This window comes from Myiozetetes cayanensis, unplaced genomic scaffold (assembly GCF_022539395.1).
Source record: "Myiozetetes cayanensis isolate MyiCay16 unplaced genomic scaffold, myiCay2020 scf6-25, whole genome shotgun sequence".
NCBI classification, from domain to species: Eukaryota; Metazoa; Chordata; class Aves; order Passeriformes; family Tyrannidae; genus Myiozetetes; species Myiozetetes cayanensis.
The window spans coordinates 17,712,847-17,857,025 of NW_026087853.1; positions in this window are offsets into that span (position 1 = coordinate 17,712,847).

Sequence of the window (144,179 nt, forward strand, 5' to 3'; positions counted from 1 at the left end):
CACAACACACACATTTTTCTTATCCTCACCTTCTTAATGTTCTTTCTCTTAATTAGATATTATTAAAATCAGCACATTTTCTGAAAGTCTTTATAAAGGAAACCTATTTATTTTTACTGCTAATGATATGTTCTGAACATCATCTTTTGAAAAAAAGTTACTTTTTTTTCCAGAAACACCTAAACTTCCTAACTTGTAGTATATGCTAGGTATGATACATCATTGTCTCTTCAGGGAAAGTACTTTTCCCTAAAAGGATACCAGTTTTATACTGGAACTTTCATAATAAAAGTATTTCAACACCTCAGAAATGTAAGCTATAGATTTTCTTGTGTGTCACTGGCATTCTTGCTCAAGTGGCAGCTAACTCCTCCCTTAGCCAGGCGTTGTTGGAAGAAGAGACAGAATACCTGTATAGAATAACGTGATGTAGAGGATAATAAAGAGGTATAGAATTTCAGCACTTTTGAGAGCCAGAAGCCTACAGCAATCTTGCACCTGGAGAAGTTGTCTCAGGAGAGCCATTTAATGAAAATGCACTGTAATTGCAAGAACAGGAATTGCTGAGCAAAGCTTTATTGCATCTTTCCACTATTTTTGGGCTGTCTTCAATTTTAGCTGGAAGATTGCACATGGGAATCTCTGTGCATCTTTCAGAAAGCAAACAGCAAAGTGAATAACCAAGAAAACCAGAAGAATTCTCTCCAGTAACATAATTTGTAAATCCAAATAGACCTCACCCAAACTGATGGGGTTAATGTTTGAAACATTGTTGTAAAGAACAAGGGCATCTGTTCATACACAAAAAAAATACAAGTATTACACAAAGGGAAAACATGGCTAATGCTGTGTTTCATCCCTTCTATTACAGTCCCATTCCTCCTCCTGCCATTAATCTGTTTCCCTTTTTTCACCCCTCTTTTCCTTTCTTGGGCCTTGCACAAACTTGTGCAATTTTTGTTGTTGTTATTTTGTTGTGTGTTTTGTTTGTTGTTGTTGTTGATTTTTTAGCATCTGGGTTATTTCAGAAAGTACCACAGAGCAAGAAAGGAGTGGAAAATGGAAAAAGACAGACTGGAATAGAGAGCAGGGCTTAATGTTGAATAGAAGATTCCCAAGAATGTTGAATTGAAGCTTCCCAAGAACTTACATTACATAGTCGTCTTTGCCATATATTCCACATTAAGCTTAGCTGAAGTAAACCCAGTATTACTACCATTAACTGACTTTATGAACAACTAAAAGATTATGGAAATTGCAAGATATGGAAATTTCAGGGAAGATCAGCATATACATGTATTCTAAAATAAATTACTATTCAATGAGATAATGGAGAGACAAAGGGTACTGTCCCAGAGAATGGGCATACTCTCTGCCTCCAACTGAATGTAGATAGAAATATTACAGAGATTAACATCTGAGTTTAAGCATCTGGATTATTCTGGGTAGAATACCCTTACTGGACCTGCAGATTGTGACTGGGAGAGAAGAGATGAGTACTTTCAAAACTTCTTTGTTGCAATGATAAAATTTTTAGCTAAAAAATCTATGAGTGACTATGTCTACTCTTTTCATGTTAGCTGGAATTTGTGGAAAAGCTGTGGAAGTCTCATGAAATTCACCTTTGCTATAAAATGGAAAGATGAAATAACATGTGCATTGAAATGTTACTTTACTGATCACCTGATCTGATGTAACACTAAATATTGTTAAGGTATTTGGGGTGTCTTTTAACAAGAGTGGAATCAAACTTGTACTAGTGGTTTCAAACAACCTTTCAGTCAGGACATACCAAGGAAAAAGTTGGGTTTCTATCTTGGACATTAGGAAAAAATAACCCTCAAAGGAATTACAGATTAAATTAGACTCATAAAATTAAGCTTTTATGGAGGGTTCTTCCTCTTTTGGTTTGCTTGGGTTTTTTGTTTGTTTGTTTGTTTGTTTTTGTGGGGAGGGTTAGCAGCTGAATATCCGTATTAGCTTACAGGCGTCTTTATGTTTTGAAGCAGAAAAACCTCCCTCTCCAAAAATTCAATCTCCTGAAGAAGGGCAAAAATATAAACTATAGTTAGGTGTTTTCAGAGCTCATGGAGACAAGGTCATATGGAAGACTATTCAAGCTCTTAAGCAAAATATGGATCGTCTCTTATTTCTCTCCAGAATACAAAGCAGACAGCCAGGCTCAGATTCTCTGCTAGTGTTAAGAATGAGGAGGTACCAGTAAAATCTATTACAGTTCTTTTACTAAAGTATAGATGAAGTTGTATTCTACTGAATTCCTGCTCTTTTTTTCATAAGAAATTGGTTTTGACAATTCTCTGCCCTTTCCACCCTCTTCTAAAAATTTTAACAATAACTTCATCTACCCAGATTTGGTTTTCTCTGTTATCACTATCTAGTTTATCCACTAATCGTATAAGTGGTATGAAATAATTACGAATCAGGAGAATAAACATCTCCTCCTCTTCCAATTTCTTTTTTTAAATTTTACCAAGCAGAGGACAAAATCTGCTACTGAAGATTTTATTTCTTACCAAATTTTGATCTGAAGAACTGTCAGTAATGACTACTGCAAGTCAGTAGTTCATGTAATGAAATTAATTCCAAATTTATATAGAGCTTATAAGTACAGTGTGAGTTGATACACAAATGAATTTTTGAGAAATTCAAATTATGAGTTCTTATTAGACTGTAATATTTCTGTTTCATGACACACCAGCTGCTAAAACTCAATTTAAAAATTCCTGTGATATTTTTAAGGGTATCAATTATCGTTTTTGCTAAAGATATAGCTGGTCTATTAAATGTAAAAGAAAAATTTCAAATTTCAAGTTAAATAACTCTCAAAAAATATAAGGTTATATGTATTACAATGTATTATTTCTTAACACATATGTTATAGGTTAGAACAAGAAATGTTTATGAAAACTCGGAAATGAAAATTCTCTCCAGTGTTTTTCCCTTTTTTTTTTTTCCTTCTTCCTATGTTCTCTTTCTTTGTAGTTGTTCACTTTCATCTCAGAACTGCACTACCACAAGGGACACCTTACTGTTCTTACTAAAGATTTGCCTGAATGTTAATACTGGGACTTTTACAATGAACTGTAAGTTTGAATTTGGAGAAGCATGTGGAAGAGGATAGGGGAAGAGGAATACATCCCTCTTACTGACCATGTACACACAATGAGCTGTGCACTCCATGCAGTATTAGAGGGAAGTCACTAAGTGACCTCTGCCCTATGAGCACTGTGGTTACTCCTTAACTTGGTTCTACAGCAAAATTCCCACTGATGTTAACTGTAATATGATAAAGGCTACTGTGAGAGAACAAGATATGTCATTATGTCTCTGAAGACTGATAATGTGAGATTCTGAGTTTTGTTTGTGAAATACACAAATGAAGGAGTGCTGAGAATGACCAGCCCACCTTTACAGCATTTTCATCCTTATGTTTCTTTTCACACAAATGATGACTATGCTGACATTTTATGATCTGTACAAGATGAAGAGGAGAGTGTGTGACACCATAATGTCACAAGTCAATAGACTCCTTGAGAACTTGCCAAACCTCAAAAACATGAAAATCCTCTTTACTACTGATTCAGCACATGCCTGTATTTACTGTGATAATACTCATTTTCCCCCTCATGAGCAGAGGTTCATGGTCACACATTTCTAACAGCAGAGAGCTTTTAGTGATCTTTCAGTTGGAGTAGTCAATGATTTGAAAAGTATGGCACAGTTTTATAAAAATTGCCTCAAAATCAGAAGTATATATCTGGATATAATCAGGAGGCAAGTCTAGCTTTTGTCAGCCTAATATCTTGTCTCAGTCTCTACTGACTACAAGGTGCCTGAAGAATGAAAGTAACAAAATCTGCTACTGAAAACATTGGTGCAAAGCTCTTTATCTGAATTTTTTTAATATATTTTAGTTAAAAATTATTTTTGTTAGAAAGGATGAGAACAGATTTATGCTCTCTCTGGGATTATATAGTAAGATCTCTCAAAAGACTGAAAAAGTCTATTTATGCACAAAGAATATATTGAATTTTCTGGAAGCTTATTACTGAGTTCCAGAATCATATCTTTCTGATTCAAATTATCTGCATGGGACGTACTTACACTTCTCTTTCCTTATACAAAGATATATCTTAGTTTCCTTCTTTAAGAGATTTTGTGTGTGGTTTGGAGACAGAACATCTGTGTATAACACTGCTCTCAGGGTGATAAATACCGAGAGACAATAATGTTTTCAGCAGATCGAGGAGTATACGGAATATAGTAGAGTTGGAGCTAAAGATTCAGAATATTTTTTTTATGTTTTGACAAAAAGGAGAAAAAGAAAAGTATTCAAAAGCTGGCATCTGAAAACTGTTATGAGATTATTCATAGTTAAACGAAATGCAATTAAAAGATCAATATGACATCTGTTGACAGGTGAATGGAATTTTGTTTTAAAAGAAGTTAAAAATAAATATGAAGATCACTGTTGAGTTAAAAGTCTTGGCAGGTAACTAAAAAGGAAGCAGTTTTTATGGGATATTACTCTAGAGGAAAAAAAGGAAAAAAATGTTCACAAATGTGTGAAAAGCAATTCACTGTCTGCCACCAAGAATACAGATGTTTGCCTGGAGATTACTATCAAAGACATGAACATTACACTAAAAACAAAATGTGCAAGGGGAGATTTCTCTGGGATTTGTTAGGTGTTATCCAAAGTAGACTGATGGATGTGAGGGAGAGGCAAGTGTATCTGCAGCAGATGTGTGAGGTACTGTAAGATCCTGTTCACTGCTCTATTCATAAGTCACATGTGTTTCTGTGGCAAGGGAAAGCTTTCACAAAGTACCCACCTTAAATGTATGGAGTTTGGAGTACATTTCCTGGAACCAGACAGAGCAAACATGCTGCTTTGGACTTCAGACAGCAGATTGAGTCCTTAGAGAGTGAAAGAAACCTGGTGACGAACGAATTTGTTAATGTAAAACAGCACCGAAGGCCATTTTTATTAATAGTCCCGGAAGGAATATGACCTAAAGAACATAATTCTTGACTCTCAACCTCCTACAGCTGTTACTAAGCTGACACTGCTGATTTACTCCTCTCTCAGGCCCAGTCTTGAAGTCACAAAGCAACAATATATTTCCAATTGATGCTGTACTGAGGCCTCAGAACCACTGGAGGGTACAGATTTCTGATTCTTCATTTATGCCTTCACAGCAAAGCAAGAAGGTACGGCATCTTTTAAGACCATTAAACCAGTGCATTTTTGACACTGGCCAACAGTCAGGCTTGATATAATTCTTTGCAATGCCAAGCAGTGGATTGCTGCATGCTGACAAGCTCTGGAATGACCTCAAAGAGTCTAAGAGCTCCTGATGCAGGTGACAGAAAATAGTAAATAAAAAATTCAAACTACAAACAGAAAGTCAAAAAAGTGCATCAAAGTAAATCAGGTTTCAGTAAAGATAGACTGTGCAGAAAGAACCAGTATGGCTAAATTTACACCTACAAGCATGCTTAAACTGTACTCATGAGCTGACCTAATGTCTAGCCCTATCAGAAGAGTCTCTCACCTGCAGAGCTCACCCCAGCTCCTGGCCACTGATTCCCACCAGCTCAGGCACTCCTGTGGCTTCTCACTAAGCAGACACAACTCCCTAATTTGGCAGAGAATTAAAACAGCATGAAAAGTCAATATTTTCTGAGAGCTGAATTGGCCTGCTAGAGTTCAGATGCATGATGAGATGAGGACTGCTCATCCTAGGTTTAGAAACAACAGTGGGCAAAGCAGATTGAAGACAGATGAGACAGCCTCTCTCAGGGGGAATCAAACAACTACATCAGCTTAGCTATATCAATTTCATATGTTTTTTATTGCCAGACCCCATTTCTCTACTGAATTTCCAGAAATATATGCTTACTTCCTCTTTTGAAATCAGGGATCTAATTTGGATTTTACGTTGGTTTGGTTCATAGGATTTCCATCAAAGCAGAAAGGTTATTTGATACAGACAGACACCTCTCTTCTCTGTATCCCTGAGAACATTGGCATTAATGCTTCAATCAATTCATTCAGAAATGAATGGTAACATGCACGAAATCAGTAGTTATCTAATACTTTAAACTCTGTTACTGTGTTCTCTTATTACTCCAACTTCTCACCCCACTACAGAAAAGAAAAAAAAAAATCTTTGCAATTTTTTTTTATCTTGCTTTTCTGTTTCCTGTAATAATTTAAATGAGGAATTAGACACAAAAAGAGATATGTGGACTTCCAGATCATGTAGGTTCCCACAGACCAGCATCAATCTGTGATAAAGCTCTCCTTCCTATACCACAGTATCTAAAAGGTTGGCTGTATTTTAATCAGTTTGGCTCTGCTGAACTGTCTGTGCCTATGTTAGGCAGAATTTTTATTTTTTTCCTTATTGTTAATAACTGCTGTCTTACATTCAAACTTAGACACAAAGTCTGAAACAGTAGCTCCATTTGCAATAATTCTCACTCAATAGCACAGAAAAGGAATAGTGGGATTGTGAGAATTACAGATTATTTTACTGCCAGGCCTACATCTGAAGGTACATGTACAGCATATGGAGTGGGAAGAGTCTCGAAAGCTGCCATTACTCTTGGTTCCTAAGGTGTTCTCTCATTTTGGGTAGTCTTGCACTGAGACTCAGATCTTAGCTGTTTACCCAGCCATTAACTGCAATGTACTTGACTAATGAATCACATGGGGAAAAAAAATCTAGCTGCTTGCAGTGATGCAAGTCCCAGAACTTACTAGCCCTTTCTGTAGATTCTTTCTGTTAGTAAGACTCAATCCTCTGAACCTTTTCATCTTAAATCATCTCTGATAGACAGCAATGCGTTTTATAATTCTTTTGGAAATACGTTCCATAAGTACTACCTTGATGGAATTTACAAAGTTTGGAAAGTACTAGTTTGGTCAAAAATATTGAAGGTTCTTTTACTTAAGACTTTAATACGAAAAAGCAAACATGCCTTTTTTTTTTTTTTTTTTTTAATCCAGATGCCAGAGAATTGTTCACTATGTGCATAATCTTGACGCTCTTTAAAAATAAAGTTGATAATTAAAGCTGGTATTCAGAACTTCCTGCCAGCAGCTGTTGAGCAGTGACTTCACCCTCACAGTTTGAGGGTCTGAATCTGAGAGACGGGAAATCAGTTTGCATCCTGCTGTATGCAGACTTGTAGGGTAGGGTTTGTTAAAAAAATATACACATCCTAATTAATTTTTTTAAAAAGACTTCAAAGTTCTACATTGAGAAGAAAATGACTCGTGGGCTTGCAGGATAAGAACTACAAATCCTGATAAAATCCCAGATGAATTTAGCAAAATTGTTTCTTCAGCTTTAGATGTGCTTTCGGATACACATAAAAATCAACTGAAAGAGGAGACATTGCAAAGATTCCACTACAAATATTTCAGCATATAAATTCCTCACTTAAGAATTTACCCTTTTTTTTCATTTTTCAGTAGGCATTTGTGCAGCCAAGTTCTACTGGCATGAATTATAAAATACTAAAAAGAAATAACTTTCAAATTACCTTCCTTAAGCAGCCAAGCTGAAAATCCTAAGATATAGTATCCTTTAGTATTTACTCTAGAGCAACAATATGAGATAGCATACATAGCAAAGAGCCTACCTGATACTAAAATTCTGATTTTGTGCTTTTAAACACACATCTTTATCAATCTGCCATTATCATCTGCCTGTCCCTTCCTATGATTTCAACATCCTTCAAAACATCAGAATCTTTTGCAAAAAATTATAGGCAGATACTTTTTCCTGTGAATCTGACACCATCTCCTTGTGGTCATTGCAAGACAGACAGCAAGTCATCACTTTACATATGCATATGTATCCTTTGCCAAGTCAAGGGAGGACTAAACAGTCTGCTAACTTGTGAGATGAGGCTACCACTTAAGAAACAGAACCCTCTCCTTGACTAATGCAAATAAATAAATTATAGTTATTTAGGTGTGGGTGAAAGAATGGTGCCTTTGAGTGTTCCTTTCTGTCCCTCATGAAGGCTGCACAAGCCACAGTACTTGTATATTTATTCTGCCTGAGGAATGTAAGCCAAGCAGCAAACTGAAGCACATATTTCTCTTATGTTCCACACATACACATGCCAGGATATGATTTGTTTTCAGTGCAATGCTGTGAAGCCACACATTTCAGAACAGTCACCTGAGTTTTACAAAGATACAATTCATACCTGCCCTCGGGGGGCATATTAAGTCAGTGTTCTCCCTGGAAAGGCTGCAGCAACATCTTGTCTATTTGAAGTTCTCAGAATTCTTTCAAGATCAGGACAAGGAGGTGTATTTGGCCACTTTATGTGGCTCATATGCTGTGAGGTCTTGTTTGTGCTAAAACATTGCTGCTGCCTGTCTAAATGCTGCACTTTAGGTTTGCTCAAGAGCACAGTCAAAATACAGTGCTGACTCATACAGATTGATTTCCTGGGATTAAAACAACAGAATCACTTTGAGACAGAACATTATATAGAAACAGAAACTGAGGCACAAAAGCAAAACTGTTTTTTTTAAGTTGTGACTGAAACATGAAAACACTCATTAACAATTTTTAACTTAGGTGCAAGACCTTCAGTGAACTCATCCTTAAAACTCTGCTGCAATTCAGCACACTTTCGCATCTTTAGCAAGTTATCTGTCTATAAATGTCACCTGATCCCAATACATACAGGAGCTTCAGTCTTGGAAGCCTACAGAGACTTGTTCATCAAAGCTTGCTCCTTGACCTACAGCTGACTACAGCTTTAGTTCCCATTACTTTTTCATAAAAGTTCTTACTTAACACTATGTGGGTAGAATGAAATGTTTCCATTAAAAGTATTTGAATATATATGTTTACTGGGACCTACTGTTCCTGTCTTACTGTGTTATATCAATCAGGAGAAGAGCAAAGGTCTCTAATACTTCCTGTGTATTTTTGAAGTAGTTTGGAAAGTTATTTTATCTTGTTGTCACAGTACGTCTCCATTGATTGAAGGTTCTCTTTCTCTTTATTTCCAAATATGTCTTGCTCATGTTCTGAGAAAAGGGTTTGAAAGAATAAAACCTTCTAACTGGAAAGTAAAATCGAGGGAACAGGAGGATTTCTAATTGGTGTTATGCTCATAGAAAAAAAAAAAAAAAGTCAAGCATTCCCTTTCTGATCAAGGGAAAATGCTCCAATTAATGAATACATTTAATAAGGAAATGTCCAGTTTTTCTAGGAATGATTGTGTTTTTTCCATTGCATTAGAGCAACAGAATGAAGTTGCATGCAGTTTATAGTGGGGAGGTAATATTTATATCATCTAACTCTGAAAAACTGTATTTGTTAGGTAAATTTTTCAATATACGTAGACTGAAGACAGACTAAAGTTTGTTGGTTTTTTTTCCTCAGCATTTGAAATAATTTCTAGCCAAAATCAGAGAGCAGAGGAGAGACTGGGTAGCTGAGGGCCTTGCAATGCTGAGGAATTGGCTTAGAGAGATAGGCTTACATGGTTTAACTAACTGAACCACGACGTGTTTTGAAGTGGTGGATGAAAAGGTCAAAGTGCTTTGGAGAAGGACAAAAAAGTACTAGAGGAAAATGAAGAGAACCTTTCCTGGATGATTTCAAATCCACCAGTTTGCATGAGCTTGACCAAAGAGCACTCTCAGAACATCACTGGCTGCAGGTTTCTTTCCAGCATCTGCTCACATCTGGCTTCTGCTACTGGACAAACCATGCAGTTCTCAGTAGAACTAGGTAAGTGATAGCCAGGTGTCCCTTCATTTTGATCTGGGGAACAACATTATAGAGTCCAAAACTGATCTTTGAACTTGCTAAAGATTAATACCAAAAAGGAAAAACATTTAAGAACTATAGCATCCTCCAAGGAGAACTTGAAAAATAAAGAATAAATAGTTGATTGCATTAGAAATGGGGAAGCTTATACAGGAGGCAATACTGAAACAAAGAACCTGTTTCAGAATTAAAACAATTAGAAAGTCATTCTAGTTATATATCTATATATGTTATACTGATGTACTGAGGTATAGCAATACAAGTCAAGTAAAAAATAACCACCTAAGTCTCCTTTTATTGAATTTTTTCACTTTGACAGACATATTTTTGTATCTAGATATTTATAAATTTTAAATATAAACAAAAATATCATACTTCCTTTAAAGGGTATTTTTTACTTCTTGAGGAAACCCTTTCTAAGGAGCTAGAAAACTGATACTTAAGAAACAATGGGGATAGAATAAACACGTGCAGGATGGCGATGGGGTGGAGCAATCTTTAGGAGATATATTTAACTAATCTCTCCTTTTTTTACTGTGGGTTTTTTTTTGGTTTGTTTTTGGGTGTTTTTTGTAGGGGGTTTTTTTGGGTTTTGTATTTTGTGGGGGTTTTTTGGTTTTTTTTTTTGCAATGACATCCACTAGGCAAGGACAACTCCTGTTATCTCCATTAACATCAAATAAGTAACTAAAAATAGGATTTCTGAATTCAGAAAGTGATGTCATATTTGGAAGTGCTGCTTTTGTTGACAGTTGCTGGGAGAGGCAGTACTGAAAGTGAGTGGTAGATAGTGATTTGGAACTAGATCAAATAGCAAACTTTCCATTAGAGCCTGCAAACACTCTTATTCTGCTTTATCTTTAATCTCAGCAGGCAAGTAGCTCCTCCAAAACCACTAAAAGGCTACCCTCTGTGTTCAGATCATCTCTACAAGGTAACTGTCCTTTCCACCTTTGGGTTGTGTTTCACTGCTCTAACATAATTGTAATTATTCCATTATTATGCTTGAAGGTGAAACACAGCAAATTTAAGAGTAATTTCTACAATTTAAACTTCAGCATCTGGGTGCTATTTCAGCAACATATTCCACAAAGAACCTTCAGACACTTGAACATTTCCTCATTTGTTTTTTCCATAACATGCCTAATAAGAAGCCCTTAGCAAAATAAAACAAGATCCAATGAAATTAAGTCCAAGTGTCATTAAAACTGATAATTCTATTAGTTTAAATCCAGAAATGCAAGGGAATAAATTCCCTCAGAAATTTACCAGTCTTTTCAGTTTATGATAAACTTCCTTGCTGTTCTTTTACTGTCCCAGTCTTTAATTCCCACTGTCCCCTTCAAATAATGTAGAAAACAGAGCCATGCCTAGATTCCAGCAATGTGAGCTGATGTCACATCTGATCAATAATAAAAGCAAGGTTTTCTAAGTGTAGAAAGTATTTTAAGCATTAAAATGTATCTACACTTTTTAAAAATTATGATCTTACATAACGTGAATTGCTATGGGAAGATGGTCTTATCAAACTAATACAACACTATGAAAATTTGTCAGAGAAACCCTCTTTTCTCAGATGGTTTTTTATTTTTATATATATACACACTTCCTCGCTATATATTTTAGTGTGTTAGTGTGTGTATTCTATGTAAATACAATTCTTTTAGAGGTACCATTTTTTATACTGTGAAGACACTTAAAGCTGCAAGCATCCCTTCTAAGTGCTTATTGCCAGAGGTTCAGCATCTCATCAAAAACCATTTGGTCCATTATTTTGCACTATTTTAAAGAGCTGAAGCACTTGGTCATAATTTTTCCAGTAGGCTGACAGTATAGATTACACCAATTATTCTTGATAGCTCAAGTGATCTGAACAAAATCATTATAAGCAGTCATGAGTAGCAATAAAAGGTTTTACCACAGACACAACAAAAATAAAGAATATTATTTTTTCTATTAGTAAACAAATCACCAGGAGTCTGGAGACAGCATTTGGACTTCATAGTCACAAATTTGCTTCAAAACCCTCCGTTTAAAAAAAAACAATAGAACAAAATTAGGAAACAGTTCAGCAGAATTATTCAGCTGAATTATCTTCATTCCCTCTCTTTCACTTTTAAAATTTTATGAATATTGCCAAAAATAAAGTGAGTTTCTAAAACCAGCATTACTACAAGCCATTATAAAAGTGACAGCTGCATTGTTTTTTTGCCTCTAGGTGTAAAAGATAGACAAGCTAATTGCCTTTGAAGTATCAAGCTTTTTTTCAGTACTGGATCTCATTACAATCTGCTTCCATGACTTAGCTTTTCTCAAGTTTTGAGGCTGTATACCTCATAATGTAAACAAATTTATTCAAAATACAACTGTATGCTAGAATCTTTTCTTAAGTTTCTCAACAAATAACTATAAAAAGTGACCTGACTTTTTATTCATGACTTCTACCACCAAGCTGTCCACTGGAACATAGTTTTAAAATAAAGTTTATTTTCCAGTTTGATCTGGTATTTAAAAGCAACAAGACTTATGAGACCTGACCTCTGTTACTATCTTTGCTTCATGCTGGTTTGTAACATTAGATTCATACTCCTTCTTTTCATACATGCAATGAGAAACTGCAGAAATGAGGGCAATATTCATACTACGCAAAGATAAAATATAAATTAGTCTCTCCTGAACTACAGTCTCTGCTTCCCTCTGACTAAATTTTGCAGTCTCTAAAATGTGCAGTTGTTACTTATCTAAAAGCAGGGCTTGCATGATTACTACCTTAGAGTTACAGAACTTAGAGAAAAGCACTACAGAAATGCAATATATCACATTTTTCCTCAATTCTGAATGAGAGAAGCAGTGTGACTTGAGATAATAATTTTATGAAATATGTTAAAGGTTAAAAAAAAAATTACTTATACTGTTGGCCACTTAATGGGTTTTACAGTCTGGCTAAAATTACTGGAGACCAAAAATCAACTCATCTTGCAATGATCTGAAATAACTGTGTCTTTATGGAAATTGAAAAAAAATTGAAAAACAAGGATTTTCAGAAACTTTATGATATTTCAAATGGGGAAAAAATGTTTCAGGTGGAATGAAACATTTTTCTCAACTGAAAATGAAGTGTTTTGTTTAATGCCAGCTTATTTAATGCTTTTTTTAGCCTCCTTTTTAATTTCGGTCACATTGAAAAGAAAAGTACAGCTGTGTTAAAAAAAAAAAAAAATTGAAATGCTTCATTTAAAAACTGTCAAAACAGTATTTCTACATCTCCTTTTTTTCTTACCCTAACTGAAATTATTCACAAATGTCACTCAATAGTTGTTTTTCAATACTATTTTTAGCAAAGGTTCTACACACTAATAAAGATTATTTTGCTCAGTCCAGCAGGAAAAATATAAGTGTAAGTCTAACCAGAAGCAGTTGTGGTTCAGATTATCCTGCTTTTACCATCACTTCAGTTTTTGTGAAAACAGTCAAGTCTTACTTTGCACTCCATACTCCATATTTCTGAATGCATGTAGCAATGTTCTCCATGATCTATTGACTGTCATGGAAATCTTGAGCTCAGAACCCTTGTGTAGCACTTTTTCTTGCCAACCGGTTATATTGACTAGGTCAAGACTTATCCGACAGCATAAGCTGTAGAGAAGTATTCTGCCTTTCAACCCACAGTCCTTGTCTTTCTCAGTGTATCTGAGCAAGCTGCAAAGCTTTCTGCATCTCAGATGCTCTCTCAAAGCAAATACGTAGTACTTGTCTTTGAGCAGGGCATCCCACAGCAATATTTTCAGCACTCTGAAGACATATGAAGATATGCAGCATAATTGAAAAGCAAAGATATTAAGGTATCCTGGATGAGGCAGGGAGGGAATACTTCAGAAACCAAAGTAAGCATTATGGAGGGTTAGAGAATGGTTGCTTCTAGAACAGGGCTTTTCCCCACAAGCCCCTGACAGCACTTTTATACTTAATTCCTCAGGATGAAAAGGTCATATGATTGCTATGCAAACCATTGACACTGTTTCAGAATACAATAATTACAGTATAAGATATACAGCTTTTTTTGCTATGCATTTTAGTGGGAAGGAAGGGAAAAGTAATTGGGTATATCTGTTACCCTCTTAAGAGAGGATCATGCTAATCATAACCTGATAACACACTTCAAAAGCCTCACAAACACTGTCAATGAACCTAATCAGCCACAGTGCACTCAGAAATTCGGGGGCAGAAGCCTATGAATACAGAGTTCACCAAGGGGAGAATTCTTGATGGCTAAGTTTTAGAACAAGATTTTGATCACTGGCTACATCTAACATTTTCAGTCTGCTCCTGATGGGTCATGCTAGCGTAAATCAGTTAGTGCTGAGGATCCAATGCCAACATGTTACGTATTCCCAGTGCTTCCCAGTGTTGTAATGGGTACTGACTTTATTCTTGTCCTACATGAGGACATCAGTGGTTGGCATACATTAGGTGCCGTCCCCAAATCCATCTAGTCTGGTTTTACTTTAAGGAAACCTGTAGGAGTTGCTTGAGTTTATGCCATGGTATGAGCCAAAGCATGTGTCGGCCAGCCCCTAGGGCTGAGAATGGTTTTGTCCAGGTGAATTTCCGGACAAGAAGCCAATTAAAGCTCTCAGTAATGCCTTTGCTAATTACATATTTAAGAAAACAGAAGAAAAGGTGGATTGCGCAGTTGAAATTAGGAGCGGCAGCCATGTAGGAGAGAGGTGGTGGGCCCAAGAAGGGCCAAGGCCCCCTCCTCCCCCAGCTTGGGCCGGGGGCCAAATGCGGCACTGAAGCCTCCCTTCTCTCTTGTAAGAGAGTGAGGAAAAAAAAATTTAAAAGACTAACTGCTTGGACAGAAACCACAGCAGAAGAAATTCCAGCAAAGAGATAACGGAGCATCCAAGGTCAAAGCTCGCAGCTGAAGCTGCAACAGGAGAGAGAAGTGCAAAGGTGGGGAGGGACTTGCTTCTTCCTCCCTTTCACTCTCTCCCTTCAGCAGGGTAAAGACTGAAAAATAAATCCCTGCTACCTGTGAAAGTTTGTGAGGTGAGGAGACCCCCATGTTGCTTGTGGAGAAGTCTACACTGGAATAAGTTGATGCATGAGGAAGCTGAGACTTTATGAGAGACCTGAGGTGAGGCAGAGTCCTGCTGAAGATTTTGTGACCCTGAGGAAAACCCACGCTGGAGCGAGACGGCTCAGGTGGGATGTTGGAATCTTGAGTGAGGGATCCATGCTAGACCTATACCGAGAGGTCTATCAAGGACCTCCATAGGAACAGGGGTGGATTTATAAGCCATTATCCCCTGTAACCCTGTGAAAGAAGATCCATAGTAAACAAGTGTCCCCTTGCAAGCCTATGGAAAAAAACCCTTCAGAACCTGAGTAACCCCCTAGCCTCCAGTCTTAGCCCAGGAGAGGGGTAGGCCCAGCCCTAGAGGCTGACACAGAGAAGGAAAAAGAGTTCCAGCTGCGACAAGAGTGATGCAGAGTTATTGAGGAGACCTGGAGCTCGAAGAATGGAGAAAGAGACTGTTTGTCCTCCTTGGACTGATACAAAAGCGGGGGGGAGAGTATTTCTGTAAATACTTAGTACTTTTACTTAAATAGAATTATTGTAGATATAGTTCTTTAGTTTTAGCTTATTAGTAATAAGTGTTAATACATTTTTCCCCAAATCAAGTCTCTTTGTCTGCATAAACCTTCTCTCAACTAATAGTAATTGTGTGGGGAGTGTGAAAGCAAATTGACCCAGAGCAAATCCACAACAGCATGGTAAGTAGATTGATTTAAAAATGCACTCCTGATCAGAAATAAAAATCTTTAGATTTAGACAGACATACTCAGAGGCAGGACATTACACTAGATTGTCCATCAACCTGGTAACATAGGGTGATTTTCTTATGGCAGTCCTTGTAAGAAATAACTTGAACTACTTTTTTACCATTTCATTTTCAGAGCAAACTCTTGCTTCAAATTAAGGTAGGTTTATTTTATTTTTATTGAAATAGAAAAGGGTAGTTCATCCTTCTGCAATACAACATTTTTGGTTGTAGATTCAAAAAACATAGCAAAAATATTCACATTTGGACAAACACTTCTTAGCTCTGTGAGTCAGAAACAGTTTATGGAATACTTTTGTTACTTCTGAGTTTGTATTTTTCTTTAAGTGATGGTAGTGAAGTATGTCCTTACTTTTTAGGGAGTATGTTATATAGAAAAAAATCTGGACACTGACTGCAAACTATAACATAGGGACAGGGGAAGTTTTTTCTGATAATTTTATTTTTAATTTTTACAGCCATAACTCCTACTCAGACTTGCCATTATGTACTCTTGTAAAAGACAATAAGTTTTACAGAATTAGTATCTTTAAAAACAATAATAAAAAATCCATACCTGCAGTGCTTAATTGTAATGTTAAATTTAACATTAATGCTTAATGTTAAATTGCTATTCTTTACTTCTCCTATTTGTTGGCTCATGAGTAGCATTACTACTTTTTAATTTGGGCTTAATTACTGGAATCTTTAAGGAATGATACAACTTAAAATCTAAGAGGAGACTGAAGACTGTATATGTATTAATGTTTTAACATTTTTCAGGCTATCTGAACTGCATGAAAATATAAATACATTGAATTTTACAAACTGAACTTTTTTTTTTTCAGATGAGTACACAAAACAGTGAAAGAGTAAATATAGTTTTGTTTTCAAGTAGACACATTTTAGCTTATTAATTAGATCTAATTTACGGTTTAGAAAGCTGCTACCTATCTTTGTGACAGACAACTGTCCAACTTATCTACTAGTCTATATTTCTAACTCCATAGGCATCTAAATTCTATTTATCATGACATTTCCTTAGACATTTAACCATATCTATCATCATCTACTAAACAGAGTAAAAGATGCAAAAATCCTGGAGACAAGGATCTAGATGGTCATCCCTTGCCAAAGAGTAGACAAGCCAACAGGACACAAACAGATTCCTAATTCTCTTTGCTATCCTGTGACTCCCAAATTTATAATGGGAGGGAATCTGTTTCAAGAAAATATTACAGAAAAAGATGCTGTATGTTTTGGTAATTGGCTGATTTTTCTTTGGTTTGGGGATATGAACAAGAACTGAGTGAAATTTATTCCCCTATACTACTCTAACCGTGAGATTGTTGTGTAAACAATCTCTGACTAACTTCACCTAGAGATGGCTATTACCAGAATTTTGGGTGACTTGAGTAAAAAAGGGAAGGATATGCAGAATTAAAGGATCTGGTTTCTCTAGTCAGAGTGCATTATCACTTTAGATAGAAACAGATGCTTTTTTGCATACCGATCAGGCCCTTCAAATTGCAGACTTGTCATGGAAAGACTCAGAAGTGAGTATTTCTTTTCCTTTTGGTTCAGAATGAATTATACAGAATACTTGAAACTTGTCTTCCACTGCACGACACTGAAAATATACTAGCTAATCCTAGTGTTAACAATACTTTTCTAGCAGCCGCAGTCAGAACCTGTGATCAGTATAGTGTCATTTCATTTATTTCCTATAAAAGCAGCTAAATACTCATCATCTGAACCATTTCATATTGCATTGGCAATACAAAATACATTATAAAGAACAATCATACTCTGATGGGGATGGATTACATAGCTTATTGGGTTTATTCCATCTATAATTTTCATGATGGCTTCTTGAGTGACTTATGCTGCACTAATCTGCTACTCCATAGTAGAAATGGATTTAGAGCAAATCTTTCTCCACAGGTGGCATTTCCCAGTAATGAATTCTGCCATTCAATTATATAATCAGAGTAATTTCTTCATGTTAAAAAAAGACCCCTTCTTGAGTGGCACATAAATTACCGCTGGATTAAATTAGTGCTATTGCCAGGGCTTTGAGATTTCTCAAGTTGACAGACATCACAGTACTGGTAATGATGAGAAAACATGTCAACTCAGAGATTTTTCAACTTTATTTTTCCATCTCTTTACATTGGTTTCTTCCTGCTTGCTTTTACGATAATGTGTGCCTCAGGTATCTTTCAAATTATTGCACCCAGAGCCACCACAGGAGACTTTCGGTGCTTCTCATTAGAAATGTTCATCTTTGCTGAGGAATGACCAGTTGAGTCAAATAGAAGGGAAGAATAAAGGAAAAACAACAACAACAAAAGAGAGAGAGAGAAAAAGATTTTGACACTAATAAAATACTTGGTTTACAAATGGTAATAAACTTTTGCTGAGTATAACTGTCAGTTTGATTTACCCTAGTACATCAAAGCTAGCACAGCATTAAAGAATTTACAAAATCAGAGCTCTCTCCTGAGTGCAATGGGATATCACATTTTGCATACACAGGCAGTGGTGAGAATACTAAACCCTACTAATTTGTTAGCATTAGACTTAGTCCCAAATAAAACAAACACAAATCTGTATGGCTTGCAGAGTTACCAGTGATGAATTTCAAAGTACTTTATGCCTGATATGTCAATCTTTCAGTGAAACAAATCATCCAGATAAATAAATAAATAAATAAATGGAAATCAGAGGTGTTTTTTTTTTTTTTTACTTCTTTAAGTAGAGGTGAAGCGAGGGAGCACAAAATAAGTAAGAATAGCTAGTTGAAAAGGAAGCAAAGGGGCAAGTATTTATGGATTCAGAAATCCATTTCACTATTTTATAAAGCAGTTGTGAAACATGTCTGTTTTCAGATGTTACAGGTTACCACAGATTTAACTGCAGCAGACTGAAAGTATGTAAGTTATCTGTATAAAGTTACGAAAGTTTTTTGTTGTTCCTCCTGAAAGCATACTTAAGCTGTACTAGTGGTGCTGGTAATAGTGTTGCACACTGATGCTCCAGTTCACTATGCATTACATAGTACAGAGCAGACACAGCCTGACCCAACTGTGTCAAGGTGCACCAATGGTGTACACTTTATTATCAGAGTAACACCATAATCCACACAGTCTCACTTCTTTTCTATTATCGGCTCATAATTTTTGACCCAAAGAAGAAAAATACAGTAAGGAAGTCGTTTCTTGTGACTATCAGGGCTTTTAAATAGTTGTCTAGAGAACAAGGGGCTAAGTCTTCCATACATCTATCCATTACACCAATAATGTCACAAAGAGTCCACTCCACTGATCTGCATTACAGCTACTTAAAACAGTTATCTATGGAATTAATTACTCAGTGGATGAAAAACCCAAACAAAACCCACAAACAAAATAAACAGAACAAAACCCCTACATGTGAAACATTGCTCCTCTGTTCTTGATCCCCTCACATTTTACCAGCCAGCATCTCTTAAGACCCCTTAGAAACTTCCAAGTGAAACAAATGACTATTCTTTGAGCTCAAATGATTCCTTTAAGAACATTTTGCACTTGACAGCCTTTTTCAGAATCTAAGTCATGTTCCCTAGGGTCAACTCATCAGACAAGTTGTTTGGAGCACCTTTGACCCTAATTCTGGGACACGTTCAGTGAGGAACTGCCTAGGGACTGGGACATAATGCTTCACAGATCCTCTGTGATCCAGACTTTTACCCTTCAGTACACAGACCCACAAGACTGGCAGTGCCTTTGTAGAAAAGCAGTCAGCTTTGTTTCATACCTTTTCTTTCATAACACCGGATACTGCACGGAAAAAACTTCCCAGCAGACATTTAAGAATACTTCAGTCATACAGAAAATTGCTTCCTGGATTTAGCAGACTGTCCAAGACCATGATGGAGCAGAACAGTAAATATAAACTACAGAGGGTTACTATTCAACTCTAATAAAAAGTTAAAAGAAATTTAAATCAAGAAAAAAAAAAACAAACCCTAATGCACTGAAGAGAACAGAGAGATTATCACTGTTCCAGTAAGTACTGGACAAATACCAGGTCATAAGGATTTACAAATTTCTGAGAGTAAGAGCAACCAAGACTGCACACAAACAAACACCTTGTGGAAGTGATCAAACTCAAAGGGTATCAGTTTTTGCCACTGTAATCTTCTCTTTACATAATTTTCAATAGTTATCTACTACCTTTTACAGACATAAGGCAAAGAGAAGGCTTTAATGTAGAATTTTGTTGATAACATTAGTTAACATAGCTAAATTACTTTTTAAAACTTATAGTTTTCACAAACTTACTTTGTAAAATTGTTTATGCACCTCTATCCATATTTCAGTTTGATGGGTAAAGATGTAAAATTTAGTTAGATAATTGTTGTCACCCATGTATTACGTAGCATATAAAACATATGACAATTTTTTGAATAAAATTATCACTTATATATCATAGAATCACAGAATGATTTTGTTGGAAGGGACATTAAAAACAACCTAGTTTCAAACCCCTTGCCATGGGCAGGGACATCTTCCTGAGTAACCCAGGTTACTCAGAGCTCCAGCCAACCTGATCTTGGACATTCACAACTTTTCTGGGCAACCTGTTCCAGTGCCTCACCACTCTCATGGTAAAGAATTTCATCCATATTGGTTGTCATCAATTACCTCATTATTTTCCATGTACCTTAGCAAAGATTTCTGTAGGATATGCTCCATGCTCTTGCCAGGCATTTGAGGTGAGACTGATCAACCTGCAGTTCCTGTGGTCTTCCTGATTTCTCTTTTTGAAAATGGAGGTTTTCCAGTCAGTGAGAACTTTGCCAGACTGCTATGACTCCCCAAATATGCTGGATAGTGGCTTAGCCACTTCCTCAGCCAGTTCCCTCAGGATCTATGGATGTATCTGGTCAGGTCCTATGAACTTGTGCATCCTCAGATGTTTTGGATGTGCATTCCTTAGATGTCCTTGAACCCAGTCTTTTGCTACAGTGGGCAGTTCTTCATTCTTGCAACCCTTACTTTCACTTTCTATGATTTTGGCAATGTGTCTAGAATGTTTGCTAGTGAAAACGCTTGCTGAGGCAAAAAAGTTGTTGAGTACTTCAGCATTCTCCCTATCCTGGGTAACCAGGTCTCCTGTATCCTTCCTAAGAGGATCCACATTTTCACTAGTCTTTCTCTTATGCTGATATACTTAAAGAAGCTTTTTATGTTATCCTTGATGTCTTTGCCCAGATTTACTTCTGCCAGTGCTTTAGCTTTCCTAACCTGCTCACTGGCTGTTTAGGCAATTTCTGTGTATTCCTCCCAGGCTACCTTTCACTGCTTCCACCCTCTGTAAGCTAGTTGTTTGTGTTTTTCTCCAGGAGCTCTTGGTGTTCTTCTCCAATTTTCTCTTTGTAAGGATGCACTGCTATTGAGTGTGGAGGAGAGAACCCTTGAATATCATCCAACTGTCTCTTGAGCGCTTCTTCCCTCCAGGGCTCCCTCCTATAGCACTCAACCAAAGAGATCCTTGAAGAGACCAAAGTGTGCTCTCCTGAAGTGCAGGATAGTGAGCTTGCTTCTCACCCTCTTTGTTACCCCACAGATCTCCACTGCTTAATGGTCACTGCAACCCAGGTTGCCCTTGAGCTTCACATTTCCCCACCAGCCCCTGCTTGTGGGTCTAGCATAGCACCTCTCCTCATTGCCTTTTCTATCACTTGGAGAAGGAATACATTCCAGGAACTTCCTGGATTGCCTGTGCCTTGCTGTGTGGCCCCTCCAACAGATGTCTGCATGGTTAAAGCTCCTGATGAGGGTCAGGGCTTGAAAACACAAGGCCGTGCCTATCTGTCTGTAGGGGTCTTCATCAGTTTGGTCTTCCTGGTCAGGTGGCCTGTAGCAGACCCATACTATAAAGTCGCCTTCCTCTGCCCCCCTTTTAATGCTGACCCAGAATGTGAACAGCTTTGTTTGTAAAACTGAGTACTGGTAGGAGAAGAAGGTGATACTCAAGCATTTTAATGAGAAAGTAAATTTTGTAGAAAAGCAATGAACACAGTGGATTGAAACAGCCATTGACAGTAGGGTTTACTCTGGCCCCCACTGAGTGTACTAAACTATTCTAAGTACCTTTACATATCCAAAGTCTTTCTTTCCCACCCCCCCACTCTCATCTAGTACCAGTCACTTGAACACACACACAGTACACACACATTTATCAAACAATTCTTTAAGATTTTATCATTATACAGTTTGGATAAGAATTTTCATTAGAATAAGAGAAGTTTGAAACATTCACACAAACTTTTGAAATATCTCCTCCCATTTGTTGAAATAATGGCCAGTCTTCGCGAGCGAAGATCCGGGGAAGGTCTTTCCACCTTCCAGCCTGCGCATTGGATTTTTTAGGTGAGACACAGTGTGCGCGGAACTGAGCCCACCCTTTAATCCTAAGGTTCATCTGCCGGGGCCAAGCGAGCTTGGACGGTGGCAGCGAGGTCCTTAGGACGTAGGTGGATTGCCTTTAAGGGCTAACGAGCCCCATCTGCCTGATTTGTTGAAATACACAGTGTATAACACCATTAAAGTAGTACTTCACTTTAGTTTCTCTTTTTCTTAGCTAATTGCATTTTATTACTCTAAGTAAACATGCAGATATCAAAATTATGGCAGCACTTGTCAAATGACCCATTAAAACTTGTGTAAACGATATAAAATAACCGCTTAGCTCTATGAGTATCTACTAGCTATGTCTTATTCACTCTACTTTTATCATCACTCTAATAATTGTAGTTCACTTCACATGTGATCTGTCTGGGCCTTTGAACTGCCTGACTGAAAGAAGAAAAATAAAATTGTCAGTTTGGCGTGGAAGTATCTTCATTTAAATAGCAAGAAAAAAGTTTTGGAGGAGAGTTTTTTTTTATTGTTGGGGCTTGAGGGTTTTTTTCTTTTTTTTTTTTTTTTTTCCTTTTTTTTTTTTTTTTTTTTGACATAATGAGTCAGGGAAGGGAACACATAACAGTACTACAGGCCAGATTTTCTCATAAAGAAAATGTTTCTAGCTAGTTCTGAAGTATGCCAGCAGCATTAATTCAGGATTTAGCATGACATATGATGTGAAAAAGTCATCCACTACGTAAATTCTCAAACTATTGGTGGAGTTTTCTGATAACTGAATAAGACAAAAGTGAAGACTAAATAAACCTGCATAAAAATGAGCATGAAATCTGTACACCAGAATGCAACTAATGATAAAATTACCGAGAGGAATTAATTTTTTATCTTTCTCTCTCAAAACTGGCATAGAATGCGGTCTTTATGGACTCTGGGCTTCCTACATGTCTAAGTTTAATGAGACACAAGTGGTTTGCTGAGAATGAGTTATGAGGAAGACCCAAACTCCTCCCTCTAAGCAACTGTAAATCCAAAATTAAGAGGCTCCAAATGAGAAAAATGTGGAAAAAGAACAACCCTATATTAAAAGATATACATGTATTGGCAGAGCAACGAAAGAACACAAATAAAACGACCAAAAAATAATCCTATACTCAAAAATAATCCCCTTTAAAACAAACAAACAAACCATAAGTAAAGAGTTCAGTTTGCACCCTTTGGTGCAATTCTAACCACAGTCAGCAGGGGGCACTGTTGGATCACTGGTGGTCACCGTGGGGGGCCCCGGGTGTGCTGGAGAAGCTGAAAATGGAGGTCTTCCCTCCCCCTGATCAAAATAAAAAAAAAAAAGGAGAAAGGAGGGAGAGAAAAAAAAAAAAAAAAAAAAGGTTCTTCCCAACAGGAACTCACTCTGTCTTGCTGGCTGAGTCGTGTGATGTGGCTTCCCGTCTCCTCTGATGTGCGCAAGAACTGCTGCCAAAAAAACGGAGGAGGAGAGGCCTCCCAAACAGTTCCTCGCCAATGAAAATCCAAGCAAAATTCCTGGCTGGCAGCCAGGCTGAGAACAAAACCACCTATGAGCTCCTGCTACCCAGACCCCATCCCAGCTCAGGCCATAACAAACTCCTCCCTGTTTCCCAGGAGAAGAGGGAAAAAAAAAGTAAAGAAGAAAACTCCTCACCCCTCCCAACAGACAAGATCTTGAGGGCCATCAATTGGGAATATTGTTTTACCAGCCACTTCCTTTGTGTTACTCAATTGCCTGAGCCACAACCAATCTGCCCATTCAACATCCCCTCTACACAGTGGGCAGGGGGAAGGGAAAATTCCTGCTTAGTTTCCAAGAACAAGCAGAACCATGACACTACATCATGAAATAGTAGTTATTCAGTTGGGAAAAGAAATACTTATATAAAATAGTAAATTTTAGAGAAAAAAAAAAGGAATAAAGATCAGCTATAAACTTATATCATAATCAGTTGAGGAAATGGCAAGGTAAGTAAGCAAGAAGGAACAGGGTTTTGTTCTACTGTTGGCTTGGCTTACATATTATACTTCATTAAGTTTTGTCTGGAATCAGCAGAAATTGGTATATTTAGGGTTGCAATCGTTCAGGATAGCTGGTGATTTAATGCTGAATCAAGGTCCTGCAAAACTGTACTAAGATTTTATATTCACAATAACTACTTGGTATAGTACAAATTTAGGACAGGAAGGAAACATTGTGTAAGAGGAAATGTGAAGATGGAGTGGAAATATGATTCAGACTTGACTCAGGAAAGCACAGTAAAAAATGATTGCGCTATTGATAATGCTTCTGCTCTGAAGATTTTCCCTATCTGGAAGATAACACTGGGCTAGTTTCAGTGACATAGCCAGGACTTTCGCAGTATCAGGATTCTTCTCACTATAAACCATGTGATAGCTATATGGGGCTCTGAAGACTGAACCTGGCTGAGCTAGTTACAGAACATGATTTTACATCCTCATTGGAGGATAACACTGGGTTAAGACTATTGACAAAACTCATAGTGAGATCTGACAGGCTTGGCTAAGGTCCAGATGGGATCACTGGGCTGGCATACCTAGACCAGCTCTGGGTTTTGCAGATGTTATCCAACGAGTCATCATCTGATTCAGTAGCAGTTGTTTGACTTATCAAGAATTATCAAATTAAGTTCAGGGAAGACTTAAAATAAAACTTTTAATTTGGCATAATAATGAAGTGTCATTTCATGACTTTTTTTTTTAAAATAAGTGTGATAATCACATACTTACTGGTTTTCATATGTATTTTTTTAAGTGCAGTTCTAACTTCCTTTCAAATAATATTATTTTTAATTGACTTCTTACTACCTACCATGAGTTACTAATAAGATATTTTTACAGTAAAACTATTTTATTTTTCAGTTTACCACTGAAATTTTAAAGAAAATAACAGAGGCAAAAAGAAAGTTCCAGAACCCTGGACCATAATTCAGCTTTAAAGTTTCAGATACTGCATTTCCTTCATGTATTTTTTTCTGAGTCCTGATACAACAGGTCTGATGCCATGGACTTGTTTTTCTCTCAGCTGAGTTCATTCCCCACCAGTGTAAGCAAATTAACATAAATTATTAGTTTTCTTGTTCTTACACAATAACAGAGTGGCATCTTACTCCCACTCACATGAATGAAACGTTTTCTCCAGCATTAAACACTTGTCAAAGCTATCTTCCTTGAACTTCCCTGAATGCATAAAATGTAGTAATTCTGTATGCACTTGAGCAGCTCTTACTTCTCTTCAACAACACCTGCTCATGCTTCTGGTGACAAAGAAGTAATCTACCTTAAAAAGATTAACAGTCACATGTGTGCATGTATAGTGAGTCTTGCTGATGTAATGTTTCATATTATGTTTTCAGATTTTTACAGCTTTGCAGCCAGGACTGTATATATTTTACATAAATACTGGGGAAAGAAAGCAATAGCCTTGATGTTTGAAAGAAGCAGTAAATTAAGCAATGAACAGATGAAATTTTTTTTTCTTCTTCAACACAAGTAGGTGACATTTAAAATATTCCTGACACTAAATCTAATCCCTTTCTTTGATAACTAGAATTACTCTTAGCCTTTCATTTTGCTCCTTTAATAAAAATATCATAATACTGGGAATGTTTCTTGCTTTATGTTTCCATTGTTCTTTTTGTGAGTTATGCATATAAATTCCTGAGTGAAAGAAATTCTATTTACCTGTGTCTCCCACACATACACACCCACACTCTTGACTCCATTTCAAAGTTTGATTTTTCTTCCACTGAAATCAAGGCTGTTAGATTCATAATTTTTCATCAAATTTCATCATAACTGCAGTGAACTATCCCATCTGAAGACATTTCTTTCTCTCTACTGACTATTAAGTTAGTAGCTACTAACTTCTTTATTAAAATAAATATGAGTTCCATCTTTCAGTAATATGGACCCAATAAAAAAATGACCTATGAATGCCTCCATTTTTTTCTACTTTTTGACCTGAAGAGTCAGCCTTAGGAACTATCCTATGAACCCCTTCCATTAATGTTCATCTCTTCTAACTGGGAATCAGGTCATCCCAGCACTGATTGAAATAGAGAGAGGTAGTAGAAATTATTATTTGAACTCTGGTTGCCTATTTCCCCTCTTTGACTTTTGCACATCCCTGTGTTTGTGCATAAACCCAGCCATCTTAACTTCATTGATCTTCACTGATCACAGGAAACCTCACAGAAATTTGGCAGCACTCAACACAGAAGCAAGCAGTGTGGGGGGGGAACACATGCATTACTCCCAGATTGAGTTAAAACTGTCTGTAGTTTTGTTGTCCATCTCTCCTTTGCTTTACAGGGTATTACATGCCCAAGGTTAACAAATCAGATGACTGATATTACAAAAGAAAGCGATAATAAAAGATTACTCCCTTCAAGCACCTTCCTGTTTTGCCAGGGTCTTTTCTCTCCATTTTGACAATGACCTTTTTCTCAATGGGAAAGAAGAGTATCCAGTTCTCTGTGAACATCTAGTTTCTTTAATTTCTTCCCATTAATTCCACTGCTTGCTAACTCACTAACTTCTGTTGTCCTTTAGGAGAACTGCATCATGACCCTGTGAATTTTCCAGGAAAAATCATCAATCTTTTTCCACACATAGGCAGAAAGTTTCCTACTCCACATAGTAAGAAATGTGAACAGTTCACCTCCACAGGGCAGCTTGTTTTTACAGCCTCTCTTTGCTTCCAGTTATTATACATCAAGCCATTTTTCCTTCTGTATTCCAAAAAGAATACTTACAACCTCACAACAGCATATAATTAAAAATAGTCTTAAGTTCTCATCATCAGCTTCCAAACTAATTATCAGACAACAGAATCTGAAATTCCTGTACCATATGATGCAGAGAGAGAGAAGCACATTATTATATACATCTCTCCCGTGGAAATAGTTGTCTATACCTAGTTCCCTAATTAATGTCTTTAACTGCACTGGACCAAAGCTTCTGTTGCAAGGATGTGTAAACAGCTGCACTTGTTTCATTTTTGTGTGACCCTCTGTGACTTAAATTTTAACTGTGCATATGGTTCCGTAATGTTTATACTATTTGTCTGGCTTGAGGGAAAAAGAAAGAGTTTCAGTCTAAAAGAAGTACCACAATAACAAGTTAATTTAATTCACTAAAAATAATAAATAAAATGAAATTTTTCTACCTGTTATTTCTCAAACTGCCTCGTTTAATACATAGTCTTTGAAATCTGTTATTTTGAAAAGATGAGGTTTAGTTTTGTGGAGTTGTAAAGAAAAGACCTATATTATAAGCATATAAGGGAAGATAGTCATAGACATAAGTAGATATCTACATTATGTAAATACAGTCAACTCCTTTACCTTCAGTGAATCTCTGTTAATCCACATACCGGGATCTGACTAAAATTTTATGTATGAAACAGGCTAATACAGATATAAATTGAAGTTTATTTTAATAAGTACTACACTAGTTATTCTTACTAATAAATTAAATTTGTATTCTTGGACTCCCTTACAGTGCCATTTTTGTATATTATGAGTTAGACCCAAATAAGTGTTTTAAAAACTACTGCTCCTAAAGAAAGTGTTATTTAAAAATTAAAGCAAAAACTGCAATGAGAACATCACTTTACAGTGATACAGTAATAAAAGCTGATAAATGTGATATTTTAGGAATGGTTATATCGTGACCTCTCTGTTTCACATGAAAAAGCAAGGCTTCCTCTCCTCAATCAGTTGCAAAATTCCCCTTTACCTCAATGGCACTGTATGAGATCTGTCAAAAACCACAATCCTCTAGCACTATATGACTGTTCAGAGTACGTTTCATGGTCTGTAAATCATCCCCAGCATTTCTCTCAGAAACAGTCATGCTAACAAGTCTCTCCTATTATCGAAACAGCAGGAAACCTCTGCAACTCTCTCCTCAACAGACCAGGAGTACACCCACATTGTGGAAGCAGAAAGAGCATCTGAAAAAGAAGCTGAGGTGTGGCTACCTTTAACACAACTGGCAAGGAGGAAATAAAAATAATAAGAATGAACAAAAAAAAAAAAAATGTACTTCCATAGGACTAGAATACCTTTATCATTATTCTATAGCCTCACTGGCGTGCCAGAACTGTGAACAGCCACAGCATTAATAGAAAAGAAATAGAGTGTTACACACAAATTGTATTTCTTTTTTTTTCTTATTCTCTCAGAGGACTTTACTGGCTCAGATAGGAAAAGAAATGCAGTGCCGCAGTTTAAATATATTTCAACCTTCATAAATGTACAGTCATCTGCAGAACTTAACTTTAGGAATTACTCCAAATTGGTGTGGGAGTGAACAGTCAGCAGGCCAGAAAAACAGCTTACAAGTAAGAGAACTGAAGTACGCAAAGCAAAACACAGCACAACATTGTGCATTATGTGGAAGTGAAAAAACTTGACCCTTATATTTATCACCATGTTACATCCAGAAGTTATTGCAAGTGCCTGAAGAGCTGCCATGGTTTCCTTGGCCCTGGAGGCTCCTGGGATGCTGATGATCCTTCCCACCTATAACCAGGCTGCCAATACTGAGCAGCCAGTCCCAGTCCCACAGATGAGGAGGCACCATCCTACCTGCCCAGTGCCCTCCATCATATGGGACACTGACCCACTACCAAGGAGGCACATACCTCTCATCCTCCACAGAGCCAAAAGTAGATGCCTGCTCTTAAATTTCCTCATGCAGTGGGAGCACCTGCAGTGCCAGACCCTTAAAGGCCCTCCTTCCCCTTCAAGGTGCTCCTTTCTCACCAAGGACAGTGGCCTGATACAAAGAATTAAGTCATTAAAAAACAGGAGGAGTTCTCAAAAGGGGATTTATAGTGAGCAAAACGACTTTGGCAAACTTCAGGCTGAATGATTATTTCCTCAAGCAGTGATATCCTAAAAGTTGAATAATCTCTTCCACCTGCAGTTGTATGGGACCCTGGATACTGAAGCCATCATGGCTTTTTTTAAAACATGAGGAAATCAAGGGGGGTGAAAAGCCCAATAGATTGCTTTTCATCAGGGAAAAAAAATCCAATAAGGAAAATCTTTTCAAAATGTAGATAAGCATCTCTGTTCAAAATATTTGCTAGTTTAAAAGAAAAAAATTAAGATAAAATAAGGAAGGGAAATTTTATTATGCTCATTTACAGAGAAAGAAGAGATGCTCAAAGAAATCAAACTTCATAAAGCTACAAAGTAAGTTCATAGTAGGGAAAAAAAACGAAAAGAAATCAGCTGAGTTACAATAGAAGAGCTTTTTCTCTTCACAATAAATATGACCAGGAAAAATACTAAAAGTAGGTCTCTATAGCATGCATTCAGAAAAATTCCATGGCCCATATAGCTTTACCTAATTGTGGGAACAAGTTAAAATTTTCAGAATATTAATATTTCAAATTTTCTAATGTTTCTTTACTTGTATTTATTTTATTTAGCTAAATTGTAACTAGAAAAGTCCTACCAGTATTTCCAGACAACATGCACTATTCCAAAAATGGATGCATGATTAGCTAGCCTGTGGGTTTGCTCCCAAAGAGGAGAAAAATTTTCCTTTCATTTTTCAATATTTTAAAGGGTTTTGCTTTAAAAAGATTCAGCAAACGTTTGCAGGAATAGCACAGGCTGCAGACATTTGTGTTTCAGAGTCTTGTGAGCTTATCAAAAGCCCTTTAAATGCCAGTTAGAATTAATGTCCATTTTGGCTGTTTGAACAGGTAAATTTACAGCAGTGTGTTCTCCAGCTCACAGAGTTTCATAGCTAGAGGTGTATGATGTATATGCATCTCTTAGCAGAAACTTTATACAGATAAGCACTCCAGATTTTGACTTATCCCTAACTCAAAATTTGATTAGAAATCAGCCTGGGCCATCAAATTAAACAGTGTTTCCTAACATCTCTCAGGTTTTTTAGTGAAAAATGTAAAAATAGATCTTGTTCTATTTTTGGTAATTTTGATTACTGTTACAGACACTAGCAAAGAAAAGTGAGAAACTTAAAAGTTAAAAACTGTATTGAAGATTTCATGATCAGGAAAAGAATCATCCCCACTTTCAGTAATTTTGTAGGATTCATCTCATTTTTATCTTAATTGCAGATTAATAGAGCATCTTTTTATTCTGTTATTATTTTTTACGTTGTACAATACAATAGTTGTTAGTGTTCATACTGCAACAGAGACTACTTTCCATAACTGACTACAAGCAATATATGAGGGAGTTTTTTAACTGGATTTTATTCATATATAGAAAGGTGTGGTGAAATTATCCATTTGCATTATTCATGTTATTAAAAAATGCCTGGGGTTTTATCCAGAACTTTTTAGCAACACTGAACAGTATAAATCACATAAAGAAAATAAAAATGGTATTACTGTTTCATGAGAGAAATACCTCTGATTTCAGAAAGAATTTTATTTCCTTGAGCTTTTACTATAATCCAGGTATTTACTAGCATGATTTTATTTACCCTTCCACTAAAAAGACAAAGCTGATGGGCTAGCAACAATTATTAGTTTATTGTTTCTTCATCTATGATAAACTTTAAATGGAGAATTTACACTAATCTGAGAGCTACATTTTTCTTGGTTGATAGTTATAATTCCAAAATGATTTGGTATTGGCATACCTGGAGTGTGATAGTCATTCATGGTAAAAAAGTTTATTTGCCAGATGAAGCAAAATGATTTTTCTACTATCAGTCTTCAAAAATGACCAAAAGAAGTATCACTCCTTTAATTTTGCAGCAGTTTATTCACTGGTTTGTTATTTGTCACTGTTACAAATGCTGTTCGTCCTTTCTGTAGTATTCAGGTAACATGGACTAAAGATATCAAACTAAGATGATTTACTGCTCTCAACACTAAAATATTTAAGCTGTTGTGCACAGGTATGAGCCAACACTTGAGGAAATTCTTTCTTGGACTCATCATGTGAATATGTTGGCAGGTCCAGCTATAGGATAAAGACAAGGACTATAGATAATCAGAATAGAGAGAGTTGGTTCAAAAGTCAGGATGAGTCAGGTTTTTTAGTATCATTCATTTTGTCCTTTATTAACAGGATATAGCCACAATATTTACCCACCTATCTGCCTGCAATACAATAGAGCAATCATCAAGAAAAATAGCATATTGAGGGACATTGCTTATATTTATTTTAAAAGTCTAAGACGAGTGCTCTGAATGCATGCTGGGGGTTTGACTGCTTAAGATCAGGACCAAGTTAGGTAAAGGCACAAGTGTTAAGTTTTGAGACCTGCTTGAGAAAGCTCTGCTAGGAAATCTCAGGGCTGCCAATGCCAGCAGATTCAGGAAATTCACTGTGTCTATGGATTGAACAGAGATTGTGCTTGGTTTTATATACGTTAAACAAATAAGCACAAATTCTTGTTATATCAGTTGCTTCTAAAATGTCTCTATCATCCTTTACTCTCTTATCCTGTGCCAAAGTATCTGGAACTTAGTTTTGGTGCTGCAAGACACTGTGGTATATAGGTAATTTTAAGTGCATAAAGTGCACAAACATGGATTTCATTAACCGCTGTCATATGTTTGAAACTATACATATGCACAAGCAGCTTCTTAAAAGATGGCATTAGAAGTTTCATTTCTGCATTCAAAGGTAAACCCAGAAATGTTACAATTAAAATATTTAGGAAAAAAATTTAAAACCTTCTTAATTACCAAGTCCACCATTTCAACTCAACAACCTTTGAGAAAATGCAGCAACCTTCATAAACACTATGTCCTAGCAGCCTGAGCCTGAGGTTGGTTTTTTTTGTTTTTTTGTTTTTTTTTTTTGCTAGAAGAAATGTCAAGCTAATAGAAATTTGCTGCAATAGTCATCCTTTTAAAACAGAAGAATAAAATGTAATAACAAGGGCTTCCTATGCCTTCCTCTATGAATTTAAGTTTTTGGGGCATTAAAGCTATTTAGAAACAACAAAACATTTGGACAAGGTATATTTAACTACACACATATTTGACTGAAAACATATATAACACATATGGAATTATAGAGTTCTAAAAATGCTGGAAGTAGCAATCTTGTAATAGAAAATGTTCTTTTCATAAACCAATAGCACTGAACTGTGGCAAAACATGGATGTAGACAAATTCTAACATTGCAGGTCTGAGTCAGAGTTTTGCTATACTGAGCTGCTGGTCTGAAGGAAACAGGATAGATAGAATCAGGTAACTTGCAGCTTTGCATGGGCTTTCTTTCTCCTCAAGGATATAAGCAATCCTAAAGGACTGAAGCAATCTCACTGTGAGGAAGTGGGTAACTCAGATAAATTTAATAAATTGAATTGGTTTATGGCAGGATAGTAGAACCTTTTCTAGAGGGTCTTTCCAAGGACAAACAAAGCAATTCACATTTGGCTCAATAACATTCACTTACATAGCCAGAAAGAATAATTACCCCATTGAAAGAATGAAAGGTGAAATTTAATAGCTTAAGTTATTTTGTGGGTCACATAAGATGATCACGGTAGTTCTTTTTGACCTTAAAATCTGTGGATCTGCTTTTGAAGAGGTAGCAGCCTGTCTAGGTTTTTATATATGGACTAAAAGTTGAACACTTTGAAAGTTGGATAGATTAGAAACTTTTTTTCCTCCCTATTAAAGACATGACAGGAGGCAAATTCTGATTTTACCATCCTTTTTAAAATCCACTTTCATTTCAGACAGTGTCAATAATTTTTTTATCACCTCAGACTAATAATGATTTTAAAAAACCTTTTACTATCTTTGATTGAATTGTTTTTCAGTGGGTTTAAAAACCACATCTAATGAATAAAAGTATGTAACATTCATTGATCTTTACAGTATATACTCTTTTTACAAAAAAATAATTAATACAAGGCACTATTTCATAGGTTCCCATCAGGTTAGTATGATAACAAAGAAACATTGAATTACTCAGTTTGATTGCCTAAAAATTGGATGAAAGTAATGATTTTCATTTCTGTGTCAATACTTTAAAAGCTAATCATAAGTGGTGAAGAGCTGACTGTTATATTCTTTTACTCCTCTGAAAATACTTTGCATCTCCCAGTTTCTGTGAATAGCAAAGGAAAAAGCAGAGACAATGGCCAGATTGTGTTTATTTTCATGGGTTAGTTTTCCAACTTAAACTGTCTGCTGTCTTCCAAAAGAGTGTATTATGCTAGAAATATTTCCACAAAATAAAATTATCAGATGCAAAAATAGTGGCACCCAGTGGACAAGGCATACCTTATTTTTACACTCAAAACAACAAATTATTTTTTCTGGGAAATGCCATACTTCTTTCAGATGGAGTATAGGATACCCTATTTCAATGAAAGGACTAATTGCTATTTTAACAACATTCTTTGCCATAGTCTTTGTTTTTTCATGCTTAATAAGTTTGACATTGATTTGGGGATAATTTGTTTCTGTGAACAAAGTGGTTTTGAGCAATCAATACAAGTTGTTGATTGTCTGTAATGTAATTAATTCCTTAGAGGACACACACATATGAAGAAAAGGTTGTATATAAAGATAAATCCACATTTTCCTCTATTCAAATTTCACATTTTCTTCTCCCTAGCTAAAATGTGATTTTTAGAAATTTAGAGAGAGAAACCAAATGATTCAGTGATTTACAATACTGATGTGGCTTCACTTCAGTTTAGGTCAGTGTCCTACATAGCTGTTGTACCAGATTTCTATTACCTTGCCAATGCATATTAGTATGTACATGTGAAAGCCTCACTAAAACCTTGTGATTCTCTTGGTCAAAACTGTGAACACACCTCAAGATTCTTATCATCTCTGTGTGAAGATAAACTACCAGTTCTCCAGTGTATTTCAAATCAACTTTTATACAGTCAAATATCTACTTCAAAAGATATACCATATTTTTCCAGCAGAGACTTTGAGCCAGATCTAGGTTAGCTCCTTTCCCACTTCCGTTCCCTTTCGTCAGGTGTCACTGCACCAATCAAAGGAACAAAGGCATTTTTTCAATTATCTTCCTTTGTGGATTTATCTCTTCAGACTGTGTTATTTTGTTGCCCACTAAAATAATTTGTAAGCATTTAGGAGAAATATGCAAAATGGGAAGACATTTACATGCATAAGTGATGATCAGAAGTGATGACCAAAACTCAACCATTCTCATGTTTTTACCCTTTGTGTGTTTCTGAGAGGAAACTGGATGACATTTGAATATATTATTTTGTATGAGTAGAAAGTTATTCTGGAGATTGTTTTGCTGGAATTAACACTGTTAAAACTAAACACAGGAGGTACTTGAAAATACTGTACAACTCAAGTAGATGAGCAACTGAAGAAAGAAATTACACAAATTAAAGCTGCAAAATATTTAGCCTGTTTTCAGTGAGATGAACTACTTATAATTCTTGGAAGAAGTTAATGGGATTTGAGCATACATAAGAAGTTTGTTGTGTTTATGACAGCCTAGTAGAACACGAGTTTACTGATTCACTCCTGTGTAAGACTGCTACTTATCAGAACAACTTCCTTTTATTTTTTTTTTTTTTTTTAATCATTTCTGCAGAACCAAAACCAAGGGTTTTTTGGAAAACAAGATCTTAAGAACTAAACTCTATTTCTTAAATAAAGAAGTTGTGATCTAATGTAATAGACTTGAGAAAATAATATGCCTCTTTTTAGCACTTGCTAATGTCATGAATCTTGCTATTGAAATAATAGTTCAAACATGATTTATTGATCATAATATAGAATTTCCATTTCAGAGGTCTTTGTCTTTTTAGTTTTCAGTGTTTGTGGAAAAGATGTTAAAGGGCGGAATAGCATTTTTTGAAATAGTTTTGCCTGGAATATGTTTAATATAGTTCAGATTCTTGACCAAGTAACAGAACCAGTTGCAGCCTTTTTTGCTTAGCTGTGTAGTAAGTGATAATATTTTTTTAAAATTAAAAGAAATAATTGAATATGAACAGGATGGATTACATCAAATATGGACTGCACTGTTCAGAGAATCTGAGTTCAAGCAAAGTTCAGTAGCTTACTACTTCAGTGAAGAAAAACATGGGCATGGAATCAAGCTTGCACTAGCAGAAACCTATCAGAGGTATCTTCTGGCTTCTAAACTAATGTGATTTAATATATGTACCATACTAAAAACATGGACAGTGGATATGAGTTCTACATCTTGCTGAGTGCATTCGACTCCTCCACAGTAATTTAAGACGTAAAGATAATTCTAAGAAGAAAGATTTTCAGGCCAGAATGTGCTGAGGAATGAAGACAAAAAATCTTTTATGCATAGTATAAATGGTAGTTTCAGGTTGATACAATTAAAGTCCACATTGCATGCTAAACTCACCTGAATATGTCTATATTTTAAGTATGTTTTATAAAATGTTGAGAGAAAACTCAATATAGTTCAGACTAGTATATTTAAATGTTTTTATGGAGCTGTTTTTTAAAGTACTATTAACAAGGAATAAATACTTTTTTTTTTTCCACCTCCCTTTGGAGAGTTAACCTCCAATGTCTCAAGATTCTAACAGTGCAAAGAACTAGTCTGGGCCTCAGAAGGATCCAAAAACAACCTACAAGTCTGTGGCTGAGATATTGATGCAGATAAGCTGCCGTGTATTTGGTACTTACAATCCTCATTGTTTACTCTCTCCCCTTGTGTCCCATAAAATAAAAAATACACACATTCAGCAGATTTTGAAAGTACTACAAAGCTTATTCTACTTTATACTTCTGTAACATTTAAAACAGGTTCTACTTCATTTCTTCACTGGTTACAACTGATGAATCCAAATTCCTTGCTGTAGCTTTAGGGGAGGAATCAAAAGCTTATCTGAATGGTGTAGAGTTACCCTTCACTAAAGCAGGCAATCATCATCTATATTAATTTATGAACATTTATCTCACTCAGGCTGCCAGAGGGACTTTATTTAGAGGGGGAAAAACAATAAAAACAAACAAACAAACAGAACACCCTAAACCAATTTATTGCAGTCTCTTCATCCTCCCTTCTGGCTGACAATTCCTCTTCTCAGACACACTCAGCACTCCCTGATTCACTTTCCTTTCATTGTTCCACAAATGCATATTGATGATGGCTCTAAGTGAAGCCTTTGAGATGAAGGTGAGACAATTTCTATCTTCAGTGTGTCAGAAAGCTTGCTCACAGGATGAAGTCAAGCAGATAAGAAGTAGTAGGAAGAAACTGAATAATATTTGACTGAGGGGAGAAAGGGATCAGGAACTCAAGGACCCTGAAAGAAAAAAAGAGACTGGTCTGATACAGCAAAGCAAGTGGCAGGATTCTGTTGAACTTTCACCAGGAGTCCTGGCAAAACTTCCAAAGACAGATATATTCCAGACAATATAAGAAAGGTTTGAATTTTCCCTTAATATAGACATAGTTATATAACCACGAAAAATGATTCAATGCATTTTTCTTAAACCATTCTTCTGTCTGTTGTATGCATGCTTCTGCCATATGAATATATGTATGTATTTAATGCTTAAGGCCTATTGTTACTCTTTTTAGTAAATTTTTCTTTAAGGGTGATGCTTTGAAGTATTTTACATGTGTAAAGTTCTAGTGTTCTAGTCATATAAAGTCAGTTGGATTCTGTCCAACTGACTAGAATGAATTAGATTCAAGAAGGAATTTTGATTTAAAAGAAAGGTGAGAGAAAAATATAATGTTGACTATTTTACTTGCAAGCTTCATTTTTTTATCAAAATCTTGATTTTGATTCAGAATCAATCAAATTCTCAGAAAGATGAGAAAAAATAAATTGTAAAAAAAATTATGTTTTCTTTTTCATTTGTTTTTTAGCTGTAAAAGACAAAATGAAGACCAAAATGTTCTATGAGCAGAGGAATAAATGAAATCTTATTTTATAAGCATTTGTGTCTCTCAATATAACTTCAACATGAGACTTTGTTTTTAACTATTCTACAGTAATTTCTCTGATTCTTTCCATCACAGCTCCATTAATCCTTCCATGAACACTCAAAGTTATACTCTGCATCATCCATCCAATCATCATCTGGGAAAGAGGTAGGGCACACCATTGTTGCTTTTGATGATGCAGCATTCCCCGTAGAAATTCTGAACTCAGACTACATTTTTCTCAAACAATAAAGTTTATCTTCTGCACCCATCTAAACATTTTCAAATGAAAAGGAACAGAATACACTGGAACCGTTCATGTACCTTTTGTTAAGGACTGAGTAAAAGTTTCAAAATTTATTAAGGTGTCAGTGATAGATGGAAAAACAGACTCTGGAATTATTGAAAAAAAACTACCTTCAAATGATCTCTTAATAAATATTTATGCTAAATAATAAGAATTCTATATTTTCAATTAAAAAAATTTTCCTTCAAAATTATTGTATTCCTGAGAGAAGAAAACACAAGGACTTCAAAATTGCATTCAGAGCAAAACTCATTCAAGAAGTGACAGATGTTTGAACATTGTTTCTTAAGAAATGTTTGCATTTAAGAAAAGATATGAAATATTGTTATTAATGCATCAAGGAAGATAAAAAAGAAAACAATATTTGCAAAAGAACTTGCAGAGTTCTCATTTTTATTCATATTCTCTTTCCTCAGTGGAGAGAATCACTGAGAGTACATGAAATAATAATAATTGTGAGGGCCTTCAATTTAAACCAGCTTATTCTCCTTTTTCTCTTGCAGACGGGGTCAGTATATTTATGCTTGAGAACTGTGTTCTACTGTTTGGGGACAGGTTATTCGTTTTGAGGTAAAACCATCTGGCCATCCATCATTATGTCAGCCTTTGGCTTTACTCAGCTGGTGACTATTTTCTTGCCTTGTTCAGGAGAGTGAGTTGACCCATTCTAATAAGGTTTCAAGGGAACCCATCAGCTGTTTTCTCTGTTATGTTATTAATGGCTTCTATAAGAGTGTTTTACTGAAGAGCTGGGTCTTCACCTACTGAATAGCTATACATTCTGGGTTTTGCTGCATACAGGAATGTTTGCTTATTTTTCTGTGCTTAGCTCTTTTTCTATTATCCATTCATAGTCTTTATTGTGACAGCAACAACAAAAGTATGTTTGTAATAGGGAATTGTTCTAATAAAGAGGAAGATTTTTTTTTATTATTTTCATCTACTGAGATAACTACAGCAAACCATGTCTGTGTACTAATTTACCATTTTTAACTTCTCTACATTGCAACAAAAAGTTTTACAGATTTGATAAAGTTGTTACAAAATTGTCTCATTACTTAGTACTACTTTGGGGAAATATTATCAAAAACACTTTCAGAAAATTCTACCTTTTCAAAATTATTATTTTAAACATATACTGTGATTCAGTATTTAGCACATTTATGCTGTCACCCTTCTATACTTTTCGGTACAAATAAAAAAATTTGAGACCTTATAGTTATAGCTCACAAAATAGCCAACATTTTTAGTCTGGAGGAATGAAAATTCCCTTTTGTTTTAATTCATATTTCCTATCCCAGATTTTGCCTTCAAACTCTCAGCTTTAAACAAACTCAAAAGTAGTATGAGAAATTCTGTGCAATTCCTCAAGTTTTGCCCCTAGAAAAATAAAAATATTAAGCTTGCTGTTTTTCTTTGGGGGAGAGGATTTATATTATGACATAAACTGGTAATGTTAACTTTATTATGGATTCTGAAATGGAAATTTTTACCTAACTTAGTCCCAAGCAAGGGAAATAGATACAAGGAAGGAGTTTAACTTTAGACAAAATCTTGTGTCTGAATTTCACTAATGTTTTCTGTAATTCCTCACACTGCATGACAAAGTTTAAACACCTAGACTTGGAAGGAATGTAATTTCAGTAGTTTGTAATTATAATCTGTTTTCCAACAGGTGCATCAGGTGCTAATGAAAATGGATACTGAAACATAGCATATATTGCATGTTTTGCCAATTCTTTTCCAAACAATTCCACAGTTTTACTGGAAGTAAATTTTGCAAATGAAGAAGAAAGTAAATTTATTTTGCAGAAGTTAAAAATTTGGAAAAGACACAATAAAAAGTGTTCTGTCATTGAAAGTGAAGGAAAACATAGTGACCTTCATTATGTACATCACATTGCATATGCACGGTATCTAGAAGTTCAGTGCACATCAAAGTGCTTTTTAATAAGAAAACATAAGCCTTAACAAGTTGTCCCTCATCATTGTCCTTTCACAGTTGAATCTTTGGTTGTATATTTTACTGATATAATTGATAATTATGCCATCCAAAGGCTGCTGAATAGACAATTTTCTTTGCTTCTTGTTTTAAATGTGTCATACCTTATTTTCTCTCTCTCTATCTTGATGTTATTTTGCTGTTTTGGTAGCAGACCAAACACAGATTATTTGTCTTTTTTTTTCTTTTTCTTCTTTAATTCCCAGCCTCTGTATTGTCTCTCATTCAGTATTAGATTGTTCGCTTCTGTGTGTTTCCATTAGGATTCCAGCAACACTATGGAGTCAAGATTTTCATCCTATATTTTTGGGCTTTACTCCTAATGTCCCTTTATAGATGAGAAAATATTGTAAAAAGGCATCATACTGCCTCATTAGCTGTTGAGTCCCTCCAGAGAACTGTCCCAAGAGTCAGTGTGGTAAGACAGTGATCTGTCAGCATGATTAGAGTTATTCATTCATGCCATCTCTCAGTAATCACCTCAGTGGCACACTTAGGCAAGCAAACTTCATGGATCAATATTTTTTTAAAAAATATTTGCTTTGTACAACAGCTAATCTAATGGAACTTCTAAGTCCATATTGGGGATACCATGATACAGATATATGAATGGTAACAGTCACTTAAGAATCAGTCAGGAATTATCCAGCTAGTATTAAAATTGCTAAATCTCTGACCCAATTCGAAACCTTTAAAATGCTTAAGTGGCCGCAGTTTATCTTAGTAAATTTCAGCTTTAATGTCTAACAAATTTTTGCTCTGAGCCAGTATGATTTTTGTTTTCTTTAAATTGTTGGAGGACATAAGGGCAAACATCAAACATCTTTAAAGCATGACTCAAATATTTTGTCTCGTTTAACGCCAATAGCATTTTCAAAAACGATCTTGTAAAGGAAAAAAATTATCATTTGTTTTGTGTCTTTCTCTAATGACTGCTTTGGGTGAATGTGCCTGAGATTTCTATTTAGTATTTCTCTTAAGCTATTTTGCAGTATTATAACTACAGTCTGAAGCTTCTACACTGACAGGAAATGTAACTTCACATTTGGCTTCAAAACCAAAATTAAGAACTTTTACAGTCTGATTACGTTCTGTGCTCTCATATAAATTTCATTTACATGAATGAGATACTTGAAAAAGACTGAAAATGTCATTTTTACTATCCACCATACCATAAAGAATTCTGGTAAACTCAAATATCTTAAAAATCTCTGGATTCATCAATTTCTATGAATAATATTTCATTTCATAGCCATCAGCTTTGTGTTCACCTTTCCTGTCCAACCAGAATATAAATGGTAGCCAGCCACTGCAACTGAGTCAAACCAGGGACAGTACTTTATGCATAGGAATGAGATTGATTGTTACTAGCTGTGAGTTTATAACTAGCTTTGTGTCTGCCTGTACAAACCACTGAAATTCTTGATATCCCTGCTTGCCACTGTAAAATTATCAATAAAAACAAACAAAAAACCCCTTGGAATTCAACAAATTTAACAGAAAATAAATGTAAATCAAGGCAAATATGTCAGTTATTATGGCAATAAACTGTTCTCTCTTTCTCTCTCTCTCCTTCAAAAGGTATCGTGCATTCCTAGAAAATAAAATAGTAATACCAGAAGATGTTGTTAATTCTCAGTTCTGGAATACTTAATCACAAATTAAAGATACAGATAATCTGAGGAACTGATCCCTGAAGCAAAGGGGAGATTTAAGTCTCTCTCATGTCTTTTGTACAGAAAAAGGGCTTATTTCTCCAGTCGGTATATGAATATTGCTTTTCCTTGTCCCCATCTGTCTTTACAAGACTTAGAAACATAACGTCTCAAAAATGCCAATAAAATTGGTTGAGTAGATGTCAAAATGATTTTACATTTATGTAACATAAATATTTTGATTCGGCCAAAAGTAATTGCAAATTCAATCAAAAATAACTAGCCTTACTCAAACTTGCCAGAGGTTGGTTACTCAATTCCACTTGTGACTTTCATGTTTTAAGCAGCTTTTGTAAATTTTTCTTTAAGAAACCTGGATGAAGTCCCTAGTCATATGGAAATTGCTATTATGATTGGTTGTTAGTCTCATTATTAGTTAATGAAGTTTTCATTTGAGTCCTAAACATCTAGATATAAAGTTTTCCCTTTCTTAAGTGCCTTTGTTAAGCCTCTGTGGACTGGGTAAGTCTTGTGGAGATGTGTTTCTCAGTAAACTAGAGTTTATACTCTACTTTTTAAAAAAAAAAATCTCGTAGGTGCATCTGGTAAGTTTTTTAAAAACATCTGTGTTTACAGTTTTATTGTTTTTCACTAGACTCAGATTTGTATGTATCTATATGAATAGGTATGTCTTTATGCATTATGCATAAACCTTATGGAACAATACATAATGCATAAGAACAAACACTTTGAGTCCCTTTCAGTCCTTACCACAGAAAACTTGTCTTTAAACCGTATCGTTAAAGTTTTGGTCATGTTTCTTTCACATTGGAATCAGACACCACTTTGTAGGGGATTTTTTTATAATGGCACCTCAGAGAAGCTTTGGGGCAATTCTGCAGCTGTTCTGACTATGTGTAAAATTCAATTCTGTTTCTGTAAGAGGCTGTAACAGAAACTAAAGGCTTAATCACTAGTTGTTACAAGAAATCATAACAATTTTCTGCAATTCTAAGAATCTAACACATCCTCTTTGTCATATATCGTAGTTTAAGATTACATAAAGATGAGGTGCTCTATTCCTCAGAACCTGTCTACCTACATAAAAAGAGAAAGCAAGTTAGCTGATGGTGCTAACCTTAATTTTAATCAAAAAAAGAAGGTTAGTGGGGAGATAGTCAATAGTCTCCTTACTCACTTTAGTCTCCTTGAAGAAGAAATATCTCAAATGTGCAAGCTCTAGTCGGATGAATGATGAACAATAGCATATGAAATAGTTGCATTATTATTTTATGTTGCCATTATCTTAATTCTCAATACCATTCATAAGTTTCATTAAATAAGTACGTGAAAGAAATTATAATAAAATATGTGACACCTGTGCAATTCAGTGATGGAGCCCTTAAAATGTTACAATTTATAGTAAATGACAATAAAGTGCACCTTATGAGAGCCTTGAATCTGAAAACTATAAACCAGGAATGAATATGTAAATTGCCCAGCTACTAAAGTAGAGAAAACAGAAATAATCAGAGTAAACCAGAAATACATATTGAGAGAGTGATGATTTTTCATTAATATGCCTTTGTCACTATAACTAGGTGGTTTTAGTCCTGTATGTATACACAGTTGTTTTACAAAAGTATAACTATACTCACATACAAATGCTAAATCAGAATTCATATTTGTGAGATTTGTTGTCTACAGTCCAGATCACACTGTAAACTTGGTATCAGAAATCATAGTATCAGTGTGGGTTTTCCATTAAATGAAAAGGAGATTCATCCAGATAAAGGTATGAGTCTGTATGGAATCTCAGCACAAATAGGCCTGTGGCCCTGACCATAGGCCATCTAAAATGCACTCCTATTGCTTTACTGTGTTTGGTGATTTTGGATCAATCTTCTATATTTGCATGTATGTTAAGTGCAACAACTCAAAACAAATGGCATATGGCACTTTAGGGAACCCTGTGATGTCAAGTAAATCATCAGACTAAGTTTTACATAACTTGAAACAGAATTATTTGAATCACTTTAATTTATCAACTGTACTGGTAAAAAAATTAAGTAAGTCCTTACAGCATATTCCAATCCAAATAAGGCAGTCTCAGGCCAGAATGACTCAATCTGAAGATGAAAATGAAATTCCACAGACTGGAAGGGGTGAAACACATGGACGAGAAATATACAATGATGGTTTTAAAACACAGAAAAACAGAAAAAAACATACAAGAAACTTTTTTCTTGAACTTGCTCATTTTTTCAATAAGCTTTTGGTTTTCTTTATTCTATTTGTTAAACAGAGTTGCGTAACTTTTCATGTGAATTTCCCTCCTCATTTTACCACCAAGACAAATAGACTTCAGAATCCAGTTTGCAGAGATATCAGTAGATGGGGATGTCCTCAATTTCTTCTTACACAAAGTAGGATCATCTTGTCATATGTTCTTTATTTCTTAGCTGTTGAGCTTCTGGATTTCCTGCAACCACCTGAGCTACTTAGGGAACTTTAATTTCCAAGACCTGGGCAGCCTGCCTACCTTTTCACACACTTAATAAAATCAGACAGAAGGAATTACAGACTTAAAAGGGAAAATGGAAAAAAATGCTTATGGAAAAAGTAACATAAGGTTATTATTCTAAAGAGGGTTCACATTTGTTTTCAATATGAAACTTGAATATAGCATGGAAAATTGAAATAGTATTTTTCCTTGAGGGCTGCACTAACACAAAAAAATAATAGAAAGTGTGATTCAGGATTTCAGAGAATACCTGGCATACAACAATTTAAATACCAATAATTTCTAAGCAATTATTTCTCTCCATTTCATTTTCTTAGGGTAAAGGCTGTTTTTTTTGGTTTTTTTTTTAATTTTAGGTGATTTTTTTGATCCCAGTATAAAAGGTAATGCTACTTCTATTTTGTAAACTGCCTGGTTTTAACTGTTATTTGGAGTATTGAAGTAATCAATAATGACAGGAGATAAATGGAATATATGACTTCTTTATCTTAGGAAAAAACAGAACTCTGTGAAATTAGTCTTCCAAAGAATTTGGAATTTTATTTTTTATTTATACTCAGATTAGCACAAGTAAGACACGATAGCACACAGATTTATCAATACACGAGAGGCAAAGTAGCATCCAAACCCATCCCTATCCAAAATTATGACATGACAACTTTCATTAGTTCAGTACTTAATATGCAATGATCTTTGCTTTCTCTTGCACCTCTCGCCTTCTCTTGATTATTGTACACCAAAATGGTTTATCCCTTTCTCTTCAGCTTAATGATGCATCCTTGCAATTTGCAGACAACTCCCCCTTGCCCTGAAGCTCAGCACTTGGTTCTCAAGACTTCCTGGGAAATACTTTAATTATTTTCAGTGCTTGTGATGAGCAATGACGAGGCTTCAAACTGAGAAATTAGACAAAAAGATAAGGATTTTTTTAGCAAGCAATATGGCTACACAGCAAACCAGATCCTTTATGTCCAAGGAAAGCAGCTCCAAATATTATGAAACAAATACAATTTTCGACTGTTTAACTGCATGTGAAAAGATGAGCTTTTATTATCTTGTTTTCTTTTACTCTCAAAAAGACTGCTCCTACTTAAATTCAGCTCCATATTTTCTTCTAGTGAAGTAAACTTGGGCATTTTTGGATATTCTTGATGTTGAGCACCAAGAAGATATGTTCAGTTCTACTGAAAAGACAAGCCTTCAGCACAGAGGGAATGGCTCTTATTATTTCTGGAAGCTCTTATATTTGTCAATCCTTGTTCAAAGGACTTTTGTATATGGATATATGGTAAGGGAATCACTTAAGTCATTATGATACACACATATATATTCCAACTTATCATGAAATATAAAAGATGAAGCATCAGAAGACTCGCTGAACTATTGAACTGAAGATGACCATTTCGGTCTGTAAGTATGCAGAAATACTTACACCACACATACTTAAGTTCATAATTAAGTACTTATCAACTATATCTAGGTATAGAAAATATGAAGAGATAGATTATTCCTCCCTCTCTTTCAGACAACGATCCTAATTCTCAACTTCTGAAATGTGTTATGAAGAGGTACCTCATTTTTTCTCAATTAACTATGTAAGAATACAAGCCCCCAGACTGGTACCAAAAGTTAGATCCTGAAAACTAAACAATATAAACAGTGCTCCCAGCAACTTATCAATGAAAGTTATATAACAGTCTCTTCCATGATAGGTCATTACAGATGAACACTTAATTCTTTTTCTTTAAACCAAAAACATTAGGAACTCACATGTTAACTAGGTAGTAACATCAAGCATAGTCCTGGAGAAGAATTGATTGTGCTTTTTACACGTGCTAAGATAAGCCTAAATTGAGATCATACTATCTGGAGCTTCTTTAGATAAACCTGCTAATTCATATGTGAGAGACTTGTGTAATTTTTTTTAATTTAACTTTTGTTAGATAAACATTTTTCTTTTCAGACACATACTTCTTAGTTATAAAGTTATGGGGAAATATTTGTTCATCATAATGTAGGCTGAGTCATCATGCCAGTGGCAGACAAAAACAGAGTTATCATGTTTGACACAAGCATGTAAATCCCGATGTGAATTCTCAAGAGTGTGAATAAGAGATCTGTTTTCTGCAAATAATTTGTAATGTGTGCTGAATTTATGCTGTTCTAGTGAAACCTGTTCACTAGCATATTCATGAGAAAGGAATGAAAAAAAGGACATAATCACAATAAAAGTGAATTTATCTGAAACAATAAATTTAGTTATTAGTAGGAGTTTGCTTTGCTTAGCCAGTAGTAACTAAGCTCTGCCTCCCCCTCCCCTCCCTCCGATGCTTTCCATGTTAACCAAGTTGGCAGAATGTATGTTTAAATAAGTGGTGGTCAATGAGAAATAAAACTTGCTCTTCTGTCATTAAAGTAAATGGTAACTTTTTCTTTATATGTAGTGGACGTAGAACCAGATTCATCATATTTTACTTTCAGCATAAGTTTTTTCACATTCATAGCAGTTTACAAGTATCTGATACAGTCTTTTCTTTAAATGTGCAATACTTAAAACAAAAGAAATATATTGATGTCATCTCTTTCACACTGAATACAAGCTTCAAGCAGGTATTTCCTTCCATTTTTCACTTTCAAGTGGAAAGCTTGTTGGAAATATTGGGTTGATGACAAGCCCTCGACAGTAAGCCAGTGAGTTATGATGACAAGAACCATTCTTAAGTGCTTTAACAGTGGATCATCCAAGGGGAAAAAAGATAAGGGCCATAGTCTCTAGTGGGTACTTCAATTCACATCTGACCTACTGGATGCTGGTAAATGTAGCTTATCATTGTTTAGAATGTTGACCAAGCCCTCTCCAAACAATTGAGGTAATATTAGTGGGATGTGATGTAATGAGTCAGAAATTATCCTTCTCTTTGAATAGGTGAAAGGTTTACCTCTTTTTGTGTTGCCTTTTTTTCTCTTTTCTTTTTAAGCAGTTTTAAGGATGGATGACATACTATTGCCCCAATGATATTGCAATAAGAGAAACCAGCTGAAAAATGTTACAGAAAGATTGCAAAGCTGCACTTTGAAACATAATCTCAAACATTTAGACAAATAAATAAATTAAGTAGCCAGCTGAATGTCAGCAGCTTAAAGCCTTGGCAGAAGAATAATGCAATGATCATCTGAGGAGATGTATGGGTACTAGTTGCATAAATCTCTATATTGTATCCCTCCCTATATCTGGCTAAATCAGAATCCTCCTCCTTTATTTCACCTCTACACTGCTATTTAACATTGATTTTGGCCCCTGCGAACAAGACCCAAAGGACCATTGCTCCAGAAGTGGGATTAAGTAAAAAGAAAGAAGGATTTAATTGTATTGCTTAGTACAACTGTTGCAAGCAGTTTTACAGACACCTTGAAGAAGGATACAGCAGTAGCACCTCCTGTAATGCTGTCTTTTAGACATTCTGATGGCATATTGACTGTGCAAATTAGTCTTCCCCCAAAATTACAGCTCCTTCTAAACGTCAGTCCTGCCTAATAGAGTTGACATTAATATTGTACATTTAGATTACGACATTGACAGCTCAGTAAATTTATCTCCTAACTATGCACAAAACTGAGTTCACCCATGACTGCAGTGCAGATATTGTGCCTGCAGTCTTAGTTTCAGAAGTACACGCCGCTCTTGACTGAACTGCTGAAGAACTTTGATAGGTAGTAGTCTGTGGTGATGGTCTGTCACATTTGGTCTAGGAAGTCACTTCTCACAGTCTATTCATAGCAGAGTTAAATACAATAGGTCTGGTATGCATATAAATTATAAAATAAAATGTCAAAATAAATCAAAGCCGACGAAGTTTATCTGTTTCACAATGTTTCTATTCAGTAGCTGCAACATACATCTCCATAAACAATTAAAGGAAACTCCAGGAAGCCTGTGCACTGATCCCCTAAGCAAAGCAGTTTCAGGAAACAGAATTCAGCACTAAAAACTTTCCTAATAATCTCTATCCTTTGAAATGATACCACCACTGAATGCACGCCAATTAGTTAGTAAAACTGGTGTGTAGAAGACTCAGTGTACATTGGAAACGTGATTTATGTCAACCAACCTGGTTCTGGTTGGGCTTTTGTCCACAACTGATATCTGGTTTGATTCCCTATATCAGAACACAATAGACTAGAAAATAGTTTATGGAAAGTCAGAGTAACCAAGTGTCTTGATTTAAAATTCACAACTCTCCAGCTCTTTCTCTTATGCATGAACAGAAATCCCTACGAGTGTGGAAAAAGTTTGGATTCAGAGTTGTCAGGAGTATGTTACCTTATCACTCCTTTAGTGGATGGCAATGTAGAATGCCTCTGGAAGACAGAGGTGGTCTAGGTGGTGCCTCTGGAAGACAGAGGTGGTCTAGGTGGTGCTTTCCAAATAGATTTTTCGGTTCAGTTAACAACATAAAAAAACCCCACTTCGATAAATCCTATTCTCCCATCCAAATCAAGAAATGTGAGCTGGCATTGTTGCCTTCAGCTGAAAACTTGGGGTGTTTGGATATTTGATTTCAAATATTGTTATTAAAACTGGTTAAAATATGTTCAATAGAAAATAGTATCGTTTATCAAAACAGTTAAAAAAGTTGATTACAATCTCAGTTTCATACACTGAGATAGCCCTGGCAGGTAATTTGAAATACACCAGATGGACTTTAGCCCTGAAATGAAACTCTATCTGCTCTTGTGGATTATGCAAACTGAACTGGATTGCCTAGAAGGCTGTTGTGATGGGGAGTAATCTCTAAGTACAGATTCTTGAATATGTGTTAGAATAAAATTGTTACATATTAAAGCCACATGCATTAAAAATTTAAAGAGTATACAACATTAGGAAGCAGGAAACAAACAAACAAAGAAAAAATGTAGAGGGTTTTTTTTCTTTATTACTTTTGGGACAAAGATACTTCCAGCAAACTCCAAGCATCATCTTCTTCACCTCTGACCTTCAAGATGTAATTCTTCATATAGCTGCTCTAAACTCATCACTCTGACAGCTGAGAGACAGAGTTGTAAGGGACTGCTTTTAAGTCTGTGCTAAGCCAATCTCACTACATACTGCTGTTATAGACTAGAGAATCACTTTATTTTTCCATAGAGCTTCCTCTTTCTTTTTACTCTGCTAGGTTCTAGCTATGTCTGCACTTATATAAATGTCACCTCTAAGCTACCAGTGTACATGGCAAACCTTTCTCTGGAAAAGGCTTAAATGTTGCAGAAACTCCATCTTTAGGCTGGATGGTGAATCAGGTGTCCATGTGACTGACAGGGCTCTACAGGGTCCAAGAAATGCTATCTATCTCAGGAATCAAAGCCTTAAAGCATGTTTGTAAGAAAATGAGAATATTTTTGACAGATAAATCTGCAGAAATGCAACCCCACTATTCCAGTCAGTCATGGTGTGGGGATTCTGTCCAAACCACTATATCACAAGTGTGCATTAGAGATTTGTGCTCTGTATCCTATACAGTAGCTATCAAAAGCAGCTACTGCTTTGAGTTTACTCAGACGAAAGCAACCTGAAGAACACTGATAATGTGTAGCACATGCTAACTCCTATATCCAACACATTCTTTCTGGACTGGAGAGTCATAATATTCTCTTCTCCCCTTCATGTCTTTTTTCTGACCTCCCCTGTTGCAGCTTCCATAAGAAATCAGCTAATGAGTGGCTTTCACTCAAAAAAAAAAACCAAAAAAACCTGTATGAAATAATATTTAGGCTAAATAATAGCTATACTTATGTAGGTATACTCCATTCTGAAACAAACAGATCTATTAAATAATGTACCCCAAAGTCTAGAAAGAGTGTTTTCTGTATTGCTCCCCTGTGTAGTCATTTTTCATTTTGCATGAATAAATGACCAAAATAAATATTTTTTATGTGTCTGTGTTTGGATAGACATAAATATTTGCTCTGTACTGGATGCTATAAAATCCCACTTCTTAGAGACAGAGTTGAATGCATGATAGCAGTGCAGAGACTGGCAGTGTTTTATGGAACCTGGTAAATGTTAGGTGTAATAACAATGGATGTGCCAACATCCAAATGTCAACATCCAAAGTTTTCTAGCCAGACATTTAATCTTTAATATCTTATTATTTTTTTAAAGAGTAATACTATTATTAATGCTTATTATTTATTAATTATGATAATTATTACTCTTTAAAAATACTTATTACTCTTATAAAGACCATCCTATGACTATTACCGTATGCATTGTATTCATACATATATATATATATATATATACTAGTGTTATAGACATGAATGACATTATTTGAAAATAAATCAACAGGGCAAAGAAGCTATATTAAATATTGAAAAAGAGAGAAAAGATGGGGAAAATATCTCACATGAAATGATCTTCCTATGCAATAAAATACTTCTTACAGTTGTTTGTATTCATATCATAGCTGCACTCCCTCTTCCACAACAGTCTGTAACGGGACTGAGCCAGTGACATCATTGTCTTATTATGGGCACTGATTCTGGGCTGAAGTTTGTCATCCTGTCAACAGTAAGTGTGACCATTTGCAGGGCAAGGACATGTCAGGACATGTGGGACACATTTGTATATACAGCCTTTTCCTGCTATCTGTTTGCCTACTGCCTAAACTCAATCCCACCCACATTCCTCTTTAAGACCTCAGTGGGAGAATGACAAGAGAAAGGAGGGGAAGGACATGGGAGTGGGGATAAAAGGGAAAAGTGTTGACTAGAGATTACAATGACTGGAATGTATAAATTGGAGCTAGGGGACAAGAGAAACTGCTAAAGAGGAGTGGAGACATGATTAATGGGACAATCCTGATTTTGCCTATGATTCTTAGTTATTTCATATTTTAATAATTAAAATACTAAAAATATTATCTGTTCCTTATCTCTATGTTGCTTTCTCTTTGTGTATATGTACATACATGTATCTACATTTAAACAGACCAGAAAATAGTTAAAATTGTGTTTCCAGCACAGACCATGTATATTTTTTCTCAGTACTTATAATTCTATGAATTATATGAACAATTCTATGAACTGTGTTCAACTTCTTGAGGAAGTAAGGATAGTGACTGTCATTCCTTTTTTTTTTTTTTAATAATTTGTACATATGCACTGTACATTTAATTCCTTGTTCATATGTAAAAGGTGTAACATAATATTTGACTCACTTTTCATGAACTGTCAGAAGCTTAGACTGATCTCTCTTTAAAAGCACACAATGCAAGACCAGCTTCAGGATTCATAATAGCAATTCAGCATTACTAATTCTTTCAGATTCATGGTCTTCCTTTAAGTTCCTCCATTCAAAACTGACACCTTAATGTGTGAATTCTAGTACCACTAATGCAAGAAAAAAACAGTGCAGTGTGCTAGGGAGTAGGATATCGCAAATCAGTCTCTGTCAATCTACCCTGGTAGTAAAGAGGTCAGAAAAGGAAACAAAGACTTTACATATGAATGTGACAAGATCTGGAATAAACAATGTAGTGATGTTTAGAAATGGAGAACATAAGAGCAAAATGTGTAGTAATTCTTTTTATTTATGAATAAACCACTCATGTAAAATCTACACCCTGTGGAGTAACTGTAGGTGCCTAATTGACTGCCTGTAAGCAAACCATTACAACTCTATTACTCTATCAGCTGCAGGGAGGACACAGTGGGAAAAAAACAACTTGTAAGTAAAGTTTTCACACCCCTGTCTCGTGCTGAACTCCTCAGCTGCTTTTTGCATTTTGTATCCCGAATGCGTCTCTTCTCACAAACTCCCTATCTGTTCAGTGCTGGCATACACAGCATGCTCTGCTATGGCAATTGTGCCAGATAATTAGAAACAAATTTAGCCCTGGTATAAGCATGCACAGTTTCCAACAAAACCACTGCCTTTATTAAGAAAAATGTCACAGCAAGAAAAAAGTTCTGTGACACTTATATAACTGTGAATGTGTCATCATACAGCATCAGCAGATCTCCAGCTCTTCTTGGTTATCTCTGTCTCTCTCTAGCAGTAGCCTAAGACTGCAACAGAAGGTGGGAAAAGCTGGAAAGCAATAGGGTGGGAATGATTAAATATATTATTTTAAAAATATATTTTTCTTAACAGTTAATATTTTGTGGATAGAAAATCATATTTTTTTTAAGAAATATGGGAAAAAGAGTATAGACAAAATCCTCTTAGAAGACTCATTGTATTTATTGGCATCAAATTTTATAGTGATTCCTTCAGTTTTCCTCAGCTTAGCTATTGTTTTCTAGTTTCAGGCCACAAAAATGGATAAAACGTAGTACGAAAGAAAACAAAACATACCTCACTCCCATTTTCTAATCTGCTGGGTATCTAAAAATATTTCAAAACTTGACTTTATAAAGACTACTGATAAGCTTTGAAGAAAGCGCTGTGCCCTGTGAGGAATGTCCCCCTGTGACCCAAGCAGTATTTCAGAGACTCAGAGAATGCAGTGACAGCTGGCTTTTCTGAAAACTTTTTGAAACTTCCTTCTTCTGTTTGGATAAGATATACCAAGAGAAGGGCCAGTTGGAATTCAAAAATGCAAAAATAAAAGTGAGTATGAATATGTATTTATACATATGCATATAAATTTCTCTATATATAATTTCTTAACAGTTAAACACTGCTTTAAAAACTCAGGAAAATTTGGAACTGGCTTCACTTCAACTTTGAGGAAGTTTAAATAAGTTCTGGTTTCACCAAAAGGAGTCCACCTACCCTACCACCTCTGTAGATTAACTGATTATTGCCCATAACCCACAAATTTGACCAGACATCTGTAGAGGTGTAAAAAAGAACCACACTTTAAAAGGGGTTAGTGTTGATCTTTGTGCTTATGATGTGTCATATCTTATTAAAAAGAAGAACAAGGAGAACAGATCTGATAGTCAGCAGCCTTTTATTGTCTTCATGCTTCTGCATAGTTGGTATTCAGCACCCTTATCATGGAGGCAGAAAATCACAAGTAATTACTCCTTGTGGGAACTCATTAATCTGGGATAACTCAATTGCTTGCAATCACATATTCTTGCCCTTATTTATCTCAGCATCTGCTGTATTCTGTCTACTGGACACCATGTCTATGAGCCAAGAGATCAGCTCAGAGGATTGAGGTCTTTGAGATCTGCACACATGAGAGTTCCACATGGCAAACAACTCAAGGTACTCTAATTGCACTTAATGACATTGCATGTCTTCAGCTTAGTTTCAAAAGTATACAAAAAAAAAAAAAAGGGCTGGGACTTTATGTGTTGAAGTTTTTTTCAGAAGCAATTAGACTGAGGAAACCTGGCAGTGGATGGAATTAGTCTTTTTCTTTCCTGGTAAGGAGGTTTATAGGTATGTCTGCATCTTTTTAACTACCCTGCTATCCATCTTGTTAACCTTAAGGATTTGCCCATTGTACTTATAGCCTTTTAAAGAGTTATAATGGTATTCAGAAGAATCTCTGAATATGTAAGACCATTCTCAAGCCATGAGGAAAGCCACAAATGTTCCTACACTTTTTCTGCACATCATTTTCTTTCTTGCAGTCTTCCTTGTCAATATATTTTTGTGAGATATCTCAGAACAATAAAATTCTGCCATTTACCTGCTTAGACAGTGACAACCATTAAGAGAACAATGTATACCATCTGAAAGAAAAACAAACAACACAAAACCAAACCAAGAACAAAACAAAACCAACCAACCAACCAACCAAAAAAAAGACACCACCAAGAAAACCACAAGTAAGTTCCACAGAAGTATCAAAATTAAAGAGGTAGAACTGTTGGAACTCAAGGTCTAAACAATTATGGTGGTTTTTTCCCCATATTATTTTGGTTAAATATAAACTTGCTTAAAATTTTTGTCGGGTTGCAGAACACAGAGTAAAAATAATTTTCTCAGATAGGGCTTTTTATTGCTTCTTTGTTACACCACATTGTTATACAATGCTTGTTAGAAGCTTGAAAAGTAAAATTACCAAAACTCTCACGCAGAGGCAATATCCAAACAATCCAAGGTGAGATCCAAAACAACACTTAGGCACCTACCATACACTTGTTGTGTAATTTAAACATATTGAGAAGGGTGATGTAAAAAACGCCATGTACTCACATGTCTGAGAGTCCATAGCATCTAAGTTTTCTAACTTGGTGTCTCTGCACACATCCAAATATGTCACCTTCTCAGCTGAATGAAATGCACATTCTCCCCACTCACTCCATCTGGGATGCAAAACAGTGTGTCCTCGTGCTAAGTTTGCCCAGTGGCCTGGTGCAGTAGATGTGCTCCAAGCTTGCTTCATGCATAATGACAGCAACGGCAGCACATGGCATAGCTCCCACAGTCACTTTCATTCAAAAATAGGTCAAGAGAAGGCGGCAAGTACTTTTCTAGCAAGACTGTTATGCAAAATGTGTTAAGTAATACCACCTCCTCCTCCTCCCTCTTCTTGCTGGCTATCTTCTGAAAAAGAAGAAGGAGAGAGGTGTCTGCTGACACTTCATATGACTTACATATAGAAGTGCAGGAAAAGCATTTTGGTTGCAAATCCTAATTCCATATAACCTAATATGGACCATGGATAAGTACCTACATTCAGAAGAAAGAAACAAATTTTGATGCTTCCCTCTCTGGCATTTTCAAATGTGTAGATTAGGCATCCACCATAAAAAGTATTGGCTGAATAATGTTTGAGGGCTGTACTGGAAATTTTAGGTGTCCCACGCTGAACCATTAATTACACTCCTCAGACTTGCATGTAATTTTGAGGCACTGAGTCAGTGAGCAGCCCTCCAGTACTTTTTTTATGATTTACACCCTTAATCAGATTTTTTAAAGTTCAAACTAAAGCATATTGAATCTTACCCTATGACACTGTGTGTGCCACCTTCTTCTGAATAGCTCAGTGAAGGAACTTAGATCCTAGTGTTGTCAAATGGGAAGAAAATATTCTGAAAAATGAAGAAACTGAATTTCTACAGTTACTTCAAAGAACTCCAGGTCAGTGCCAAAAATTAAAGGACATTGGTAGCCCCAGAAAAAGTTCTATTTAGCAGTTGAAATCTGAAAATAAAGGATCAGTCCTTTCCTATTTTAAACTCAGTGAGTGTTCCCTTCCTCTATTAGCTTCATCAGGAACAAAAAAGTCAGAGCAGCACAGATAGTTTGTTTTGTTCATTTCTCTTTCACAAAGATTACAATGAGCTTAACATCTCTGAGAAAGACTTCTCTTTCACAAAACTACCATTAAATGAAGCAAGGGATGCAGTGACAAGACGAACCAACAATAGTCATTTTTATTTGTACAGATAGTTCAGAAAGCACTAGTTACATATAATAAGAAAAAATTAAATCTATATGTAATATAATTTTCCTGATGTTGAAGTCAACGTCTGCTTTCTCTCGCTTCCTTATAACCCTACAGGCTTGCACTCTTTCAACTGTTATTATAGTCTAATGTGGACAGATGTCCAAATCTGTGCTCTTTGGAATACTGTTTTTGAATTCGAGCAGTTGCAGTATTGTGAAAGTTTTCGAATGGGTTAAATTAATTTAATTTCATCCATGAAATTTATATTCTTCTATCTTTCTCTTTTGATTTTCTCTGCAAATTATTTACCAGTAATACCACAGCTAGAGTTACTGGGCTATAAAGACACAGGTTCTAGTCTATGCCACTCATCCTACACAGCTCCCTTTCAAATACTATATGCTATTTTCCTATTTTAAGTTCTCTTTGTCCTCTTCATAAATGAGAAACATTTTCTGAATCAAAACTCTTGATAAAGATTGGTATACAGCACCTACAGGTCAGCTTTTTTGTCTTGTGTTAAGGGTGCTGGAACAGAAAGGTGGGATAACTAGCCACACTGTCGCTGAGTGAGTTAGAAAATAAATCTAACACAAAATTTCCTTCTATGACCATCAGACTGTTTCTGCCCCTAAAAACATTGAGCAGAGCTCCCTGGAGCCTTCTTTTAGTATTAGTATGGGTGCATGCATATTATCTAAGTGCTGATAAATGAGGCCAGGTATATTTTAATAACCTTCAGTGTGGAAGGTATTTGTGTACCACTCTTACACATAGTCAGTCACTGTGTATCTTGGCAAAGCAAGATCCATTTCTGAGGAAAGAGAACTATTTCTATCCTTAATAAGTCATTCGACGTTTCCTGTGATGTTATAAATAATCGGGCAAGCAGCCGGTTTTATTCTCCCTAATTTGATATGGCAGACTTAGAGAGCAGAAAAGTTCAGTCTCAACATAAGCTCTAGAGTTGGACTTTGACCAAGATTTCCCCCTTCCCTCTCATAATGAGATAAAGTTTATCATAAACATGCTTACCAAGGCAGCTAAGACAGGGCTCAGACTTCACATCTATTTCCTAGGAGCCCCCTGCTCATGCTCAGTCCTGCGTGCTGCATGCATGAGGTCACAGCCTTCTGGGTTTGCTTTGGGGAACTGGCAGCTAGGCTGACAGTCTTACAGTCTTAGGTAATACACTTGTCATTTGGGAAAATAAAAAAGTGCTTGCAAAACACAGCTTAAATTAGATTGTGAGTAATTGGAAAAGGAAATATAAAGTCACACCGTTTTACATGCATGTCGGGAAGGCAGTGAGGTGATGCATTGAGTACCTGGGTTATTGGCAAGGGTCAAGCACCCTCATGACAGGCTGAGATCTTTTAAAATTTTTGAGGAGATACAACAGTCTTCACAGAACTTTCCAGAGCAACACAGTAAAGAGACATGAGAATGTTACAGAGCTTATATTTATGTGTGAAAGAAGGTCAGTTGAAAGGACACATTCCTTCATAATTATAAGAATGACAAGAGGAACTTGTGATTATATTAGAACCCAAGAAAAGATTTTTTTTTTAAAGTCTGCCTCTGTAAATGATGCTTGGCAACATTTTGGGAAAGTTATTCAAGCTGTTTCTAATTGTCATTCAATTGTAAAAGAAGTTAAATAAACAACTCTCTTCCTATGTCTCAGAAATTCAGGAAAATTAATTAGATAATGTTATTGAAATGGCTTATAGGCACTCTTTAATACCACTGCAGACCAAAGCACTATATTGATTTTCACTGCTTTCAAATATGAGGGAAAGGGATTTTTTTTGTTGTTTTTCAAATGCTTCAGGTCATATTTACAGATCAGCTTCATTTTCAGAATGCAACCCAGATGTACTCTTATGGATTTTAAAATAAAATTATAGCTTTAAGGTAAAGCATGATAATAGGAAAATTAACTTGTTCTGATGAGTCATAACATAAAGTAATTTCCCTTTTAAAACAAAACTAAAACCTTACTTTACTCCCTTAGCCCAGATGGTATTCTTTCAGAAGAGACAACATATTCAACTTGGATCTTTAAGGATTTCTGAAACACTCTGCATTCTTAAAAAAAACCAAACCAAAACAACTACATGGAAATCAGAATATTTTCCTAAAGAGGTCTACTCCCAATTTTAAATCCTCTATTAGAAAATTAAGGAACCATTAGCTGAGTTATATTTCCCTATCATTTATGACTTCTTGAGAAAGAGTACCCAAACACCTCTTCTGGGCTGCTCTCTCTTTCCTGTCTCTGTCTTTCTATTCATCACTCTCTCAAAGACTGAAAAGGTGTTCCTGGATGTAGAATGGATGTTGGAAAGATGCAGAGGGACTGAACAGTTTGTTTGGATAGTGAGGCAACCTTTTTGCCCTTTTGCCAACTGAAGCAGAACAGTTTCTGCTTTTGCAGCCGCAGGTCTGAGCAACACAACCTGGCTGCTTTCTGGAATCTGTAGACTTGAATCTGATCTCAACAAAGGTTGCTTCACACCACTCAGGTGGTGGAAATGAGTCTTAAAGTGAATATAAATCATATTTATACCTACTACAAGGCCTCTTTATATGGCAAAGTCAGTGGAAAGTTACTTCGGTGTAAATGCAGTTTAGGCCCTAATACTTTTAATTTGGCATAAAAAAGGAAAGGAAAGAGAAAGAAAACCCTTTCAATGTCCCAAGTTAAGGTTGGATAACAGCCATACTGTAACATAAGCTAGGATTTCAAAGGTGTCTCAGGAAACAGGACTCCAGCTTCCATTCACTTTTCAAGGAGGCTGACTCACATCCTGAGACCTGTTTGAAATCCTGTCCAGAACGATAATTCTGCCTGTGTACAACTACATTGTTTTCTAATGATTGATCAGAGTCTGACAGACTACCAGAAAGAGTCTTCTTTGAGTTAAGCTATAGAGCTCTTTTGTTATCAGCACTGGAAGTTTTATCTAGCATTACATGTGTTCAAGTTAGAGCTGACAAAGGTATTGGTTTTGCCTGTGGTGTCACTGCAGTCCACCTGAGAGGAGCTAATCAGGATAAGTTTTGGCCTATGCTCCAATGCTTACATGGCAGGTTCCCAAACAAACCACCAAGTGTTAGTCATTCGTAGGTCTCACTATTCCCTTTGAGTCAGCAGTGAACTAATGACAGCAGGGTCAAGGGTTTTTGATCCACACCTACTGCTGTTGTTTGTTTTCTTCAAATGCCAGGGGCACTCACTAAAGTTAGATCCCAGTCTGTTAAAGTATTTGCCTTTTTTTCCATTCTGAGTAAATAGGCTGAGGAGTTAGAAGCAAACAGCTCAAAAAAGAAAACCACGACAAATATTTAGTGTTGGAATAGCCTGTGTGGTAGTTAAGAACCAAGTACAATATCAGCTAATCTAACTTCAGAAAGCTTTCTAGCTTCCCTCTAGAGTCAGTGGAGAGAGATAGGTACTCAAAGAAGATGGTCCCTTTCCTCCCTGACATTACAGAAACAGAAAGGCTTGATTATTCATCCCTAAGAGTTAAATTCTTCTGTTCATTGACAAAAGATGTGTCTAACAATGAATGTATGTTGAACAACACCAGTCTCTTTGACCTTAGAGCTTTAATCAAAAGATCATTAAAAATACATAATCTTAATAGTTTACCAGCTGCTGTTATGGTGTATACTTTTAAGAATCTTATTGGTTCATGATACAGCGAATACATTGTGAAATTTATATATAGAGAGATACAGACACATACACACACATGCATATGCATATGAATTGTATATTCAATCAATATCTGAAACTGTCACAAATGTAAAACAGCCGAAGGTCCTTTCTGTAAAGAAGAGAGCCAAAAGCATAAGGTGATTAATGTTGGTGGATTTTATTGATTTTATTAGCAAACAAGTCCTCAAACAACTGCTCTTTGTTCTGCGGATGCAAAAATACTTGTACACTGAGCATCTAAGTATTTTCTAACTTATGATGTGAGAACCAAGGTCACCGAATGCACTGGATTTCTTACTCCTCAGTAAGTAATATTAGAAAATAGAGACATTTTCTTAGCCCCCATAAGACTTTTGCAACAACAAATGTCGAACTCTTGGTGTGGCCAGACTGATTTGGAACATCTAGACTGTAATTCAGCCACTTGATTTTTAATCATTCTTTTGAAACCGGCCCATGATATTACTAAACTACAGACATTTTGCACACTTACTGTATACTGTCAGCAACCTAAATCTTTATTGAGCTATCATGGTATTTATTTGGATTTAATGCACCCTTTGCAAACTAAAAACCTCTAATATGTAAGAGACCCAATACAGATATCCAGGAAAGATTTTGTGAACTGTAAGATGCAAATCTTCTTTCTTACCTGTAACCACCTATGCATTAAGCTTCAGATGTAAGCTACTTGCTCTGGGTCTCTATACTGAGGCAGGCTCCTGAAGAAGGTGATTAGTTCCTCTTAGGTTGATCATGATGTTTATAAAGAGGAAAAAGAATTGGGAGATGTCTTTATATACCCTTAAATACCTTCTATACCTTTAGATCTCTAAATCTAGGAAAGATTACTCCCACTCCTAATAACCCCTCAGCAAATATCATTCAAATAAAGAGTAAGGACTTTGTGCCTGAAACTGAATACGAGACAAAAACCTACAGTAAAAGCTGATGTTTCATATGTAGAACTATAGAATTATAGAACAGGTTGGGTTAGAAGGGATCTTTATGGGTCATCTAGTCCAACCACTCTGCAATGAGAGGGAGATCTTCAAACAACCACCCTGCAATGAGCAGGGAGATCTTCAAACAGATCAGGTTGCTCAGAGCCCTGTCCAACCTGACCTTGAATGGTTCCAGGGATGGGACATCTACTACTTCTCTGGGGTTTCTGTCTCTCCCTCTCCCCACACCACCCTGCCATGTAAAGCATATGCAAGATTAAGGAGTTTGCACCAGGGGTTGTCCCTTCTGCTTATGCTTAAGGTATAATAAAAGGATAGTTTGCACTCCATTGTTTGCCCTATGTGAATATTTTTCAGATTAAACAAATATTTTAGGGCAAGTAGTTGTTTTCTGGATGTTCCCAATCTATCCTTAAATGTAAAATCAACCTTTCAGACAGAAATAAGTGATTCAAAAGTTAAGGTTTTTGTCGGCAATATATTCCTATACCAATAGAAATGTCACAATGCAAAACTCTATTATATTGTGGTTAACTGGTCATCTCAGTCTCTATATTGTTGAAATGTAAATTACTGACTTCTCCAAGCACAAATTTTTATTCTATTTTCGTGGCCATAATCTACCACAACACTGACAAGGGAATCTAACCAGTTATTTCTACCATTCACTGCATTACCAGTAATATGTGATAGCAAGTTAGGCAACTAGAAACAGGACTCCACCTAAAATAGGATCTAGCATGTATTTCAGTGGTTTTTAATCTGCCAGATGAGTATATCAAATTTGTATCAGGAGATACAAATAAAACCCATAAATGAAGACACAGATAAATTGCATGACTGCTCTGGCTAAGTTCTGCTCTCTGGGACTATGTACTATTCTTGTTTTTTAAAGTTCTCTCACCATTAAAAAACAACTAAAATAAATCTACCTTAAGGAGTGGACCTAATTACAATACTTGAGCAGGAACCATACCCATAGTTTTTCAAAGTTAAGGGCCTTGGCCTGTGATTTGAGATCAAGTTCCACCTCTGTTAAGAACACAAACCAGAAGACACTTTTAAAAGTCCCCAGACATAATGTAGACAGCGCAGCACTCCTAACCAAGAGCCAGGCACGTGGCTCCAGCCGGCAGGTCTAATGAACAAGATTAGTACCTGTTTTATGAATTAAAATTTGAAGTAAAAAAATAGTGTTTCATTTTCTCAGCAACCTCAGTCTAATTATTAACAGCAGGTTCAGCTGGAAAATTTCAGTATTTTTCCTCCTTTCATTTGTAACTGAAAGACTTCAGCCTCTTATTTATTTTCCTTCTCTTCTAATGGTCTTGCAGTTCTGTGCCAGCTAGTTCTACTACTTTCTTTTTTCCCCTCTTTTATAAGGTTTCATTTTCCAGTAAAAGAAATATATAATGTATGAATTTCTGTAAAAGCTCACACTTTCGCATTTGTTTCTCCCCATTGTTAGCAATCCAAAGTAGCCACATGGTCACAGCATGTTCTGTCTGGCAGGAACACACGTTGCTTAATTTCCTACCACCATCCTCACAATCCTAGCAGGTTCTGGCCAGTCAGATGCATTTGTTTTCCCTAATTGCCTGATGCCATTTTCAGAAATCTTTTTCATTGAGAAACGAGTAATCTCAGAAGAATTCTCCAGACATAAGAAAGACTGATAGTCAGCAGGCTGGAGGAGGTCAAAGAGTATTGTTTGCAAGACTGTAATGAACTTGAAGATGTATTGTTGTTATTAACTTTTATATAAACCCCCAATTAATCTGATATTTTTTTCCATGAATTCTCAAAGACGCTAATGCTTTCCAAAGTGAGATCTGCAGCTCAAAAGACATTGAATTGTCAGTAGCTTCAGGGATCACTCACTTAATAAGTAAATCCACACACTTGTTATTTGGGAGTTATGATTGCTAAGAGGTGGAAAATAGAACTTTTCAGAACTCGATAATTCAATAATGAAATAAAGAATTATCTACTAAAAACTTATTGCAGAAAATGTCTCCAGGGAAAAATAAAGCATTTCAAAGAACCATAGAATTGTTCATGTTGGAAAAGGCCTTTAACATCCTCACATCCAGCTGTTCACTCACCAGCGCCAAGTCCTTATGTCCTAAGTGTTACATCCATATATCCGTTAAATACCTCCAGGGATGGTGACTCCACTTCCCTGGGAAGCTTCTTCCAGTGCCTGACTCCCCTTTTGGTGAAGCAAATTTTCCTAGTATCCAGCTTAAACCTCTCCTGTTGCAGTTGGAGGCCATTTCCTCTGTTCCTATTGTCTGTTACCTGGGAGAAGAACCTTTCAGGTTGTTGTAGAGAGCAGTAAAGTTTCCCCCGAGCCTCTCTTTCTCCAGGCTAAACAACCCTAGCTCCTTCAGCTGCTCCTTATAAGACTTGTGCTCCAGATCCTTCACCAGCTTCATTGTCCTTCTCTGGACACGCTCCAGCACCTTCATGTCCTTCTTGTAGTGAGGGGCCCAGAACTGAACAGAGTGTTCAAGGTGAGGCCTCACCACTGATGAGTACAGTGGACAACTTCCTCCCATTTTATGTTATCCCTCCCAGCTTTAAATGGGAATCTATATGGGAAAAAACTTATATTAGCACAGAGACAATTGTCAGTCCTTTTTCTAGAAATACTCTCCATGTTGTCACCGTGCAGTTAAATGACTAAATATCATCAAGTGGGACAACCTGAGAGTTTTAAGAGGTCGTAGTTCAAGTGAGAGTCTGGAAAACATCTAGTTCTAGTTCTGTAGATTCAGTTTTGCTTTGGTACATAGAATATTTCATATTAATGTAAGGCTTCATTTGTCTGTTACAGAATTGTTTCATAAGGGAAGATTTACACAGTTTAGGAAAATGTTTTTTGGGTGGGTTTTTTGGTTTTTGTTTGTTTGTTGTTTTTTTTTTTCCTCCCATAGGGACACAAAACAGAACCAAACCCATCCCTTTCAGCAGTGGGTTTGTTAACTGTTTTATCCTGTCTTCAACAAAGTCATCCCCACCTGGAAAAATGTGCAATCCTAAGAATGCCAAAAGGGAATTAATTTATATTCCAAGACATTCCATAATGTTTTTATTGTTGTTCACTTGCCAATGGATACCTAATCTGTGCATAAACTTTCTCCTTTTTTTACTAGCAGCCCTTTGTGCTCTGATGAGCAAAACAGAATCAAAGCTGAACAGACTCTTTTGGCTCGAACGCATTTTGCCCCACATCTTAATTTTCTTTCATGAATGCTTCACATATTTCTAGGTAAGAAAAAATCAAAGAAACAGCTAATCACCCCTACTGTCTCTGCATAGTGATATACTATAGACAGCATCTAACCTTTAGTCTGAAGTTCTTTCTCATGATTTGTGAGTATTCCTCTTATACTTTCTTGGGTTTGATTCTCTCAGTGGTATGTAAGAAGTGTGCAAAGTAACCTCTGTCTATAGCAGAAAAATTTGGGGTAGTCATAAATGTAAAGCATCTTAACGAGTTTGGTATGAATGAGCAGAGCATGAAATGGCATAACTAAGTCAGGATGTCTGACTACAATAATAAAACTTCATTATAAAAGCTGTAGGTGAAAATTCAAATGTCTTCTTAAAATGAGAAAAGAAAAAGCCAGGAAAACAATAGCAGCAAATTGAACACCTAAATGATTTTTATTCACGCCCTAATCCAGTTTGTGACATTATCTTGAGGACAGAAATCGTTATTTCATAACTTTTCTTCATTTCTCTTGATGCCTTGAGCGCTTGTATTTTGAGTCCTTTGTAATTTTAAAAGGCATCACCCAAAGAAACTAGATTTTAGTTTTGGTGTTGACATCAAAGAAACATAACATCAGCAAAGAACAAGGGTGCAAGTGGCATTATATCTATGTGGTAGACACAGACTTTCCCCAAACAATGGTGCAGCCAATAAGACACTTCACTGAGGGGTCAGTGAAAACTTTCTTACCATTTTTACAGGGTTTTCCTTAAATCACTTTCTGTTAGGCAGACACAGATGTTCTTGTTTCAAAAACTTTTCCCTACCTACCTGGAAATAAATAAATAAAATCATACCAATAAAAATTTCTAGTACTGGTTTTGCTGAGTGACTGTTTCATGTGTAATCAAGCAAATCAGTTTTTATATGTTAACATTATTGTAGTAATGGTCAGAAGCCTCACAGTTTCAGCTGCTGTTGTGCTTCACCCTCCAGCAATAGCCAGCGGGAGGCTCCTCTGGCTATGAAAAGTTCTAAATGGAAAAGAGAAGACATATATAAAAGAAGAGGAAGAATGATTCTTTCCATCAGCCTCAGTAATTTGCATTATTTGGGTTTTTTTACCTCAGAATAGGTAAAATAGTATATTTTGCAAATTGTAGGGCAGATGGTTGATATCAAAATGCAAATGATGATTATAAAAGCTTTCTCATTTCAAAATATATGTGTAAACTTCACTACAAAGTGAACTGAATAAAATCTCCCACTCAATTATTATACATGGGTACAGGCAAACACTGACTTAGAGGTATGGTGAGATTGAAAATACGGGAATTGATTCTATCTATTCCTACTACAAGTTGTTACCTTTTTTTTAATAACTAAAATCTTAATTTCTTCATTTTCGTATTTATCATGACATGATTATTATGGCAGTATTTTCTCTCTGATCTAACCTACACCATATGATCTCCAGCCCCAAGCAGAAGCTCTCACATCCTCATTTTACGTCACCTACTGCAAACTTTGTGACAATTACCCAAACTGGATACTCAATATTTGTAGAGTAACAAGTAGACATCTGAAGGTGTTATATTTTGAGGGGGGTTATTACTAAAAGAGTAATTACTTTAAATTTTGCTCTTCAAAAATATTCACTCAGTCATACACAAACAGAGTCGCGATTTAAGGTTAAATAGTGAGTAAGTGTGGCCTAGCACTGAAGACTAATTTTTATAGACAGTCATGCTTTTTAAAGAGAGAAGTGCCTAACCTGAGTTACAGTACTTTCACTGCAATACCTATGTAGCTAATAAAATCATGTGCAGTGGCTATTAGCTTTATGATGTGCCCATTCTCCCTGTCCATCAAATGTGACACAGGCAGAATAATGTAAGTCTATTAATTCTCAGTGTGGTAGTGAGGAACATGGAGGACTTCATACTTTACTTCAATCATCTTTCAGCCATTGGTTATTTGAAAATATAAAAATATTGGAAAATTACATAGACTTTTGGTTCCATCCAGAGCTCAAGATACAAATCTCCTCAAATATTATCTATCAAGGCCCTTGCTCAGACTCACATACCACATAAAAATCAATTATTAAAGTGAATAAGACAAAGAAATAATAAAACATAATAAAAAAGGGCTTGGATGAAAACAGATTGTGTCTTGGGCCATTTTTGTATACTCTTTAGGTACAAAATGTACCTTCCAATACTCTTTTCTATACACTTAAATTTAATTGGTACATTAATATTTTATAGATATATTTTCTAACTAGGTGGCATTGGGGATTTTGTTTACAAATGCTTAACTTTATTTATTGAAACTTCATATTTGCTTATTTCTGCTAAGAAGTCAAGAGGATCTGAGGTTTGGACACCTATAAATTAGAATTTGTTGAGGTGATGATGTTCACTAAAAATATTGTGTTAAGCCTCTTGGATCTTGGCTGAAATTTAGAGTTTGAGTAGAAAGAAAATTAATCTTTTATACTGCTATCATTACAATGTAACAGATATGGGCAAACATTTTTTTGCACAGGAAGAATAATAATATTTTGCACTTAAACAACTTTTCCACTCTGGTTATCACAAAGCATATCACTGTCATGGATTAAGTAACTTAGAGAAGTTCTTCAAGTCTTAGTCAGGATCAGGACTAGAACTTGCAGTCAAATTTTTGTTTAATCCCTCAAAATTAATTGTAAGACATATTACAAAAGATAAGGTTTTATGGTGTTTATTTAATGTTTTATTTGCCTTTTACTTTCTCTGATGTTTTATAGTAAACAAATATCCCCTTTCTCCAACTGGAAAAAAAAACCCAACCCAACCCACACCAAAAAGCCAGAAAACCTTGCAAAGAAAACTGTAAAGAATAAAATTATGATTAACAACAAGAAAGACTAAAGTGCTTTGTAGAAGGAGAGGGTGTTTTGTGGATGAATAAAAAAAAAATCGCCTGAGTTTTCTCATTAAGTTTACCTAGCATATGTAATTATTATGATTGGTAACACATGGTATTCATGAATCAATTCAGTCTTGAAAATGTGTTTTTACAGTGGGTGGCTATTTTTTGAGCATGTGTGAAGGATTTTTTTCTTAACTGTACTCAAAAGTCTGTTGACAATACAGCTGGGTTTTCCCTATTGTTCTCAGGAAGCACATATCCAACTCAAACCTTTTTTTTATTGCTCCAGTGACTTTAACAGAGCTGTGCCAAATTACTCCAGCTGGGTACCTGGACCCTTAGAGTGAAAGAAAACATTGTCATTGCAAATCTGTAATCTCCACATTGAGGAAGATTTCTTATCCATTGTGTTTCTAGATTGAAAACTACAGACATTCTTATAAAGACATTCTCACCTAAGAAAGGTATTCTGTAATAAGTGTTTCTGTTGATTTAACCTGTAACAATCATTCTAGAATGATTAGTCTTGCATAGTTTATTATTAAGAAATAGGAATGTTCTATTGATTTAACTCAGTACGTTTACAGGACAGGTGCCAAAAACTTTGTCCATGCTCAACAAGCTTGAATCATTGCAATTAATATCTGAATTAATTCAAAAAAATTGAGTTTTCTATTGTTAGAATAGGATACAAATTTATCACTGGAAAAAAAACCCTGCATATTTGAAAAAAGGAATGGCAATCATTAAGTCCAAATTATCTAGCTCAAGCCAAAGTCATATTTACTTGTTGTGGACACTTTGAAAGCATGGCATGACCTGAAAATCAGAAATACTAATTTTCAAAATTTATACCTCAAGAACTGCTGCTTTTACTGATGAGATATATAAAGAAAAAACCCCACATTATTATAATATATAACAAGTAATTAAAAGTCACATACATATTTGCAGAAAGCCTCATGATTATATGTAGATTATATCTGAATATTCCTATCAGTGTTGGCCCTCTGTATTTAGACAGGAGAATGAGTCAGGTGTGCTTGCAAAACAGTTGTTGCAAGTTGAGCTGGAGTGAGCTGCTTCTGTGGAATTGATCAGAGACACAGTTTTATTTCACAAAATCTATGAAGATGCTTTCTATACTTTAATTGGAAAGTAAGCTTTCTCCTGTTTGTTGCAGAATTGGACTATGAATATTTGGCTCTAGGAGGAAAACCCAATACTAAGGAAATCCAGATCCCTAACTTTTTAAAGCAGGGTGTACAAGTGAATAGATCCTTTCACTTTTCTAGCTACGGTCTCTATGGTCTAAGTTTCCCTCTTCACCATTTGGTTGTGGAAGCCTTGACTTCTTCCGTTTTATTCTTCTCGACTTCTTTACATGTAAAGAGATGTTCACGCCCAATTCACACTAATGTCTGTCTTTGTTCATTCTGTTAATATGCCTAATGGCTGGCAGCGTTCAGGCTGAAATACCTCTTGTAAACTTGTGCATACTCCCATCAGCTCAATGTAACAACTAGGAAACAAATCCATCTAATTAAAGTATGAATAAAAATAAATGGACAATTTTAAGCTGAAGTGTAAAAGTGTAGAGCCTTTTCCTTTTTAATTTCCACTTTTATGAATTAGGGATTCCTGAGACTAACAGAAGGAAGGAAGGTTGCCAAAAATATTTTAATAGTATATAAAACTATATAAAAGAACTAATAATGAATCAAAAGGCATTATCTGAGATAGTCAGCATATCTTTCAGCCTACATACATATTTTTGTGTGGATAATAGCTCAGGAACATGGTGTTATAACCCTACGTGTCCAACTAATGTGGCACAATTTTAGTTCCCTCAGGCCTTCCTCTCAGAATTATAATTGTAGGATCATTACTCCCAAATCATAGGATAATTCAGGTCAGAAAAGACTTCAGTCTGTCTCAAGTATAACCTTCAGCTCAGAATGGGGTCAACTATAAGGTTAGAGCAAGTTGCCAACTCTTTATCTGATCTGGTCTTGAATTCTGAGGAAAGAGATCAGCCAACCTCCTTAGGCACCCTGCTCCAGAGCCTGACAGTCCTTCTTCATGGTGAAATGGATTTCTGTTAAGAGAACCAAATCCGTTCTGTATTAAGATTTAGGGGGTTTCTTCTTTACAGTTTCTAAAAACACATACAGACCCACAGAGACACAAACACAGAAAATCACATAAAGTGTACATATGGCCAGCTGCAAGATCAGCACATGCACATATACACACACAGAAGTCTCACCCAGGAAAGTATCCACAATCAGATATTCATGAGAAGACAGAACAGACTGTGGGGATCATGCACAGGGTTTGGCCAGACAAGGGTGCTCAGTAAGCAGCCTCTTTCCATGTGATCCTCCCTCCCCCCTGCCCTTTTCATTTACCCACCCTTTCTTACTGATCCACCTTAATCCTTTCATTTTCCTGGTCTTGGTCCTTCCTGTAAATATTCAATACATTTTTCACAATTCTACAAGTGCCCTCAAATATTCCATGAGATGTTTGTCATTTCTCGTGAGAGCCATGGTTATCTTTTTTCCGCTCTTTTTAGTCTTTAAACTACTGTATGAACACCATTAAGTTTGTCAGCAGTTTCTTTGGTGGCTCTAGGCCTTGATTTTTTTACTGTTATCTACTGTTCCTTTGGAGCTGTGTCTGGGTGTTTAATGTGTTACTTCCTCTGTCTCTGTTCCCAGTCTGAATGTCCTTATATTCCACATATCATTACTTTACTATCCAGGCACAAGCTTTCCTTCTTCCTTCTTCAATTTATGCTGTGTTGCATCTTTCTGTTTCATACCATTGTATGTCTCCATTCTCTTTACATAGTCCTCATAGATACTGGGATCTCCTTTTGGGTCCTGTCAGACTCACCTTCTCCTCCAGGCTTAGCCCTGGACCCTCAACCTCTTCTGACAAGGAAAGTCCTCTGACCACTTTGGCAGCCTGTGCAGCAATTCCTGAAGATTATCAATTACTTCCTTGTACCCAAAAATGTACACAGTATTCTCAGCATGGTCCAACAGGTGTTGAGTAGATGGGATAATCTCTTGCTCAACCAACCAGCCATGCTTTTGGACAAGGATGTTGACCATCTTTGCTTCCAGGGCACACTGCTGACTCACATTCACACACTGTTTACCAAGAGACCCATTTGTTGCTTTTAGCCAAGCTGCTTCCCCAGCCAATCAAGCCTCAGCCTATATCATTGTCCTTCCTGCATAAGCAGGATTTTGCCTTTGACCTTGTTGAATTTCGTAAGGTTCCTCTCAGGTCATTTATTGATTGTTATAGGTTCCCCTGGATGGGAGTCTTTCATTTATGCTTTATCAACTGGTTCCCCAGTCATGGTCACTTGATCTTAAGACTAGGATCTACTAGTTGCAGCAGACATGAAAGGACAGTAATGTGTTTCTTGTAGAAACATTGTTTTTTGAAATCAGTGAATCATATTCTTTCTTTCTAGTTTTCAAGTAGCAAATACGTAGCATGGTGAGTTAGCTGACAAGATGAAGGTTCCTGGGGTGCATTGCTCTTCCCCTGCCTGGGACAAGAACTAAATCAATACAGAACAAAAAAACCCACTGCCCCCAGAAAATCAAACAAGTTAATTAGTCTAGAAATGCAGTCCCCTAACCATATTCACTATATGCTTTCCCTTCTGTTTCTTTGCTACTTTAAGTGTTCTGAAGGTTATTTTTCTGGAGTTTTTCTTTCCAAAATGAGGCCTAAACCCAAGGTTTAGGTTAGGACAATCAAGATTACTCTACTGTGTTAGCTTTCTAAAAATCTCATAGCTGGGAAATCAATGGCTAATTATATTCTATTATATCAAGAATATCTATTGTTAATCTATTAAAGTTCTTACTGCAAGGTAACACCTGGAAGAAAGCATATAACAGACAATAAATAAACCTCCAGGATAGCAATCATTGAATTTTAAAATAACTGTACAGGTGAACATGCAATTTAGTAATTGCAAACATATAAAGTTCCATTGCAAACATGCATGCCTCAAACAGTAATTCTGATCTTCAGTTCTTATATGGACCACACTCGCTGTGGCTTTGGGAGAAACTTGAAGATACAATGCTTAGAACATTTCGATTTGATGAAAAAGATCATGCTTAAAGGTACTATGTGTGTTGACATGGAAACCAGGGTGAATAATCACAAAAAAAAAAAAAAAAAAAAAAGTTAAGTTCAGACAGCACAATTCTCTTAAAATATACCATCATAATATAAGCCCAAAATTGTACTAAAAAAAAAAATAAAACAACAACGCCCTCTGAAATATGCAACAAACAGCCCTGTAGAGAGAATATATATATGATGAAAAGGAAATAAGGTGTCTTTGAGCAATTCTATCTCTTGGGATCATCATACTACTGATACTGATTCATGTTATTGGGATTGATATTTTAACGAACTTAGCCAAGTCCTTTCGTGACAATCCTTTAATGATAATGTTTTCAATTAATAATTTTGGCTGAGAGGCAAATTATAAAGTGGATGTCCATGGAGCTTTGTTACTAACTCTCTGAGATATAAAAGGCTTTGTGAGTGAATATTTAGTAAGGGTTGCCCTTGGCTTTCTATTGCTGTTGGATAATCCCTTGGCTATCTTAATGTAATCTCAGGAACTTGAAGTTTAAGGAATTTGACAGATATGTTGAAGGCCAAATTCTCTTCTTGCCATGTGGCTGATCAGCTGATAAACAATATAAAAGTCAAATGGTGCTTGGATTAAATAGCTCATGGACTACTTCTATCTACATCCCAGAGGTAAGAATATGGTCTAGGTCTGCACGAAAGAGTGTAGGCTGTATAACACAAAACTGAGCCGGAGGGCTCTATCAGTGTACAGGTCTTTCCAACAAGACAGTCGTCTTTCACAGTTTCTTAGCAAATGCCAGGGTTGGTATAATACATGGATGAATGGACTAGTTGTCTCAAATCACTCCTACAGACCCCATGAGCCATCAGTCTAAGATAAAATAGTAATCTCTTCCCTCATTTTGGCCTCTTCAGCCTCATCCCAATTCCTTCCCTTCTGGTAGTCCAATGTGATTGTGACACCCTCATATATTGCAGATTTAATCAGGTTCAAAATTCAAGTGTTTCAAGCATGGAAGAGTAATAAATACCGTGGTGGAATATGGGAGAAGGATGACATTACTATAGTATTGTTGAGTTATAAATGTATGTGTAAGAATTTCCTGAACTCTGTCTAAATTCAATAAGAATATTTTATGACATTTTATGAGAGTTTCCCCAAAATTTTTCTTATATAAGGTTTCTTTGGGATTTGTCTGGGTTTTGTTTTTTTTTTGTTTTGGGTTGAGTTGGGCCTTTTTGTCTGTTTTTTTGTTTGTTTGTGGTTTTTTTGATGTCAGGGGTTTTTGTGGTGTTTTTTGTTGGTTTTTTTGGAGAGAGTTGGTCGGTTGGGTTTTTGGTTCTTGTGTTTTGGGTTTTTTTGTGTTTTTTGGTTTGGTTTGGTTTTGGTTTGGGTTTTTGGTTTGGGTTTTTTTAAAATCTTAAATAGACAATGGTTGCAGATTTTATATAGAATTTTTTTACAGATATAAGGCCTGCAATTATTTTCTTTTTCCTAATAATTTCCTAAAAAAAAGTTGAATGCTAAATTACTTACATTTTTATATGAATTCTGTGAATTCCCACCTGAATCTTTGAACATCAGGTAAATTTGATGGTCCGATAGAAAACTTGATTTAAAAAAAAAAAAAAAAGGCAAAAGCAAACATAGAGGCATCTAAAAGAGAAATTTCCTTATTTCCTCCATTTCTTCAGTATCTCTTTGTCTGTGTGTAAAGATTTATTAGTTTATAAATAAATAGCTCTTTGAAGCCTTTATGTTGCCTACATTACTTTTTTGGACTTTGTTTTGGGGGTTTTTTGTTTGTTTCTTTTTTTACAGAGAACATGCTTGCCTTTGTAACTATGTGCCAGAATTGCCCCTGTCATGCAGAAACAGTATTTGCTTTCTTTTTGACATCCTGTATCAGCACAGCAAATTGTTTCATTAAGGGCCACTTGTTCAGTAAGTGTAACAAAATTAAAGCTGAAGAAGAAGATAAATCATATATGAGGGCAGAGATCAAGGAGCTGTTTATTTCACAAATTCTCTAATAGGCATATTTTTTGTTCAAATCAAGGAAATATTTGATTCATATCAATGGACACATCAGTATCATAAAAAGGCATCTGTACTTTTCAAGGCTTTGTGTATATAATTGGTTTTAAAAGAAATTTCATCACTATTTCATGCATTAGTTCTGCAGTACAATATTTCTTAAGTGTTAGTAGTTTACAACTGTAATTGTCAAGGGTATGATTCATAAATGTGAATTATTTCAAAGAGAAAAAGACAGAAAGAAGGGTCAAGAAACTGCTTATCTGTGGTTCAAGAAAAATTGGTTGGACTGTTTTAAATTATCCAGCAAAGTTTATAATCTAAGTAAAAGTCTACAAGACTTCAAGAGACATCAAACAAACCACTAAGTGCTATCTCTTTTATATATTTATTTGAGTTCACAGAATATTTAATATGACCATTATTCTGTGAATTCGTAGGTATCTTATGTGGAAAATATATAAGAAGTGCCTTCATAATGACTCTAAACGACCATGTTTATGTATTTATTGACCATGCTGTTATAGACCATGGAGCAAAATGAGTCAAGGTAATGGATACTGAATCATCTGCTTTGGAAATCATTCTGTCCCCTTCAGCATAACTCATAGCATATGGACATGTTATAAGTTAAACTTACATTAGATACATATCATGCCTCAAGAAGTGGAAGAAACTGGAATTGGTGTTTTTATTTAAGTTTTATTCCTTGTTTAGCCTTGCAGTATAAGTGCCCACTTACCTTTCAAATTAAGGATATATTTGGCTTATCTTACCCTAAGCTTTTTCCATGTTAACACAGGTAGGATTTAATTTCTGAATGTATCAAGTTGTCAAACTTCTTTGAAATTTTTAGGCACTGTTTGTTATTTTACTCTTGACGTTGTAAAAGGGTATAGTAGGCACCTCTTTAATACCGTTCACTGTGTCTGGAGTAACAGAAAGCTGCCTGAAATGTTCCCATCATAGCAAGGTGCTTCGCCTGGATGCACTTTGTCTATGGGGAGACAGTGATTGTCACTCAACTGTAGAGCAGATGTTTTTCTCATGAACCTCACTGAGCTGGTTGGTCACTGAGTTGTCCATTGTGGTGGATCTCCTTGTTGTACATCATAGACTCAGAGTGATTTAGGTAGTAAGGAACATGCTGCACCTGTGATCCAACCTCTTTGTCAAAGCAGGAACAACATGGAAGTAGATTTGCATTTAGAGTTAGATCATGGTCCATACACACTGTAGCATCCCTTCCAAAGCAAACTGTGGTACATGGATGCAGGCTTGGGTCTCATATATATGCACAGGCATACAGGCATTAAGAGGTGAGGGATATTGTTGAACTCACTGGCTTGTAGCATAGATTAATTTTTCATGCTTTTACTGAACTCTTTACATAAGAGTATGATGTATAGTAAAATGCAATGATTGTTGCATTTCAACTCTGTTGAATTGTGTGCTTGGTGATATCGTGGCAAAAAACATAAAGGAGAGCTCGTCATTAACTTTGGAGAATTTATCTCAAAAAAGCTGAAAACTATGTAAAATCTATTCCTAATTTATATCAATACAAATAAATCTGAAAAAAAGAGTAATACAATGAGAAGAAAAGACTGATTAAGAGTATTCTCTGGTGAAGTGAACTCTAAGATGTGACCTTTCTTTTATTCCACTGCCTCTGTACTACTAGGGGTTAATATCTGTGTGCAGTTCCAATGAACAAAAATTATTTGCAATTATCCACAAGAGTAGCTATGACCATAAGTAAAAGATTTTTATTTATTAAAAAAAAACCAACCAACAACAAACCCATCATTGTTAAAGAACGATATATTGAAGTAAAAGCGCAGTCTCTGAACTTTTACACTCATCACTTTCAGAGAGAAATGCTGAAATATACACTCTGCAGAAATAATTATGTTAATGTTCTGTGCCTGAAAAATAGAGCTGATGATATTGAGAATTCTGTCTGTGATGGTTTTGTAGTAATAAAGCTTACCTGTAAACTTAAAACCATGAAAAAGATCTTTGGAGTACATCTCTACCAAGTCTTCTGGCTTAAAGGGTGAAAATGGGTGAAAAATGTCTAAGGTAATAAAGTTTCCTATAAAGAAACAGAATTTCTTTCCTGACTGTTAATCCTCCCCTATTTCTACCCCAGGATGAAGCCGTCCTTAAGCGCTGTTTTTGCAAGGCATAATTTCAGAATACTGCCAACAGAAAAACTGTAGTTTTGGAAAAGGAAGCAAATGATGTCTGCAAAAGGTCTTGATTCCAAGCAGATGTCAGTAATAAAAAAAAAGTGAAACAGAGAAAATCCATGAGGCAGAGGCAAGAAGGTGTTACCAAGTTCAAAGTAATTTTAAAGTTTTCACTACAGCTACATTTCAGAGGGCCGTCAGACCATTACCTGAAAGTCTGTAAGATCTGTAGAAGTGATTCACCACAACTGCTCTTCAGTTTGTTGAAAGTGATGACCACTGCTAAAATAAAAATAAAAAATAAAATAAAAAAAAGAGAAAGGAACAGTAATGAGGAAGATCCAGCACCTCAGGAAAACAGAATGAACAGGAAGGCAAAAGGGAATCTGTTATACTACTCAGGCAGCTGAACAGGCTGCTGAACTCTGGCCCAGTGATGGTAGATGTCAGGAGTCTGGCACACACATTTCCTGTTTTGCATTGTTTCATGAATCCCAAACAGCTGCTGTGCCACTGAAGTCAGGAAAAGCCTCACCCAGCTCATTGTTTTCGACATTATGACAATAAATAAGAATGACGCAAAATTCTTCAAACCAGGGCACCCAGTCTGTCCCATGGACTTTACCATGACCATGAATTTATGCTGATATTTGGCACCCTTCTCGCAACTTTAACCCCTGAGATTCCAGTGAAAATTTTGTGTTATTTCTACTATGTTATATCTCCTATATTATGCAATGTAATGTATTGTAATGTAATAGGACAAACAAAATTAAGGACTGTCTGAATTTATATCATAATAGAAACAGGAAAAATTAAACAGAAGTGTAATTTAGTTTCTTGGACAAGAAGCTTTGAAAGAAAACTCAGCATTCTCCCTGAAAATCTAGTGTCTCTAGAGAGTTTTAAAACACATCAGTTTGGGTTTTTTCTCAGTACAATTATGTTGATATTTTATTAAATTTTAAGGATTACAGTTTGCAGGCATCTTCTGAAACAGTGACTTGGCTTCTATTCAAGACCTGACCCACCTTCTGTTTAGTTAATGTAACTATTCCCACTGATTTTAGAAGAATTAGGCTTTATTTGAAGTGAGGTGACTGAGGAAGTTAGTGGGATCTTGCATCTGTGCTTATTTTTGAGCAAACACAAATTATAGAATAACAGAATAGTTCCGGTTGGAAGGGATCTCTGGAGATCATTTAGTCTTATCACCCTGCTTAATGCCAGCTTATCAAAGCAGATTTTAAAGATCAATTACTTATCCCTTGATGTAAATTGTCAGTAGAAAATATTCCTTCAAGATGTGCTTCATCTAGAAGTATTCTTTAAAAACTGATGCCATCTAAAGATTTTACCTGTAATACACATATCACTCTACTAACATGCAATTTTTTCAGGTATCCCCTAGGAAAAAAAATACTATTTAAAATTTTTTATTTATAACAAATATATGCCACTCCTCCAAGAAAACAAATTTACAGTTGTCAATTACAACTAATGAGAGTGTTTCTCTGAAGCTGCAAGAAACAGAAAATACTCTGTAAATAAGTATCAGTTTCTAATGGCCCTAGTGACATTACAAAAAGCTTGTCACACTGGATGAAAGTATTTCTTGACCAGAAAAGAAATCATCCAAAGTTTTTCTTACCTTTTTTCATCAACTTTGAGACTTCTGTCATTATGAGGTTTGTATTACTCTTTGTCTATTTGACAGACTGTCAGGAAGGAGTCAATAATATTAATAGAAAAGCTACAACAAAACTTCAAAAGGGTACAAGTTCTTTAATAGACTGAGATTGAAATATTTATAAACATTTCAGAATAAGAACTCTTATACTACTGAAGTACAGGATATTAGAGCCTTAAAGTCTATGTGGAATCACTGAAGAAAAGAGAAAGTGAGAAAAAGGGGTGCTGGAATCAGAAAGTTTCTTCTGAAATAGTGAACATCAGGTTATCAAAATACACACTATTAGATTTTATAAGCAGGCACTGATCTGTCAAGGATTCAAACATTTGTACTCGTTTACTGCTGTAAAGCATTAAAGTTTATGCTTTGTAGGTACTACAGCATGGAAGGAAAACAACAATCAGCAAAAGATGTTCAAAAGACAAAATTGAAAGGAGAAACTTTTTCTGGTTTTTGGCAGCTAAAAGAAAGAGCAAACTTTGAGTAAAAGATATCTGCAGCTCTTCTGTAGAACTTTTTGAAATATTAAATTCAATAAGCATTCAAAGTTATATTCTGAGAGTCTTTGTATTAATTCAGCATATTTTTACCCTTGTCAAAAACTACCAATCCACATAAGAACAAAACAAACTAGAGACTTCATTATAACCATCTGTCTTTTAAGACTTTCAGCATCTCCCAATGCACCAGGCTCCACAAAATGTCTAAATTCTTTCCCAAATTTACTTTGATTTTTTAATGTTAGGGTTTTTCACAAATTTTTTTTCAAAAAGCGGTGACTTGGATTTGCCTTACAGGTGGAAATTGTAAGACAACCAGGCTGAAAGAAAGTACATTTTGCTTAGAGCAATTATCTAGAAACTACAATCCTGTGGATGAGTTAGCTATTTTTATGACTTACATTATGCACGAGGTCAGCCAAAATAATCATTCTGGTCCTTTCAGTATTAAGATCTATTGTTTTACTTCCTCTCCTTTGCTCTTTTATTACTTTTAAATGAACTTGAAGCCTGATCTTAGAATACCCATTTCCAACTGTTTCATGGCTACCCACCTGGAACTGTCTCAGGCTGCCTTCTAAATGTGAAAGGCTCTACATAGCAAGCTGGTTTTAACATTGCACCTCACAGGGAAGTGCTGGCTCATTAAATCTTTGAATAATATGTAGAAGTAACTGTTAGTGCTACAAATATTTACTGTCATGAACTTCTGATATCATGCTCTTCATTATACTTTCTCCCTGGCATTGCTGGTCAGTCCTTTCAAACCCTAGCAGTTCATAGCACTTAATTTCTGTCTCACCTTTATTCTCATCTCTCTTCATGGAGCCCCTGGTGGTCTAGTGGTAAGGGCACGGAGCTATCACTGCCGAGACCCGGGTTCGATTCCCGGTCAGGGCCACTCCCGGGCAGGTGGGGCTCGTTAGCCCTTAAAGGCAACCCACCTACGTCCTGAGGACCTCGCTGCCACCGTCCAAGCTCGCTTGGCCCCGGCAGATGAACCCTAGGATTAAAGGGTGGGCTCAGTTCCGCGCACACTGTGTCTCACCTAAAAAATCCAATGCGCAGGCTGGAAGGTGGAAAGACCTTCCCCGGATCTTCGCTCGCGAAGAATGGCCATTATTATTATTATTTATTCATGGTGTAAGAAGGCAGAGCAGGCCCCTGAATCAGAGCTATACTAATTTGGAGAAAGGGACTAATATTACACACACACACCCCCAGCCCATTGTAACATGGGGTATTTCCCTAGATTTGAAATTCTATGTAGTGGATCATGTAATTTAATCCTATGCCACCCTGTTTAGACCATTTTAGTAGAAATTGTGACCTCTAGAACTAAAGTTGGGACTAAAGAGATTTCTTTACACCATGATGTTAGGGTACAGAGATTTTTCAAACAAATGGGAGGCAAGGCCACAAACAACATTACCTAACACTCACAGTGGGAAAAGTAAGAGGAGAAACTTGAGAGCTTCAGTTCAAGTCTGAGTTCTTGCAAAGTTGAAAATCTGTGTCGTTGTTAGGCTTGTAAATTCCTAATGACTGAAACTGCCAAGATACATGAGACAATATCATTATTTTAGTATAGAGGTTTGTGCTTTAGACTCACCCAGCTGGACTATGGTCATTTAGAATTCACAGCTTTCTGTTACAAAACTGGCATTGGACTCCACTGCGTTATTGTACTTTAATTATTGTATTGTACTTTAATATTTTTGAATAATGGAATGACTGATCAGACCTTAAAAACAATTGTGAATTATCTCAACTTGATATCCTTTCCTTTTAACTCTCCTCTTTTGCCAAACTCGCCTCAATTGCCAAACAAGACCTTCGACCGGTGTTTTAAAAACAAGAGTAGGGATTTCCTCTAAGAGCAGATGTCAGTAGCTACATGTAAATCAGCCTGCCAGATGCAGTGCCATTCAGGGAATACTTGAGCAGGCAGCTTTCCCTCCAAGGCAGAGACATCCTCTGAGCAATGTGACTCAAGGACAAAAGGACATGGCAAATGCAATAACTCCAAATATAATCTACAAGCAGTCTAAAACCTTTTAATAGTTGGAAGCTGCTTCTCATCCTGGGGCAGTATTTTTCTCTTTTCCTAGTTGGCAAAATCTGTTGATAAGGCAGTCAGCTTTGCTATCACAATTTCAAGCTAACCAAAAACTTACAATAAAAGATAATGTTAAAATATTTTGTTGGGCTTATTTGATTCTGTGTGACTATGGAGAGTGCATCATGATGTGTGTCCTTTTTTTTCCATCCCCCAAAGGGAGAACAGGCAAGTATTCCATTCAGATAGATCACTGATTAATGTTCACGGTTCTCAGCATTCACTGGCTTCAGAAGTTGTTTATTGAAAATATGTAGTTCAGTCTCAAAGCCAACAACATTCCCCCAGGGTGCCCATTAAGCAGAAGGGCAGCACAGTTGTAAACAGTCTATTTTCTAGAGTCAAAGAATTTGATAGAAAAAACATCTAAGTGATATTTAGCAAATATTTCATATTTTGCAGTGCATAGCTTATAGGAAGAGAGGGAAAATGAGAAGATAAAAATTTAAAAAGAGTTATTCAAGGGAAAAAATATCTGTCTAATAATAATCTAGAAATACCTCTATAATAATAATAATCTAATAATTTTTTTTCACTAAGTGAATACATCATAAAATCCCTATCTGTACCAGTTGATGAGAATATGTTTCATAGATTTACATGGAGAAATAATGTCCAGGTGAACAACAGGCCAAAGAGAGGACAAATGTGTACTGAGTAGGTAGTGTGTGAGAACTTCCCAAGGACTGATAAAGCTCTGAAGATGATTTTTTGTGTTGAACTCAGAAGAACTGATAAATTCAGGACATGAAGAACCTGATACTTCTGTGCAAGTTCACAAGCATGGATAGGCACCCACTATGGCTCTGTGTTGTATGGCCACTGGCTGCTGTACACAGATAAAGATTACAAGACGGATTCTGTACAAACAGGCCCCCAAGAGCCTCTCCTAATGCATCCCTAGAAAACCCTGTCACATCACAACCAGCTGCACCCCACTGGGTATCCCCCTATTTGGGATGACCTCCCTGCTGCTTCTTCAGTCTGGTAGCTTGGAATGAGCATATGAGGGTGTGAGTCGTACTGTGTGAGTACATAACTGCTGTGTTATTGCCTGTTAAGAGCAACAGCTTAATTTATTATTAGTAACAGCTTAATGAATAAAAGGTGTTCCAAGAAATATTGGCTATATTCTGTGACTCCTTTCTCTCTCAAGCCCGTATTAGGCAGGGGAACTTACAACCGATACATACTAAAAGAAATACAAGGAGGAGGAAAGGAAGCTACATTAGGACATTTATAGGTGCTAGAGGATCCAACATACAAATTGTGGGTCTGTAAAAATTAGGCAGGCAAAAATGTTTCGAGAAGCACGCTTGAATAAATGGCTGTACTCTATTTGTAAGAACAATAGGTTCTCTGAAATTTTGTTTCTTTCTCAATATGTATAATTGCAACATATCTGATCCTATCTTTCTCCTTCCACCTTTGCACTAAGAATAATAATTACATCATAGAGACATAGCTTGGTTTTCTCTCTATTTGTTTTTAAATGCCTCAGTAGCCAATTCTGATTTGGTGAAATGCACCAAGATAAAACACTCTCATATTATTAGTAGTACAATTGATTTTTTGTTATTGTTGTTGTTCCATATTTTGTTGCTTCTAAGCCTAAAAATAGTGAATTACATTTACAAAAAATTAAACATATCTTTAAGCTTATAATACTATATTTGCAAATTTTCAACATGCATAGTAATATTTTTTTCATCATTAGAGCTAATAAAAATTATCATGAGTCCATTGACTTTAGCTTCACATAATTGTTTGCCAAAATTTGCGTGCAACTTCTCTTTTACTTTGATGTTATATTTTTGTAATACACATTCTAATGAGGTTTATTTCATCAAATTAAAAAAGAATAATTCAAAACCCCAAACCAAAAGAAACAGTGACAAGAAAACAAAAAAAAAGCCAAAAACTTTAGTTGTAGCAAAAAAATTTGAAAATGTTCTGTAAATTAATTTTCAAATTTATTAAAACTTCTGAGAATGAGTTTAATTTCATTTCTGGACTGAAATACAAAATCAGTGTAGTTTTCATAGTTTCAAGTTTCATTACAAATTCCTAATAGCTCAAAATGTAGTGTTCTATTAAATATTAATTTTTATTTGAAATTCAGATAAAGTTCTTAGAGTGTTCCTATTTAACCTGACCATATTTTCACTCCAACAATATAAATTCTTAAAACAAGTCTGTAGTGAATTGTTGCCGGGAAAAATGTTACTCTCCAGTCACCCACTACTGGTGGTGATGTCACTCAAGAATTACTACAAATTGGTTGAAGGAGGAACATGAGACTTTTATATCCCCAATGTGTGCCAGATATGGTCTGGACCTGGCCTCAGACCAGAATTGTCATCCTGAACATCAGACTATGCATTCATGAGTTGAAGACCTCAGTGTTACTGCATAATCCTGGGATCTCTCTACTCTGCTAATCCAAAGGGCCAAGTCACGTGTTCAGACATTGGCACATATGTCCTGCTGTTTGTTCACATGTTTTCCTGCAGGGTTTTAGTTCCTGTCAATCCCAGGAAGTGCCTGAACACTAGGAACTGTTCTCATGGAAAGTACAGAGTAGGCAAGTGAGTCGAGGATGCTGCTATCTGTGGCATACACTTTCTAGAAGTGACAAAACCCATGAGCATTTGATCTGCTAACATAGATACAGCGTATTTGTTCCAAATCAACTTTCTAGCAAATTACCAAGAGCATGTTGAACAGAGTTTATGCCATATTTCTGATTTTATACATTTTCTAACAACTGGGAGAGAATCCTCAATACCTAATCCCAAGTCAGCTGTAAGAGAAGATGTCCTTAAAAAATGTTTGAAATGTAGCAATTTTGTACTGGTTAATATTCTGTCACAAGGAAAGATCACTTCTTATCCAGTACTAAATGTCCAAAACTGAGGGGATAGTTTTGTTTTGTAAACTCAAAAACTGAAAACTGTTTCTAAGTGAATATTTTGTGTATATAAATCCTATGTTTTTTTGTTCTCTTCCAGGCTTTATCCTGGAAGTCCAAAGAATATTTTTCCAGCAGTAAAGGTGAACAAACTATGGAAATTACAATACATTTTAACATGTACAGTTAAAAAAAAAAAAAAAAGTGGCAAACCAGGGCATTACAAACATTTTTATAAATGGAATTTTTCTAAACATGTGGACCTATTCTAAGTGCATCAGTATTCAGAAAAACACTCCAGCTCTAACACGAATGGATTTTGTTTCTATTTTCTCATTCCAACTTACCCCCCAAAAAATAACTGTGCATGAGGCTAGGGGCCTTGAGGAGAGACTCCCCAGCACTTCAAGTCAGAGTCACCAGTGTCTTTTAGTCTCTGAATATATATTTTATTATAACATTCTAACAATAACCTAAAAATGATATATTTATTTCAACTGAGAAAATTTGACACTATTAAGCAAGAAACACTGAAACTTCCCTCCTGTCCATCTGTGTCTTAAAAATAAATGCTCCTTCAACAAACTTGGAAAGGTATCCAAGGTTAAAGCAGAGTGTTTCTTGAGTGTGAAAGTGGGTCTCATCTGATGACTTACCCATTTTTTTCAAGCAAATTCCTATATAGACCATTCATAACTTACTTTGAAGGTTGTAATATGACAAGAAACTATGGGAAATCTCACATATTTTGAATGATGAGTCCAAGGGTATAACTAATATATGAATGAATTGATGAGTCCAAGGGTAGAACTAATAGCCAAATGTGTAAAGAATTCTTAGGTGACCATGGCTGATAACTTTCTGTTTAGAAGCTGGTAATGCTTCTCTTCAATCCACTAATAAATATGTTGAAGTGTCAAAGAGAAAGTATATACCAGATTTATTATCATAATTATTATTTCAAACTATATTAATTCAGCTTTCAATATATCTCCATCCAGACAAAATATCTTTTTTCTTATTAGATTAAAATCCACATTACAATAAATATTAATGAATTAATTGCAATATTTTTGACATGAAATTAACTTAATCAGAGATGACATAAGACACATGGAAGTTATTAGAAGCACTTATACAGGAAGAAGTTCCTGCAGCATTTTTATTGCAAGGCTCAGTAAATATGAGAAGTACTTGCGAGTACATTTGAACCTGTGAATGATAATTGGACAAATTCATGTGCCAATTCTACAAGAATCTGTTTGCTTTTTCTGCTACTTCTCAATTAGTGCAATGACTATCTTGGGCCTCATCTCTGGTGCTTGTTGACACAAGCCTCAGTGTTCCATGAAAAGGTACAGTTGGTGTGAAATGTTTCTCTTTTGTTACTTTGCTTTGACATTTCTTCTAATCTTTTTGTGCTTCATAATGCAATTGGAGATTTGAAATCATTATAAGAGGTACAGAAATGAGTGGTAACTGCAAAAAATCACTATCTTTGTGTCATGTATTCAGAGTATTCTATACCACCAGCTGAAAAAGAAATTTGTGGCTAATTTATCCATCATTTGTATCCTGTTTCAATGCACATTGAGGTCAGGTGAAAGACAAAAAGAAGATGATTATTATTCTATGAACACATTTAAGGTAAGAGAAAACCTGATATGTTTACTGTTTTTCCTGACTTGTAGGTGCCTCGAGTTAGTCAGATGAGTGAAGGAAACTCGGAGGACATAAATTTTAAGCCAGCCTTTGGGATGAGAAAATTTTTGAACACTTAAGTTGTAATTACAAAGTATATATTTAGGAGAGCTATCTACACTTTTTTTCTCCCTCTTCAGTTTCAATCAAATTTATGAAGTTTGAGGTCAGTTACTTGAACACTGATTTCACCAGTCACTACTGTCTCAGTATCTCCTTTCTATTCATCTGACCAAAACAGTTTTCTGTCTTTAAGATATTTGACTTAGTATAATTATTAATTCATGAAGTGAATTAATGAAAAGTAAATCTCCACTTCTAAACAAACACTAAGTCAGATAACTTAGTAACAAATGTAGGATTTCTGCAGGATTTTTTGCTCCATGGAAGCCATTATTTCATCATAGCAGTTTCATGACACAGAGTTTGTTTGAATAAAAGAGATGTGTTGTAATGATCTGTGAAAACCACTGTTGGTAGCCAAGTCCCAAGTATAATGGGAACTGGCAGGCATCTTCTTGGTGATTTGGGAAATTCAAAGGAAGATGCCCAAGACTCCTCAAATGGAAAAATAAAGGATATCCTATCTGCATATTTAGGTAAACATGAACGACTTCTTATGGAAGCTGGATTCATTCAAGCATAAAAACAGAGGGTCGTTTATATTACATGTCTAGTTTAAGTCACCCAAGTGTCCTGTGAAAGTAGGACTCTCAGTAGAGCTGAGAGTGACTGTTTGCCAGTAATGTCAGACTGGGAGGCCAAGTGACCCTAAAAGAGCCTGCTTCCTGATGCATTCATGCAGGAGCTTTCCTAAGAGCTCACAGCAGAAAGTTGTTCTACTACACTGCAATGCAAAAGAAGATATTGGGAAATATGTGTCTTCATGAATGTCAAGCAAGCTTGCAAAAATAAAATCATGTGCTATTTCTTTTCTTAAAAATGTATCAGTTTTCTGTTGATATTTCTTCACAGAAGCCATCTGAATTGTGGTATGGGTTAATTTGGTTTTGTGCAGTTCTAGGAAACCCAGGAGAAGTTCGTAAGTTAAAATGAATTATGAACAGTTAAGAGATTGGTTACTGAAGTCAGGAAAAATGCTATTAGAAGAGTCATTAAAATTGTGCAAGTTTAAGATACCATATATTCCTGATACTAAACATTGCTGTTCTAGTGCCGATTAATTCAGCCAAATGGAATATAAATTACTTCACTGATTTATGTGTAATAACTCCATACAAGTGGCTGTGAGGGAGAGGAGGACAGTTATAACGCTTCAGCTGGACTAGGCAATGTTGTATGTATTATTGAAATCAATAAAAATAATATGTAAAAGCCAAAAATACAAGCCTTGGGTGAAGTCAAACTATAAAGCAGTATTTATGGATTAATAAAAACATGGTGTTTATGTTTCTCTTCCTACAGAATTCACAAGTGGCATCCAATTACTGTTTTTTCCCTGGGTCCACTTATCATCATGTTTTGCAGATGCATTAAGCTGTTTGTTAAAAATATTTCTGCTGACCTTTACTGAGAATTCTAAGAAAGCAAATAGGGTTAAAGAACTCAATTTTTTTTTTCCTAATTTTTAGTTTTAGTTAGTGTTGTTGACACATCTCCACCCAGAGGGACCTGGACAAGCTCAAGAAGTGGGCCCAAGGTAATTTCTTGCAGTTTAACAAAATCAAGTGCAAGGTGCTGCACCTGGGTCAGGGCAGCCCCCGGTATCCATACAGGCTGGGGGATGAACAGATCAAGGGCAGCCCTGCTGAGAGGGACTTGGGTAGGTTTGTGGATGAGAGGCTGGACATGAGCTGACCATGTGCACTTGTAGCTCAGAAAACCAATTGTGTCCTGGGCTGCATCAAAAGCAGCATGGCCACCAAACCTGACGGAGTTCAAGAAGCATTTGGACAATGCTCTCAGGCACATGGTGGGTCTCTTGGGGATGGTCCTGTGCTGGGCGGCCAGGAGTTGGTATGGGGAGGGGATTCAGCTCCTCTACTCTGCTCAGGTGAGACCCCACTTGGAGTGTTGCATCCAGTTCTGGGGTCCCCAGCTCAGGAAGGATGACAACCTGTTTGAGCGAGTCCAGAGGAGGGCCACAGAGATAAATTTTAGAGGGATAGAGGCAAGGAAAGGCAAGTCAATTGAGATAGTTCACTGTGGAGAAGAGAAGGCTTTGGGGTGACCTCATTGAAGCCTTCCACCACCTAAAGGGAGTATTTAGGAAAGACAGAGACTATTCACAAGAGCATGTAGTGACAGAACAAGGGGGAAAGGCTTCAAACTGTAAGAGAGTAGGTTTAGATTAGATATTATGAAGAAATTCTTTACTGTGAGGGTGGTGAGTTGCTGCAACAGGTTGCCCAGAGAAGGTGTGGATGCTGCATCCCTGGAAGTGTTCAAGGTTAGGTTCAATGGACCTCTGAGCAGCATGTTCTATTGAAGTTGTCTCTGCCCATGGCAGGGGGATCAGAACTAGATGACCGTTATGGTTCCTTCCAACCTAAACCATTCTGTGATTCAGTGAGTCTGTGACTCCATGATTCCATGATTCTATGATTTTATGATTCCAACTTAAGTCTGTTATCTCTATCACCTACTTGATATCTTTCTAATTAAGAATAACTTTCAGTTAACTGTCCTTGGAAAACTTTACCTTTGACAAAACCCACCCATCCTTCATGCTGTTATTAAAGCACTTAGAACATGTTTACTAGACCACGGTTCTTTTAGATCACCTCTGTTGGAACTTTTACTTTATCTGCATAAGATAAAGGAAGATATTATTTTTTTTTAAACAGAAAGTCAAATTTCTGTGCTGCTGTAGGGTATATTTTAATGATGTTGTTCATTATACTCACTTTTTATTGGAAATAGTTTATACATTTATAAGCAGAGGCACAAATGATTTATGAAATTATGTTATAAGTACATTAATAATTACTCTGTGTTAACAGTTGATGTAAATTATATAGGGACTTAGTTTGAAACTATCACCTATACCCCTTATTTCTGAAAAATATAAACAAAATTAAAATGTCTGAGGGGAAAATTAAATAGTTAGAAGTAAAGTTATACCCATTTTGAAATGAAGTCAGTTCTTAGAACAGAAGAATTAAATATTTAGAATGTATTTATATTTTTTCAAATGAGACAATTTCAAAGTTTTTTCATAGTTTAAGTATTTTTCCTTGAAAACAAAAGGATGATTAGACCAATGCAAATTCCAAATTATGTTTTTCATCTACAAAATAACTTTCAGTGACAATTATCTTTGTTTGGAGAAAAAACTGTCTACCAGTGACTTATTTTATCATTTTCTGCTCATATTGATATGCTGTATTTTGTAACCGACACTAGAATTGACCTAAATTACGTTGTGCACCTTCTTCTTGGACATATTGGGTTGTTGCTAGTTCATGTTTCCTGAGAGCTTTTACCTTTCTGAAAAGTATTACAGGCAGGTGAGCTGTAATTATCTCAGTGGAAATGGAGGATTCAGCTTTACTAACAACATAAGAGATACTACTTTTCCATTTTCATGTATGCAGTCAGTTTGTATGACTGTGCCCTAGATGGTGATACAGTGAAAAGATTTTGGGAAGTGTAGTATAAAAGGTCAGAATAGAGAAAAAGATGTACATGGTTTCTACTATGTTTGTTCATGAGAATGGTTTGTGCTGTTACTTAAGTAGGAATATATTTACCACATGTATAAATGTATGCAGTTCTCATTAATCTCTACACTCAACGTGGTCAATGTAATATTAGTGAAAGACTTAGTAACTTGGATTATTTACTTTCTTCTTGTTTAACTTAATTTCATTTAATAGTGTATTTTCATTGCATATTTTCCCCTCTGGATTCATCTGGTATGTTAGTCATTGACTGTCTCTGAAAAAAATCCTGCAAAACTATACAGTTGTGAATATGACAAACACTTGTCTTTACTGTGTTTCTGGTTTAATGTTCATAGCATCATAGTAATAAAAATCATAGAACCATAACTACACATGTCGTGGTTTAACCCCAGCTGGCAGCCAAAGCCCACACAGCCATTCACTCGCTCCCCCACCAGCAGAACTGGGGAAAGAATCAGAATTGCAAAAGCTGGAAAAGTCATGGGTTGAGATAAAGACAGTTAATTAGGGAAAGCAAAAGCCATACACACAAAGAAAACAAAACAAGGAATTCTGGCAGGTGTTCAGCCATCTCCAGGAGACAGAGACCCATCACACATAATGATTACTATGGGAGGACAAAAGCCATCACTCCAAACATCCCCCCTCTCCTCCTTCTTCCTCTGACTTTATATACTGAGTATGACATCATACGATTTGGAATATCCCTTTGGTCAGTTTGGGTCACCTGCCCCCATGATGTCCCCTCCCAACCTCCCATGCACCCCCAGCCTCCTCGTCAGCATGGCAGCATGAAAAGTAGAAAAGGTCTTGGCTCTGTGTAAGCACTGCTCAGCAATAACAAAAGCATCTCTGTATTATCAACCCTGTATTCAGTACAAATCCAAAACCTAGGCCAATACTAGCCACTGAAGACAAAATTAACTGTACCCAGTGAAAGACAGCACAACAAACCATCCCCTTAAATGTACAGAGATGTGTTCTCAATGTTATTTAAAGAAAAAAATAAGGATTTAATGGCCTTACAAGCTATCAAAACTTGAGTGCATTTTAATAATTTATTTGCTGGAAACTCTGTGGTCAGAGTTGTTAAAAAGCTATAGATTTGACTAGGGATAAGCAAAAGTAGCTACTAAGGTAAAATAACACAAAGAACCACTGAAAACTAAAATGCAACATAACAGATCTGATGAGTTACCCATGGACAGATGTTGCTATTGTTCTGGTTGATGTCTCATAGATATATTTCACATTAGGCACGCAACTGTATTTTCAACTTGCTTAGAAGCCCTTGAATAGTGATTAAGAAAGAGATGTTTGGATGCTTGACAAAGGTTTCTGCAAAGTGAAATAATTAACCCATAGAGAACAGATCAGCTTTGTAAAAATAAGATCAATTTCTTCCAAAAATTATTTGTTATTTATAATCAGGAGCAACGTGCTCAAAAATATATTTACTATTTAAAAGATGGCTGAATTTCTTTCTGTGTTTCTTTCTATGCCCCTTGTTGGAATAACATTTCCTTATTTCATAAGACCATTCATTCTGCACTAAATGTATTTTACACAGTTAGTTTTGTTGGTAATTCATATGTACTGAGATTATATGACTTAATGGATACACCAGACCTGTTATAGTTTCCCAGATTAACCAATACATGTTTGCTTCTGTTGTATTTTGGAAGAACATGTAGCTTTATACATTAAATATTTTAGCTAACACCAACACTTTTAAGACTGCATAAGAGATTAATTTTTCCTATTAAATTTTTTTTTATTCACTTTTTAATTCATTTTATTCTTTTATATATGCTTTCTTTTAAAGCCATTACTCTAATATATTTCATACAACGTCAAGGTAAAAAAAGCATAGTTTATTTTTAAAAAGTTAAGAGATCTGGATGATGCTTTCACACCTTAAAGATAGACTGTGTCTTTTTCTAGGTTTAAGAGAAAGACATGCTTGATAGAAGTAAGAAGCAATGGCAAAGTTCTGAAATTTCACTACGACAACAGATACCACTCCAAACAGAGTATAATGAACCAGGGAAAGAAGCTGAGTAGACAAAATGTTTTATTTCCTAAGGGTGGTCTGGTCAACCAAATTCCCCAAAGCAAGATTTTGTTGATATTGCATCTACTGTAAAGTATAAATCACCAGGGAATAAGATGAAACCCAAGTATAAACCCAGCCTGAAGCCTTGGCCACAGGAGCTTCACCATAAATACTACAAAGTTAAGAGGAAAGAAAGAATAAAAGAAAAAGAAAATTTTTAAAGGTGCTAAAAGAAAACAGAAAGGATGAATCTGTTGTCTCTTCTGTATTTTTACTGATATTTAATATTCGTCTGAAGAAAAGAAATACTTTGTAATTTTATCATTTTTATCTCAAAAATAGAAAACACAATGAAAACCACCATTCTGTCTAGTGTGTTTACAAATTCCTTTTTCCCTCTACTTTCTTCTCCACCTTTTAAGCATCTAAATACTGTCTTGTTCAATATGAGTTGCATTGTTATTTTGATTGCACTGTGTTTTCAAATATATGTGAAAGTATATGAGGGCCAAAAAAATAATGTCTGAGAACATGTTGTTCCAGTTAATAAGCTTTCAAAGAGAAGGATGGATGAGGGGAAAGTATTTTTTCTACTTTTTTGTCAGGATGTTTGTACTAACAATTGACAGAACCACACTGAAATAATTTTCAGTGTAAAAGGATATAAATTGAGTCTGAATTCTGCTCTTTTGGATAATCTTCCTTACTCCCTGTTCCACAGCCATTTGAAACACTAGTAATGCATCTGGATGCCGTAAGCAGACCTTTGTACAGTTTCTACATACAGTTCTTTGCTATAATTTTAGAATTTAAACAGAAGATGAGATATGTCACTGAGACTTTGGTAGTGAGAACTTAGTCTGTTTTTCCAAGGAATTCTGGATGGAAAAAATAAATCAGTGTCATAGTCAATATTCTTGGTTGAAGACTGACTACACCTTTGGCCTTCTGTCATACCCTGCTCCCTTGCTTAATCTCATGTAAAACCCTCCTGTCACGGCAGCATTAAATTGAAGAAGCATTAAGCAGCAGCAGACTAACTGGAGGGTGTCTCTCTCAAGCCACAGGAAAAGGAGTGGACAAAAGCAAGAGGTGCAGAGCAGGTTCTAAGGATTTAATGAAGTCTCAGTTTCTGGAAAACAAATCTGCCACTACTGCTGTGTCAGACAAAAATTTCATCAGAACCTGAAGGGGATTCTAGCCCTTTTTATCTCTGAGGTAGAGATTTGCTTGCCCCATAATTTTGGCACTCTATGTTACTGTCGGCTTTGTCGGTGCTAATATTGACCTTGACTCTAAACTTACACCACTTGAAGCAGTTTGAACAAGACTCAGTCCTATTCTTCTATTGCAGATATAGTAACATGTAGTTGCCCTCAAGATTTCTGGTGACTTCCCATTTGTAGGCACAACCCAGGAGTCTGCATCTCACCTATACTAGGAATGATAAGTGAACAACCCTACAGTTGTCTGAAGACTTTGGTAATGTCTTGAAACATGTCTGCATAGCACCAGAAATAGTGAAAAATGGTACAATTATGCTTCCATAATTAACATAGCTTATTTCCATATAAAGACAAAATATCTCGGTGTTTTCCATGTAATGATCGATATTATGGTCTATAATATAGAATTTGGCATTTAAGTAAAAGTTGGTATCAAATTAAAAAATACATGTAAAGCACAATAGAAAACAAACCACATAAAAACAGATACTCAACCACTTCCACAGAAGATGATAAACAACGGAACATGAAGACCACAGCAGCATTTGAGAATTAGATAGCTGAACACTTTCCAGGTGCTGCATCATCTGAAAGCCACCATCAGTACTAAATGCTAACCTTACAAGAATAACTTGACAGTTTCTAGTCATACAAACATGAAAATTGGATAATGAAAAATATATAGAACTGTACTAAGAAAGCCAAAGTAAACATCAGTTCCCCAACAACACTTCCAGGAAAAGGAGCAATAAATCTGTCTAAAAGAAAGGACAAAAAAAAAAGTAAAAAACTGCTGAAAAAGACTCAAGACAAGACACCATATCTGGTGATAAGTAATATATGTGATATGTAATATCACCAGGGACAGAAACAGCTGCTGTGAAAACTGATAGTGAAGCACTTTATCAACTCAATAAGATTCTACGTGGCAAATTTACATTAGCTAAAGGTTGTATTAGTAAAAAATGTAGAAAGATCATAAAAAATATAGAAATACCATGTCACCCATTTGTGTACTTGGTTTTATAAGTTTACTCTCCTTTTTTATGTGAAATCCAAGTTTCTTGTCTTCACTTTCAAAACTGTGTTCACAACATAACCTCCTCTTGGTTTTGACTTTTAATCTATGGAATAGATGATTTTCTTTTCTTATCTGCAAAGGCAATAAGCTTTAGCTCCAATCCATCATTTAATTCTTCATTGAAAATAGTGAATATAACTACATGCAAAGCTGACCATGTAGCACCCCTATACATAACCACATTTGGAATGACATAGATTTTTATTCCTGTTTATTTATTGTTGACTTGGCTAGAGCTCCATTATGGCTTATCAACAATAAACTAATATTAGATAGATTTTTCTGATAGTAGAGATCAAAATAACAGCTAAGGAAAAGAAACAGAAAAAATTACCCATCAGTCTGATTAAACAGGATAGAAGGACAAAAATAAAGGAGGAATCTAACAAAATTTCACAGTTCTGAATTCAAACATTAAATTAGGGAAAAAAAGTCCATATATATAAAGCAAGTGTATTCTCACTCGCTGAGAATAACATGTATGAATGTTGATATTAACCAGTTTAAGTAAAATCTATGTGTTAAGAACATCAAGTTCTTTAACATTTCTTTGACTTTCTCCTTAAATATCAATTCCACCTTACTGTATATTTCTGAAAGCTACAAGCTTACCAAAGATATATAGACAGATGTCCAAATGGCTGTGAAAATAGATACTGCCTAGAAAAGAGGTATTAGAAGAAATAATTAATAACAGCTGCTGAGATATGTCAAAGAGTTTTACAATCCTTCTCTTTACTGTTATTCAGCATAAGAGATGGGAATATTTCAGCTGTGTTAGGAATAAGTTTATGGAATTTGTTATAACAGGTGTAACTTTGGGCATCTGGAGAAAGAAGTATAACTGCCCTTTTAAAGTCTTTATTGTAATTCAGTTTATGTGTCTTAGTAGCATATAGATATATTACCTATACACAACTACAAACATACACAGAGGAATTTTGTTGGGAGCAGAAGAAGCTGAAAACAACAAAAGAAGGATCAAGCCTGTATTCTTCCCTTCCCAGACACGTCTTACCAAGAGGCTACCTTTGATCCTCCCATGAGCTTAGAGCTCAAGAGAACAATATACTCTTTAGTTCCTTGTGTCTTATGAGGAAAGAAGGTGAAATTCCTTGCTATAAGCATATGCCAAGAGAGAAAAGTAGGACCTGAGACTAAAAGTGAAAGGGATGCTAAAACTGTTTGACCTCCTCTTCCCAATAAATTGATAGAATGTTTTTTAGTTCTGGTTCAGCCTCAGTATGTTCAGCTCCTTGAAGTGTACCCTTCATAATGTGTTAGAAGGTTGAACTGAACTAATTGGGCTGTTCTTCCCACTCTATTTCAGCACTGTGCTGAAATGAAGTCTGCATTTTTGCTAAAAATCTGCTTCTGTGTTTTACTGGTTCTTTGCCTAATATGATCTCTTAATCATAATATTTTGGGTTTTTAAAGGTTTCTTATCAACAATAGGTTTTCACTCACTAGTCTTAGAACAGTTTTGTCATATATCCATAGCACCAGGTCAGATTACTTCAGGCAAGCTTTGCTCTTTGTAACTGTGTCTAGACTGCATTGCAACAAGCTTCACCATCCAGCTGGAATTAAATCAGCCATTGATGTAATAGCTGCATTGTGACATTGTATGATTGGTAGCTCACTTATACAGCACAGCATTTTGAAGAGATTCAGCTTAACTAAAACTGTTTTCCTCTTTGTAAGAGTTTTCAGCATTATTCCTAATATCCTGCTTCTTAGAAGTCTCTGGGTTCTAAGACTGCATATTGAAGTTTGTTTTCATTTACTGCCTGAAAGTCAGATTAGATTATATTCTCCATATAATTTATAAAACTGCTGGTGAACTAGATGCACTTAATTTTTCCTTTCCCTTAGTTTCTATAGTGTGTACTATATATGGAAACTGGCAGGTGTTTTTTTTCCCTCTTCTAAGTCTGTTATGTCTTTTGTCTGGACTTTCTCATTTTAATGATCTATACTTTCTCTGAACATTGCTTTGAGCATTTCTCTGCACATTTCAGCAGTATTTGCTGTTTAAAGACATTTCTGTGACGTTAGGTCTGTCTCAACAATCTCTCTTACAGGCTTTAATCATATGTCCCACAAATGAATCTGTCTCTAGCTAGCAAGTCTTTTATGGTTCCAGTACTGTGCATACCAGAGTTCTCAGCTGTGTAATGTTAGTACTGGTTTAGGATGTAAAAACATATTAACATATTCCAGCTTCATTCGGTAGTAGGTCATAATCCTCAGGCATCTTTATCTGATGTTTCATTGTTCCAGTGTATTCTTAGTCACAGAATCTCACTCAACTACACATTTTTTTTCTTTAAGGAATTATTTTAATTTTCCTTTATCTTTGTATTTTATAAGTTACCTGTCCATGCAGGATCAGTTTTCACTTAGTACTGACAGGTTTTTATTTGTAAATGTGATAGTAATGACTTGTATTTGTGCTGACCATTCTGATTTCAGTCATGCGTTGTATGTGACTCTGGGTCTCACAGACATAAAACAAACATCCATATTTCCCAGACACATTCTGTTTTTTCAGGTGAGATATGGTTTCTCTATGTCCATTTGCCCTAGCAGATTGGGAACCTCACCCACATATTAGACATCCAGAAATCCTACTCCTATGGTTGTCTGGCAAAAGCTACAGTCTATGTACACTGCATGTCTACACACTGTAAATTCAGTATTATTCAGGAATAAATAGAAGTACCATACTGTGTAATTTCTGACACCTCCTGGAAGTAGTAAATGTGCTTCACCTGCCCACCTTCTTTCAAGAGCTGGTAAAAGTATTGCTCATATTCTCCTCAGTTATTCTGTGCATATAAAGAAAATCTTATTTAAAATGGAAATATTGGTACTAAATAACTCTATTTTGAATGCACACTTACTTATGTCTTGCAAAAAAACTATCCTTTATTATGAGAATTATTTACAAAGATTTTGCCCTGAAAGTGTGTTCAAAACACTTTTTGTTTTGCAAGCTTTTCGAAGTTCTTCCTTATGCAAATTAGGTTTTTTCAAAATTTCAGTCTATGGTATTATTAATACTTTGTTTTATTTGAACATGTTTAAACCAGTTGTAAGTCAAACAGCTCTATTGCATAAGCCTAGATTTATTAAAATTCTTTTAAATCAGCTAACTGTATTTGGATATTTGTGTGCTAATGATTTTTTCAGTAATCTTCAATCTGAGCTAAATCAGAGAAAGAGAAACTAAAACCCACAGTTGGATGAGATCTATAAAATAAATTACTTTCAAGGCAGTGTCACTCAAGTGTTTAAAAATCCCTGACTCCTTAGGCACACCATCTCATTATGACAATGTTAGTTTTGAAGTGGTCCTAGTTATTCAAGGTATTTCTGATGCCTCTGGCTCTATTTTGCCAGGTCTGTCATTTCCTAGCCTGCCTAAACTCTTAGATAATCAATAAAACTAAAGATCTCTCAGGAACAAATACCTAGACAAGAAAACAATCTCTTGTTTTGGTTTGCTGTTACAAACTGTCATACCCTACAACACAGCAAATCAGTCCCCTACTGTGAGTTAGAAGTTTGTTAAAATAAATTCCTCCAAGATGTGAATGTTATTTCAAGCAGAACACGCAGACATACATGAAATTACTGACTTGAAGATAAGAAGCTCACAGGGAGGAAATACCTGTCTCAGTTTAGCCTGATATCAAGATTGCAGCTCGGACATGTAGGATTAAATTAGAGAAGGAATTATGCTCCAAATCTGGGCCCCACTTAAATGATTAGGTAGGAGGTAGGTAGAAATCAGGTCACTAGAATCAGTAGTTTGATTTTTAATTATAACATCTTCAATGTTTGAACACTCAGGTTCACTTTATAGAAAACATAAGTTTTCTGGGCAGAATAATACTGAAAGATGCAAAAGAAAGAAAGAAACAAATGAAATGAAAACAAAGTAAAAAACCCACAAACAAATAAAAAAGCAAAATCAAATACAGACTTTTTCTTTATGTTGTAATTTTTTAATATTTGTCTTATATTAAGGAATTAATGCAAATACTACAAAAATTAGTAGCACTGAAGTAATCTCAGACATCTTTTTTGACATAAACTTATTTACTGCATATGCTGTGATAGGATCTCTACTTGCTTATCTTTAAGTACAGTTGAGCCATCAATATGAACTCCGAGAAAAATATCAGGAAGAAAGAGAAAGACAGATTTGTTTTCTTCTTGATAGAGTTACATTTTGTTGCAATAAGAAGTTACAATTATATAAAACCTTTTGTGCTTGAGAAATTGTGTGCACATATGAATAATTTCACAGAACTAAAATTATTTTCACTGAAAACTGAAATGAAATCAATATGGCAGGTACTTCAGCAGTATGGCATAATAATTTTGGAAAAGAAGAAGGAAAGAGAGTGCTAAAATAGCACTTTACAAAGAAAGAGTGTGACCAGCCATTTGAATTGAAACATAGAGATGCTTGACCTGTTTTTAGTTAAAGCTTTCCTTGTGAAAAAAGTCACATGAAAAGACACCAAATAATTTTGATGAAAAGCATTCAATCTATATATATTAAATCTTCCATCTTATCAGTCAAGCTGGTTTTTTTTTGGCACCTAACACTAAAAGAGGTAACACATACATATAAAATTTATAAGCAGATAAAAACAAATGATGGTGAAGCACCCTGTCAGTTATTTGAAATGAGAAAATTGTCAACAACATTTTAAGAAGAGATATATCTCCTCAGGTTTTCTGCATATAGATCTTATGGTCAAATACTTTGGCATAAATTTTTGACAACTTGATCAAAATAGATTGTACTTGGCATTTTCCATATCTGAAGCGAAAGAAATACCATCAACAAGCCTTTCAGTTTATACTGCTTTTCATCATGGTATTTAGTAGAGATACAGAACACTTTCCTTTGAGCTGTCATTGGGGCATTCCTGCTTCCAGGGTCTCATCTGATGCATATGTGGACAGCAATGGCAAGGCTCCTACTCTTTCTGGCTCCAGAAAGGATCCTCTCAGGAGCTCAGCAGTGTTTTGTTTTCATTAGTCATGTGTTTGCTGCTGAGTGAATAAACATACGTTGATCAACCAGTGGAGAAAATCTCTTTTTTAAGCATTAATTTTCTCTATCACTGAAGACTGTAGTAAGTCTTTATTTTACTGATTTGACACAGAGACACCACCTGAGACATGAAAGTGAAATTAGGCTGCAAACAGAGCACTTGCCACTGAGAACAAAATCTAAGAATACTGTTGACTTACAATTTCCTATTGTAGTTAGCAGGCAAATTTCTTATTAAAACTACTTAACAGTTCATTTGATTTAAAGGTTTTCAGGACAATTCTATCCTGACAAAAGCTGCTAAAATGTTACCTTGTTAAATATTAAACCTACAGGTCTAGCATAGGTCAGCTTAATAATCTTTATTTCTTTTAAAGAATGTTATGATTGTGCATACCACACCTCAATTAATATTAAAGATCTTTTAAAGTCATACTAATAATTTATAGAAGTAGCTGGAAGTACAACTTCTGCAAAGGAGAATGTACAGTAGGAATTTCAGGTTACCTGCCTGAAATTAGACCAGGAGGAGATTATAACATTAGTCTGGTAAACTGAAGATGTCAGCTATTAAATATGTATGATTAAGAGAGTTGATGCTTGTTGCTTTGCAATTAGGATGTTTGTTTTTCAAAGTAAGATTCAGTTTTTGTTACTGAAGTGGGAATGAGAATTGCAGCAGCAGTTTGAACAAGTCTAAAGGAAAACATTAACGGTTGACTACACTTCCAGTGAGGTATAAAAGATGATATTCTTAGCAGTGTAGGAAATAATGGTGTCTGGATCCACAAGGAAAAAGGATATGGGTTTAAGGTTATGCTTGGACCAAGGTGTTTCTGCTACGGAAGAGACAGGGACAAGCTCTTGTAAAGTTGTAGTTGGATCTGTTATCAGTCAAGTATCATGATGAGAGCAGTAGATATGTGCCTTACTTGAAAAATGGGGAGTAAATAAATGTTTGTCCACAGCAGATATTAGAGCAGCCCCTTTTGTGAGATTACTCGGAAATACTTTTGGTTTATCTAAAGACTATGTTGTTTAAATACCAGTACACCAAGCCTCCTGGGATATGATGTGTCGGTCACACACAGTCTTTCTCAGCAACCCGTTCTGCAGAAGTCACCAAGAAACATTATTTTATAAAGCCAAGCATGCTCTGTGTTAAACATTCTGCTCACACTCAAGCAGCATAAGTAGAACTATGGGGTTTACATGAGACCACTAATTTAAATTAGTCAATCCACATTTTTTGACTCTTTTAAATGTTTTAAGCAACTGGAATGGCTATGACAAATCACAGGAAACAACTGGTTTGCTACCTATAAGGCAGAGAGGTGCAGTGCACTCCAGTTTTGACCTTTATTGTTTCAGGTACATGTCTCTGAAGGCCTCATCACGTGTCACAAAAACCTTCTGTGATCAGAAAGTTACACTTAAATATGTAAATGAAATTAATAGAATAAAATCAGGCCTAAGAAGACACTGCATGATGATAACTAGTATTTAATCTTGTACCTTTTTTTTTTTTTTTAATGTATGCAAAAATATGTCAGAATTTCATGTTTTTCTAAAGATTCAAATGTATATTAGAATCACACATAACAAAGAGTTGTCCTGCTAGGACTTGCCAAATATGCCTGGAAGCAAACTCACTGCTATGTAGCCAGTCAGTGTTCAAACACTACCTCTGATTATTATCCAAACCCCAGAAAAAGAAATGTCACATGAACAGTACCAGCATCTCCCAGAGACATGTGAAGAGCAAGGTCTTCCAGAAAGCTTATGATTGGATTGCCTCTTTCCAGTAATATTGTAAAATTTGAGATATCATTATGTGTGAAAACAAGATGTTTCTTACTTTTCAAGTGCCCTCATACCCAGACACGGCATTGTGTGATAAGTCAGACCAGTCAAACTTCCTGAACTAAGGACTGTCCTGGCCACATGCTGAAGGAGATTATTCTTATTTCATAGTTACACCACTTCTGAAGCAAAATGAAACAGAGTGATGGAATAGAATAGTATACACCAAGTTTAAGAATAGCTTAAGCAAAAAATCTTAACTAAATGAAACTGCAGGTCACTCTAAGCCTAAGAAAAGTTCTGTTAAGTATTTGTTAAACTCTCTTCATAGCCAATCTGTCTTCATGACCCATGTACATTCATGCATTCGAGGTTTTGCTTATCAGGATGCTCCCAGGAACAGTGATCTACTGCCACTGAAATCAACACAGAAAAGCTCTCAGTGGTTTCCATTGGATAAGGCCCAAACCACACATTTGTTTTACCATGTTTTTACACTGTACCCTCTACAAGCTTTACACTATACTCACACATCAAATGTTAAACACTGGACATTGGAGCACTTGCACTGAGATTATTAAGTCAGCACAGGATACTGCTCAAAATACAGGACTACAGGTATCTTAGAGCTCTGTTAGAAGGCTTAGGAAATAGAAGGAATATGATGCAACTTATAAGACACAGTCATAGCTTAACATAGAAATATCAAAGTACCAAATACAGTTTTTTCAGTCCCTGAAAACTTGTAATTACTTTTACCATAAAAAGTAAAACAATTAAAAATAAATAATTACCTTTTCAAAACCGAAAAATATATTTCTGTTTTGGTTCTCCATGAGAAGGAAAAGAAAATGAACTTGTCAAATAAATTATGTGCTGTGAATCACTGCTTAGATTTGTTCATTAAAGCAAGCCTTTTATAAAACACATTGTTCTATATGAAAAAAATGCTTTTTCTGTTTCTTCAGAGCTGCATGAAGGTCTTCCATTCAAAATTTCACTTTATTCTTCTAATTAATTACATATGCCTTTGTAGTTCGAACTTTAAAATATTATTTGAAAAGAACATGCTTTTGAATCAGTATCAATCACATTGTTTTAGTTTCTCAAGGGAAAAGAGGATGCTCAAGAGAAATTAATCTTATGTCAACACTAACTTGTTTCCCTGGCCTTTGGAAAGCCTGTAGCTTTGCTCACATACATTTACAAGTCAGTCTATAATAAATTATCAAAATAGCTTCTGGGTTTTTATTTGTTTTGTTTCAAGAAAGGTGGAGTGCAGAATGATGTCCTTATAATCACAGGACTGTTATTGTAAGTTTACTCTTCTTTGTCCCTGGCACACAATTCTTTGTTAAACAAATTGCTCTGAGCAGAACAAGGTAGGACACGGTGGTATTCTCTAACATGTGATAAAGAGTGGTAAAGACTAGCCCTATGTTTCTGCCTCATACTGTCCTCTTCACATTGCTGCCAAAAAATGTTCTGAGGGAAAGTAGTTTATAAAAGTGAGGTTTAAATACACCAAATAATGATGTTTCAAAGTGCCCTTTTTGAGATTTATTCCTATAAACCTTTATATTGTTAGTTCCTAAATGTGATATTTGTTATGGTATTACTTTCTGCAGAGACCACAAAACCACTGAATAATGTAAAAATTTTATTTTTATTTTTAACTTTTCAGAAAAGTTTTCTATACATGGGACAGGGCAAAAGGAAGAAAAATTAGTTTTACCTAATGTGGTATGTCCACCCTGATAGTTTATTTATTGTATCTTATTAAAATTATATAGCAAACCCAGTAGACTAGTGCATTACAGCTTTTAGGAACAAAGTTCTTTGGAAAATACTGCAAGAAGTACCTTTCAAAGTAAATATTGCTAGCCTCACAAAAATCACAGAATCGATTCGGTTGGACAACACCTCTGAGATCAGCAAGTACAAACTAAGATCTAACCCTTCCACATCAACTAGACTACAGTACTAAATGCCACATCCAGTCTTTCGGTAAACATCTCCTGAGTCGGTGACTCCACCACCTCCCTGGACAGCCCATTCCAATATCTAATCACTCTTTCTGTGAAGAAATTCTTCCGAATGTCAAACCTAAACCTGCCCTGATGGAGCTTAAGACTGTGTCCTCATGTCCTGTCACTCGTTGCCTGGGAGAAGAGACTGACCCCCATCCTGGTCACAACCTCCTTTCAAGGCAGCTGTGGAGAGCAATAAAGTCTCCCCTCAGCCTCCTCCTCTTCAGGCTGAACAGCCCCATCTCCCTCAGCTGCTACTCACAGGACATGCACTCCAGACCCTTCATCAGTTTCACTGCTGAAATCGTAAGTCTTGGAGAGCTGAAACAATTTCCTCCATATAAATTGTAAATCTGAGCGTAATTTGACAGAGTCCAAGCTCAGCAGTAAAGTTCTATTTCTCAGCCAAGAATTCCACAGGTAAACACGCTGCTTCCAATTCTACTTTTTTTTGCTTTCTTAATTCCATTCTTAAATGCTATTTTCTATAGAAAAAAATATAACTTTGATGGCAAGAAAAGCAATGTATCTCAAAGTAAAGCTTATTAATGTCATAAAAATCCTATACATCATAGTATAGAGAAGTATTCTTTTGAACTTTTGAACTCCAAATTCTTCAAAGCATTACTCCTCAGAATCTATCAAAGTAATGTGTACCCTACTGTGGAGAAGATCTTCTTGATGCAGTTTATTTGGTATCTTTTTGAAAGAAGAAAATCAGTCTTGTCTCACAGAAATCTTTGAAGCTCATTCTAATGAGAAGCACCTCTTCTACTATTTTACTGTTTTTATTCACTGCACTCTTTTTTTATGGTTAAAACTATCCAGAGAAAATGGTCTTAGCAGTTGGCTGCTTAGCACTTCATCTGTTCCTGCTGTTTGTTCTTCCCGTGAAGTTACACTCCTGTGTTAAATGCACTTGTTCCTGTAGCCATTGGTCCTCATGCAATAAAGCCACACACCACAGACATCAGATGAAATTACAGTGTAAATAGAAAAACCTGGAGGAATGCCAGAAGTGGAGACATCATCTCTTCAGGCTCAACAACACAATCTTAAGTGAAAAATTAATATGAACAGTAAGTTTTTCATTTTTTTCCATGATCTTATAGTTACATATATACCAATATCAATACCAGTGCTAAAACTGAAATTAACAGTAACAACATCATCATACAAATTCAGGTAAACTGCCAGTATATTTTGGAGATTCCTCATTCATTGCTGACAACAGGTTCCACTAATTCTCTTTCCCTTTTTCTTTAGATTTTTTCGTTCTTCAGAAACCACTTAGAGCCAGAGACACAGCAGCACTCTGACTGACCCAGAGCCAAAATCTTAATATTGGCTCCTCAACATCAGTGAGTTACAGACTATTACAGACAGCTTCTGGGAAAACAAATGCAGCTCCACATATTTCCTTCTCTGTCAAATACACCAGCATTAAAAGTAAATTTATACAATAATTTAGTATTTAAAATTATTACAGCTAACACATTATAGAAATGAATCAAGAACATTAGTTTGTCTTCAACATTTTCTATGCTGTAAGGGGGACCACTTCTCTCTCTAACTCACCAAACTACAGGTATTTAACTGCTGTGTGTCTATTCATTCTGCCCATATTAATATGACCATTGAAAGACTCTGGAAACTGAGCTTTGTGCTTCCTAGATTCTTATTACTATAGTCATCCCATTTAACACCTCCATTTTTTAAGATTCATTACTAATATTTGAAGCATGGCCATGAAACATCTTTGCAAGAGTAGATCTCATATAGATCTCATGGATCTCAGTTTTGGTGAAATCATTTTTATTTTCTCTGAGCCATTCTCAATTACAAAAATCCTTTTCAGTTGCTGTCAATTGGATGGATTCATTGGTGGTTGTCCTAACTTGACTGCAACTGAACCATTTGTCTTACTACGTAAATATTTTTTCTCAGATGCACAAATTTTGCTATATGAAATTTATTTCTGTAAGTTATTATTCAGTTTGTGATTGTTCCCATTCTTCAGACTCCAGTCATGTTGATTTGTTGTTATCCTTTGATCTCTGATCAAATTGCAGATATGAACCCTAGAACTTTCTGTCCTGACATAACTTGCTTCTATTTTCTTCTGAGACATCTGAAAGTCAAGAACAACCAAATCTCAGTTGAAGAAAGAGTATCTTTCATAAGGATTTGGAATATGAATATGTGTTGTATGTCAGTAACCAAAATCCCCACTGATCACCACTTTTGGTTTAGGAAATGCAATGTGTGGTGAAATAATATTCAGAGGATGTATCACTACATGTATGCCTTTTCCAGGATTTTCTTCAGATATCTATTAACCACAGAGGGGAAAAACAAAACAAAACAAAACAAAAACCACAAACAAAACAAAAACAGTGCCCATGCCTCAGTTAAACAAGAACATTGACAATCTTGACCAAAACATCTCTCCTTAAAGATTGTTCAAAATGTTCTTGTTTTCCATATTTAACTTTTGTGTTATTTTCTTTTGTCACTATAAAAGATAAAGATTTCACTTCCTTTCCATTCCAATGATAGCTGCTCTTATTGTCATTGTAGGCCAATAAAAATTTCTCTAAGTCCACCCAGCTCCCCTTCTAACTCCAGCCTATAACAGATACTAACTCTATTTGGATGATGAGACAGATCTTACCTTTCAGCTCTGTTCTGTGTTTTCTTGACAGCCTTTTCATCTGTAGGTATGTCTTCCTCAAGGACCTATTTGTAGTGTCTTGTGGATATAATGGAGCCATGACATCGGTAAAGCCAGTACTTGAGTTAAATTACAGAAAAAAATCTTCTGTATTTTCTTATGTGATCATACAGTTAGTTACCACACTTCTTTTTGAACTAGATGTAGTGAACAAGATTGTTGTGATCTGGTCTGCTATCACAGATTCAGTTCCCCAAAATGTCAAGGACAGTTCTTCAATCTTAGATACATCAGTTCCTTTCTGCTGTTCATCCAATAAAATTTACCTGTGTTGTGTCTTTATAATTCAGTGCAGTACTTCTCAAGCTTCAGTAATAAAAGCTTTTAATCAAGTTGTGATTGATTTAAAGGGAACATTTACTTGTAGTACTGCACATGGTTCAAAAATCAGAGATAACTTACATCCGCTCCATTCAGTGTCTGAGATGTATTTCATCTGTGGTTCATAGAAAAAGCCCTCATACAGCACATAGTTAGTGACTCACAGCCAGCTTAAAAATTATTCAGTTGACCACAGTTCTGTCTCATTAACACATACAATAATTTGGTTTAATTTACCTTAGGTAATTTGAACTGTAGTATTAATATATTCCTACATCTCAACTTCATTAATTTCAAAATGACAAGAATTACAGAATTCTCTAAGTCATCTAAGCAATATGTGCAACTCAGAAATGCATGCTGTAAACAAACCGTTTGTATTTAACTCACTTTTCTTGCTCCACACAGGTTTCTTATAAGAAATTCAAACTACTTCTGGCTTGAATCCAGAATAGTGAAAACATCACCTACATTCATGGGAAGAAGACTGAGGCCAACAGTTCTGCTACTGTGCACAATGAAACTCTACATCAGAAAGACATATGTCATCTAAACAGAAAACAATGTTTTCTCCTTAATGCATTGAAGAATACCGATATGCACTACTCATTATTGTACATAAAAAAGATATTTCACAAAATGCACTGCATTCCAGATAAATGAAAGGCTGAATTTTGGCTTTATAAAGACAACATGACTGCACATCCCACTCTTCCACTCCTGACCTCATACACTGTTAGCAACAAAATAGTTCAGAAATAATTTTTGCATGAGGGATTAGATTCTAGAATTATTTTATCCACTAGCATAAATTCTCTCAGAATTATGGATATATTCAGTGTTATTTCTAATATATTTAGAAGACCTATTGCTTTCAACAATATTTGAAAGATAAATTAATTAGAAAGAATGGGAAGAAATTCTTTGGCTTTGCACTAGGAAACAGTCACTGTTATAAGGGTGGAAATTGTACAGTGGAGACATAAGCAGCAGTGAAGCCAAACCACCAGCTTTATACAAAAAGAGAAAAAAAAATATGTGATTTATATATTTGATTCATGATAATTATGATGTGAATTTAAGGAAAGCTTCCACTGCCCATCTTGACATCCCAAATCAATTCAAAACTGCCTGTTATGCTGGAATGCCAGGCCATTGATGACATTCAGGTGTTTATAAGAATCTAAAAGAAAAAGATCGTCCTTTAAGTACTGAGCAAAAAATTTTCACTATCTTGTAAGGTAAAGAATGAAGCTTGGTCCTAAATAATTAACACAAAGGACAAGATGAGACCTGTAATACAAGGAAGGTACTAACTTAAATATATCTTTGTCCTTGCCAGTTATAAGATTTAAAAAATTTAGTAAGAATGTACTCCATTTGAGTGCATAATTACAATGATTATATATGCTGATAGGGTAATTGAATTTGCTAATTACAATTAGCCATTTGTACATACAATTATCTAATTAATGTGCACAATTTCAAATAAAAAAAATGGTGTCCTTCAAAGGTTTTAAAAATCACTTTCTGTATTCCGGAAATTGGAATCACTGATAGCAGTTTATTTTGCTACTCCACACTGATCAGCATTTTTGTAATTCACAGTCTTTAATCAGACAAGTATACTCCTCCACAACTGTATCTAGCTACAAAGAACAAGAGTGAACACCTTCTCTTTACCTCATGGAATCACAGAATATGCTGAGTTGGAAAGGACCCAAAAGGATCATCAAGTCTGACTCTTAGCCTTGTACAGGACCATCCCCAAGAGCCACACAATGTACCTGAGAGTATCATACAAATGCTTCTTGAACTCTGAAAGGATTGGTGCTGTGACCACTACACTGGGGAGCCTGTTCCAGTGCCCAACCACCCTCTCTGTGAATAACTTCTTTCTAATATTCAACCTAAACCTCCCCTGTCACAATTTCAGGCCATTCCCTCAGTCCTGTCACTGATCATCACAGAGAGGAGATCAGTGTCTACCTTTCCTCTTCCCGTCACAAGGAAGTTGTAGACTGCAATGAGGTCTCCCCTCAGTCTCCTCTTCTTCTAACTGAATAGATTAAGTGACCTCATCTGCTCCTCATATGACGTCCCCTCAAGGCCCTTTACCACCTTAGTTGCTCTCCTTTGGAAGCTCTCAGAGAGCTTAATATCTTTCTTATGTTGTGACCAAAACTGCCACAATATTCAAGGTGAGGTCTCACCAGTGCAGAGCAGAGCAGAGTAGGACAATCCAGCTGGTGATGCTTTTCCTGATGCTCCCCAGGACACAGTTGGCCCTCCTGGATGCCAGGGCACTGCTGACTCATATTCAACTTGCCATCAACCAGGACCCCCAAGTCCCTTTGTGTGGCAGTGCTCTGCAGTATCTCATTTCCCAGTCTGTACGCACATCCGGGGTTGTCACATCCCAGGTGCAGAATCCGGCACTTTCCCTTGTTGAACTTCATATGGTTCGTAATTGCCCAGCCCTCCAACTTGTTGAGGTCTCTCTGCAGGGCCTCCCTGCCTTCAAGGGAGTCAACAGCTCCTCCCGGTTTTGTGTCATCTGAAAACTCACTTAGTATCCCTTCCAGTCCTGCATCCAAATCCTCTGTGAAGATGCTGAAGAGCACAGGGCCTAAAATGGAGCCCTGTGAAAACCCACCAGTGACAGGTAGCCAGTCTGATGTTCTCCCATTCACTATTACCCTCTGTACTCGACCCATGAGCCAATTGCTCAGCCACCACATGATTTGTTTATCCAGATGTGGGCTGGACATTTTGTCCAGAAGCATCCTGTGAGAGACTTTTAAAAAGCTTTTTTTTGAAAGCTTTACTAAAATCAAAAAAGATTACAGCAACTGGCTTTCCTTGATCAACTAAGTGAGTTACATCATGAGTTAAAAGGAGAGGAAAAGATAATTTTTTTCTGCAATTTTGTTGGTGAACTATTCCTTAGTAGAATGTTAATCATGCTAAAAGAACAGAGGTAATGACAGATAACTATGGCTGCCATGCTTACACTCATTATCAATGTGTGCTTGGTTTTGATCAGTTTAAGCTCTGGAAATTCTCTGGTACAATGCAGTTCAGTAGGCATTCTGCATTCACCAACATCACAGTATCTTTCAAGAAAGACAATAACAATGATACACCCCAGCCATCTTCCAGAATAGCTCATCAGTTCTTTCTGGCTTTCATTTTTGTTTCCGTCTAGCTGATGCCAGTCAAAAATCTGGACAATTCATTATTGTAAACAGTTTCAAAGAACACAGAATTTATCAGAAGTGTGAACATATCAGATAATGACAGTAGGTGAGAGATTGCTGAATTTCAGTATCACATTTTCTATTGCAAGCAATATTAATCACTTAGTTAAATACAGACATCCCAAAGCACTTTTCTAAAGCAGTAAAAATCATAAAATAATATAGGCCAGAAGCTTTCACAGTGATCATGTCTAACTTTCCACCTAATACTTTCCAGAAGATTTCAAAAAGCCATTCTTATCAATTCCTAATGAAGTAGCAGAGGCAAAATTGACTTCTTTCCTATCCTATTATTTAGTAAGTCAGTGGCACACCTACAAATACAGGTCAGACTCTGCACTTCCAGCACTGTTCTTCGTCCAAGAACAAATTCTAATATGATAGGATAAATAAGAAAGAGAAGGTATTGCACAAAAGATTTTGAGACTAAACTTCATTTGCAGGGGTTTGTAGCTGTACATTAACTCCAGTGCCAGAAAAAATAATTTAAAAATCCCCAAAAATGAAAAAAAACCCAAAACCAAAATGACAAACTAACACACTCAAAAAAAAACCAGAAGGAGGAAGTAAGCAAAAAGAGAAAGAATGGGTATCTAGGAAGAATAGTGATGGGATCTCCACACAAACTTCTTCCTCTGGGTGCAAAGATGTTTGAACACAAGAAGTAATAGCCCAGAAAGGTGAGTCAACAGGACATGACTCTGAATAATCTTCCTTAGCTGATCTCGCTTTGAGCAGGGGACTGAACTAGATGATCTCCAGAAGCCACTTCCTATCTCAACTACTCTGTGATTGTGGTACAAATATTAGGGCACTGAAGGCACTGTGCAACAGATTTGGTGTGATTCAAAGTCATCAGAAAAAATCAGTCATTTCACTCTGAATACAGTACAGATTGTATTTAAAGAGATCTCCTGAAATTAATTAATATTTTCCTCCAAGCCTCATATTCATGTCTAAAAGAGGCATAAAAGATTACCAAAGTTCATGGAATACTTTATGTTAATCATAGGGTTTTCTTCCCTTTAATCCATGAAAACCCTACATTCTACTTTATTTTTAGATCTCTTACCACTGTTCCTCTGTCACTACATCCTGATAGGCAACATGTTCATATTATGACTGTTGACTAATGCTCTGTTGCCACTACTTCATGAAAAGAGAAGCTTAGCCTGCAAATAGCATGCACCACTAATCATAAACACCCATCACACACAAGCACTTATGATATAATCTATACCTAGATTCTTAACTCAGTAGCCAGACAGTTCAAAATGTATTTAATTTCTGTGCATATTAAGGGCAGGAAAAATGGTCATACAGACACAAGACAGGAACTTTAGATTCTCTTCTTATATCTACCATGACATTTCTGTGTTACTTATAGAACAGTAGTAATCTAAGAATATTAACAGTTCTATTTCACAAAGATGCTGAAAAAATTAAGATTCGTAATATATGCAAAAGTCTTAAAGATGATAGGAACACATTATATTGATTTTGAGTCACAGTAGAAAAAGGCATAAGGAAATTTTATTATTAGGATTGTTATTTCACACTACTTGCAAATTTAGGTTGAATTCTTCCAAGAGTTGTCCTTCCTTCTGTTGTCAGAAAAGAAGCCAGGGAGGACTCAGTTCAGAAAACTGATGGATATTCTGCCATCATGTACTATGCCACAGATGACAGCCTGCCCTGAGGTTTTGGTACTGTATTGATTAATTCCCCTGATGGATGAAATTCACGCTCATTTCTCACCTTTCTGGAATATGTCTTATCTCATTGTGATAAAGCATTTGGCATCGAAAGTACAAGGTCTTATGCTATACTGACAAGAATGTTTCATTTTAAATACATAGTTTAACATAGATTCATTAGAAAGTAATTGAAGACAGAAGAGAGTTTTTCTACAAACAACTACCTGTAGAGGTTAAAAGTTACTTATGTGTAATTAGTTAGATTTGTGTACGATTCAGAAGTTTTCTTCAAACAAGGATGTCACATCATGCTGGTAAACATCCTGTTCATTATGTGGTACTCTGCAGGCCTTTAAACCCAAAGCCTTTGTCATGGGTTTGCCAAACCAGCCCCCTGGGCCTGAAAATATTTTTTTCCAGGTGGATTTCCAGAGAAAAACCCAATCAAAAGTTTTAGTAACGCCTCTGCCAATTACATGTGTAAGAAAATGGAAGAGAAGGTTGTTGCACAGAAGAAAAATGGCAGAACCAGCATAGCAGCCGGCCTTGCTGGGCCCCCTGGCATGTCCCCCTACCCTGGGCCAAATTTGGCCTGGGAAAGGGGGGGCCAGGCCCCCCTTCTCTCCTGTAACAGAGTAGAGAAAAAAAAACTTTAGAGAAGGACTGCCTGGACAAGAAATACTGCAGAAGGAATTCCAGGCAGAAAGAGAGATAACAGAGCCTCCAAGGTCAAAAAGGTCAAAGCTGGCAGCCAGAGAAGAGAGAACTTGCGAAGGGGGAGGAACTCTTTCTCTCCCAGTCTCGCTCTCTCTCTCTTCAGCAGGGAAGAGACTGAAAACTAAAAATCTCTGGCATCTGTGGAAGGTTGTTGGGGAGCGGAAACCCCCCTCTGTAGCTCATGAAGGAGCCCATGCCAAAGCAGAGGAGTGCCTGAAGTAGATGTGACTCCATGGGAGGGCTGGATAAAATAGAGTTCTGCTGGAGACCTGTGGCCCATGGAGAGAGAGACCTATGCTGGAGCGAGATGGCCTGGGTGGGACCTTATGATCCCAGTGAGGGATCCATGCTGGTGCAGCTGAATTTGTGACCCTAAGGGACAGCACAGAATGGAAGAACTGTTGCCCGAAGGTGGACTCATGCTAGAGAGTTCCATCAAAGACTGTCTCTCGTGAGGCAAGACCCCACAGGAAACAGGGGTGGACTCAAACGTCATTATCCCATGTGATCCTGTGGTGAAGATCCACGGTAGGCAAGCATCTCCTTTCAGTCCACAGAAGATCCTCACAGGGCCTGGGTAACCCCCAGCCTCTGGTCTTAGCCCAGAAGGGGGTAGGCCCAGCACTGAAGGTCGACAAAGAAGAGAGAGAAAGAGAAAGGGTTCCAGCTGTAACGAATCAGAGTTGTCATCCTAGAGATAATAGAAGAAGAACTTTCAAGTGCTGCAAAGTTATTTAAAAGACCTGTAGCTCTGGAAATAGAAAAGAAACTGCTTCTCCTCCTGTACTTATACAAGGGGGGAGGGGTATTTTTTATAAATACATAGCACTTTAGCCTAATTAGAATTGTTGTATATATAGTTCTTTAGTTTTCATCTTACTAGTAATAATTCCTAATATTATTCTCCCCAATCAGATCTCTTTTGTCTGCGTAAACCTTCTCTCAACTTATAGCAATTGTGTGGGGGGTAAGACAAAATTAACCTAGAGCAAACCCACGACAGCCTTCCTTTGAAACTCTTCCACCTTCCACAGACACCAGCAAGATGATTGAGAATATGCTACAAATTTCCCAGTTTTCATGAGGTGCAGCAGTTTGTGTTGCAAAAAACTTATACTTTCTAATTTCATTCATGTAGCTGAATAGGTTTACAAGCTGATTTAAGGCTTCGAGATCCTTTCAGTTCTTGCTCTCTGAGAATGTATTCTTAATGGGTAATTTTCTTCCAAGTTATAGCTCCGTAACACCAGAAACAATCCTCATTTCACCAACAAAACAACTTCGTTTTTTTTTTTTTTTCAGTTATAAACTATGGTTTGTGTGAAGACATAATCAAGAATCATAATCTGGTTGTCTATACAGTGAGGCATCAGTTGGTTTTGTCAACAGTTATCTACATCATCCCAGTTCTCATAAATAACAAATGTCTCAAATCTTAGAAGACATGACAGCAGCCCAGGTGCAACTTCCTTTGCCAAATCACTCTGTCCAAATTGACAAACTACTTTAGGAGAGGATAGTAATTATCTTTAGAAACACTGTAACATGGGAGAAGCTTGATTTAATTTAATCATTAGCACTGTAATTTAAGTTATGATGCATGGTTTAATTATTCAAAGCAAAATGTTCTTCTCAGAGAACTTTCATTAGGGAACCAGTCACTGGGAAAACCTAGTCATATATAGGTTTTCTTGCCACAGTCACTGGGAATATTAGATAGACTATAAACTGAGAATTTTAACTAATTCTGCTTTGTTTGTGATTAAATCCAACTATGTTAGAATTTTATGACTTATGCAATAATAATATAGTTTACTTACAGTGAATTGTGCATTAAATTTACTAATTCATTCAATTATATCATTACAGTTTTTGCAACTACTGAATAAGTTCCTAATATTTGACCTATTATTTCTTCCCATGCCAACCACAGAATTTCATAATAATATAGGTCTCTTACTTGCAGTAAAGGCTAAATCACTTCATCATTTACCCTTACTACCTTGAAAGAGTCACACTGCATAAATTGTTCATGTCAAGAAAGTGGAACAAAACACCCTTGCAAGAATATTACTAAAAGCATGATTTTTGAAGTCATTCCTAAAAATTGGCAAGATAAGTAGACTAAGCACTAGATTAGAGATCATTACAGTGCTTCACATTTGCATAACACTTCTAAATATTTTATAGTATATACATGACTAAATTAAACCTCAAATACTTCCAAGAGACAAAGGAATAAATTACACTTACCTTGAAACTCTATTCTAAGACAAAGAAATGTTAAATCACTGAGTAAAGCTGATGTTTAATGTGGTGGGGGTGGGGATCCTAGTCATAAACTTGAGTCTTGATCCAACTAGTAGTACTTCTAGAACAATATTGAAAAGATACAAATTAACCACCAGAGATTCTCTAGATTTTTTGTAACATCTATTAGTGGAAATATCTTTAAATTTAGTTCATCCAACTCCTGGTAAACAAACTCTCCCACCCAAACCCACCACACCCCCAATACAAAATACTAGAAAAAATAACCAGACCTTAGGAAGATTCCATGCTTCAAATTCAGTCAGTTGTGAATATTATAGAATCACTTTGCTTTGAGGTTTCTTTGCTGTTGATTTTTAGGGAGCAACTAGAGTGGTTTTAATATTATAAAATATATTGCCATCTGTCGTGGTTTTGCCCTGGCTCAATTTACTTTTATATCCCCCATACAATTAATATCAGTTGAGAGAAGGTTTATGCAGACAAAAAGAGACTGAATTGAAAAAAAGTATGAGTATTTATTATTAACAAACTAAAACTAAAGAATTATATTTACAACAATTCTACTTGAGTAAAAGGTACTATGTATTTACAAACGATACTTCTCCCCCCACTTCCCTTTATATCAGTCCAAGGAGGAGAAGCAGTCCTTTTCTGTTCTCGGAATTCCAGCTTTCTCTCTCTCTCTAGTAACTCTGCAGCACTTTCGTCGCAGCTGGAACTTCTTTATCTCTCTTTTATTCTGTGTTGGCTTCCAGGGCTGGGTTTACCCCCCTCCTGGGTTAAAACCGAAGGCTGAGGGTTACCCAGGTCCTGAAGGGTCTCCTTCCATAGGCTTGCAAGGGGACACTTGCTTACTATGGATCTTCTTCCACAGGGTTACAGGGGATAATGGTTTAAGAGTTCACCCCTGTTTCCCTATGGAGGTCCCTCCCCATGGGAGAACAGTCCTTGATTGACTTCTCGGCATGGGTCTAGTCTGGATCCCTTACTCGGATCCCAATATCCCACCTGAGCCATTTTCTGCTCCAGCGTAGGTTCTCTCTAGCACCAGCAGCACGGATCCCACACATGGATCCCAACATCCCTACCTGAACCGTTTTGTGTTCCAGCGTAGGTTCTAATACCCGTCAGGGTCATAAATCTTCAACAGCAGCAGCATGGATCTCTCACTGAGATCCCAAGCTTATCTGAGCCGTCTCGCTCCAGCATAAGCATCGATCCCTTCGAGGGTCACAAAGTCTTTAACAGGACTCTGCCTCATCTGAGCCGCTTTTACTCCAGCATAAGGCTTTCTCTGTTAAAGTCACAAATTTCTGGTGCATCCATAAGTTCCTCTGTGAACCGCATGGGGGTCTCTTCACCCCAACAAACTTCTACAGGTGGCAGGGTTTTATTTTTCAGTTTTTACCCTGCTGAAGGGAGGGAGAGCGAAAGGGAGAAAAAGCAGTTCTCCCCCCTTCGAACTTTTCTTCTCTCTCCTGCGACTGCAGCTTTGACCTTGGAAATTCTGTTATCTCATGGCTGGAATTCTTCTGCAGCGGTTTCTCGTCTAAGCAGTTTGTCTTTTAAACCTTTTTTTTTTCTTCACTCTCTCACAAGAGAGAAGAGAGGCTTCAGTACTACACCTGCCCCCCCGGCCCAAGCCGGGGAAGGAGGGGGCCTTGGCCCTCCTCGGGCCCGCTACCCTTCTACATGGCTGCTGTTCCTAATTTCAACTGCGCAACAACCTTCTCTTCCGTTTTCTTAAAGATGTAATTAGCAAAGGCGTCACTGAACTTTTTGATTGGTTTTTTGTCCGGAAATCACCTGGACAAAACCATCCTCAGCCCCAGAGATGGGCTGGTGGGCAAAACCACGACACCATCATTGCCAACAAGGACCCTAAGCCTCACCCTGTTATATGAAGACAGTCTTGAGTTCTGATAAAATATATCAACTAAGAACATGGTCTGCACTGTTGATCTATGTGTATATCAGCAGCTTACAATACATATACAGCTGTTTCTTACAGCAATAGGCCAGTTTTACATACTTTAGAATGGAATCCTCTTTACATTCTCTTCCCCCTTTGTGAAGATAAACTATCTTATTTACAACTAGATTTTACTTTTGTAATTAGCCCAGGACACAAAAAATTGGGATGATATATTTTAACACTAATAGGTTTTTCACACACGAGTGTTCCTGTGGTTTTAGTTACAAATTTCTCATTAAAACCAGATGAAGCCTCAGCTGTTTAGAATGTCTGGATTTAACAAAATCTAATACATGTTTAACAACTAAATATATCCTGAAAAGTTTTTAGCATAGTGATCAATGTATGCAGGGTGTCTTTGGTGCTCACTATTTGATCTTCTCTCTTCAGTCATGGAAAGTGACATTTCTTTCTCAAGGCAAAAAATATGACAATATTTGAAAGTCTTTTCAAGACGCTGTCCTTTTGACTTGTTTCCCTTTAGATTTCACAAACAAAACTAAACAGTATTCATATCCCATATAGGCTGATATACTCAGTGAAAATCATAGTTATTCTAAGCAGTCATGGTAAATACCCTAACCATGAATCACAAGCAAATTAATGTCCTTGTATGTCATTAAGCTCCAGTGCTGGAATAATACTAATAAGACATAAGGACTAAACTTTTAGCTACTGGCTGAATAGGAAAGGATACAACATCTTCACCTGTAAGGTTGTAATAGTGGGGGGGGGGATCTACGGGGTTAGCTCAGACCGTCAGGGTTTGTTGGAGATGGCCAAGACCACGAAGGAGAGGAGGATTCATTTGAGGAATGGAAGAGTCGTTTTGAGGATGATTATGCAACTGCCTGAGACTATTTTTGATAGCCATGAGGCATAAAAACCTACTCGTAGGTTGAATTCTCTATTTTACGTTTCTGCAGTTACCCTATGGACATTGCCTGTCAGGCATGGTGACAGTGTTCTATTGGCTGGTTTACCCTGAGGTGCCAGCCAGTCATTGTTCTCCCTAGTTACCTTATGGTCTGTTAACACCCACTTATGTTTATGTATTTGCCCTAAGCCAACCCTGTGAGGAGGATTTGCATGCTCCTCCCACACACTGCCCTCTTTCCAGAGCTTTCCTTCCCTTATCCTATAAAACCCACCATTTTGTTCAATAAAGGCAGATCAGCCTTGCCTGTTCTTATGCTTGCATCGTCGTCTCGTCTCTCCTTCTTTTGGGGTGCGTGGCACGTGTGGGCCAGAACTAGCTGGTGATTACAGCTACCTTAAACATCTACAAGCTTGTCACTGAACCCCAAGCTGGTCCCGTCCTTGTCACAGAAACAAAAGGGTTAATACCATATTCAGTACTGTCTTCCATCTTTCAAAACCTCCTGTGATTCATGTGTGAAGTATTCTGGTACACAGTGTTGCCAGAAAAAGGGTTCCCCATTCACAGGGTGATCAGAAATTATCTCTGTTTCCATAAAATGTGTCATTCTTTGGGACTGAAAGACATTTCCTAAGTATCCTCTTCAACTCTGTTTCTGAGTAATATTTAAAGAGGGGACATTTTGATATTCCTCCTAGCACTTTTGTGCAATCAAATCCTCCTTCAATGCTTATTCTATAATTATCTTCTAACAACTGGAGATGTATAATCAGACCTCATAAATGAGACATGCCACTACATCATCTATAATGAAATGTACTCTTTCTTATAGCAAAGCAGGGTGCATCTGGATTCTGTATTTTAGCAATAGAATCAATCCAGCCACTGTATATTTAGTCCTTGCTGATGTACATTCCTCTTAAACAATTCTAGGGCAAATTATGACTAAAATTTACTTAAGAGTTGGACTGGATGGTCCTTGTGGGTCCCTTTCAACTCAGCATAATTCTTTCTCTGATTCTGTAATTTTGTGAAAATGAACTAAATAAATCTAGAAATTATTTAAATATGTGGCTGCAAAAGGGCTAGAGGAAGTGTCATCTACAATGGGAGGCCACTGTATAAAGTTTATTTAGTGTATACATGATGATCACACCAGCCAGGATATTAAAATATTGGAATCAATTACGAATTATGATACCCAAGATTCAAAAAGTAAAAGCAATTTGAACTGCACAGAGGAGGATAAAACAAGCTCATAAACAAACAGCTTTCCTAAAAATATTCTAATGTGAATGATGGTGTGGCTTTTACTGTCCCCTCCTCCAAATATATACTTTTTGTACTCATGAAGGACATTAAAAGTCAAAAAATAATGAGTAGGTGTAGAGAGACCAGAATACAAAGAATGAATTAAAAATCCCAAAGATAATTAGCCAAATGTTTTGTTTTAAAGCTGTCATCTAGAAACTTAATTCATTGCTAAAAAACTAGTTCCTTTTTTTCCCCCCAAATTCTCTCTCCAAATATGCAGCAGAAGTTATGTGTAATCAAGTTCTCAAATGTCACAAGAAGAAGATTAGCTCTTAACATTTTATAAAACCATTTCTTACTTTGGCTTTGTGTCACACTAGTAGAGGATGATATCATCAGCTCTGGTTGTTGCAGTCTAACAATTTGTGACACAGTGAATCTGTAAGCAGATTGGGAGCAGGCTTATAAAGAAATATGCAGTCTTCTCAGATGAACTCTCCTTAAGTCCATACTTATTGTATAGTGCTGATGACATGAGCACTTACTTCTTATGGGTTTCAGCTACCTTCAAGGAAAGACCAAAGGAAATAACACAGGTCTGTGCTACTTATAGTGCAAGTGATCATCAAAGGACGTAATGTGCAAATGAAATTAGTACTCGATGCCTTGCCAGAATATATGACTGTAAACTCCATTACAGAAAGTTCTGCCACAGTTAAGGTAAAGTTGGATAGTTTGTGGGCCAGCTGAACTCCAGAACTGAGTTGACATCTCCAACTGAACCATTGCACTATGTGTCTTCGTGAAACATTATGTTGAGCTGTCTCACAGAAAACTGAAATGAGACTCAACAAAGGTAGATTGATACTGTGTTATCTCTTAGAGTTACTCTTCCTTACCTTATAAGCATGTTGGTCAAATGCATAAACATTTGATAGACAAGTACTATAACATCTCAGAAGATTGAGGTGAGAAAGTACATGTAATTTTACCATCTTCTACACAAAAAAAAATTATGATCTTCACTTCTGTCTCCTTTTCTCTAAAGTAGTGAGTACATATTTCTGATTTTCTTCCTTGTGGATTTCTTTCCTACTTTTGCAGCTCAGTGTCTTATACTCACTATTTCTATCTGATCAAAATATTACTGAATGATTCTTTAACATTGCATCTGTTGTATTTACTTCCCCCAAATTCTTCTTGTGTTTATATGACAAAGTTCTTCAGATTTATTACCCCAAGTACAGTGAAGCAATACAAGAGAAGTTAAAAGACTCTGAAATTATGGATAAATGACCTGTAGGTTAACATATTTACCATCCATCATGACCTGCCAGTCATATACTCTCTGTGTATGCAATGACTAAATAATATAGAACTAAAAAGCTTTTCACATAAGCTAGTTTTGTACCTAGTTACAATAAATTTAAACTCATCTTCTAGCAGAAAAAAAGAAGTCAAAACACACCCAGAAAAATTCAAAAGATTGCCCTCTTTATGCCTGACGTATACTAAAATGTTTGTGTAGAAATGGTCTGGGAATCTATAGAGTTAACTTTTGCATCTTAGCTCCCAGAATACTGGACTAGGTGGCAGTAACTTCATAACCTGCCTGAACTCAAATAGCAGGGCATGTCTGACTGTGCCCTAATCATATGCAGGAGAACAAAGTGCTTAACACATGTAATTTGCAGGCAAAGCAGAGCCTATAAAGGCTGTGCAAGGTCATAACAAACCTAAGTTAATTGGAAAGTTAGCAGATTTTAATTTAAATAAATAAATAATGTTGTTTATTTTCCCTGTGAATTTTATTCTTAGTATGATGACATCTGGTTGGTTTCAAGCTATTTGGATTTGATATCCAAGTCCTGACTAGTTTATACACTTTTAAGATATAACACAAGGTGAACGATAAAATAAGGAGCTCTGAAAAGCATCTTTCTCAGGGAAGGTGTTACTGTGCCAGAATTTTATTATTGTATTATATTTTTCAAGAATTTTTAATTTAAAAAATGTAAATATTTTAAACTTAAATTATCTACATTTTGTTTTCTGTTTATAAAACTATCTGAAATACTTTAATCTGAAAACACCAGACTATTTAAAAAAGGTTTCATTTTGCAACAAATGGAAGTGATGTTTCTGCATCTCATATTTTTTTCTCATGTATAAACCCTATTTTATAAATATATTTTAAATGTATAAGATGAACATGCAGCAGCCATTCTACCTAACATACAGGCTTACTTGTAAATGACAGTAAAAAAAATCCAAAAAACTATTATGCAGAACAAACTATTATTGCCATTTTTCTATTGCACAAAAGAAATAGAAACATTGTATTATACTGAATACTCAGTTTGATGTCAGTGGAACTGGGCTGGTAATATTCCCTGACAATTTGCAACAATTTAAAAACTGTTGTAAATAAAATTTCAAACATTTGGGGAAAATCCTCAGCGAGGTATAAAAGCTTTATTTCATCCATATTTCATTATTTATCCATATTCAGAGAAGGCATACAAAACCAGATACATACAAAACAAGGGGTATCCTTGTCCTACTGATCTGAAACTGTCTTAAAATCTATGCCTTATCCTTTTATACTTTACTAATAAAAAAAATAAACAGAGGTGAGATGTCCATTTTGCATCTTTCTGCTTCATCTTTAGGGTAATCAAAACCCACAAAAGCTGAGTATTTCTGTTTCATTATTGAGAAAAATAACATATAGGGGTCTTTAGTTCTTAAGAATGCTTGCAGTTAAGTTCCAGTGATGTCCAAATTTCATATTCTTTAATTTTATCCCCTTATAAAGACTGTTGCAAAAGAAGTGAAAGCTAAGAGGAAAAATGTTAGAGTAACAAAGAACAAATAAATTATGGACAGAAAGGAATTGTATAGGCAATAAAATAATAGATATAACTTTTCACTCAGAATTAAAACTGGTTCTAGAAATACCACTGAAATAAGCATTTTTCTGATACCAGTAACAGCAGAAAAGCATCCTTTACTGCCCCATATGTCATACACAGAGAGCATTCTGGTTACTATTTTGTCAGGAACCTTTGACCACTCTTCTAAATATGGTTAAGTAAGGTAATTTCTCGTTTGTACTCCTAACTACAGTCCTTGTTATATGCATTTGCTGCAAACCATTAAAATCATCTTACGTAGTTGAGCTTCATTCACTTTGATATCCAAACAAAATAAACGTACTGAGAATCAATAAAGTATTTTGATAGAATCTGGATTAATGTTAATAAAATAGTGACCATTACACCCATGCACGCAACTAAATTTTTGTCCTTTTGTGCTTCTAGTCATGTTTCTTTTCTTTAATAATTTAAAGAGTATAGATACAAATCTGCTGTGGTAAGCACCATCTAGGGGCTGTGCTTTGACAGCTAGAAGACTAGAATTCAGGTCCTAATTCACTTTTCCTGTTTCCCCAGATACTATTTTTGCAGTATTTCATATTCATATAGCAGATTTTAGTACGTAAGCACATAATAAAAGACAATTTCTTCGTGATGACTGCTATTGTTTCTAGCCAGAGAAACAAAAAGGTGTGGAGATCTAATGGAGTGTCTTATCTTCTAATGAAGTACCCTTTTGTCTGCATAAAATAAGATGGTTGTAGATTTGAATATGTCTTAGGTCTGCCAGTAAAAGACTTAGGAAAAATATAAACAAAAAACCTCCACTCAACATTTTCTTTCTTTACTTCTTGATAGGATTTTAGTGGAATTGAAATATAATGAAATTATGTTTGGGGTATTGGAGCAGACTCCAAGGGTCCAATAAAGATGCAAAAGGTACCCCTCCAAGTGCTCAGGGCAGACTCATAATTTAATACTAGTTCCGTTGTACATTCTACTTCTAAAATGAACCATCAAAATAACTGTAAAATAAATTCTTGAAAGGAAAAGAATTTTGTTTGGATAAAAAAAACCTGGAAAACAAATGGTAAAGAAATTGACACCTTCTGTGGACCTTTAATGAACTCTTTGTGGATGTCAAGGTGAAAACATGATGTTTTCCAGGTCAGTATTTTTGGTCATATAGTATGTCAACTTCCTTCTTCTTTTTCCTTTTTTTTTTCTTCTATTTGTCAAAGAAAAATCGTAGTTCACTGATTTAGATGTGATAGAATTCCAGATCTTTCTCAGACTTGATTAAATGTAATAAATGATTCACCAAAGTGCATTTGGTTAGTGCACTTATGCACAGTAAATTGTCTTTACTCACAATGCAACATTATGATATTAGACACAGCAAGGAACATATACTCTACCTACTCTTTGGATAAAGTGTGCAGTTCTGTTTTTGGCATGTTTTACACCACGTATCAATCATGTTATCTATCATGTTTACTGAGCATAGAGTGAGACATAAAGCAAGGAAAACCTCAGTATTTTTTTTCTGATAGCTTTAGCTCTTGAATGAAATGTGTGTACACTGCATCCTATCGTGTGGGTAAGGAACATCAGCATTATTTCCAATAAATCCATAAAACCACACTTAGATTTCTAATACGATGACTCAGAACACTGACAAATATGAAGACTTTAGGTCACTTGGTTTAAATCCTACTTAGGCTGGTGATGAGTCAAAGTCATGACTGCCCAATGTCATTTTAATAGCCCATTTGTGAACTGTGATGGTGGTCTTTGTTTGTTCACAGATGGACATGGGGCTCATTGCATTTCAGTAGCATATTTATTACTACATATTTAGCAGTATATTTCTATGATATAAAAAGGAAAATAAAAACTTTCGCTATGAAAACTAAGGTGCAAGCATGTGGCAAGTTAAAAAGCGTTTACTCCTCAGTTGATTTCAATAGGATGCTACAAAGTTATACCACTAATGAATGAGTTTTCTCTTACTTTAGAAGAAAACAGAGATTATGAAAACCTACATCCAGGTTTACCTTTCCAGTATTTCTTCCTCTTATTATATATCTTAAAGCATATGACTTTTAAAAAATTAATTCAACCAGTATTAGTAAATAGTGTCCCGTGAGTGGATTCTAAAAATGTCACTCATGTATACTGCACATATTATGTCAAATTAAAAAAAAAAAAAAAAAAAAGTGCAATATAGGCACCTACATCCTATCGTGCTATGCTTAAATTTCAGTAAGCAAATATACAGTCAAATGTCATTAGCATCAAGTTGTTGCATGGCCACAAAATGTATGCAATTATTTGGCAATTCATTAGCACAAACTAATGCAGATGTGATTAATTCAACAAGTGTAATCATTATGTGCAGGTGCAGACTTTGCAAATTTGATCTGCAGTCAGTGACACCTCAGATTTGATGAGTTGTATATCTAGGGGAAAGGGAGACTGTTCTTTCATATAGCTCAAGGGCACATACCACACTATGAGATTAAAAATATTGTCACAAAATAATCAAATTAATCAGCAAAATCTTCTAAATTTATGTGATACAAACACCCCTTGTTTTTCCTGTATGTAAATGCCAAATGTTAATCCAATTTTATATTATCTAGATTTAAAGGAGATCAGTGAAAAGACAAAGCAAGGCAGAAGTTTGACCCACTGAGTCAAAACATGTTGCATTGTGTACTGTTTGTAAATCTGAGCTGTGTGTCCAGATCAGTTTACTTACAAGGGTGAATTCAATATATCCTACAGTGATATCTTAAAAAAATTACATGTCTATAGGGAAACCTGACAGAAATTCCATGAAAGTCAAGCAAGAAATAGTAGGAATAACACAAACAAATAGGAAAAAACCCAAACAAACTGGGAATTTGTTCCAAAAGAGAAAGCTAATTGGCAAACTTTCCAAGTACATAACACTGAGGATAAAAAGACCAAAAATAATAATTTTTAAAGCCTTGTGTTATTTGATTTCTGCTTCACTGAAATGTGACTCTTTGTCCCAAAGCTTCTCCCACTGTAAGCTACTTCAGTCATAAACCTGAATTGTATGTCTAAATAAGTTAAACTCAATTGTGAACACAAATGTAAATGTTTGTATCTGTCTCTTACCAGAAGTATTTCAGGATTCTTCAGCTTTCTGAAACAGGTGATGAACTATTTTCTGTTCCAGGCCAAGGATACTTTGTGATTTTTCCTCATTGCTTCAGGACAGGAAAGGATAAAACCAACCAAAATTTAAAATTTACACAATTTAGATCTTAAACAACTATTATCAATTTTTAATGGAAAATACAAAATACACTCTCTCTTTTTTTCCCAAAAAAGTTTTTAAAAGACTATTAAAAACTGTAGAGGAAAATGAGTTGAAAAATAAAGAATTGATCATCCATCCTTATTAATAAATAATTAGGTTTTTCTCTTTTTTAAAAAGTTTTTATAATACAGGAGGTTCAATTCAGCATGTTTCATTTCATAAAAGATCAGAAAACAATTCTGAAAACAAGTAGATCAGCTTTCTAAATGGCAGTTTGGGTAATTTGCACCTGAGGATAATATTTCTTTTTTTTTTTTTAAATACTTTAAAAAATATTTTTATCTTGTTCCTGTCACTCTTTCAAGAGTTTTTTAATCTGGGTGGTTATTAATGTCTCTCATTAATCTTGGATGAATTAGGGAGCCAGGATCTTTGAGGCTCAAGTCAATTATATATAAATAGAGTCCATTATTTACAGCACCATTATGTCCCCAGCTCATTTATTACATAAATCTTTTCCCATCATCTGGAAACTATCCATCCTTATTAACTAACATTTCTGGGTAAATTAAGAAATTGTGACTGAGGTAAATCACATCCCACTCAGCAGAACTAGATAAGAGTCTAGTTTACTTCATTTCTCATGTTTTTGATTGGGTTTGACTCTTTTTGAGAGGAGAAAATTTTTAAAGTTGTAGAGGCAAAATTTCAGAATACTTATGGCAAAAGTAGCTTCAAATATTTTCTTTCATCTTGCAAAAGAAGAAGTTATGTCCTTGAGAGCTTTATTAGCCTATTGTGTAATGTTATTGTGAATCTTAATAACAGATTTTATAGCAGAAGGACAAGGCTAAAATTTTTTTAATGGTTTGGATAGCTATTCTTTTCACTTTTTGCCCCTGCTTGAGCCGTGAAAGAGCAGGGCATTGATCAAAACAGTATATTAAATGTCACAAAATCTGCTTGGCAAATTGCCTTTATTTTAATTATTCAGCATAATAAAGAAAAGAATACAGAACAATTCTCTTGATCAGTCCTTTACTTTCCTTCATTTTCCCTTTTATTAGAATTTTATGTTCCAACATCTTAAATTTTAGTTTTATTTCCCAACAGCTGCAACTACAATTATCTGGTTTTATAACTACTTAAAATTACAGTATGGAAATATGAAAAAGTTAGAAACCAGGATATGTATTTTTTAGATACTGATCATCTTGGGTGGAGTGAGGAGCAACAAATTAGCAAATTTTTTCCTTTAGTAATTCTTAACCTTAAAATGGGTCTATGCAGCACCAGAAAAACCTGTATCGGGTCAAATGACGAATCTGTTCTTCATAAAAGAGGATCATGCCACTCAAAAGGTTTGACGAATTTCATATATATTTTAGCATACAATATTCACTGATGAAAATTAAATATTATGGTAAGTGATAAAATATTATTACTTATTTTGATGTTGTATCTGTTCTTTGCTTTATGTATCAGTTTTTAATTTTCTTTTTTTTTAACCCTTTTAAGTTCACTCAGTAGCCTTCTTTGTATCCATAGCCAATCAGAGCCTTCCCTAGCCACATATTCTTGCCAGAACCAACTAGATGAAATTTCATTGCCTCCTCTGCTGTCTTCAATTTTGTGTCACAGGCTGCAAATCAAAATGGTCTGGCTGTCTTGGTCTGGTTTCAAGTAGAGCTTGAGAGACAGACATTGAGTAAACAATCATTATAGATACAGAGTAATGATACACTTCTGGTTTCAGACCATCCCAGCATTTCAAAACCCTTGCTCATTTCTTGATTTAACCAGCCCTTAGAGCATTCAACATTTATGAAGTATATTTGGTCTTCGGAATTTAATCCAGCTTTTCCTGAAAGGTTCTTGATCTTTGTAAATTCTGTGTATCTATGATTTTAATGGTACAGTGCCAGCACTGTCTATCACTTATAAAAAAAACACCCCAGGATTCATTCATTGCCACTTTTGATGGGCAGCTCCTTGTGCGGAATGCCAGTCTTTGCTGTTTAAATTGAAAGAGTTAATTTCAGGGAACAAGATGAATCATATTACAGGGTCTGAAGGCTGCATTTAATGTATAGTGAATTGTTCATGCAGAGAAATGTATTCTACAATTAAATGAGAGACTCTAAACCTTTCAACTGTTTAATAAACCATATAAATAGAAGAGATTGGTTGGGATTTAGTATTTCAGCCCACCTGCCATTTGCACAGATGTCTGAAATACTCTTGGGTAATAGGGAATAAAATAACCTTTCTCCTATTCCTATAATCTAGGACACTCATGAACAGGAATGATAGACAGGCCAATCAACCAGGCAAATGAATACTACTGGTGGTGGGATATTTCAGGAGGCAAGTCTTTGGTTCACTTTGCACTTTAAATAAAAATTTTTTTGAGAGGCACCACAACACATCCAATTTCATAGTTATTGATTTTAATTCTTGATTCTGACCATAATATTCATAGAATTGTAGAATCATAGAATTAACTGGTTTGGAAGAGACCTCCGAGATCACCAAGTCCAACCCTTGATCCAACCCCTAAATATGTCTATGTTTGTAAGACTCTTCACTGACTCTTTTGCTATACCGTTGACTCCTCTGAAGTTCAGCTATTAGTTTTTCACATGAAACAAAACCAATCTTCCTTGTTTTTCATTACTGAAAGTAATTTTGTAAATGTAAGATGAGATTCAGTTCTCTTACATTTGCTTCTCTAACTTCTAATTAACAAATTCTGCAATGTTACAAAGAGCAAAGAAACCCCAGTAATAGTGGAATATCAAGGGCAAGGCATTCTAATTTTATATTTTAAAAAATTTTGCTGAAATTTTATGATTTTAAACTAAAATTGTATTTATAGTTATTAGTATACTCTGTCTATATATAAGATCATGGCTTGGGGAGACTTTTGTGTCTCTCATCCAACTCCATTAGGGACTTTGAGAAGAGACAAATAAATAGGATTTGGTTTGAAGACCACAACCTATTTAAGTTGTCATTGCCTGATGCTAGGAGCATATAGCTTCAAAAAGCAGGGATTCACTGTATTGGCCAGTGGCATTAGCATTATATTATAGCAATCCACAAAGAGCATAAATGGTGTCCAGCTAACCTGGGAGAAGTTCATGAAAATGTTTCGACTTTTGTTCTCTCTCTATTACTGATTATGCAAAACAGCATAAAAGGTCAGTCCTCCCTGATTTAGCAACTGGATTCCGTCTATTATGTTTTCTGCCACCAGGTGAAAAAAAAGACAGGACAACATAAAGATGTCCAAATTGGCTGTTTTAGCATTTAGGATTCTTTTCCATCAACAAGAGAACAGAGTACTCCAAAAAAGGGAAAAAGCTGACTCATGAAGCAAGATAAGGCTTTAAAAGTTAATCAAAACACTTTCACTGTAAGCCCATAAGAACCCCTTATCCCCCCTGTACTGCTCAAGGAAGGCTATGTTCTGTACTAAATGCACCAGACCCTAAAAACCCACATCAAACACTGAACAAGGAACTCAGCACCCATAAATCTTACCCAGAGGAGCCAGGCTAGACATTTGAATAGGTGAAATAGGCCTGGAGCCAAGGCTTTCTTCAAGCCTCAACGATCAGAACATAGAACAATAGAAAGTATGAAAGGTCTCCAGGGTCACCCGATGAAGAAGAGTGTTGGATCCTTGGCTGCCACCGGGGAGGGGAAGGGGGGGAGACAACAGCAATAAAACAGAAAGTTCTCCCAATGGAAGAAAACTCACAAACTTCAGCTGATTAGGGTCCGTTGTAAGCAGGGCTTGCAGTCAGCCAGAGGTGAGCCAAGAGCAGCAGCCAGAAACTCCCCTCCGACAGGGAAAAAAACAAAGGAGCCCGGCAGTGTCTGCAGCCCGCAGCAGCCTCTCACCCCGGCCGAGAGAGAGAGAGCGAGTCTCCTCCCCCCCAGCCTCCACCCCCTTCCAGTCACACATCAGCCAACTCCCCCCTTCGTTGTCAGGGCAACTAATCTCCATCATTAAGGGCTTCTTTTGTTCAACTAATTGGCCCATCACAGAGCACACACACACGGCAGGAGGAAAGGAAAGAAAAATTCCTTGCTAAAGAATACGAACTATGACAATCCTAAAGTGATATCTTAAAAAAATCACATATCTATAGGGAAACCTGACAGAAATTCCATGAAAGTCAAGCAAGAAATAGTAGGAATAACACAAACAAATAGGAAAAAAACCAAACAAACTGGGAATTTGTTCCAAAAGAGAAAGCTAATTGGCAAACTTTCCAAGTACGGAACACTGAGGATAAAAAGACCAAAAATAATAATTTTTAAAGCCTTGTGTTATTTGATTTCTACTTCACTGAAATGTGACTCTTTGTCCCAAAGCTTCTCCCACTGTAAGCTACTTCAGTCATAAACCTGAATTGTATGTCTAAATAAGTTAAACTCAATTGTGAACACAAATGTAAATGTTTGTATCTGTCTCTTCCCAGAAGTATTTCAGGATTCTTCAGCTTTCTGAAACAGGTGATGAACTATTTTCTATTCCAGGCCAAGGATACTTTGTGATTTTTCCTCATTGCTTCAGGACAGGAAAGGATAAAACCAACCAAAATTTAAAATTTATACAATTTGGATCTTAAACAACTATTATCAATTTTTAATGGAAAATACAAAATACACTCTCTCTTTTTTCCCAAAAAAGTTTTTAAAAGACTAATAAAAACTGTAGAGGAAAATGAGTTGAAAAATAAAGAATTGATCATCCATCCTTATTAATAAATAATTAGGTTTTTCTCTTTTTTAAAAAGTTTTTATAATACAGGATGTTCAATTCAGCATGTTTCATTTCATAAAAGATCAGAAAACAATTCTGAAAACAAGTAGATCAGCTTTCTAAATGGCAGTTTGGGTAATTTGCACCTGAGGATAATATTTCTTTTTTTTTTTTAAATACTTTAAAAGATATTTTTATCTTGTTCCTGTCACTCTTTCAAGAGTTTTTTAATCTGGGTGGTTATCAATGTCTCTCATTAATCTTGGATGAATTAGGGAGCCAGGATCTTTGAGGCTCAAGTCAATTATATATAAATAGAGTCCATTATTTACAGCACCATTATGTCCCCAGCTCATTTATTACATAAATCTTTTCCCATCATCTGGAAACTATCCATCCTTATTAACTAACATTTCTGGGTAAATTAAAAAATTGTGACTGAGGTAAATCACATCCCACTCAGCAGAACTAGATAAGAGTCTAGTTTACTTCATTTCTCACGTTTTTGATTGGGTTTGACTCTTTTTGAGAGGAGAAAATTTTTAAAGTTGTAGAGGCAAAATTTCAGAATACTTTTGGCAAAAGTAGCTTCAAATATTTTCTTTCATCTTGCAAAAGAAGAAGTTATGTCCTTGAGAGCTTTATTAGCCTATTGTGTAATGTTATTGTGAATCTTAATAACAGATTTTATAGCAGAAGGACAAGGCTAAAATTTTTTTAATGGTTTGGATAGCTATTCTTTTCACTTTTTGCCCCTGCTTGAGCTGTGAAAGAGCAGGACATTGATCAAAACAGGATATTAAATGTCACAAAATCTACTTGGCAAATTGCCTTTATTTTAATTATTCAGCATGATAAAGAAAAGAATACAGAACAATTCTCTTGATCAGTCCTTTACTTTCTTTCATTTTCCCTTTTATTAGAATTTTATGTTCCAACATCTTAAATTTTAGTTTTATTTCCCAACAGCTGCAACTACAATTATCTGGTTTTATAACTACTTAAAATTACAGTATGGAAATATGAAAAAGTTAGAAACCAGGATATGTATTTTTTAGATACTGATCATCTTGGGTGGAGTGAGGAGCAACAAATTAGCAAATTTTTTCCTTTAGTAATTCTTAACCTTAAAATGGGTCTATGCAGCACCAGAAAAACCTGTATCGGGTCAAATGAGGAATCTGTTCTTCATAAAAGAGGATCATGCCACTCAAAAGGTTTGACGAATTTCATATATATTTTAGCATACAGTATTCACTGATGAAAATTAAATATTGTGGTAAGTGATAAAATATTATTACTTATCTTGATGTTGTATCTGTTCTTTGCTTTATGTATCAGTTTTTAATTTTCTTTTTTTTTAACCCTTTTAAGTTCACTGAGTAGCCTTCTTTGTATCCATAGCCAATCAGAGCCTTCCCTAGCCACATATTCTTGCCAGAACCAACTAGATGAAATTTCATTGCCTCCTCTGCTGTCTTCAATTTTGTGTCACAGGCTGCAAATCAAAATGGTCTGGCTGTCTTGGTCTGGTTTCAAGTAGAGCTTGAGAGACAGACATTGAGTAAACAATCATTACAGATACAGAGTAATGATACACTTCTGGTTTCAGACCATCCCAGCATTTCAAAACCCTTGCTCATTTCTTGATTTAACCAGCCCTTAGAGCATTCAACATTTTTGAAGTATATTTGGTCTTTGGAATTTAATCCAGCTTTTCCTGAAAGGTTCTTGATCTTTGTAAATTCTGTGTATCTATGATTTCAATGGTACAGTGCCAGCACTGTCTATCACTTATAAAAAAAACACCCCAGGATTCATTCATTGCCACTTTTGATGGGCAGCTCCTTGTGCGGAATGCCAGTCTTTGCTGTTTAAAGTGAAAGAGTTAATTTCAGGGAACAAGATGAATTATATTACAGGGTCTGAAGGCTGCATTTAATGTATAGTGAATTGTTCATGCAGAGAAATGTATTCTACAATTAAATGAGAGACTCTAAACCTTTCAACTGTTTAATAAACCATATAAATAGAAGAGATTGGTTGGGATTTAGTATTTCAGCCCACCTGCTCATTTGCACAGATGTCTGAAATACTCTTGGGTAATAGGGAATAAAATAACCTTTCTCCTATTCCTATAATCTAGGACACTCATGAACAGGAGTGATAGACAGGCCAATCAACCAGGCAAATGAATACTGCTGGTGGTGGGATATTTCAGGAGGCAAGTCTTTGGTTCACTTTGCACTTTAAATAAAAATTTTTTTGAGAGGCACCACAACACATCCAATTTCATAGTTATTGATTTTAATTCCTGATTCTGACCATAATTTTCATAGAATTGTAGAATCATAGAATTAACTGGGTTGGGAGAGACCTCTGAGACCACCAAGTCCAACCCTTGATCCAACCCCTAAATATGTCTATGTTTGTAAGACTCTTCACTGGCTCTTTTGCTATACCGTTGACTCCTCTGAAGTTCAGCTATTAGTTTTTCACATGAAACAAAACCAATCTTCCTTGTTTTTCATTACTGAAAGTAATTTTGTAAATGTAAGATGAGATTCAGTTCTCTTACATTTGCTTCTCTAACTTCTAATTAACAAATTCTGCAATGTTACAAAGAGCAAAGAAACCCCAGTAATAGTGGAATATCAAGGGCAAGGCATTCTAATTTTATATTTTAAAAAATTTTGCTGAAATTTTATGATTTTAAACTAAAATTGTATTTATAGTTATTAGTATACTCTGTCTATATATAAGATCATGGCTTGGGGAGACTTTTGTGTCTCTCATCCAACTCCATTAGGGACTTTGAGAAGAGACAAATAAATAGGATTTGGTTTGAAGACCACAACCTATTTAAGTTGTCATTGCCTGATGCTAGGAGCATATAGCTTCAAAAAGCAAGGATTCACTGTATTGGCCAGTGGCATTAGCATTATATTATAGCAATCCACAAAGAGCATAAATGGTGTCCAGCTAACCTGGGAGAAGTTCATGAAAATGTTTCGACTTTTGTTCTCTCTCTATTACTGATTATGCAAAACAGCATAAAAGGTCAGTCCTCCCTGATTTAGCAACTGGATTCCGTCTATTATGTTTTCTGCCACCAGGTGAAAAAAAAGACAGGACAACATAAAGATGTCAAAATTGGCTGTTTTAGCATTTAGGATTCTTTTCCATCAACAAGAGAACAGAGTACTCCAAAAAAGGGAAAAAGCTGACTCATGAAGCAAGATAAGGCTTTAAAAGTTAATCAAAACACTTTCACTGTAAGCCCATAAGAACCCCTTATCCCCCCTGTACTGCTCAAGGAAGGCTATGTTCTGTACTAAATGCACCAGACCCTAAAAACCCACATCAAACACTGAACAAGGAACTCAGCACCCATAAATCTTACCCAGAGGAGCCAGGCTAGACATTTGAATAGGTGAAATAGGCCTGGAGCCAAGGCTTTCTTCAAGCCTCAACGATCAGAACACAGAACAATAGAAAGTATGAAAGGTCTCCAGGGTCACCCGATGAAGAAGAGTAGATTTGAGACCCCAGGATGAAGTAAAGACTGGATCTACCCTGAATTATTCCTCAAAACTGAAGACCACGCCTCAAACTCCACCCCGATCCCTCCTGCTATGAATATTGTAATCTAATAATCCAATAATATGAATATGTATGCGAATATGTTGTAATCATGGTCAAAGCTGTATAAATCACCCCTTCATACCTGGCCCCGGCAAAGTCTCTTTTTCCAGCAATAGCTGGGAGGCTTCCACAGCCGCTTTCAATAAATACCTTGCTGTTTAAAGGCTTAAAATTCTGTCTCTAAACAGTTTTCACTCCGCCTTTTTGGGCATCACTCAGTAATTAATAAGTAATGTCATGAATTGGTGTTGAACCTAAAATATATACAATTAAATTTTACTAGAAATAAATAGGTGATGGTAAAGTTAGGTGAACTCATATTTGCTACTATCTCAGATACAATGCCACAAGAATGAGTTGGTGCCTCTCATCTTCTCAGTCTCAACATAAAATATATGAACAGTGAGTTGCTTCCTTCTTTAATAGTTGAAGTAAATTCTGACACCATGAGACAGTCTTTTTTTTTAACCTTATAAAGACTTAAATTTAATATGATTGATATTTTCTCTTCCTGTGAAGGGTGAGTACAATTCTATTTTACCACTCATAAAACAGTTTGTAAATATAGACAATATTATATACTCAATCATAGATATCAAGAGGTTCCCCAGTGTAAAAGTAGTTTCAATGTCTACCCTAGAACATCACATATTCAGGTTCATCTCAACTTCACCATGTGAGAAACTGAAACACTCAACAATTACCCAGTTCCTTACAACCTTCACTGTAAATTTCCTATCCAAAACCAAGACAACAAATATATCTTAAATATTAATTTCATACCAATCAGTGCAATAGGTGATTAAATAGCATTGTCCTTTCAAGGAACTATACAAAATACTCACTGATAACTATAATGATTACTATTATTCTCCACTGAAACTAATGGCGAATAACAAGTACATGATAAAATAATGTACAGGGATTGATAATCTTTCATGCTTGTCACATCACCTGCATGAGAAGTAAGCATCTGATCCTGACTCACTTTGAATGCCCAGATAATGAGAATTATACTAAGAATGTACTATCTTGAAAAAATTCATTCTTTTGAGGTTGTCATTTCATCATTTTTGCTTTGGCATCAGAGAGAATTTTGTTCTGTGGCATGGTTTGTTGGGGTTTTCTCTAGTTGTGTCTTTTTTTTTTTTTTTTTCCTAATCTTCCACTACAGAGCAATAATTTTAATCTTTGATTTGAGACATTTCAAAAGACATAGCTCTTAAAAGATGTAGCTGTTTTTTGTGCTGAAGTCTGTGACAGACATTGAGCACCCATTCATCTCATTTATACTGAAGAGAAAAAAAGTAACAAAAACACAGTTTTGTTTAAAAGGTGAAGAAACTACGACTAGAAACAACGTGGGGTTTTTTTTTGACTAGCAAACAGAGTAGTGAGTGGTTATGTTGTCTAGCTGTATGTCTTTCCTGTTCTGGCCACAAGAACAGTGAGAGTGGATAAAAACATTGCAGAATAAAAAAAAACCACGTTCAGAAAAATGAGTGATGACTATCCAAGTTCCCAGTAAAAATGAAGTGGGCAAAGTTCATGAGACACTGAAGATAATTTCAAGAAGGAGAGAGAAAAGTTACTTAATAATGCAGCGGTCATTTCCTTTGGATTATTTCTGAGGCAGGAGTATGAAATATGATTATGTTGTAGTAGTAGCATATATTACCAGAAATGTGTTTCCTCAGGGATGTAAAGCATCTGAAAGTTGAAGTTGAATAGATTGATGGCTTGATGATCTTTATTCTGAATACATGTACATGTATTTACCAAATCCCAACTACTCAGGTAAAGTATTTCCATAAGCCATTGCCTTACTGGAACTTACCTACTACTAATGCTAAATAAAGCATTAAAAAATGTTTTAAATATTTTCATGCAAAGTTCACAGATATCTGACTAAGAAAGAGTGGTAATCTCTGAAAAAACTCACGTGGTATTTTTGTACTGTGACATTTAAATTTAGTTCACAGAAAACACACAGCACAAACAACATGGTGAAATGCAGAAGCAACCTTCAGGTAACCAGGAATCAGCCAAAAATTTATTCCCAGTAAATAGTGAAAATATGTACATAGTAGCTAAGGAAAAGTTATCTAAGTTATTGAATATAAGTACAGCTCCTTACAGGTAAACCAGAGTCAAAGAGTTAAAAAAACATTTGTTTAGAATGAAATGAATACTATGCCTTATATAAGTCTGTTCTCTTAGAACAGTTCTCCATTCTTCAGGACTAAATATGAAATTTTTTAGCCATTCATAATCACCTGAATGAAAATGTCCCTCTCATCAGGTTCCAGACTTCCAACATGAAAGATGTTTTTAAGGGGGCTCCAAATTCATTTGATAAGAACTTCCACTACATAGTGCAAGAACATTCTTTCTATTTAGAACTTTGATACCATACAAAATGAAGCACCACATGAGAGATATTGAGCACCTCCATTTCTTATTAACTTCAAACAGAAAGGAGGGCACTCGTCAACTCACTAGACCCAAGAAAATGTTCCAGGATAAAAGAAAAATGAATTTTCCAGCACATTTAGTTCCAGGAGTACCACAATAGCTTTTCCTCCCATGGCATGATTCCTAGTCAAATTAAGCAGTGATTATTCTATTTCAGTTTCTCTATTGAATATGCAGTTTAATTGCTCAAAGAGAATCACTTTGCTATTGAATGTAGAAAAAAAAGAAAGAAAGGAGAATAATTTTTGGCTGAGTCTATCTTGCTGCTGTGAAGTTGTAGACTATAATTTTCAGTGTCCAGCTTAGATAAAAAATAGCTGGTTCCTGCCTTGATTGCAACCAGGGGAGATTAAATGCACATAACAAATGAAACTTTCCCTCCTACTCCTTTGAGTAAATGCTTTCTGTCTGTAATATGTTAACTGTCTAGTAGTACCAGTGACATGTTACTAGAACAACACTTGTAGCAAGACTGACTCAACAGAGTTAGTACAACACCTTACCCACCCCATGCTCCACAGCCTCTGCTTGATCATCATTGCATTGTGAAGACAAATTCAAAGCTAACCCAATTTAATTTACTCCTTAATTGCAAGACCACATTACTGGGGACTAATACCAACCTGCCCAAAGAAGCATCTGTTTTTAATCTGACTATCCTTTCTTCAAGTGCTATATTCTTTAGAATCTCAGAAATGACAGCTTCTAGGACAATGATTCCCAAGGTATAAGGCAAAGTCCATTGTCAAACCTCAAACTGTATCATTTACTTTCATTTCCTGTTAAGAAAATAAATGGATTTTCTATAGTTTCATGCACTAGCTGGGGAACGTACTTCAGTCAATGATATTTCTTCCAGAAGTAGAAATCCCACAGCAAAGCAAGAGAACAAGGAGAGAAGACACTGGCAATATTAATTTCCTTACAGACTATCCTTTTGAGGAGGAATGAGAGCTGTCTGGGATTTCCTAAAAAATAAGATGATTTTACAGAGTCATTGATGTGCAGCAAGTTCTGTGATGTCTGAAAGCACCAGATATGCTGTACATATACATCACAGCTGGTCTTTGCCTGTACCATAAAACCACTCTCTTCACAACACACTGAATTTATCGGGTATGTGATGCACCAGGGGCTCACACATGCACAAAAATATACCTGGTACTTCTCCAGCTGTCAGGCATACTGTACAGACACATGACAACTCTGCAGCTGAAGTTTATTAATCACTGGTATATTACATGGAATAGTTAATTTTCTACATATAACATGCTGTTAATCTGCCCACTTGCAACAATTGTTCAGGATTTCCAGGTTCTGGAATGTGTCTACCAAACCTACTGCTTAGTAGGTATGACTGATTTTTTGGATTTCCAAGCAATTGTGATAGGTTTTCATGAATTTCCTGAATTGCTATTTTAAATGGAAAAAAGTACTCATGACCAGAAACTAAACGATGAGAATAGTTCAAGGAATGATTTTCCTAAGGTTTGAATAAAAGATCAGATGGATCCAATCAAATTGTCCTTTAATTTCAGTTCCATAATATAATGGTCAATAGCCTCTGTGACATATTTAATAGGCATATTTGTGTTGCAAATACTCATTTTTTCATATTTGAGAAAAATTGTCCATTCTGCCTTAAGCGATGAGAGTGTGTTTTTTGGGTTTTTTTTGTTTGGTTGGTTTTTTGTGGTTTTTTTTGTGTGTGCCTTGTAGATTATTGTTTCTGTGACATGAAGATCATCATTAAACAATCTCATTGTCTCTGTTTGAATGAAAAAGCAATGGTGCAGAGCAGAAAATTTCTGCATACAGATGGGATACTAGCTTTGATCCAGTATAACGGTAATCATTGGATGTACTTTAGTATGAGCTTTGATGCTGAAATTTCAAATAGTAAATTATTTTTTCTCTCCAATATGCAGTACTCTAGGGTTTCCTGCCAAAATTCCTCTGAGTTGCCACAGATGGAGGCACAAGAAGAATGACGGGATGTCCAAATTATCCTCTATCATTATCCTATCTGTGCAACAGAAGTCCCTTATAAGCAGCTCCCAGAATCAAGCACTGGCTATTTTACAGCACAAAATAATCTATAGTTCAACAATATGCATTGAAAAAAAGCTACTGGCAGCTATGCTGAGTTGGAAATGCCTCTACAACGATTATAAAAAGAAATTTGGTTAGCATGATCAGTTTTAGCTGTAGATTCCTGTGGACTGTTAGAAGGATAAGAAATTGGTTGGACAGTCACATCCAGAGGGTAGTGGTCAATGGCTCAGAGACCCGATGGAGATCAGTAATAAGTGGTGCCCCTCTGGGGTCTGTATTGGGACCAATGTTACTTAATATCTTCATTAATGACGCGGACCAAGGGATTGAGTGCACACCTCACCAACTTTGCAGACAACACCAAGCTGAGTGGTGAAGCTGACGCACCTGAAGGATGGGATGCCATCCAGAGAGACCTCGGCAAGCTCAAGAGCCTATGGAAACCTCATGAGTTTTAACTAGAACAAGTGCAAGGTGCTACACCTGGGCCAGGGCAGCCCCTGGTATCCGTACAGGCTGGGAGATAAACAGGTTGAGAGTGGCCCTGCCAAGAAGGACTTGGGGGTGCTGGTGGATGAGAGGCTGGACATAAGCTGGCAATGCGCATTTGCAGCCCAGAAAGCCAATTGTATCCTGGGTTGCATCAAAAGCAGAATGGGCAGCAGACTGAGGGAGGTGCTTCTCCCCCAGTACTCCACTCTGGTGAGATCCCACCTGCATACAACTCTGAGGTGCCCAACACAAGAAGGATGAGGATCTGCTGGAGCAAATCCAGAGGGGGGCCACCTAGATGATTAGAGGGATGGAACACCTCTCTTATAAGGAAAGGCTGAGAGAACTGGGATTTTTCAGCCTGGAGAAGAGAAGGCTTTCAGGTGAAAAAATTGTGGTCTTTCAGTACCTGAATAGAGCCTACAAGAAAGATGGACAAAAAGTTTTTACAAGACTATGTACTGATAAGACAACAGGACAGCAGAGAATGTTTTCAAACTGAAAGGTAGTAGGTTTAGATTAGATATTAGGAAGAAATTCTTTACTATGAGGTTGGTGACACAGTGGAACACATTCCCCAGAGAAACTATGGATGCCACATTCCTGGAACTGTTCAAAGTCGGGTTGGATAAGGCTCTGAGCAATAAGGTCTGGTGAAAGGTCTCCCTGCCCATAGCAGGGGGATTGGAACTAGATGATCTTTAAGATCCCTTTCAACCCAATCTATCTATCATTTTATGATCCTTCAGGCACCTAAAATTAGGTGAAATAAATCACAGACTTAATATTTTTGTTACAACACTACATAGAAATTAACTACTGCTAGAATTAGCAAATATTTAATTACAAGAATGTGTTCATATTTCTTTCATGGAAGCAAAAAAGAAATGCACTCATTGAGAACAGTGTAAGAAGCCTTGAAAATCCTCGAAATGTTTATGGCAGATAAATAATAACCTAGTAACCAGGTATATATAAGCAATAATGACGTCTTAGAGTTGGAAAGGACTGCTGCCTTAGGAAAAAACCCGCAATATATCCATGATGAAGTCATCAATGGTCTAACATAATGAGCAGTTAAAACAAAAACACATGAAAACTAAATTAAATAATTTTTATTTCTTAATCAATTTAATTAAAGATGCCATTTGCCCCTAGGAAATGAGATATATCAATTGTTGTCCCAAGCTGAATTCTGAAAATTAGCTTTGAACCACAGGTAGAATTATTATTCTTTCTCCTTTTCTTTTTTAGTAAATGCAGATGCCAAGGACTTAAGCAGAGACTTCTTACAAGTGAAGTCAGAAGTAACTTCATCCAGTTCTAATTAGGCTTATAAGTTTGTTTTTTTTCCAAGTCTGTCTTAACCTATTCTGAGACTGTTTAGCAAGAAACATCAGCATGATGTGTATCTTGACAATGGATGCGCTGGTGTTCGAAATACTAAGAAAAAATCTGCAGTTCAGTAACACAGCATACAAGGGTGCTTGGAGGCAATTTTCATGATATTTTTTTTTCTCTCAGGAATCCATGAATTGGAACTGACTTATGAGGAAACTCCTCTTGCATCAATTAAAAAAGCTTGTTTTATGCTAAGGTATGATATAAAACATCTCCTTAAGCATATGCAATAACTATTTTTGTCAGCAATAGTCTGTTTATAACACCAAGAAGTTGAACCTTGACAAATAACTTTTCATGCTTCTGTAGTGTTTCTATTTCTTCTAGTTCCTTTTATATTTTTCTATAATTACTAATTTTGTGTTGATACAAAATGGCCACATAAGATGAACAAATATTCATCACTGAAAGGAATGGAGGCCATTAAACAGTATGTTGCAGTATTTCTTCTAGGAGAGTTTGGTAGTCTTTCCAAGCTAGTTGCTTGTGGAAAAAGTGCTGCTTCAATTATACATACTGGTCTACAAGAACATAGTCACGTTTGTCAAATTTCCAGAAAAATAAGTGGACTGATTTGGTAACAGTAGGGGTAGTATATTAGAGATCCTTCATGACAAGTGGGTGAGTGGGTGGTTCTACATGAGTAAACATTAACATTTTACTGCAAGAAGAAAATTTATACAGGTTCTGCATATCACCAGTTGATATATGTATAAGTGGCAGACAGAACACCTAAAGTGGAAATGATTGTATTTTCTGTGTGAATTGAAGGTATTCAGTTTACAGTTGATGACAAATTTGCATGTGGCATGAATAATAGGTACTCCACCCTCTTAACAATAGGGGACAGTTTCAGTCTCATGTAAATGCTCACTAATGGCATTGTGTCAATTAAAACAGATGGTGTAGGGATGGAAGGGAGTTAATGTATTTGGGAAAACATTTGGTTTTTTTTTTCTTTTTTTTTGGGTGGTTTTGTTTGTTTGTTTGTTTGTGAAAATACAGTGTTCCTTTTATGATATTTTTTCCCCAGCTTCTGGGACCATGATGAGTAAAACAGAAAGATCAAGTCTGCCATGTAAAAACATAGAACAGCCTTTTGCATTATTCTTGTAGCTATTTTCAAGATTTATGATACTAAACATGAGCTGGCTAATATTTTCCTTGTCTAACGGTAATCCACAGCCTGCTTGGCATGGGTGCAATTATTCACAGCTGTATGCAAGATGTTGTTAAATGCAGAACAGCTTCTCTGTCTCCTGCATATGATAAAGAAACAATATTCAGCTGATACCACTCTCTAAATAATTACTTTAAATGACCAAAATATTTTCTGAGATATTCAGATATAGATAAATTTAAAAAAACCAATGACCCCCCCCCAAAAAAAAAAAAAAAACAAAACCAAAACAAATCAAAGACAAACTGGTGCCATTTTTACTTTAGGGTATCAGGAATAAAGTGCTTCTATGCTCCAGGTCTATTTTGTTCAATATTCCACTATACCATCATTTTTGACATAGATTCAGGTGAGTGTAACCTAAAGAGATCTAACTGTGTAGTTAAAAGTAAGATTTGGTTACTCAGTCAACTCCCTCTACTCTATCTTCTCTATTATCACTGGAAGATAACTCACAAAAGTATTGCTGAGTTATTGTAGTAAAGGAATTAAATATTAATTTGTGCCTTTGGAGCCAGTTTTCCAAATGCCTGCACCATCAGTGAATTTCAGAAGACTCCATCACAATTAGGCATCAGGATTAAAAACTGTTTTAAAAATAGTCACAGTTCAGGAAATGAGACTACTGATTATACTTAAGTAATATTTCACCAAGTATACTGCATATGGAAAAATCTTAACCCAAATTTAAGAGAGCCAGAAAATAAGGAGTAGATATTGTTTTGGTTTCAACTAGGGTAGAGTTAATTTCTCAGTAGCTGTTACAGTGAATGATGTTGATGACACTCTGATGTTTTATTTTTTTCCCAGGTAGTGTTTATCTTAAGTCAAGGACCTTTTTTTCCCTTGTCTCATGCTCTGCCATTGAGGAGGTTCACAAAAGAAGCTGTGAGGGAGCATAGACAGGACAGTTAACCTGAACTGACCAAAGGGATATTCCACACCATGGAACGTCATGCCCAGTTTATAAACTGGGGAGAGCTACCCAGAAGGGTAGATGATCTGGGTTCAGGAAGGGGCATCTGACATCGGTCAGCAGGTGGTGATTAACTGCATTATTCATCACATGCTATTTCCCTTTTTTATGATCATTATTATTATTTACCATTATTTTTGTATTTTACTCTATTTTCATTTATTGAACTTTTCTTATCTTGTTGTACAAGTTTTACTTTGATTCTCTTCCCCATTCCACTAGGGTGGGGAGGGAAAGAGGGAGGGAGGTGAGCAAGTGGCTGCATGTGTTTCCATCTCCAGCTGGGCTTAAAAACATGAAAGTCAGATAATTTTTTTCAAAATCTTTTCTTGTGCAAATATATCTATCCATTCAGCATTTATTTTGAGTGCAGTGGTTCTTCATTTTATAACACAATATGTAATACAGTTAGTTCAGTCCTGATTAATTCACTTATTCTTGTGCTTATCAACAACTGATTACTAACATAGTATTATCTCCGTTGTTAGACCTTCAATAAAAGGGACATCAGAATTCATCAGATTTTGGTTTTGCTTCGTTTTCTTTTAAATAAAAAAAGAAATAACACAATTTTATCAGTCCAGCATAAGAATAAAAACATACAAGTAAACTTGATTTGCATGGCCGTAAAAAAGATTTTAAATGTGAAGGACCACAGTGCATGTCAGAACACAAATCACCACAGCTGTGAGCAATGTTGTTCTCCACTACTGTGGACTATATACACCTTGAGTACATGCCAATTTATTAATATGATGTTTTTAAAAGTCATTTAACAGTCTTTAAAGAAGTAGGCATTATATATATCATCCTCTTTTAATACCATGTCTTTACTGGATACAGATGGACACTAAATTATTGTTCAACAACTGGATGAATAGAACAGAAATACCTTACAACAATTTTTTTTCTCTCATTCTCTTGCTGGAGAGGCATAATGTATCGTGAAGTACCTACTACATTTTTGAGAAAACCAAGAGAATCAGAACAAAAACATGGCCCTCATGGATTTAGGAAAAAAAAAAAAAAAAGGAAAATTTGAGTAAAATACCTTCTAAAATAAGCAGGCCAGATCCAAAGACCTCTGAATTTGAAATCAACTATACAGGATATTGGTTTTATGCAACTGTGCACAGAACAGAAAAGTTGGAATAGAAATATTTTCCATCATGAATAGAAAGTATCAAAATATGCATAGCTCACAGTACGGTGAGAATGTCAAATACATTTCAGTAATTTCTTAATGTATTCAGCAGAGCCACTCATTTAAGAGACTTTCCAAAGCAGCTTCACAGACCCTGTGTTGTCAAACTCTTATTCATAGCAGTTGCTGAATAGTTTCTAGAGAGATTATTAATCGGGCATAATTCCAAGGTTGTACTTATGGCCTGCAACAAAATATACCCTTTGTAGACCACTCAGAGTACAGTTTACTTGCAATTGTGTGTTAGTTACCTGTTTCTACACATTTTGTATATATAAAATCTATGACATAGATTTCACATTTTCCCTCCAAGTCAAAATAGGGTACACATCCAGTCTCAGTGGGTTTAGGTCAGGAAAGCTACCAATATTTGGAGTACAAAAATAGCAACTATAAAATTGCACAAAATAGAACCTTCCTTATGAAAATATCTGCAGTGAATTTAATTCTAATCTGTGCAGATTCATAAGAGATTTCAGAGTACAATACATAGAAAGTTAAGACAGTAATAAAAGTAAGTGCACTCAACTATATGCTCAAGGTCTGTCAGTCCTATTGCAATTATGAGTTAAAGTGTCATCTTTATGTACTCTGCCTCTGGTAGAAAATATAACATGGTATATGCATGGTTGAATATAATGTAACATTACTTCTTTACTCACTAAATCATGTTTGAGCTTTTTTACGTAAGAAGACACTCCAGCAGGAGCTGTGTATGCATTGTTATTTAATGTACCACTAATAGTAAAAATCACATTACACCTCATCCAAGGTTTTTCAAAGCATGGATTAGTAAATTTGGCATGGAAATCATGATAAGGATTTGGTCCTGAAGACAAGCTAGGACAGAAATTGGAGTGAATAAATAGGAGTGATAAAACTATGATTTCCTTTTTTATTATTATTATCTAATAAGTATATTATATATTTATTATATGGTAGTATATAATAATACACTGTATATTAAACATAAATTATATAATATTATAAAATATATAATAATACATTATTTCTTATTATTCTTTTTTATATTACTTGAACAAAACTGAAATATCTAATGGGATTATATGGATTGCCAAAACATATTTTAGTAGACAAGTTTCCTACTGTTGTAGTTTCAGCTTGTATAATGTTAATTCATTATGACCATGGTACTTTTTCAAAACATTTTGAAAATCAAAAATTTACTTTCAGACCTAAAATTCTGGCATTTTTCTCTCAATTTAATGAAAGGAATTCTGAACTAGTAGATTTGTCCTACAGACTAGAAATTGAAATTCTATATTTTTGTCAGTTGCTACCAGCATCATCACTATTATTTGCTCTGCAGTAAAATCTTAAACTCAGTATAATCTGAGACATCTGGTAAACTCAACACTAAAAGGTACAAATAAAAAATATGAAACTTTCTACTGAAAGTTAAATTTCAATGCAATGGCATGGCAGTTTTAACAAAGCAGAAGAGCTTCATATGACTGTACCTGAACCAGAAAAACAAAACAAATCCCTAGAACTAGTTCTTCTCAAGGATATTTGACCTCCCCCCCCCACTCCAGTTTTAAAGAACATGCATATACAATCTTGGAAAACCTTGAAACTCAACAGAGTTCAGCAGCAGAGATGAATGAACTACTGTAGAGCCCTAGTAGTCTTCTGGGATTCAAAAGGTAACATTCTCTGGGATATTTAAGAGCCACTAATGTGTGCTTTAAGACTATCAAGGACTTCCCTAAAGATTTGTACAGCAAGTATAGTTAACCATGTGGAAAATCACCAAAGTGCTTTGACTTCTATAATTCCCATTGTTTCCATGCTAAACGCAGTGTCAAGTCCTGTGGGAGCAGACCTGCTCACTTCACCCTGAACTGTCACTGCATGCTTTATGTCACCAACTAGATTTCCTGATACAAGACCCCAAATAGGTTAAAGCTGAATGCACAATGACAGGGCAGCTGAGGAAATAAATCTTCTAAATTAGTGAACATTTGCCAATATCTGATTTATACAAATCCACTCCAAGTCTCTGAAGTACTTTTTAAGTCTGCTGGGAGATGAGGCACATTTGTAAGTTCATTTGGTTTTGGTGTGGAAACATAATGAATATCAACGCATCAATTAAGGCACAATTTGTGACTAACCAGATAAAAAAAACCAGTGGTAAATATCAGCAGTCCCAGACTACCAAATAATAAAACATAATGATTATCTAACGTCCTCAATAAGTAAACCTGATCCTCGTATATCTGTCAAAAATCACTAATATCTTCCATGTCCCTCCACACTCATTAATAGATAATAGATAATAGATAATGAGAAAGTAGGTAAATGGATTAAAGTAAAAAACTAAAACTACAAATGTTAAAAAGTCTACACTTCATGCTTAGCAAAACCTAGCTCTGAAATACAAAGTTGAAAATTTTATTTGGACATATTTTTGTGAGTTCTGTCTTTTGATTCCAGCTAACAAGACACAGAAAAGAAATTGTCAAGTCATAGATTTTTCTGGGATATTTGGTGAGATTTAAAAAAATAAAACCTAACAAAAGTTACCTTCTGATATTTTTTATCTGAATCCCTTACTCAATTGTTCTTATATGGAATAATGTGCCAGAATGAATAGATGAAATCCAGTACATCAGAAAGAGCTCTTGTAGCCTTTATTATAAGTTTGTGAGTTAATAAACTATGTCAGATGAAATGAAGTACTCAGTGACTGAACATCTGCAATAACACTTTTGTTACTGAAATATGTTGCAAAAGTGTTCCCTAAAATCAAAGAAATAATTTTCTGGACAATGTTAGTATAGAAAGGTAAAAAACCCCAGCTCTTTAGTAAGACATCTTAGGTGCACAAAGGTGGCATATTCATGTCCACACACAGGTTTACAAACTTATAGTAGCATCTAATTATAATATCTTGCTATTACCTCATGGGGATAAACCCAGCCCGAAAACTGTCTGTACCCCAGGTCCTCCCACAGGCACACTTCCCAGAATTGAGTTGGTGGTCTCAAGACCCCATATATTTCTCGCACAAAAGTCTTCATCAACTTTCTGTCCTGCTTGGACTCTCTCATATCAAGTGATATGCCTGTTGTTTCTTATTCTAAGACTATTTTATACAGATTAAATGTTCTTTACCTTGCTTTGTCCATTGGAATTATTGACAAGAAATATTAAACAACATTTCAAGAATCTAATACAAAGGTATGGCACCTGACCAGAGTCAACAGTACTTACCCAAAGTGTTATTAAAAGTGCTAAAAGGGTTAAACCAAAATCTATATAACCTAGATTTTAAGGCATCAAAAGCACAGTTAAACTCTCTCATGTTTTGGAGTTGTTTTAATGATTCTTCGCAAGATATCTCAGAGGTTCAGAACTGATGGTAAAACCAAGGTTTGAAAACTCAGGGAGAAGATTTAAACAAATATGTAACTGCCATGAATAAGTAACTGAACAATTTGTCACTGTTTCAGAAAAGATTACATACAAGACACTGAAAGAAAAACTTCACACAAACCAGAGTTTTCAACTTACTTGAATATACTCTGAATCTCTTCTAGTCTTCTCTTTCTCCACAAACTTTCAATTTAATACGATAGTGTTTGTAAGTCTAATGACACACATTTTTTCAACTGCTATAATGAAACTAACAATGAAAAGATATTTAAGAATCTCATGTCTTGGCTACAGAAATATTTATCCTCCACTTGACTGCACATGAAAACAATCTGGAGTTAAGAAAAAAATATAGATTCAGAAATTTAATATATGAAGATATCTTTATGATTATGGGTAGACATAAGAAACTTGTTTACAACAATAAACTATTAATCAACTCAACATCCCCTGATATTCCTTAATTTTCTGAGTACAAATAAGAAATAAATTGGTTGAGTGAATGAAAAGATTTCTTTGTCCTCATTCCAGATTCTAATTCTTTCCTCTTTGTTGCTTACTTTAGTTATTTTTCAGGTATCTAAGAAGTGACATTGTATTCAAATTCAGATTGGATAGACAGTACTGATATGAACTTCATGATGAGATGTAGGTGTCCAGAATGTAATATTCTGTATTGACCTATTTAACCTTAATGTTGCCACCAGTAATGTTCCTAAACCTTGCTATTTTGAAGGATACAAGTTTGGCTACAATTTATGGAACTACACTTTGGAGACTCTTTGAAAACTATACTGTATTCTAATGTCATCACTGAATATCAGAAGATCTGGTTTATTTATTCACCTGTCCAGAGTGACTGAAATTGCTGAGGAAAGCAAAATACCTTAAAAATTGGCTAATAATCACTGAAGTGACTATATATATGTGCATTTAAAAAAAATATGTGTGTCTGTATATATATGCATATATATGTATATATAGAGAGATTAATTGTAAATTATTTGGCATCATGACCTTCAAAGTAGTAGCTTATAAAAAGTAAAAAAAATTAAAGAGGCAAACCCCCTGCTACACCCCTTTAGTAAAATTAGCCAAATAAATCTTAAGGCATAAAATATTTTCTCAGATTACCTCTCAGAATCTAAACATCCTCCATTACCAAGAGGTCTCAGGAGTTTACCTTTGCCTAGTTGCCACAACCTGAGTTCTCTTTTTTTTACACAGCTTCACAGTGGTAGGCTATAAGGTGTAGAACTTTCAAATTCTATGTTTAAGTTTTTTCATGTTGGTCAAATCCTATTTATAAGTACATGTGATGAAAATACTACACTATGTACAGTTTTCCTAGGCAAAAAAAAAAAAAAGAATTACAACTTT